The 121,896-nt window shown below is 42.9% G+C and overlaps 1 protein-coding gene across 4 annotated transcripts; it reads right to left on the bottom strand.

Annotated features, from left to right (window-relative positions):
- Positions 1–4,057: 4,057 nt before the first annotated feature.
- On the bottom strand, positions 4,058–85,467 carry FRMD6 (FERM domain containing 6). Of its 4 annotated transcripts, none has more exons than XM_079769426.1 (14): positions 85,220–85,467; positions 44,431–44,676; positions 36,233–36,323; positions 33,164–33,267; positions 32,108–32,184; positions 29,140–29,326; positions 25,409–25,564; positions 22,044–22,109; positions 21,195–21,263; positions 18,468–18,642; positions 13,826–14,161; positions 12,297–12,428; positions 9,294–9,385; positions 4,058–6,930 (listed from the first exon to the last, which is right to left on the bottom strand). In XM_079769426.1, exons 2-14 carry the CDS (start codon positions 44,527–44,529, stop codon positions 6,646–6,648), a joined length of 1,869 nt encoding a protein of 622 aa, XP_079625552.1. In that variant the 5' UTR covers positions 44,530–44,676; positions 85,220–85,467; the 3' UTR covers positions 4,058–6,645. The 4 variants fall into 4 exon arrangements, with proteins under 4 accessions (XP_079625552.1, XP_079625555.1, XP_079625554.1 ...); XM_079769429.1 differs by having other exon boundaries at positions 33,188–33,267; positions 44,431–44,674; positions 85,220–85,465; XM_079769428.1 differs by lacking the exon at positions 85,220–85,467 and adding an exon at positions 84,986–85,212 and having other exon boundaries at positions 44,431–44,674.
- Between the last annotated feature and the right edge of the window lie 36,429 nt (positions 85,468–121,896).

The following is a 121,896-nucleotide window of genomic DNA, read 5'->3' as shown; positions in this document are numbered from 1 at the left end:
TCTTTATGGAGCTTGCTCTGCTGCACTGCCTATTGTTAAATGTCTAAAAGACATTTTATATACGGCATATATTTTGTTGTCTCAGGTGAGAGGTTAAAACTGGCCCCTATGACTCCATCATTGTGGGACTTATGTTGTTTTTTCCCACAATGTTTTTTCATTATGTTTCATTTGGGTTCTTAATTAGAATTGATGGGGAAATGTGACATTTACATTATTGAGTTTTTCTTCTAGGAACATGGTATTTCAATTTACTTAGGTCTTCTTTTTAGTTTCTCCAGTGAGTTTTATGATCTTCCACATTCATACTGGAGTCGCATTTAAAGGCCCCAGTATACTTCGCTCTGATAGCATCTTATTTAGACCCTGCTGCAGCAGCAACGTGGGGTCACGAAAGGGGAACCTGGCTTCTGCTCAATCGTGTGGATCCTAGACCCACCCTCTTCCTCCCACCTGCAGATCAGAAGAAGAAGGGACCTGTTACCAGATCTCCTGCTGGCTTAGTTCCTGATCACTCTTTCAGGATGGCAGAGCAGGGCTTCGGGCTTCGGACTGGGGTCTGGAGTCTGGATGAGAAAACACTAGGAGCAGCCACCATAGAACCCCACGGTGATAGCAATTGACATGGAGCTTTTTCATTTTGGCATGGCTTGCCTGAGGCTTTTCTTCTGTTATTTATAGATGGGCATGGATGAACTCTGAGAAGTAAACCCCAAAGATTGAACTACTGGTCTATTGGGGGTGCCTTCATCTCTGTCTGGTTGTGGGGTGCTTCCACCTACCTTATTTATGCTCTGGGTCTCTTCTTTAAGAGACGGTTACTGATGCACAGAAAGCATGATCTCTAATAATCCTTCTGGGACAAACAGGCATTTGTGAGCTAGTTAGAGAAGTTGGGGATGTGTGTTCTAAATATCAAACAGCGAATTTAGAAGCAAACTTGGAACATAAGCCCTTCCTACGTCGGGAACTCTCTGTTGTTGTTGTTTTTTTTATCACTCCCTCATGAAATGCCCATGTTTTGAAGGAAGAGAAAAAAAGTCTTTTTTTTTCTGGAGAGACCTTGGCCTAGTCCACACCCATTGCCGCCTCACTGGGGCTGTCGCAACGTGAACACTGGCAAAGCAGCCAAAATCAGTGCGTCTAGCAAGCACTGATTGAAATCCATCTCTTGCCATAAGGACAGTAATAAACAGAAGACACCTTAACTGCTACAGTTCACACCAGATGGGCAAGCACACATCCTAAGTAATGAGTTGGTTACTTACAGCTGTGCCATGTGTATAGGTCTTCAATTAATCTCTTGAGCGTGTATAAATCCATCACCTACAATGGCTCAAACTTTCTGAGCAGAACTTTTCAGAGGTCAGGCTCCTCCCTTAATTCAAAATACAGCTCTTAAGAATCAAGGGGCGGGTGAAATATAGCTTATTTTCATTATACCTCTGTGTGTGGATCAACTTGTATGAAGCATCAGAGCAATGATGAGGCAAATAAAAGTAACCGAGATTTTAAAGAAGTTGACTATACTCATGTGAATACCCCTCCCTTTTTACTCCTCTAAACAATCATATGTATGTAACACCCAAGTCTCTAACATGTGGGTGTTTTGGAATTTTTGAAACAGTGAGCCTAGTGCCTCACTTGAACACTGATCCACTCTCTGACAGATATATTGGGGGGAAAAACAACATTAGTCCCACAAAATGCAATGTTCTCTGACGCTCTGGAGACACATACCATCCCAAGTATGCATCATGCTAGTTCAGGAGCTGATAACCTGTATTGCTTGGGTACACCTATGATCAATGGTTTGCAACCCTGAGGCATATTAGCATCACGTGTAACACTTTTATAGTACCATGCCCACCCCAGACCAAATAAATCAGAAGCTCTGTTCTAGGCCCCAGGCATTGCTGTTTATGCTCTCCAGGTCATTCTAATGTACAGCCAGGGTTGAGAACCACTGCTAGAGTGGTGGTAGCTATTGTGCCAATATTCAAAATATTCATGTAGGGTAGATTTTAATTTGTGCTTTAAAGCAGTAACTCTTTATTCTTCCCAAGGACATTTCCAAGTAGGGTAAAACTGCCCATGTCTCTAATATTTAGCTTAGGAGGTTAACAATCGTGTGTGTGTGTGTGTGTGTGTGTGTGTGTGTGTGTGTGTGTGTGGTAGTCCTGTAATTCTGCTTCCTATATAGCTTTTGAATTTTCCCCTTTTTCCCTGTTGCCACATCCTTAGTTCAGATCTTCATCATCTCTAGTCTTGCTGTCCCTTCCCCACCTTTGGCTAGCACTGCTCCCAGTATTTCTCTTAAGCCCGACACATCTTTCCTCTCACACCCTCTTAATGGATCCTCCCGTCCAGAAAAACCTGTGTCCTCATCTGGGGGCACAAGGCCTTTCATGATGAGGCTGGAGAGAGTCTCATCAAGTCACAGGTCCCTTGTGGGTCCTCGCAAATCCCTTAATGAGCAGTTGTGGCCAGCTTCTGAGCCTTTGCCTGGACAGCTGGTACCTTACCCCATCCTGCCAGAAGTCCCCGTTCAAGGCTCTTCTTCCAAGTAAAACCTTCTCTGATCCTCCCACTCCTGTTCCCACTCCCTACATCTTCACTGCCTGTGCTAATACCTATATAGCCTTGAGTGTGTCTGCCAGAGTGAGTGGGTGCTAAAAAAAAAATAGTGCATGAACAGACATTTCATTTATCACACCATCAAAATTTTAAGTCTGTCTTCCTCATTAGATTCAAAGTTTTCTCTAGAGCCATGGGTAACATGGTACGTAATACAAAAAGCAAAGCTTTTGGAGACAAGTTTGGGTTAAAAACTCTGCTCTATCATTTACTAGCTGTAGGATCTTGGACAATTTTAAGTTTCCTCAGTTACAAAATGGGAGTGACACCTCCTCAAAGGGTTGTGAGGATTAGACATGATGTGTGTAATATCAGACACATAGTAGGCAAACAGCTATTTTCTCCCCTTGCCTCCAATTTACCAAATACTCTGCAAAATTCATAACACTGCACTAGAAAGCTTGTGTTTTGGATTTTATGCTTCCAGGTGACCCAATGTCTCAATTCTATACAAGTTCAATGTTCGTCAGATTTGAAAACCTTCCTTTTTCCCACTGTAGTCATCTGGGGCATATTATACCTATTATTTTATTCAATCCTCAACAGTTCTTTGAATTATTATTCCCTTTTTTTTTTTTTTTGTAGCCAAGAAAACAGGAGCAAAAATAAGGTAATGGATTTTCTTTTAGGAGGGCTAGGGCATTTCAGAATCCTGTCCATGGACTCGAAGTTCTGGGTTCTGTCCTTTATGCCCATTGCCCTCACACTCAGTCTTATGAATGCTTGCTTTTAAATGCAACCACTGCCCAGCTTGTGCAGCTAAGTGGCTGAATGTCGATCCATATACCAAGAGGTCATTGGTTCGATTCCGGTCAGGGCATGTGCCCAGGTTGCAGGCTCAATCCCCACTGAGCATGCAGGGGCATGCAGGCGGCAGCCAATCGATGTTGATGCCTCTCTCTCGATATTCCTATCTCCCTCTCCTTTCCTCTCTAAAGCCAATAAAAACATATTTTAGAAATAACTAGGTAAATGCAACCACTAAGCTTTTTGCAATTAAAACCAACACTCCAATGATGATTGTTTTAAGGGCAAAAGTTATAGTAGTTAATTTTTAAAAAAATAAAAAAATATATTTGAAGAAGAGTTTTTTTCAGCCCCATAATTTGGAAGTGAATAGTGGCTGTCACAGCCGCCCTGACTGGACTCCGCCGCTTGGAGCCTTGGTTCCTTCACCTCTGACTTAAGAACAACGATAGTACCTGCCTTCTGCGAATACGAGGACTAAACGCGCTAACAAGTGCACTTCCAGCGCAGGCGGAGCAGGTCAGGCACAGGGCAGGGCTCGGCATCTATCTCGCGGGAACGTGAGGTTGTCCTTTAACGTGCTCTATCACAGGAAAGAAGACACAAAGGAAACATTCACTCTTAAACACCTTTTGCTTAGTTGAGAACTCTAATAACACAAAAAGCACCCAAAGACAAATAAAAAGTAACTTTATTGACTGTTGATCTTACCATGAAATGCCTATAAGAATAATTACAAAATAATGCAGTTTGTTCTTTACACACTTTTGGTATCATCCTGCTATGTCGATCCTTTCACAGAAAGGATTCTTTACAGTTTGTGTAGATAGAAAGCTCACTGTTGCAAATACAAATGTAGAAGCAGTGCATACCAAATCGGTACACTAACTTAGCATGGACATTAACAAATGCAGAATAAATAACAGCTTTATACTTTTTTTTATTTTTAAAACAATTTCCAAATACAAAAATGTAGGTATTCAAAATGGATTTTCATATACATATATATAATTCTACTGCAAACAGTGGGTCACAAAACAAAAGTGTCCTCAGCATGTTTCATTCTTGAAAACCCACAAGACGACGCATCAATCCAATTAGAAAGAAGGTGTGCAAAACCACCAACTGTGCTGGCAGAACCCTGAAGACGTGGCTCAGGTGGAAGTTGAGAGAAAATAAAGTAAAAAGCGCTACCTAGTAAATACATTTATGTTTTTTTTCTTGATCTTTGCAAGAAACACTGAGAGCTGAGGAAACACGGCACGTTGTGACCGGGGCTCTTTCCAGTCCAACTTCCCCAGGACCTGTCCCTTCAGCATCTACAGGAAACGGTGAATTCGTGATGATGGCTAAGAAAAACAGTCACTTAGATGATCCTTTTGCACTTTCACCCTTTTATACAGAGGCTGAGATACTTTTATACATTCTGATATCTGAAACTTTGGTTCTTTCAAAACATTGGATAAAAGTACAATGATTCCATGTCTATAGAACTCTACAGAATTTTTTTTCCTTTTAAAGTGTCAAGTTAGACTGACTTGACCAGGCTTGTGTGCACACGGCCCTGCCAAGCCTGCGTGGGCATGCGGGGCACCGCGCAGGTGGAGTGTGCTCCCGTGTGTGTCTGTAATACTGACTCCCATCCATGGGTAACACTGCGTGTTCTGCCGTCTCCTAAATCTATATCTTTGTTACCTGAAAACTTAACTTTGTATAAAAATATGACTGTTTCTTTAGAAAATAATAGTGTTGCTTCTTTTTTTTTTTTAATAAAACCTGGTAGGTAGAAAAATGGTATATCAAAATATGGTAAACAAATGCTTAAATATGAAATCATTTAAAACATCTCATAGAAAGACACTGTGCTAAAGTTCTCTCGTAAAGAGCGAGCAAGGCCATTACATCTAAAGGCTGACGAGTTCATTCCCCGGACTTGGTTTCCTTCTAAATCCTAAGAGCAGTGACAGAAACTGTCTTTAAAATGGCCCTTTCTCAAACACTAACATTTTCTGGATGCTTTTATGTCAAAATAAAAAAGACATCCTCTGGATCCATGGTTTTCAGCTCTGCTGATACCGGCTCCATTTGGAGAACTTTACAGGAAAAGGCAGTCCGCCTGGGTCTAATTAAATTCACTGGAGGTGGGACCCAGACATTTTTTTTAAAACCTCTCCAAATAATTCTATTATGCAACCAGGGTTGAGAATCACAGCAAAAGACACATGAGAAATAGTCATTTTAAACTATATGAATCAACTGATTGTCTGTAGGTATCATTCATTCAATGACGCATCCTCCCTATTCAACAAGACCGGCCACGTACATAAGACAGTCACGGAAGCTTTACACACGTATAAACACGCACTATCTCATGTATTTATATATGTATAATAACATCTGGGGAGAGTTAGGGTATTTCTGGTTAAGCAGAAACTAGCATTACCATAATTTGTTCTTGATTTATTTGAAAAACAAACACTAAGCACGAACATTTTCTAAGACATTTCCATCGTTTTAACAGAAAACAGTGTTGGAAACTCTACAAAATACATTGTGACATGAACACAGTTGCTCTATTCCTTTCTGGAAGAGCAGGGGGAGGATGTGGCACTGGGCACGGAGGAGTCACAGGTGCCGCATGCAGCATGGGGTCTTCGGTTACTGCTTCGCTCACGCCTGCCGGTCCTCCCTTGGGCTGCACTTCCGTCAGGTACATCTCTTTGGCTTGCTAGACGCACTGATTCTGACTGCTTCGCCAGTGTTCACGCTGGGACAGCCCCAGTGAGGCGGCAATGGGTGTGGGCTAGGCCACGGTCTCTCCAGAAAAAGGAGACTCTTTTCTCCTCCCTCAAAACATGGGCATTTCATGAGGGAGTGATAAAAAAAAATATACAGGCACACACACCTCACATCATCCCCATGATAAAAACCATGATGTTATTACGTGTGATTGGACTAAAAGAACAGAACGATGAGCACACACACCACGGTTCCATGTTCTGAAGGCTCGGTAACCAGTAAAGCACATTTCCTCCCACAGGGTCATGAACTCCAGGCACTTGTCTTGCTGTACATTCTCTTTCACGTCTGTGTAATACTTAAAGTGCAATTGTCCCAAGGCTTTGTTTCCGTCGCAAATATAAAGAAAGAGCTGTGTTTTGGGTGAGGGACATATGGCACGAGAAATAAGAAAGAACTCATGGCTTTCACGCCCCAGGGGAACAGCGGGCTGCCTGCCGGAGAGCTGCACGCAGACGTACTTTATACAACAAACTCCGGAACTTCATCGTGAGTGAGGTCCAGGGAAAAGTACTTGCTGGTTCTTTTGACTGGGAAAGCGTCCTGGATGTTGACACACTGCTGAGCCAGGCAGCTGCTGCAGTAGAGGCCCTCCGCGTCCAGTTCGTGGCCACAGCCAAAGGTGTAGCTCTGAGCGGTGTCTTGACACAGACCGGCGATGCGCAAGAAGTCCTTCTGGTAAAGTCTGATGTCGTCGAGGCTCAAGCTATGCCGATCCGTGGAAGTCTTTGGTTTTCGACATATAGTCTGCAAAACAAGGGAAGTCTGAAACAACTTGAAGAGGACAGGCTCAAGGTAAAGGTTAGCAATACCAGGATTCACCTTGTTTTAAAGAGAGAGGTGGCGAAACTACATAAAGGGTTAAGGAACCCGCCGAAACCGGTTTGGCTCAGTGGATAGAGCGTCGGTCTGCGGACTGAAGGGTCCCAGGTTCGATTCTGGTCAAGGGCATGTACATTGGTTGCGGGCACATCCCCGGTGGGGGGTGTGCAGGAGGCAGCTAGTCGATGTTTCTCTCTCATCGATGTTTCTAGCTCTCTATCCCTCTCCCTTCCTCTCTGTAAAAAATCAATAAAAAAAAAAAAAGGGTTAAGGAACCCCCTGTAAGTCAGAGAGGTTTCTAATCTGAAACACCCGAACCCCTGAGAAGAAAAATATCAGCACCACCAATAACAGGAATAGCAGCTAACGTGTACTGAGCCTTTATTACGTGGTGGTAGGCCCTGATATAAACACGCTACGTGTATTATCAACTCAATCTTCCTATGAGCCGAGCCCTATGAGGCGGGTGCTATTATTCTCCCCATTTTACTAATGAATAATCCAAGGCATAGAGAAGTAAATGCAACACGAATCCAACTCTCTCGAGCATCTCAGAAATCAAGCAATTGTCTTAAAATAAGGCTGTATAGGTAAAGAGGCTGTTTCTTTGGAATACGGCAGTTCAGTGTGGCAATGCTTTCATGCTGAGGTCTGTTATTATGTTAATAGGAAATGGAAAAACAAATTAATTGTTTCTCCAGAAACAAAGATTGGAGAACTGTTTTTTAAAAAAGCCAGAATTCTTGGGGTGGAAGAATAACCTGGTGCAGAGAAGGCTGGGAGGCAGGTGCCAGGCCTGAGAGGCAGCTCTTGAACGCCCCAAGGGGCTGTGTTCTGCCAAAGGCTTCACACAGCGGGTTACAGACTTCTGGAGCTCATTATCCCAAGAGGTGGTACTGGCTGAACATATAAATAGTTTGAAAAATGGCTCAGATAATTACATAAATGGAAGATACTAAATGGGTTATTAATGGAAACGAGGCATTATTATCTCTCGCTTATGCTGCGGAACACCACAAAGGCCAACAATGCTGTTAGAATTAAGAGGCAAAAGTACCAGGAGGAGAGAAGAGGGTCCGAGCCCAACAATATTTTACCAGAAAGTGTCACCTTGGAGCACTCCCTGGAGATGACCATCCCTTGTACTCATGTCCTCCCAGGCGCCCATGTGCTTTCACACGGAGAATTTCGTAGGTCATCCCCACAAATCCTCAAGGCAGGCACAGGAATGCTCTCCCCACTTCCTAGGTGAGGACTCTGATCCTTAGCTGTGCCCCACAAACATTTATGTACAATAAGAGCTAACACTTAGTGGCCTAGCAGGGTGCAAACCCAGGCAGTCTGACCCTGGAGTTCATTCCTCCTAATCATGCGAAAAAATTACGCAGTAGAGCTTTCAGAAAAATATTTGTTCTTAAATATGTTTTCATTGATTTCAGAGAGAGGGAGAGAGAGACGGAAACACCAACGATGAGAGAGAATAACTGATCGGGTGCTTCCTACATGCTCCCTACTGGGGATCGAGCCCACAACTCAGGCCTGTGCCCTGCTGGGGAATCGAACTGTGACCTCCTGGTTCATGGGTTGATGCTCAACCACTGAACCACACTGGCTGGGCTCAGAAAAATATTTAATAAAATGTCATTTCACATTATGACTACATAAATGAAAGAAGAAAGGGCAAATAAGAAAAAAAAAAAAGAGAGAGAGAGAGAGAAAAAGGCAATAGGCAAAAATTACCAGAATGCAGGAAAAAAAAAATGAAATAAAAGAAATACACAGAAGAAAAAAAAAGAGAGAACCCAAGAAAGAGACATGTAAGGAGAGATAGCAAGCATGCAGAAAATAGAGGTCAATATGAGTTGTACATTTTATCCAAATACTGCAACCGTGAGTTTTAGAGTATGATTAGGTTATCATTAGTATGAGTAGGTTATCAAATATCCTCCCTTAGTATACTTCGAAAGTTTACTCTGAACAGGAGAATCAGAGTGTGGAGAAACACCTCTACCCAGCACACCTGACCCGATGTTGTGGTCCATCAACACATATACACACAGTCAGCCTGAGGTCTGGACACCTGGAGTGTGACACAAGGTGCATAATTTATCCAAAGCCAAACCCACTCCAAGATAAATGGGACAAGCAAATAAATTGGAAGTCAGTTCAGAATGAAACCATAATGCATGTATCTGGTAAGAATCATTTCCTCAGGATTTTTAATTTTCGCCTCTCTATATAAATCTGCATGCTGACTTGCTATTTAAAGTGTTCAGTTCCCTCCATACCTGTGGAAGAGAATCGGTGCTCTGGCCACGAAGTTTGACAACTGTTTCGGAGGAGCTGGAGGTGGAAGAACCGATTTCTTTCACAATCAACCCTAAAGTAAAACAGAGAAAAAAAAGCAATGAAGATTTCACATTATTCAGACCTCTTGCCACAGATACTGCTGCTACTGAAAAAGGAAGATCAAATATTAACCATTATCGGAAAAATTTCACAGTGATTCTTTGGTAGGAGACAACCAGGATGGAACCCATTTTATCCTCTATCTTATAGGAAATTGGGGTGAGGGGTGGGTTGAGATGAATGTGGGGTTTGAGTATAGGAAGAAATTTAGAGCCTGAATTTTCTGAAATAAACTTCTAACGAAGCTATCTATGATGAAGTTAGTAGTAAAAACAAAGACCGCAGGATAAAGGAGTGTCTTTTCTAGGTCTCCTGCAATCTTCCCACTTTCCACATAACACCAGCTTGGAGCTTAATCCCACCTGGACAGTGACTTCTCGGTTTGGTCCACTTGGATGTGCAGTGGGTAAGTGGGAGGGCTCTGGCCTCTGGAGTCACACAGATCTGGGTTGATCCTTGGCCCAGACAAGTAATCAGCTATGTGTCCTGGCCAGTTACCTAACCACCCTGAGTCTCATATACAGGGGGCTGACAGCAGCACCTACCAATAGAGCAGGCGTCCTCAAACTATGGCCCGCGGGCCACATGCGGGTGTTTTTGCCGTTTTGTTTTTTTACTTCAAAATAAGATATGTGCAGTGTGCATAGGAATTTGTTCATAGTTTTTTTTAAACCATAGTCCGGCCCTCCATCGGTCTGAGGGACAGTGAACTGGCCCCCTGTTTAAAAAGTTTGAGGACTGGATGAGGCTGGATCCCGGGTCCGGGTGAGGCCGCGCGCACCTGGGTCCGGGTGAGGCCACGCACCCCGGGGCCCAGGTGATGCTGGGTCCCGGGACCGGGTGAGGCCGCGCGCCACTGAGTTCGGGTGAGGTCATGCCCCTGGGTCCGGGCGAGACCAAACCAGAGGGAGTCGGACCTGCATTACCACCATTTGTCCACCATCCAGAGCTGAGGGGTCAGTGCCGACATGTACACATAAGGAACTGGTGGACATTGAAATTGGGTCTCAAAAGAACTGTTGGTCCAGAAAGAAACTCACTACAGACTGATTAATTTGCCTGTCAGCATAACTATTATTGCTCGTCTCACATTCAGTTTTTATAAGTATATTTCTAGTAACACATGATCTCACTCATCTAGGAGAAATGATGAACAACATAGACTGATGAACAAGAACAGACCCAGAAACAAGGAGGCATCGATCGGACTGTCGGGCCTCAGAGGGAGGGTAGAGGAGGGTTGGGGTAGGGGGGAGAGATCAACCAAAGGACTTGTGTGCATGCATACGAGCCTAGCCAATGGTTAAGGACAACAGTGGGGTGAGGACATCCGTGGGGAGGGGTGTGGGATGGGAATGGGGGGATGAGGACAAATATGTGATACCTTAATCAATAAAGAAATTTAAAATAAATAAATAAATAAATAAAAAGTTTGAGGACCCCTGCAATAGAGTTTTATGATGATTAAAGAGCATGTGCATGAAAAGCACGAAGTAGCGGGCCTGCACACGAAACACGCTCTTCTTAACTGACAGGGACACTGTGGCCCATACCTCCTGCAGCCAATCCTCGTCAATGGTAAGAACCTGAAATGGGAGGCCACAGGGAAGATCAGCAGGGTCCCTAGTCACCCCAGTGCTCAGGGGCAACCTGCTGATACTTAGAAACACAAATCCAGGGCTGACACTTCCTTATGAGACGGCGGCATGTGAGTGAAGCATCCCCAAGAAATGTTTCAGAAGGTAAAACTGCCAACAAGAGCTGGAGATGTATGGGAAGATCACTGACATTTTTCTTGCAAACAGGTGAAGCAAGTGAGTAGGTCAAGTCCTTAAGGCCAAATAATTTAAGTACCTTCCCACCTTATTAAAAACAAAACAAAACTGTAATGTGATTCTCATTTAGCCACTGCTAGTAACCTATAGAAATAACTTTCTGTGTTAAATGCTTCCCTTGTACCCACTCCCCACAAGCACTTTCGTGTACATTGTTTCATGCACACACATGCACACACGCACAGTGAGTGCGAGTGTGCTGTCTGTGCACCTATAATGTGCATATAATTATGAGTTTATATTTAATACACATTGAAATGTTACTTGTAAGAAAAACTCAACCCAATAAAACAAATGGGCAGAAAGGGAGGAAAGCTGGGGGTAAGAACTAAGCTAAGCATGCCCAGAGCACCGGCCTGCTGATCTTTGTTGTTCAGGCAGAGGATCCTGCCACCACCGCAGGTCTATTCCTGGCAGAGCACCTGAAGGCAGGGTGCAGCTAGGCCAGCCAGTGGGATTCTCCCATATGGTCCCTCGCGCTCTTGTAGAGTGAGTGGCAGGGTGGGGGGGGCTGTGCTGGCCTTATTCATCTAATTCCCTGCCCATGCACATGGGAGAGGCTCAGCATCGGGGACTGTGGGTCTTTTTTTTTTTTTAAATATATTTTTACTGATTTCAGAGAGGAAGGGAGAGGGAGAGAGAAATAGAAACATTAATGGTGAGAGAGAATCATTGATTGGCTGTCTTCTGCATGACCCACACTGGGGACCGAGCCCGCAACCCAGGCATGTGCCCTTGACCAGAATTGAACCCGGGACCTTTCAGTTCACAGGCCGATGCTCTATCCACTGAGTCACACCAGCTAGGGCGGGACTGTGGGTCTTGACAGGGCAACGGCAGTCACTCCAACCCTAACAGGGTAGCTCACTCAATCAAAGCTTTGAGCGGCATAACAATAAGTGTCCAGGCCACTTGGACAGTACTTGTACTAAGGCATCTTTCTCTAAAGAACAGAGATTAATTCATGACATGTGAAAAAAACGGAAGGTAACTGAGGTTTAAAAACAAAACCCATACGGCTAAGGGGAACTCCCCGGGAGAGCTCACCAGAGTGTCCATTGAGCTTCCGTGACAGGAGCATGTCCTCCGTGATATAGATGCACATGTCCGGGCTGACCTCCAGGGAGTCTTCATTCAGCTGCTCCAGGTCCCTGGGGTCATCAACCAACATCTCTATTTCTGACACAGAAAAAGGAAAAGACATGTAGCGGCATAAAGGGAAATGATCACCATAATGCATAGCCACATTCTGAGGGAGGCTATATAATCTACACTAATAAAAGAGAAAGATGCAAATTGACTGTACCTTCACGACGCCCACCAGCCAATCAGGAGTGAGTATGCAAATTAACCCAACGAAGATGGCGGGTTAATTTGCATACACAGGCGCCAAGTGGCCATGGCAATGACGCAGGCGTTCCGCACTGCCCCAGCTGCTCCGGGCCTCTGGGCAGCGTGGGAAGGCAGAAAGGCGGCTCTGGGCCAGAGCGAAGGTAGTGCTGGCAGCCAGGGGAAGGAAGGCCCATTCTTGCACAAATCTTCGTGCATTGGGCCTCTAGTTATTCATATTTGAAAATAAGTTGGCTTATGAGGCTTTACAGCAGTCCACTCTTGGGTCAATTCTCAACCAGATACTATTTATTCTCTTTCTCACAAGACTGCTGTGTTCTCCACAGGTCTTCCAACACCATGATTTGTCAATGGTTGTTTACTCTTTAAGAAAGAAGAAAAGCTATCCTGCCATGCTTCAGTCACGGGCAAACGGAGACCGATGGGTCATTTGGCTAATGCCAAAGCAGACTGTTGACACAGAGAGAATGAGTAGTTCATGGAGCTCCCCACTGCCCACAGCTGCCTAGTCTCAGGGAAGTTAGTGACTCAGTTTGGTTACTACATGAATTCGATAGTAACCAAACATGTTCTGCAGCTTTCCTTAATGGAGTCAGTATCTCTTCCCCAAACCTGAATGCTATAGCATTTATTTGAGGCAGAAAAATAATTAAAAAGATGTAAACAGATGCTAAGTTTGGCTGATGTAGGCTGTCCAGCTTTATCTTATTTCCTCACCACAGAGTTCAGTGGCCAGGTGCTGTGTTTCTTTTATACTCCCTAGCGTTCTGGTGATATGAGGAGTATTTAAGAAATACTAATTAATCAAATGGCCTGGACTCAAAATTCTTTTTTTCTTTTTTTGGAAAGTTCAAGACATTTATGTCACTATCATTGAATCCAATCTGTTGTCCTAACCAATGATTATTTCATGTGGAAATCAGAAATGCAGACCCAAGGGCTGTGGGACTAACTTTTCCACATAAAATCCTAAAACTTAGAATCTACAACCACCCAACCCTGTGGTGGCAAAGGTTCCTGACTAGAGGGATGTTTTGTTCACAAACAACCCAATCAAGTCATTGGGGAAGGTGGCATGACACTTCTCTATTTTACTACTTCTTAGTTGTTCTGCAGGTATCACTTCTGTAGAACTAATACCTGAAAAACAACTAGGAGAGAAAAAGAAATGAGCCATAAGGATGGGGGCTGTCCTGTCGGCTTGGAGGGCCTGGGGGAAAGGTTACCATCGTCCTGCGAGTCCTCTTCCAGCCGGTCCTTGCCGCCGCTCTCCACCCCTGAGGTGTGGGAGCTGCCGTGGCTGGTCATCGAGCTGCAGGTCTTCAGCTTGCGGTGGATGGCGCTGCCGGAGTAGCTGTCCTCCGGCCCCGGGTCCCGAGGCTTGGTGTCCGCCTCGATGCCCGAGGTGTGGGAACTGCTGTGGCTGGCGGTGGAGTGACGAGACAGGCGCTTATGCTTCATGCTGCCCGCACTGCTCCCGCTGGCCCGGGACCGCTTTTCCAGCTGGTCCATGTCAAGGTCCAGGTTGTCACTGATGTAAGATTCCCGGTACTGCTTCTTCTCTGTGTGGGAAGAAACAACTGATGGTCATTACACTCAACCATGGGGAGCTTAAGTGAGTCAGTCATCAGGCCAAGATCAAGTACAAGTTCACTCTCAGAATCTTCTGACAGGCTCTCCACCTAAGAACACTGCCAAGTGAATAAAAGCCAGGACGACACATTTGAGGGGAGCGCTTAAACTACTCAGGGTTTTAGAGCTTCAAACACCAGAGAAGGCCGCTCCGTGACCGACCACCTCGTGTCAGCAAACTGCCATTGGTCCCACAGTGAAATAAGTTCAGTAATTGAGAATCAACATTTAGAAAGTGTTTGAGCAATCTGACATTGTCAGGGCAGCCACCACGGTGATTTTTGTACTTTGCAGAAGTATCAGTCCACCGTGGATTAGAAATTTAAAAAACCTGGTCCTTCCCCACAGGTAATTTCAGAAGCACTACTATAGGAGACTGTTGAATAAACGTAATTATGCTAATTGCCACTCATTTCATTTGTTCATTTGGTCCACTGTTTGTTTAGCTCTAACTTGTTGAATACAATTTAAAATAAAACGGTTCTTCTGAGAATTTCTTTCAGGTAATTCTAAAATTTAGGTTTACATTAGCGAAGACTGCTTTTCTCCATCTAGGCTGAATTAGTGAGACTTTCTCATCTAGTTAGAAAACGCAATAATCACGACTGGTGTGTCACATGGCCTCTGATGGGTAAAAATGTTCCTGAACGTGTCAGAGCTGTTCTTTAATGCAGAGACACATCACTGCAAGTCCCTGTCATCAAGTGCTAAACCAGCCAGTACATCTAAGCACAAGGTTACAGCTGAGGTGCAGGGGCACACCGGACACAAAAATGTTATTTTTGTGCTTCACGTCAGAAATTTAAAACAAAAAGATAGTTTAGCTTCCTTGTATTTTTAATACGGATGAGAAATGACACATTAGAACAATGCTAACAATGGAGAGTGCATTTGGGAAACATTAAGTTGATATTATCTCAGAAGCTGCTAACAAGGAGACTAATTGGGTCCTCAGGGGGCTGATCACGGATTTAATTGTCTTGTTTCTTGGTTAAGTAAAAACACTCACACCACTGATGTCTGGTTCCAGCTCTGAAGTATCGTCGCCACAGGCTCCCGAGAGGGAATGAGCACCAGCAGAAAGAGAAGATGATGATGTGCTTTGCTGGATGCATAATGGGAAAGATGCTAGGGGAAGGCTGGGCGTGCATTTCTGGGCGCCAGCCCCTTCCTGACAATTCTAAGGAATCGGGCTGAAACACCAAGGCATGTGTGTGTGGCCACAGAGAAAGCAGAGTGGGACTGGACATCACAGCCCAACACGCACCACTGAGACAGAAGTGCATCCAACCCATTTTTTAGGGTAAGCCTGGGTTCTAACGATTCCTGCTTTCTGCAGGCAACCGGTTGACATGAAGATGAGAGCTGAAAGCGTCTGCGAAATTCTCATACAATTTCTACTTACTGTACTTTCAAAATAATAGATAGCCACGTGACCCTCGGAAGGGTGGCAAGTGAAGGCAAAAAGGTAATAAAACAAAAATAGGGAAAAAGTTCTATAGGGTATTTATTGGAGGTCTGAGGCAATTGGGAATTGTGGATCTGATCATTTAAAAACTTTTCTAGTCCGGCTGGCGTGGTTCAGTGGTTGAGGATCCACTGAACCAGGAGGTCATGGTTCGATTCCCAGTCAGGGCACATGCCCGGGTTGTGGGCTCAATCCCCGGTGTGGGGCCTGCCGGAGGCAGCTGATCAATGATTCTCTCGCATCATTGGTGTTCCTATCTCCCTCCCCCTCTCCCTTCCACTCTGAAATCAATAAAAATATATATTAAAAACTAACTAACTAAATAAATAAAAATAAAAGCTTTTCTATATCTTTGCAAATAATCTTTTTAACCTCAGCTTGCCGGTAGGTTTGGGGCCAATCCTAGTCTCCCATACTCACTAGTACACGCCCTGGGGTACAAGCAGTCGCCAGTCTGCGATCCTGCTAGGAGCCTAGGGTACATATACTTCCTATCAGAGTGCACCACGAGGCTGGCTTCTGTCTCCTTTGAAGCGAATGTTACATCACTTATACCCTCTGCAAACATTTAAGAAGCTTCACACCACTCACTTACAAACTGAGGGAAATGCTGAAGTAATGCAGAAATTTGTTCTAAGGAGTGCAAAATGCAACTTTTCGTCCCCCTAGCAATCACTGGCATCCACAGCGAAGATGGTCAACATGCCAGTGTGCTTTTATTCCCTCTGTGGGAAAAGCCCAGTGACCGCAAAGGTTTTCACGCATGATTTTAAAATAGAATGCAGTCGATGTGACTTCTGTATATATGTCTTAAGAATAAGCTCTAGCTACTGAATAAAGTTGGCTTAACATATTTCTAATGACAAAGGCACTTCCTCTCTTCTAAATACTATGGAAGAATTCTTGTGATTATTTTCTGCTATACAACACTAAAACAGTATTTCGGACAAGGTGACTCTGAATGAAATGTAATTAAGAAAAATAAGATTCTTTTTGTGCTGCTCCTTTTGCTGAGCCAATATTGAAAAAGGGCTTTAAGTGCGGGAGAGATAAGTGGATTCAGGCCAAGGCTGGTCCAGAGGAACTAGTTTCAATTTTTCCTCAGACCTGGAGGGATCTCTAAGTAGGAGAAATTAAATGTGTTTTCTTTGGAAGAAGAAGAAGAAAGACTTCCCTTCCAAATCTATCTACACTTGCCCAAATAAAAGATCCAATTTACAATTTTTCCATTCCTTCATTGCCCTGTACATGTAAGTCCGCAAATGCACCTGGTACTATGCTGGGTAGTTTACCTTAGACGGTATGGTTCATTCCCTCTTCTGGGCTCTAAAGAGCTCCCCCTACAGTCCCCTAAACAAGAATTACCTAAAAGGCTGCTGGTGGAGAGCTGGTGGAATAAATGAACTTCTCAAGGCACCAATTAGGAACGAGGCTGACTTGGCAAACAATGGGCTCTGCACCCCACTAAGTCTCCTCCCCATTCTCGCAAGTTTCATTGGCACCGTTTCCTGTCTGAATTCTCTTTAATATTCATGTCAGCATCGGAGAGATATATTTGTCATACCGATGAGTCACCTGGAGAAGAACTGGCAGCCTGGCAGCAGAGGAAGCCAATCCACCTGACACTTTTACCCGCTCTCTCCGAAGACAGGTGCAGCGTGGTGGCAGACAGTGGGAGATGATTCACTTTCTAATCGCTAATTAAATGACAGTGACATCTCCAAATGGGGTCTCGTTTAGACAGAGGCAGCTTTGGAAAGATATCAATCAGATGTGCAAACCTCTATAAGGTTTTTTGCTTGCCCAGAGAGAGCAGGTATTGCCTTGATTCTGTGGGAATGGTTGGATCTGAGAGGTCAAAATCTGTTTCAGACATGGACCTCCGATATGAATCTGCATCCTAATGATCACGCAAACCCCTAAAATCTACTAATCTAATTGCATTACCAAGAATTAGTACAACATGAATTTGCAAAATAAAATGGAAGGCATTAAAAGATAAACAAATATGCAAAGTAGCATTTTGGGGGATCAGAAGCTGGAGTGTTAAGTGGAGTAACCCCAGGGTGCCATAACTCAAGATCAAGGGTTAACCACGAGCTTACTACTGTCAAGTTGAAGCCTGCTCCTAGAGGCCCTCTCTGCCTCCCTCTTCTTCACCATGTGTCTCCTCTGGCCCAGGACTCTGGGGCTCCTAATAGACTGCTCTATTCTGTCTGTGTCTCAGCCCAGCCCCCGCAGGACTGACTGATAAACTCCTCAGATGAAAATTTCTCCCTCCTTTGTCATTCTTGCTAGGGCAGACGTGGGGGCCTCCCCGCAGTCAAGAAGAGAGACTACAGCCATTTCTGTGATCCACTTCGTTGGAAGCAACTTTCAGATTGCCCGCGGATACTAGAACCAAGGTGGATCCGTGTCTACACGGAGCTCTGAGGGGCAGATAAACCTTGGCCTGAACCTTCACATGGTGGCTTTCCACAAGCATTTTCAAGCCAAGCGTGGAATGAGTTAAAGAGACCACACAAGGGGCAGCTAAATGACGGGGATCACCTCGGCATCTGGGATGGGTACAGCTGCTGGCACCACGCTCCCCCTCTGCCTTCTGGAACAGTGCTGGGACGGAAAGAGGACGCGGCACTGAATCTGGAGAGACCTGGCCCCCACATCCCACCCCGCAGGAGCCTAAAGCCCCGTTCATGGCAGCTCTAGAGTCAGGGGCCACGGCTGCAAAGGCACCACCTGCTTCCCCATCCAGGAGCCTGCGATACCTTCGTTTTCCTCCAGCTTCCGTATGTGGCGCAGGATGGGCTGCAGGTTCATGTAGAGGCGGTGGCTGTTGCTCAGCAGCTGCAGGAGGTGCCTGGAGCGCAGGGGGCACCCCGTGTAGTATATGAGCTTCCTGGCTGAGGGCAAGCCATCTGGCAAAATCTCAAATTTCTTACCCTGGGGAGGGAAAGCATCAATCAGACTCGGGAAGCAAAGTCTCTGATTTGCCCAGGTCCCCTTCGTTGTCTACTTGGTAAGGAAAACTACAGATTCAGAACAAGATGTGCAGCAGGGCCTCGGATAACGTCGTTCCGTCACAGCGTTGATGAGATGCTATGGGAACGCAACTCTTGCTTCTGTCAATTAGCCTACCGTACAATGGGTTGTGCCGTACGTCATTTTGCTTAAAGTCGCTGTACCTGTGGATGACTTTGAGTGAGGACTTATTGTATAAAGCTCCATTCAAAATTTGCTGAGACATAAACTACTGTGTTCCCTTTCAAAACTGTCACAGACAGAGGGTTACCCAAAATTCAGGAAAGGCTCTGGCAAGGGTCTTCTGGTCACCACTGACTGGGTACGACAGCTGAGGAAGATCTTAGGTGTCTCTGGCTGGTCAGGCCATTTATACAATGGAGAAGAGACGGGCCCATCATGCAGCATCCTCAAATGCAATCCCAACACTTAACTCAGCAAACAAATTCCAGGAGCAGAATGCATTCAAATATATGTGAAACGCGTGCCGTGTACCGAACCCTGCGCTAGACAGACACTGAGGAAACAACAGTGAATGGGACAGACAAGCTCCCCACCCTCGTGGAGACACATTCTGGTGGGACAGATGGTAAATTAACACACAGAATAATTATAGCTTATGATAAATCCCGGGAAGGAAATAAATAGAATTAGGATGGTGAAAAATACTGGCTACCTTTTTAGGGTTTAAAAATATATATAAAACTTCTCTAGCTGGAAGAGACAGTGGTGGGATGGGACAAGAAAGAGAAAGAAGAGATACAAGTGTCTATCAATAGAGATATAAGGGATCACATTCTTTAAGTCTGGGATCATTAACATAAAGTTCGAAGTTGAGGGCAAGAGTCTGGCAGAGTTCCTTACAGTTCTAGAATATTTTGAATTTCTTTCACTTTCCTAATAATGAATAAAGCAGCAGAACTACAAAAAGGAGTATTCCAGACACAACGATTCTCAGCTGGAGAGGAGAAGTGAAGCAAAGAGGGAGGCATACTCTAACTTGAAGTTGGTACAAAGCAATATGGGTTTGTGTAACTCAGACAGGGATAGAATTTTTCACCTCTGGACTTCTTTAAAAGACCACCAGTGGATCCCAATGCTAGAACAGTAATAACTGATACTTAACAAGCTGTAAGCAGATGTAACTCATTAATCCTCACCATCAATCTGAACTGAAGAAACTAAGGCATAGAGAGGTTAAGCAATTTGCTCAAGGTCACACAACTAGGCAAGGGCTGGGCTGGCTGCATCTGGGAAGTCTGTCAAAGTAGATTCCTCCACAGTCACCGAAACAAATCTCTAGGAGAGGAGGACGAGGCACAAAAGTCTATAACTTCAACACGCTCCTCAGATGAGTATGACGCAAAACTAGATTCACTGAGTCCAGGACCCTTAAAACACTCAATTTCAGAAATGTATGTTATGACTACTTAGTGTGGGACATGAAAGGGGCAAGTTTGGCAATAATGCACTCATTTCAAACAGCTCAGATCCTTTCACAAAGAGCTGGAACAAAGGAGAGCCAGTGGGGAGGAGGCAGGCAGGCCGTGCTTAACATTGAGTAAAGTGAAATCAGATTGAACTGTGCCCAAGTAATTAAAGTAATGTAAAGTCAGGAACAGGTCTTTGACTCACAGGCCAGTGTGGAATCAGTGCCCAGTGCTATTTGGCAATACACCCCTTTATTTATATAGGCCATCTTCCTTAGGGGAGAGAGGCCCATGTGCACAAATCCTTATCTTCCTCCTTCCTTTGTGTATTTTTTCAGTAGCTTCTGAACAAAAGAAAATTGTGGATTTTAATGACTACTAGACAGACACACTATTAACTGTAATTCTTTGAACTCTATTCAGAAATGGAGATAGCTAGCAAAGTAAAGAAAAAGCTGGAAAAATCATGAATTTGCTCTAAGAAAAAAGGCCACCATCCTCAATATTCTAAAAATAGAGGTATTTTTCCTGTTAAGAACTATAGACCTTTCTTTATAATGATGAGTTTCAAAGAGTCAGATATTAATAGAAACATCTTTTTATATCACTCTTTATTCCTTCTTCAAAGGAAGTAACTTCCAAAGGAACTGGCCGGCCCCACACGAAGAGAACTTACCCTGTGATTATGGTTTTCTGTTTTCTAATCCCTCTGCTGTACACTTTTAAAATAATTCTACTTGATGAACTCATCTTGTACTTTTCTCACTACATTTCTTTTGCAAGTAGAGTAACTTAGGGTAGTGTGGTGAAGACCAGGCACACAAATTAAAATTAGTAATTTATTTTGCTATGAAATTCTTTAATTTTAGCTGTACTACTGATGAGTGACAAAAGGATATAAGAACTCTAATTATCTTCACTGCTGACTTCTTAAAAATATCAACTTTTGGGTCTGGGACAATATTGTCTTAAAAAACAAGAAACAACAAAATTCCAAAAACAAACAACTGAGTAATTTATTTTAGCCAGTTATTTTAAACTTACCACAAATACCAACTTTCCAACATTTGTCCAGGGGAAGTCATAAAGTAATTGTTTCTCTTCATCTATATTCTGCGGGAAGAATTATAATGCATATAGAGTTACTGATGAAACAGACAGACACTAAAATTACTCTAATTTATCTCCCAGAAAACTAAAATACATTAATTAAAATCTGAAAGAGGTCCTCATCTCTCTTTGGAGATGTGCAGACAGTAATTAAAAGATTAGTGATACGATTCAGTAGTTTCCGGTTCCTGAGTGACTGCATCATTAACTGGCCCTTTCAAGGCAATCCTTCCTCCTTTGGCCTATCCCTAAATTTAAATAAAAAGTCCGAAAGACTCAGGCATTCGGGAGATGAGACAAGGTACTCAGACTTTCATCCGTGGATATTTTGCCTACATCAAAGGAAAGATATCCTGATACTCTCCTAGCTCTCCCAGAAAGAGGCTTTTTCTCCCCCTTGTCAATGGCTGTTGCACCATCCCACCTACTTACTCAAGGGACAAGCTTTATCAGAAAATGAATATGTCATCTTTAGAACTATAAATGCTCCAGAGGACAAAAATATACTAGAGTATATTTAATGTCAATGACACACACAGGAAAAGTTATGAACGGGCCAATCTTTGGCTTTTTGTTTTCTGTTCTGGAAGGCTTGTTACTACATGGTTTGGACTGGATCCCTTTGTCTATCCCACATCGTCCACATCTGTGCACACCAACGGGAAGCAACGACCAATCCATGGCCACAAAAGGCGGGTGAAGCTATCACAGGACCACAGAGGCACACTGTCGCTGTGAGACAGAGCAGGGCCTATTGGACACTCAGTTCTCTCCTTTACTCACCTGGAAAATCTGTATTCCCCGCATGGTCAGCCCGAGGGTCAGAGAAGCTTCAATCTCCCTTTTATCCTGGGGGAATACAATTTTACGAAAAATGTCTACGTTAGAACCTTGAATATAAAATCATAGTTACATTCTGAGATGCACCAGACTTTATATGTTAAAAACTGGGTAAATCTCCCAGCTCAGAAGCTAAGATTACAGGCAAGCCTAAATACTTAAGGGTCTCTCATGAGGACAAATAATAAAGCTGTAAAAGTTTTATATCGGTTAAATTTTTTTTAAAGTACTTATTTTTTAAATGTTCAATTATTACTTACCAAAATGGTATACATTCTACCAGCTAACCCATAAACTATAAACAATAAAGTATAACTACATAAGGAAAAAAATTCTCCAATTAAGAATGTACTCAGGTGGGAAGAGATCAACCAAAGAACTTATATGCATTTATGCATAACCCATGGACACAGACAATAGTGTGGTGAAGGCCTGGGGTCAGGGGTGGGCTAGAAGGGATCAACGGGGAAAAAAGGGGACATATGAAATGCTTGCAACAATAAACACTTAAAAAAAAAAGAATGTACTTAGAACTTGGGCCACATCTTTTTAAGTGCTCATCTGTAAAAGTATATATAAAACATAGAGTATAAAATAAAAGAGACATAACATTATTAAGTAACTAAACTATTCTCACTATAAGATTTCTCAGTAAAAAAAGTAAATATGTACAGATCTTTATTATAGGGCCATTTCCCCAGGAACATGGTTAAGAAGTATTTTTTGAAAATGCATCCTCACCAGGCACAGAAAAGAAAAGACATAGCCTATTTTTACTCTTTGGGCTGTTTCTGTCCAACCAACGTATTTTTACATCACGAAAAGCACATATAGTAAGAGAAACCAATCCATCACTAAGAGTTTAGGCCAATTTCCCTTTCAAGGCCGTTCTCATTGTTTCCTGAAGTAAGACTGTGCTCATAGAAACACTGGCTGTGCACGTATGAGGTGTGCAGTGCTGGAAAGGGAGCACAAAATTCTTTTTTTTTTCTTTTTCAGGATGTTTCCTATCCTCCATCTACCTTATTTCCATTTTGTAACCAGGCCTTAAATGAAGCAGTTTCAGTGGCTGCCAGTTGACTTCTCCGAAGAATGAAATTTCTGCCCATGAGGCAATGATATCTATTTCCCACTTCATTCAGTTACATTACTATGATTAATTATCTCATTTTAAGCAGACTAGAGTCATTTTCCATGCCATGTAGAAGTACCGCACTTTAAGTAAGTTTGAAAGATTTCTATACAAGATAAATTGAGGCTATCTACTTCACTAAATAGTTCTTAATAGGATTTTAAAAATTGATTTTTAGAGAAAGAGAAAGAGAGTGGGGGGGGGGGGGGCGCGGGGGAAGAGAAACATCTATTTGTTCCACTTATTTATGCATTTATTGGTTGATTCTTGTATGTGCCTTGACCAGGGATTGAACCTATAACTTTAGGGGATGCTGCTCTAACTAATTTAGCGACCTGGCCAGGGCCAATAAGATTTTTTTAAATACTAAATTTCTTTATCAAATAAGAATCACTAATGTACTAGACACTCCACTTGGTTATTTCAGATTCATTATCTCATAGAATTTTTCCCAACCTTGGAAATGTATGGAATCATTCCCACTTAATAGATGGCCCAGGATTACAATTATATTTACTTAGGATCCGGTAATAATCAGTGGTAATACAGGGTTTTTAAGTGACTAAAGGCCCGGGGCACAAATTTGTGCAGGGGTTGGATCTGGCCAGCCCACCCTGATTGGGCCAGGCCGGCCAGGGGGGAGGGGATATGTGAGGTTGGCAGGCTGGCCCCACCCCAGATCAGGGGGAGGAGGAGAAGCGATGGGGGCAGGACCGGCTGGGAGGAGGGGGGCAATTTGCATATTAGCCTTTTATTATATAGGACATCTGATTCCAAAGCCACAGTCTTTTCAATGCATTATTAATACTTTTCATATATTTTAAAATTATAAGCTGATTGTCAAAAATGTCATTTATTTGAATTTTCTCCTATAAATTGTCACAAACAAAATTTAAGGAAAAAAACAAACAGATAGCCAAGTCCTTTAGGAATTTAGCCAAAAAGATACTATGGAGCTCACTTATGCCTTTCAAGGATGACAGGGCATTAACAGTGCACCTCTTAAACATGGAAGAGAGAAGAAATACCATCCGTTGGTTCCTTCCTAAGTTTTTGAACCAGGCAATATGCTCGCCATCAGTATATCCAATGGTGTAGTGGTGCTAATCTTACCGCAAAGGGCATGGAGTGATACCAAGCATAGTAACAGTGACAAAGGTAACAACTGCTTGAAGCACCTTTTATCCACTGTCCTTTACCTATTCAATGAACCTCAGAGGTAGGTCATTACCATCCCCATCTAACTACGGGACACTGAAGCAGAGAGGTTAAGTAACTTGTCTAAGGTCACACGATGAGAGGTGAAGCTAGGAGTCAATCCCACAAGTTAGGCTCAAGAGACCACACTCTGAACCACTTCATCCTATTCGGTTGGAGAATATACCTCTGGATACAGAAGTGGGGATTCAGGAGTGAAATATGGCCACGAGTGGGGAGGAGAGAAGACAGGATCCCATAAATGTAGTGTGAGGGATTCCCTGCAGAGCCTGGCCCCAATTGTTATTTGGGTGTGTGACCTCTGACCTCTGAAACAATGAGGCGAGGGATACAGAGGACACAAAAGGGAGTGACAAACATCACAGCGTTCGGTGGAGAAAGCACACAGGCTCTGGCTTCAAATAGACCTGGGTTGAATCCTGGCTCTGCCACTTACTAGTTTTGTGGCCTTTAGTCTGTTTCCTCGTCTGTGAAATGAAGATTATAGTTCCTATCTTATAGAATTGTGAGGATTTTTTTTAAAGGATCAATAGAAAGGGTGCCCCATAAACACAGGACTCAATAAGCACTAGCTGTCGTTGTGATGCTCTAGTCACTAATGGATATGATGCTGTATGACTTCACTTTGGGGAATATTAAAAACTAATGATCGAAGAAGTTGCCAATGTCACTCCCCGAGACAGAAATGCAGATTTGGAGAGGAGAAAAACAACCATGGTATTTCTTTTCACCGAAAAGCCAGATTCACAATATGTAGCCCCCGTGTTATCGCAACATTAGAACCAGGAGAGCCTCCATCCTTCTCCCAGGCCGCTCCGAGATGGCCTGCGGTGACAAACAGCGGGTCACGTGAAACTTTTTTGAAAGCCCTTTAAACAGTGAGATGAGAGGTTAAAAGCCCCTTGTGATAGAGAAGGAGTTTTTTTCTCGGAAGCAGCAGGCACGCGGCCGTCTGTACCTTATACAATCTGTAGTAGTGAACGGCCACGTCGTCCAGCCGGACGGCCTCTTTGATGTATTTAAGATGAGCCTCGGAAGCAGTCAGTGCAAACTGATCTTTATGCATGTTTGGAATGTGCTTCAGGATGTAGTCCTTCCCTCTCTTGGCAACAACCTGTTGGAATACAACGGGCATGCAATGCAACATTTGTCGGGGGGTGTACATACCCTCACCCGTGACAGAAGGACAAGGACCTAAATAAACCATATAAACTAGCTAACAGCCACTAGAAAATTCCCACTTTCACTCTGTTTTCACCATCGGTTATAGTACTAGGCTGAATCAGCTAATACTCAAAGTGACAAAGTCAATGGAGCTGCAGTATTGAGTATCTATGAAGAAAAATCACAAGAAATGGGAAAAATATGTTCTCTTGGCTTTCAACTCACCAAGAACCAAAAAAATATCGAACCAAAAACAAAACCATGCAAACTTGCAAAATTTTGTACACATCATTGCTTCTCCTTGCAAAATTACTGGTACCATGAAATACATCTCCTGTCAGCACATCTTCCTACTTAACTCTTCCAAAATCACAGCCACAGCGTGGGAGACTCTAAATGTTAATCCAAAAAAAGGCAGGGGACTGCGAGAAATTCTCTGAAACGTGTGGTTTTTGCGTAAGAGGCTGATATGAACAGTCTATTGGAATACTTATGAGAAAACCATTTATTTCATACATTCATTATAATTCACTGTGGCTTATATTTTCATCAGACAGGAGCCTGAGCTTTTAGATGTCAAAAGTACACAGCATCTAGCAGCTGCAGGCTAAGACAAAGGTGTCGATTAGTTAAAGGTCCTACCTGGTTTCATAAGGATTATCAATTGTGGCATTACGCAACGTAAACTAGAGTAATGTTTAAAATCATCAGAATAAAAAAAAACTAGAGCATTTTTAGTTTTACTAGTAAAATGTTTTATAGATACTGACATTTTGTTTCTTTCTATTGAATTAAGCATGATAAATTGCTGGCCAATTTTCAAGTTTTACTGAGAACTCAAATTACAGATTTTTCTTCCTAGATGCTTTTTACATGAAGATCATCTATGTCAGTATTTGTCATCCTTGTTCAGGCCAGGGAACACAGAGAAAATAGTATTTGTAAGGGCACTGAAGCAGTGACTTTGGTGACCCCAAGGGTTGAGGACACTGGTACCTGGGCACTCTGGATGCCACGGCACATTGATGGGAAGCTCCGACGTAAATGCCCAAGGCTCAGTGAGCACCTGATGACAACTAGGGAATGCAAAGGCAGGCTAATTTTGTCCCAACAGACATTGCTATGTAAAAGCTTGACACCTTTTGTGGTTTCTCTTCCAACAACTGAAGCACAATCAATCAACTGTCAGGCGGTCAACAAAAACTTACATTGAGCACCTTAATGTGAAGTGCTGAGGAAACAGGAAAGGTTAAATTTATGTCTGACCTTTAGAACATACCAAGAAACACTAAGTTTACTAGGGCTGGGGCCCAAAGATAAACAGCTATTTGAAAATAAGAGGTAAAACACCCCCACCCAGGGTCTTGTTGAGCACAGAGGCGGGGTGCTGGCACCGGCCAGTCTGCCCAGAGGAAGCTACCCCTGAGCTGAGTGTGGGAAGGAGTTAGGTGAAACAGGCAGAGGGGCTGCACAGGCTAAAAGAATTGGAGGAAGAAAGGTCCGAGTGTGAGCCTCCACAGGTGTGGAGACACGGGAATGACTGGACGATGCTACCGCATACAATTCAAGGCGTGGGCCAGTCAGAAAGGAATCTGGAAAGGCGGGCAGGGGCCACGTCCTGCAAAGCTCCTCAGGCATGCTTGGGAGCCCTGGAGGCGTCCTTCGAAGCAAAAGCAATAGCTGAGTACTCACAAGAGCTGGGAGGTGGAGGAACAACGGTGAGGAAGGGACGCAATAGATAGTCATGTAGGAAGTTAACAAAAATACAAGAGAATTTTAGTTCTTAAGCTGGGTGATGGGTTACCAGCTGTTTATGTAAGAGGACGTTCTGGTTGAGTAGATGGGACGGGGAGAAGGAAGGGTGATCAGGGAGGGAGTTCTGTGTGACTCTCAAGTTTCTGGGTGACTGGGTAGACGGCAGTGCCGCCAGCTGAGATTAGGAACACGGAGGCAGGAATAACAGAACTGAGGTGGCGGGAAGAAGATGAATTTGACCCGGCACATTCTGAATCCGAGATGCCTCCGGGTGAACAGTGATCTCACGGACACAGGGGAGAGGTGGCTGCTGAAAGCATTCAGTTGGATGAAATCTCCCATGATCGGAAGGGGTGACATGTCAAGGGCAGCTGGGAAATTCAGGAAGTGAAAGTGTTCACTGGATTTGGCCATTTAAAGGTCACTGGTGACCTGAGGGACAGCCCATGAGTGGAGCGGTGGGGCGAGCAGGCAGATGGAGGTGGGTTGAGGAGTTCATGTGGGAAGCAAAGAAGCTAGAAAATCAAATAGACATCACTTTTTCAAGAAGTGTTACTGAGAAGGGAAGGCAGGAGAGGCATTTCTTTCCCTCCCTCCCTCCCTCCCTCCCTCCCTCCCTCCCTCCCTCCCTCCCTCCCTCCCTCCCTTCCTTCCTTCCTTCCTTCCTTCCTTCCTTCCTTCCAGGATGAGGGTGCAAACCAAGCATGTCATGTATATTCTGACTGCAGAGCAGAGGGTAAAGGTAAGAGAAAGAAGTTACAGCACAGACCTGGAGGAAGGATGGGGACAGAGCAGACTGGCTGGGGTAGAGAAAGTACAGTTGAATAGTTCATGCTGGAATAACCTAAATTTTCTCGCTGAAGTAAGGAGATGGTGGTCAGAGCAAGGAGTTTACTCAAACACAGGGACAAAGGGCCCGACTTACATGATGGCTCGACTTAGGATTTCTTGACTATGGTGTGAAAGCAATATGCTTTCAGCAGAGACTGAACTTCAAATTTTGAATGATTTTTTCCCCCCCGAGCTAGTGATCTGCAGTTCAGTCTTCTCTCGTGATGCTGGGTAGTGGTGGTGAGCCACAGGGTCACAGGGGTAAACAATGGACACTCTGTGCCCACTGTGTCACCAGCATTTTTTTTGCTTTAGTTCAAGGCTTCAAACACACTCCAGGCTGTGTTCAGGCTTCCAGCTGTGCTCACTAATGCTGGGGACCCAAGCAACCATTCTGGTTTTCACCTTCAGTATAGTATTCAAAAAATCACAGGAGATATATTCGACACTTCATTACAAAACAGGCTTTGTGTCGGACGATTCGGCCTTACTGTAGGCGAGTGTAAGTGTTCTGAGCACATTTAAGGTGGGCCCGGCTAAGCTATGACGTTCGCTAAGTTAGGCGTATTGAATGCATCTTGACTTAACCGTATTTTCAACTTACAATGGGGTTGACTGGGAAGGAGAAAATGCTGCTCAAATGAAGAGTAAATAAGATCAAGGCCCTGTAAACACCAACGGCGGGCTGGCACACTCCACGTCCCAGCACATTTAGAATGGAGAGCAATCTTCTTCCGCATTAACTATAAGCCAGCCGCGTCTACAAAGATAGCGCGTGTACCACGCTCTTAAGAGCCGGACTTATATTTTGCACATCATGAAGGGTTTCGCTGGCCACAAAACACCTGGGTTCCCATTTCTTGAAGCAGCGCGAGTCGCCGCACAATGACGTAGAAGCAAGCTGGAGAAAACACTTTAGAATTTGAAAACAGTGCCTACCCAAGATGGGAAGTAAGCCTCCGGCTCAAAGTATTTTCCGTAGTGCTTATTCCTTTTGAAGTTCCCAAGGTCAGCCTGCAGGGCAAAGGCTGCCAGCAGGAAATAGGCCTCCTCGCGGAGCACACACTGAGAATGAAGCACTTGTTTTCTCAGGTGCCAGTAATAATAGAATCTTGCTGCTCTGTCACTAGGAAAATAAAAGAAAACACATTTTGATGGTATAATCCAATGGCATGTAAACAGAACCCAAACCCTGCTATCCATCTGCTGACAAGGGCTCTTCGGTCTCTGCTCCCTGCTCCCCACTCCTTCCCCGCGCACTGAGAAAAGGGGAGGTTGTAGGAACACCTGATCGCTGCCTCACTGAACTACCCTGGCTGCCAAAGTCACATTTCCGAAGACCTGTAACAGTCGATTCATTCAGAGACTGGAAAAACGGTCTGAATCCTTCCCCTGTAATATTTCATTAAACAAGTATGATAATAGAAGCCTAGGTATTTATTGTAGTAAAATAATTTTGTTACAAGAATGCTGTACACATAATATAAGTAAGGACAAACCCGAGGGGACAACCCAACCCTGGCTTTAATGTTTTGCTATCCTTTTTTGTTTTTCAGCTGAGCACATTACAAATACGCTAAGGCCCCTTTAAAAAATGTTTATGAGACTGTCTAGAAAAAAAATTTAACTACAAATGGTGTGATTTTTTTTTTCCTCTTTCAGAATGAATGAACTGAAAAATGCTTCCCTTAAATCTTTTTTTTTTATTATTATTAAGTGGGTGTTACTTTATGGGTGTGTTTTAATAGGCACATGTTATGACAACCATGATACTCCTCAAAAATGGAAATATTAGCAGTGCGCTCATTACAATCCACTGAGGTCAGAAATAAATATAGTCCCCGTTAAACATGTTGAGCAAGAAGTGCTGACTGGGGAAAACATGGTCTAGCTCCAAGAGATGTCACAGGCCCATAGGACGCCTCTGTGATCAAAGTAGAAATGCAAGAAAAAACGTAGGTGTATATTTAACGTGCTTATTTGCCTCTTTATTATTGTAGGTTGAATGTTTTTACCTTAGATTCATAGTGCATTAGCGGGTGATAATAAAAACATATGGGTTTATTTTAACCAAGATCGTGTTTAAGTATGAAGAGTTTAAAAATAAAGCATTTGACAGAAACAAACAAAAGAGAATAAAAATAAAGCATTTATGTAATTTTTTTCCCCTTGGCACAGAGTACTTTTCAGAGCACTTCTTTTTATAATGCTGACCACACAGTGTTTGGACTAGTTCATCCCAGGGGGAAAGGGCAGAAGTTTTGGGATAAATTAAACATTCATTAGCCCCAGGCGGTTAATGCCATACTTAGTCGGTAAATTGAGTAAAGTGCATTCCATACTTAGTAGGTAAATGGAGTAAAAACTTCATATAAACTGAGAATAACTAAAAACTTTCTCAGTCTTTAAAAAATTCTTTATGGACTAATATATTTTACTTTGTAATGTGCCTCTGGCGATGATAGAAATATTAAGAGCGAATTTCACATGTAACTCACTAGCCAAATGTATCTGTTGTCTGTTACATGGGGTTTCTCAAAGTTTAATAAGAAATAAGTAAAACTCAGAGTTCACATTTCTAGTATTTTCTATCAGCCAACAAGATCACCTCTGAAAGTTTCTGGCACTGACTCCTCCTAAGCTTGCTTTTAAAATAGTGAACTCTGAGTTTGTATCATGGGCATAGTATTGCTCATGCAGCCATGTCCAGACAAAGAATCAATTACCTGCCCTTGCCAAACGGCATCTAAGATTCTCACAAGATGACTCCACAGGGCATAATCTTAGCTTTAAAGCTACTACCAAGAACAGAGTAAGACCCCCACAGTGAAAAGAAAACCAGGCTGTAAACACCCATGCGTTTTTATAGGAGAGAGTTCTTGCTGCTGTCCCACCCCCCGCCCCCCCTCAACAAAAAGGAATATAATCCTTTTATCCATTCCTCTCCTCTTCACAAAAGTGCTAGTTCCTTCTTGAATGAAGTATCTTTTTGGTGACTTATGTGTTATTGAAAATGTGGAGTGCAGCCCTAGCCGGTTTGGCTCAGTGGATAGAGCGTCGGCCTGCAGACCAAAGGGTCCCAAGTTCGATTCCGGTCTAGGACACATGCCTGGGTTCCGGGCTCGGTCCAATGTACAGGAGGCAGCCAATCAATGATCCCCTCTTATCATTGATGTTTCTATCTCTCTCCCTTCCTCTCGGAAATAAATAAAAATATATTTTTAAAAAAGAAAGAAAATGGGGAGTACAGAGAATGTGAGTCAGCTAGTCATTCACTTATCTAAAAAAAAAAAAAAAAAAAAAAAAATCTCTCGCCCTAGCCAATTTGGCTCAATGGATAGAACGTCGGGCAGGGCTAAGGACTGAAGGGTTGCAGGTTCGATTCTGGTCAAGGACATGTACCTCCGTTGCAGGCTCAATCCCAAGCCCTGATTGGGGCGCATGTGGGAGGCAACCAACTGACGTGTCTCTTTCACATTAATGTTCTCTCTCTCTGTCTCTCCCCATTCCTTCCATTCTCTCTAAAAATCAATGGAAAAATATCCTCAGGTGAGGATTAACAAAAAAATTAAAATAAAATAAAAATAAAACCTATGAGACAGCTTGGCTGGTGTGGCTCAGTGGTTGAGTGTCAACATATGAACCACGAGGTCACGGTTTGATTCCAGGTCAGGGTACAAGCCCGGGTTTCGGGCTTGATCCCCAGTAGGGGGTGTGCAGGAAGCAGCCGATCAATGATTCTCTCTCATCTTTGATGTTTCTGTCTCTCTCTCCCTCTCCCTTCATCTCAGAAATCAATTATGTGTGTGTGTGTGTGTGTGTGTGTGTGTGTGTGTGTATGCTGGTTTGTGTGGGAAGATGAGTGCCATGGGAAAGACAGCTTCAGACTCTCTCCCTGTCCTCATACCTGATCAGTCTGCCATTTTCCACATAGTATTGTACTCGGAAGTGGATAATCATAGGAGGTCCAAACTGGTCAATACCCTAAAACAAAGTCACATAAAAATCAAGCTGTTTTTCAAAAGTAATAACTTACCACTATTTACAAGCTACTTTTTAAACACGGAAAGGTTTTATCTACTCCTGGTGAGTGTGGCCTTGCAGCAGGCAGACAGTTGTCCCATATGGATACCAGATTCATGCAAAACCAGGAAGTCATAAAGCATCATTACTGTATCTGATACTCATTCACTGTAATGCCAATGACAACAGAAGGGGAGATAAAAATAAATGCCAGTGGAAATTTCTAGCTGAGATCCAGCTCCTTTCTCAGCGCTGTCCCCTGTGGTGACCATTTGCTCCTCATTACAAATGTTCTCTTGTTCCTCTGACATTCCACATACCAAATTCTAATATGCTGTTTGTTTATTTAGACATTCATGCGCCTTACTTTGTAGTTAGCTTTGAAGTGGCCTTCCAGTTTATCCCAAGAATTCTTAAATACAAATTGGAGGCTCTAGGATCAGACACTGAGGATTTATTCCTGACTTAGGAGGGTGATCCTGAAAACACTAGGTAAATCCCCGTGAGTGCTCCCCCGTGTAAACAGATTTCAGGTTTACTGAAGAAAGGCACCCACACAAGAAAGTAACAAAGTATCAAATGTAAGGATAGTAAAAGTAGATTCACAAGTTGCTAATACTACTTAGAACATCAGTTTGCACAGCTAACGCAGCCACAAAAGAGAACATGTACCTTTCCATACTTTGCATTTCAACGCATTAATATCCCATGATTTCTGAAAAGTTATTGTCCAGCATTACTTAAACAGATATCCCAAATCTAGTTCTATGCTGTAAGCTATTAATACTTCATCGATGTGACATTTTAGAACTTTAAAAATGCATTTCCCTTCCCCATTCTCAACTGCATAAAATGTTGTTTACAATATTTTTCATGTAGCATAGCTCAAATAAACCTTTTTAAAAAATCAAAATAATTTTGCTCATAAATGTAATCTCACCCAAGAGACTTCGTATGGTCGTACCTTGCTGGCCTCTTTCTTCCATTCTTTTGGGCAATACTTATAAAGCTTCTGTGACAGCTCCATGTACACATGCTCGTTATCTGCACATTAAAAAAAGGAGACAGGTGATAAAAAATGTTTAATTTTTTTAAAAAAAGGAAAGAATATACAAAGAAACAGGTTTTTCAAAGAAAGCCTCAAGATTTATGAATGTACTCTGAATTCACATACTACCAAGAAAATGCAACAAGATACTAAGACGTAAGTCCTGTGGGCTAGACATTAATGAGGGCCTTTATGAATTACTTTGCTTTTTGTAATACAGCACACAAACTATTAAAATATGTAATATTCAGAAGAAATACAGTTTCCTACTTGTAGTTAGTCTCGAGGGTCATTACAGCTTACAGTCTAACTTCTAATACTGGACGTTACTTGGTTTTACCAAAACATGCTTTTGTTTAGCTCTCAGAAGACTCTTCCCACACGGGCACAATAATGAAACAGTGCAGAAACGCCATCCTCACTGCTATATAAGAAATCAGATAACGCTGATAATAATCACACATTTTCAAGTGGGGGGCCTGACCCGTGCTTTATGAAGAGGAGTCCTCGAGTATATTCTCCCCGTAAAACACAGCGTGACAAGATGATGAACCATTACTCACACTGCCTTTGGGATTGATCTTGTGGGAGGAGGAGAAGAATCTTATGCAAAACAAGAATGAATGCCAAAATATTTCTTCAAGACGAGCAGAAAATAAGACTGCTAAAAACCCATGTCAAAGTGATCTAAACATGTGAAAACAAGCTAACAAAAATATAAAAGTTTTTCAGACTTCTCCAAGAGACTCTTTTAAGAGAGATTTATTTCACAAGAAAAGCCTCCAGCATTCCTATCTTGCACAAAAGTTTTTAATCTTTTATTTTTTTTTTCCTTAAAAGCTTATTTCTTTTTCTCTAATCCTCACCAAAGGGGCAGGCTCATGGGAAGCTCCACTTAAAAATGTACTCCTTCTGAAAGGGACGTGTATTTCTTGGACCACTCCAAGGATGACACACTTGACCACACTGTCACTCCTGGCTGAATGCTGGGGTTCGACTGGAAAAGTGCCAGAAGAGAACAGGTAGGGTGAAGCCACTCTTTGTCTATAGCTGGCCATATTGAATCAACCAATGTGAATGACAGGGATAGGAAAAAGGTCCCAGAGAAAGAGAGAGATGCTTCTTAAATCCACTTATCAGACTGACTAACACCATCGCTCATCTCGCCTGTGTTACTGATTAAACACGAAATGGACAAGATCAGACAACCTTCCCGTTGAACCTGATTTGTTTGGCTTGAGTTCCCGTCTGAAGAAGCAGCCCAATGAGTAGAACTGAGGCTGCTGCTCACCATAACAGCACATGCCTAGTTCTCAAGTGCCCCTGCCCCTGCCATCTGACAGTCTGACCAGAGCTTCATTCTTTAAGAATTCTCAAGCACACACCGGTCCTGCAAAGCAGGTGGCACAGTAGTTCCCATTCCACCAGTGAGAGAACTGAAACTGAGGAAGTCAAGCGGCATGTCTAAAGCCACATAGTTAGCAAGTTGCAGAACCAGAATTAGAACCAGGTCATCAGATTCCTGTTCCAACGTTCTTTCGCCATGTTACAATCTCCCTTTTAAAAAGAACACCTTAAAGACCCTTCTTTCGAATCCGAAGGAAGCTGTAAACTGGTTTTATTAGACGGACTTTGTTCAACAACAAAGATCAACAGTCTGCTTATGCGGTAAGAAGAATGACCCTCAGTGCGGAGTAAACGTGAAGTTATTCAGAACCCACAGGGTGCCTTATTTCCTCCCAGGCCCTGTCTTGAAAGAACAACTGAGGTATGTACTAATGCTGGGATGGAGCTGAGCGTTTGTGTTTTTATTGCTGTAACTACCCTGGGAAGAAAGTGAAGAGCAAATGGTTGATTCGTGGGTTCCTGACATGTTCCCTGCTCTGGCCTCACCTAAAAACACTGAAAACAGCTCACATTTGAGAAGAGCCTTGCTTACCAGTTGATCACGACACACTTTCCAATCTGACAGATCTAAGTGTTTTATGGTACTAACCATTTTCTCAAGATATCATAAGCCTTAACATTAAACTAATTCCTGTAGCAAAAAATAATTCATAGCCAAGTGTAAATATAAAAACATTCCACAAAAAATTCTCCTTGAAAAACTGAACAAAGATATGAAAGGTTTTTGGTATCTAGAAGATTACATTAGAAGGAATTTTTTTTTTCTTTTAAATTTTAGAGAGAGACCTCAATGTAAGAGAGAAACATTGATCGATTCTAACTGAAGCTCTAACCATTCAGCACACCAGCCAGGGCCTTGAGAAATTTTAAATTACTATTTGAAAGAAGAACGTTTATAAGAAATGGCTGCAGGTAAACCCTGGGACCTAAACTCTAAGGTGGCAGGGTAGAGAAGCCCTTTCCTCGACAACCTTCTCCACATAAAGTATACAGAGGAAACCGATCCCGTCTCTCAAAGTTGTAGATTCTGACTGGAGACAAGAGAAGGGGTAAGGAGGAACAAACAGAAAATAAGCGTAAATCAATAGGACACTTTGTTATATAGTCAATAGCAAGTGAATCTGAATAGCGGAAAGTCAGTTTTATTGTGTCTACATTTCTTTTCATGCCCAAAATTATAAAACAAATTAAATTACTAAAATATCCAAGCTAATTTCCTACCAGCTCCAGCTGCTCCCTCTGGGCAGGGAAACAAAAATCAAGCTTGGTTCATTAAAACATAAAGGAGCAAACACATAAAATCCAGACTCCTAAAGAGGAAAGAATTTTTAAGTTCAAACTATAATAAATACATGATCTAAGATTCAAAATCTTGTAAAAAATACACAAGATTTTGGTTTAAAAAATGAATACTAGACTAAAAATGATGATCAGTTTACGGGTATTTTTGGAATCACAATTTCATAACATATGCCCAATGTAAGCAATAGGTATAAAATGTCATTTCCCTTGGGATAGTTGGCTGAATCCATGAGAGATAAGGATAAGACTTACTCTGTATAACACTGAGTCCAAACAGGTGACAGTCCTTTAGCCTGAGTAGGTCACACACCTGGACCAGCAACTGGTGACACAGAATTTTAACCTACAGGGGGGGAAAATACAACTTGAGATAATAATTCAACCACGTCCACACAGTGAGCCACAATTGGGCAATGAAATGCATTCTAAATAGATTCCTTGAAAGGATAAGCTGACACTAGCAAAACAACTGTAGGTTTATTGAAAGTGTCTACTTTGCCCTAGCCAGTTTGGCTCAGTGGATAGAGCGTTGGCCTGCAGACTAAAGGGTCCCAGGTTTGATTCTGGTCAAGGGCACTTGCCCAGGTTGCGCGCTCGATCCCTAGTAGGGCGTGTGCAGGAGGCAACCAATCAATGATTGCCTCTCATCATTGATGTTTCTACCTCTCTCTCCCTCTCCCTTCCTCTCTGAAATAAATAAAAAGAAAAAAAATACATATATATACACTAGAGGCCCGATGCATGAAAATTGTCTAAGAGTAGGTCTTCCCCCAGCTGCCGGCACTGGCTTCCCTCTGGCACCCGAGACCTGGGCTTCCCTCTGGCCACTGGCAGGCACCCGGGAACCAGGTTTCCCTCGCAGCCCCGACTTTGTCCGGAAGGACATCCGGTCTAATTAGCATATTATATTTTTATTATTATAGATATATAAAAAATCGTCCACTTTAATCTGTGGCTGAGTTTCAATAATGATTATCACAATACAAATTTTTACAACATGGTAATAAAAGTCCCAATGCAATCTGTAGGAAACTCATAAATCTTATGATACATGGGCAAGGCCTTAGTCTAAACCCATTATGGTATGTGATAAGTATTTCGGAAGGAACCCAAAACAGCCTACTCAGATTATCAAATTTGGCAAGTATTTTTATAAGGAAAGTTTTCCTCGTGATGGCCTAAGCAAAATACTCATATATTATACAATACATGAATGCCTAGCTCTTATTTATCTTAATTAATCATTTTATTGTCTTATACTTTTAGGTACCTAAACCAGGCTCCCTTTCTGAATTCTACTATAAATCAAATATCATAAAACCACATTAATTTGAAACCCTGGGAGTAAATTATTCTGAAAAGTCGCATGTTGAATGATAAAACAGTCCTTACAAGATATAGTTTTAAGACTTCTCAAATACTTAAGGAAGTGTTTTGGGAGATAGAAATTGTGCTGAGTAAACCTGGTTGAATTCAGAATGACTAAAGCTCATTGGAGTTGGAATTGACTTTAAGAGACCCTATTGGTCATTACTTCATTTTATAGAAGTAAAAAAATAAGACCCAGAAAGCTTAAGGTCAAGTGACAAAGGCAGCAATTCACAACTTTGCTAATCTGTGTACTGTAATACTATTATACGTGTATGTTAAAATATGTGCAACGTGACAGTTTATCATTTCAGCTATAGCCATTACGGGTGGCATTTCACTTCTCATTTGTACTACAAGTTGCAAATTCTGTCTTCAATGATAATATGACAATTAGAGTTTTAATTACTATAAATTCTAAATTAGTTCATTCTGAATTAATGACTTTTTATCATTACCTTAATATGTAACTCAGATTCAGAGAATAAAAACATGCTGAGACTCCTCAATAACGGACAGCCAAAGAGTTCAGAATGGTGACAATGACCAATGGAGGAAGGAAAGTAGGCTCACTTCTCTTTTCCACAGCCATTACTAGCCGGCAACTAATCTAAAGCACCTGATCCGCTGGAAAGCGCAAAAGGTCTGTATGTTAAGGCCAAAGACAAATTAGGGGGCTTAGGAAAGGTGTCCTATTTATATCCAGGACATACCGTAGGCTCTCCGTAAATACTTGATGAATGAAAGCCAGGAGTCTGATTTCCCTGTGGGCTCCTTTAGTTCTGTCCCACGACTCCAGACTGCTCTCTGACCACTGAAGCAGGCAGACCATGCAGTAAATGGGAAAATGTATGAATGCAAACCCACCAACACCACTGGGAGAACACATGTACCAGTAGGAAACCATCATCCTCTTCATTCATTAAAAGGACTTTGGATTTTGAGTTCGATAGCACCATAATTCCACTTTAAAAATAAGCTTCAAGCCCTAACTGGTTTGGCTCAGTGGATAGAGCGTCGGCCTGAGGACTGAAAGGTCCCAGGTTCGATTCCGGTCAAGGGCATGTACCTTGGTTGCGGGCACATCCCCAGTATGGGGTGTGCAAGAGGCAGCTGATCGATGTTTCTCTCCCATCGATGTTTCTAGCTTTCTATCCCTCTCCCTTCCTCTCTGTAAAAAATCAATAAAATATATTTAAAAGAATAAAAAATAAAAATAAGCTTCAATAAGCAGACTGGTAAAGGAAAAAATACCAGTTGTTACATAAAATTGAACTATATACTACAAATTTGAGACTCAGAATGTCATACAGTCTAGGGCACCTCCAATTCTTAGTTTTGACTGTAGCTAAAAATGTCAGACACAGAGCACTTAGGATAAAAATGTGATGAAAAGTTCACAGAAAAATTCTTAAAACCACAAACTGTCCATGAACATAACCTAGGTTGTATTGTGTAACTGCTGTTCAAATTATGCTGTACATTTCCTCCGTACTTCCCCTATAATTATTATTATTATTGTTCTGCATGTTAAAAGCAAGCACTTTGGAGCCGACTGATAAAGCTCTTTAATAACTAGCAGGTAAGCACAGTGTTCTTGTTTAAAAATTGCAATTAGCAACGCTGTGCTCTGAAGTCTCACCTGCCGTGAGAACAAGCTTGGGTTTCGTGCTGGCTTAGTATGAGTCTTCTGCGGCAACACGTTAGCTGTTGTGAAATTTTTCATTATTTAATCTTCGGGAGCAATGGAAACTTTAAAAAAGTGCTATAGAGTATGAGGTTGTAAGAATTAAGGCAGTATCTAAAGATATACTCTACATGAAAGTTTTTAATAAAAACAGTATTTGATCCTAAATATCAATGGTGTTGAGCAGAAATGTTTTAAATATGTTCCGGAAAAGAAACCACAAAAGCTCTTCACTCTGGTCTTACTTAGCGAAGAGGTACAAGCTCTTGGTCACAATTTACATCACTCAAACTTTTGTGGCTCTTACATTTGGCATGATTTTATTTGCCAAGTTTTCCAAGTTTCCACATTTAATATTTATCTGCTGATTAAAATCATTTAAAACAGTCCCTTATCAGTTCAACTCATGGAGAATTCGGAATGATCAAGACACTAAACTTATCCCACCTGAAGAAGATAACATTGTATCAACTATGCCTGTCAGGGAGTAAACTGTCTTTGCATAAAACACTAGTTACAAATGATGAAAAATTAGACCATTCATGAAATAGATTTTGCTACAGTTAATTTGTGATACCACAACTCTAAGACATCAACTGCTATTTTCTGGCAACCTTGAATGGGGTTGCTGGCAGTGAGGAGTTCCCACACTCCGTAGCCCAGGCCCTCCCTCCTTGGGTCCAATGGCTTGATGGAGCGGAATCTGGACGTGGCCAAGGAATCTACACCCCCTGGAAGAAGAAGAGGCCTAACAGAGTTCAGACTCTCCCTGTGAGTTTCATTAACAAGGCGCCCCAACTGAAACAGACAAACCGCTCAGAGTGCCTGGGCACTGTGCTTTATACAGGTTCCATCTTTATTTTTATTTTTAATATATTTTTATTGATTTCAGAGAGGAAGGGAGAGGGAGAGAGAGAGAGAAACGTCAATGATGAGAGAGAATCATTGATCGGCAGCCTCCTGCACGCCCCCTACTGGGGATTGAGCCCACAACCCAGGCATGTGCCCTTGACCGGAATCAAACCCGGGCCTCTTCAGTCCGCAGGCCGACGCTCTATCTACTGAGCCAAACCAGCTAGGGTATATGCCGGTTCTATCTTTAAATCCTTGCAATGTCCCTGTGAGGAGAGTAAGATTATCTCCTCTTTACAGATGAGGAAACTGAAGCAAAAAAAATGAACTTGCCCAAGGTGCAGAGCGAGTCATGGACTATGGGTTTTTACCTAGGTCCCTGTGACTCAAACCGTCCTCAGTTATGACGACATACTGACGATCCTGTAGGAACTATTATACTGGTTTTGCAAAAGAAGGGAATTAAAGAAGTGCAAAATTAATCTCTGAGTAAGAACTGAAAGTAATAATACCAGCTTACCATCTACGTATGAGAAATTATGCTATGTGTTAACCCTTAATTCTCACAATCACTCGGTACCACCGGTACTATTCCCATTTTATAACAGGTGAAGATGTTGAAGCGGAGGGAGGTCTGATAAATTTTCTAAACATGGGATTTGAATTCAGGTCAGAGTGTGTTCAGTACATTCACAAAGTTCAGTACTTTTCACTACCGTACTGCCCCTCAATTATTCTTCATAAAGGGAAGGCAGAAAGGGAGTTAATATAAATCAAATGCCTACTATGTGCTGCGTACTGGGCAAGTTGCTTTTGCAAGTGAGGAAGGTGAGTGAGCTTAAGAAACTTGTCCAAAGGTCACAAAACTAGTAAAATGTAGAGTCAAATGCAGAGGAAGGAAGCAGCCTTGGTCCCGGGTGCCTGCCGGCGGCCAGAGGAGGGAAGCAACCTGGGTCCCGGGTGCCTACTGGCGGCCAGAGGAGGGAAGCCCAGTCCCAGGTGCTGGAGGGAAGCCGGTGCCAGCAGCTGGGGGAAGGAAGGCCTACTCTTGCACGAATTTTTGTGCATCGGGCCTCTAGTATATAATAAAAGGCTAATATGCAAATAGACCGAACCACTGAAAAACCAAACAACCGGTTTTATGATGTGTGCTGACCACCAGGGGGCATGTGGGGCACATGGCAGGCGTTGGCAGCAGGCGGCAGAGCACGGAACATGGTGGGCGTTGGCTGTGGTGGGATGGTGGAGCAGGTAAGCAGGGGCGCCGGACCAAGGCGGGGTGCCGGTTGCTGTCACCGGGGCGAGCCTCTGGTGGTTACTGAAAATTCTTTGCTCCCACATGCCACGGTCCCATCCGGCACTTGCACCTGCTGCCGGCGCCGGAGTCGCCACGCGCACCCGCTGCTGGTGCCCAGCGTCGGCCCCAATCGCATGGTGCTGTCAGCAGGTGTGAGTGGTGGCTGCTGGCCCCAATCGCCCCTCAGGGCTTCTCCACCTCCTCCTGCTCCTGAGGGGCGATCAGGGCCGGCAGCCGCCTCTTGCACCTGCTGCCGGCCACAGCCCCACTCGCACCCACAGCTGGCGCTGGAGCCACCGCTCGCACCAGCTGATGGTGCCGGCCTCACTCGCACCTGCTGCTGGTGCTGGCCCCAATCGCTCCGCGCCGTCAGTGGATGTAAGCGGGGCTGGCGCTGTCAGCACGTGGAAGCGGCAGTGGCAGGAGCGGGGCCGCCTGCAGACAGGGGACCAGGGGCCGCAGCAGGAGGGGTTGGGCAGGGGCATGGAGGATGGGCTGAGACCTGCCCCTGTGCCCACTGCAGCCTTGAGGCCCACAGTTCCTTTCAAGGTGCACAAATTCGTGCACTGGGCCCCTAGTGGTCTGAATATTTAACAAGCTCACCAAATAATTCTGATGTGCATTAAAATTTTAAAGCCACTGATGTATAACAATGAACAGATTCACTATCTTCCAATCTGTTCTCTACAATTATCTTCCTCACCTGAGATTTTAGTACAAATTAATTTCCTAGAAAATTATAGTCAGCTTTTAATATTCCTTGTGAAGTCAGATTAGTCTTCCTTCCACTTAACTGAGATCAGTGAAGTTTTGTTCCATCTCCTGTATGTGTGTATATAAATACACATGAACTCATGTATACATATTCCACCAGGTAAAATGATAGAAATGGAATTGAGAGAAGTATCTTAAGTGCTTATGCTATATGATTATGCATATTTTTAAAATTTAGTGGGTACATTTTTATATAACTGTGTAAAGAAACTGAAATAGCATAGTCACATATATAAATAAATTACATTTTAATATATTTTGCCAGTGCCCACAGTGAAATAGAGATATATTGCCAATTTTTATTAGGTTTTAAAAACCAAATGCTGCAAAAATAATAGATTGTCATTTCACACATCAAAAACAGCTCAGGTACACTGAGTAGTACCTCATCAATAGAAATTCTGCCCAACAGATGATAAAGTTAACTCAATAGGCAGGTTTGATTTTCAGACAACCCCTATAAGCAAAAACAAGGTTAAATTAGTAAATCAAGAAACTGTAGTGATTGTCAGGATAAAGCCAAAATGGTTAATAAGCAAGAATCTTTTCCCATCTAAACTGCTTAATGAGGATATTTAAATGCCGTATGTATTCAGTATAACATTTAGAAATATTCTTTTATACAGTAATTGGGTTAAAATATAGTAGCATAAAGCAAAAAAACAACAACAACAACAAAAAACTAACTCAAGGCAATTTTTCCCCTTAATTCCATCAGAATACAATCAATAAAAGTTGATAATAAGGAGAGGAACTGAAAAATGCAAGGCATGCTACTGATTACCATAAAACTATTTGGCAGTCTCTACCAAAGCTAAACTTATGTATACCTTGGGATCCACGATTCCATTCTTGGGTATAAGCCCAGAAATGTATACATATATGCATACACATAAAATGTTGATAACATTTTTATTCATAATAGTCCCAAACTTAAAATAACCCAATACCCATCAACAATAGTTAAAGATATTGGCATATTCACACAACAGAATATTATACAACAATGAAAAAGAAAGAATTACTATTACATACAATAAAATAGATGAATTTCACAGGTCAAATGTTGAGTGAAAGAAACCAGATACCAAAGAGAACATGTATATAAAAGCCTAAGCAACCATTACAACCAAACAACTGAACAACTGGTCGACCAGTTCCTATGATGTGCACTAACCACCAGGGGGCAGACGCTCAACACAAGAGCTGCCCCCTGGTAGTCAGTGCACTCCCAATGCCAACCTCCCACAGCCCCTCCCCACGGCCAGCCCCTCAATTGGCCTCAATTGGGGGGCCGGCCGGCCAACCTCCCGGGTTCCCTTCTCCCCGCCAGCTGGCCCCCCATAGGCCTCGATCACCAACCAGGCCGAGGGACCCCACCTGTGCATGAATTTGTGCACCAGGCCTCTAATAGCACATAATTTCAGGGGCATGGAGTTCAGAAACAAGCAGAATTACTTTATGGCGATAGAGGTGGAACAGTTGTTACCCTTTGGGTGGAGATTACTGACTAGGAAGAGTCACAAAAGATCTTTCTGGGGTGCTGGAAATGTACTATATCTCAAGTTGGATGATGATTACAAGGATGTATACACTTATAAAAATTCATTGAGCTGCATGCTTAAGATTCCTATACTTTGTTGCATGTAAATTATAACTCAATTTTTAAAATTAAAAAAAAAAAAGTGTCATATTCCTTAATCTCCAGGTGAACTAAAGAGAATTAACTTTGACTCATGAAGCACAAGCAACAGCTTAATGTTCATAAGCACAACCTATTCATGAAATTGGCTAGACTTAGGCTACTATTAAAACAATCATCAAAACACATTAAAAAGCTAGCAATTTATTACTATTTCATGTGTGTAGGTACAACTCAAAAGTATTTAAAAAGCAAATTAATATTATCTTTTATAATAATAAAAGCGTAATATGCTAATTAGACCGGACAGTCGAATGACCTTCCGGACATCCTTCTGGACGATGCCGCAGCAGTGGGGGCTGAGACAGAGGCAGTTAGGGGCGATCAGGCAGGCAGGCTAGCAGTTAGGAGTGATCAGGCAGGCAGGTAGGCGAGCATTAGGAGCCAGCAGTCCTGGATTGCAAGTGAGTGCAGGCCGGACTGAGGGACCACCCCCCCCCCGCATGAATTTCGTGCACCAGGCCTCTAGTATATCAATAAAAATTATATTTCTATAAAACGTTTAAAAATAGCAGTGTTGGTTTTGCTATAATATAGTAGCCACAATTGTCTAATTTTACCCCAAGTGAGAGAATATTGAAGTCAGTTGCACTTCAGCCATAATTCAGAGTTCATACCTGTGTGGACTACTTTAGCACCCCAACCCACCAGATGATTAATGATCTCATTCTTTAATAACTTCACCCCTTAATTAACCAAGTCAGAACTTGAATGTGGTCACTGGTGGGAACACAATTATTTAAAGATCTCTAAGGGGGGGATCCACTCACATTTATGATGATGTTCAGAGATTCGTCATTGGGAAGGAAAATGCACACACTCCGGCGGTCTTGCATGACTCTGTTGTTATGGAAGTTCAGTTTGTTCATTGTGTGGGGGCTCTCTAGTGGTCAGCGCTGGGCTCCGAGTCCCCGGCAATGCCGCTGGTTCCGAGAACTCCACAGCCAAACTCCGCTCCTCATCACACACTCTGTAGGAGAAGCATCATGACGTGCCACGATGGAGGTTTCACAGCTCTAAAACAAAAAAGCCCAAATCAGGCGTGAATAAAGGCGGTGAGACTGATGAGAAGACGGGGAGAGGAGCAGCACAGGTCAGCGTGTCTCAGAGACAGGGCTGCCTAGCAGAATAAATGAGAACGCCCTGAAACTCATTCTACAGCTTGCCCACTAACGGCTGCCGTAACACTTTCATTCACAATCATGAATTAAACGCAAAGCCCTCGCATCCCAGGCTGCGCCATGCACTGCAGGGCTCACAGAGGCAGAGCCGCCTTGGAGGCGTTTTCAGCCTCACCGGACAGATAACAAAGGGCTCCGAAAAGAAGCAAAATGACAAAATAGCAACGACAACAACAAAATTCTAAACGCCTTTCTTCCATTACAAACTCAAATAAACGTCTTGGCTCTTGCATGGCATTCCTTCTTCAACCACTCTGGTCTGGCTTTCCCCTCCTCGTCACCCGCCTGGCTCCACGAAGAAGCCAGTGACTCCAGACCCGTGGTCGGCAAACCGCGGCTTGTGAGCCACATGCGGCTCTTTGGCCCCTTGAGTGTGGCTCTTCCACAAAATACCACGGCCTGGGCGAGTCTATTTTGAAGAAGTGGCGTTAGAAGAAGTTTAAGTTTAAAAAATTTGGCTCTCAAAGGAAATTTCAATCGTACTGTTGATATTTGGCTCTGTTGACTAGTGAGTTTGCTGACCACTGCTCCAGACCATCAGCAGTAGCCGAGGAGTCACAGTAACGGATGCCTCTCTGACATTTACCACGGCTACTATGCCCTCCTTGCAACGTTTTTCTCCCTTTTATGGCACTGCTGTCTCTCCTAATTCTCTCACTTGACAATGCAAACAATTTTTCTATTTGTTATCTCACCAACCAATAAAATACAAAGACACAACAAGACTGTATATATCAAACTATGTTTGTATGCAAAAGAAATGTGGATGTTGGATATCTCTGACAGCTAATCAGTTTATTAAACATATTAATTTTATTTTTTAACTTCTCTCAGATTTTCAATGTATACGACTTTATTTCCAAGTAATGAAAATTTCCTCTCCAATTTTCAATAATGGTCTTTTTATTTCTGTTTCATGTCTCATTGCATTGGCAAGGCCTTGTAGAATAATTTCAAAACAGTGGTGGATATTTCCTACTTTTAAGGTGTGTGTCTAATATTTCATCCATTATTGCTAATATAACACTAGTCAACGAAGATGTGTTAAGACTAGTTGCCTCTCAAACCATTAGCAATATTTATAGTGTTCCTTATTTAATACCGTTATATTTACACTGTTCCTATATTTGTGAGAAGCAAAAGAGAATTTCCAGGAGTAGAGAATTGTTTTACCAGGCAGAGAGTTATAACCATATAGTTTTAATAGAAAAGCTATTATCAGTGATCACATAAATCAAAGCATAAATGAGACAGAATCTTGGCCTATTTGCTTCTTAAGGTTAAATGCCTATCTGTAATCAGCAGGAGGGTGGGAGAGAATAAATATAAACTAGTATTTCCTTTTAAAGTATAAATGCCCAGCCAGGGTGGCTCAGTGGTTGAGCATTGACTCATGAACCAAGAGGTCACTGGTTCAATTCCCGGTCGGCCAGGGCTCATGCCTCGGCTGCAGGCTCCATCCCCAGTAGGGGCGTACAGGAGGCAGCCGACAGATGTTTCTCTCTAATCGATGTTTCTATCTCTCTCCTTTCCCCTCTCCCTCTAAAATCAATAAAAAAAGATGTCTAAAGTATAAATAATATACTATCCAAAAGGGAGCTACTCAAACTAAGTAAACACAAATGGTAATCTTATTTACAGTATTCCCTCCCTGGGACGGTGACCAAAAGCTCCCTCTGGAATATTCTGCTTTTCCTAAAGGATAGTAGCGACTGTTTCCCATTAGGTTGTAGCCAGAGCATCACCCGACAGGGTCACTGGAGGTCCCTGCTGCAGTTCTCTCCAGGCCGGGATGGTGGACCCAATGTGTTCTATGACTACAAACTCACTGCACCGAATCCCATCACCGATCTAAAACATGCGCACTTTGAGTTCAGCAGTTCCAAAGCACCCATGGTAGGACCAGCGCTGCCTGCAGCAGGGTCACCTGGACATCTGTAATAAACACAGATCCTGAGCACAGTGACATCTCTACTCAATCAGGATCTCCAGGGTCAGGATCGGGCCCAGAAACCTTAATCGTTTAAAAAAGCTCCCCAGCTATTTCTGACATACAGTCACATTTGGAATTCACACTTCAGCTAACAGAAGGAAGCACGGGGTTGGATATAATGCCTCCACAGTACACATCAGGAAGTACACATTTGAAGTATAAATCCCTAAAACAGGTCACATGTATATGTATACTCAGAACATTTTCCTGAAAAATGTTACTCGGTGATGCAGGAATAAATAAATTGGCAAAGCAGGGTACCCTCTATGTACTCTCTCAGAGAAATTCAGAAATGGTTGAAAGCTCTGATAAGTCCTGCAGGCAACTTTTTAAATTTGTTCAACTTAATATTTCTCAAACTTACTTGGGCAGAGAATACTCCCCCACCCACCATATATCTATTAAGGTGGTGCAGAATAAAATTCTTAGGCATACTGTTTAAGAAACACAGTTCTAAAAAGATTTCCTTGTCAAGTATTATATTTCATGGCAAATTTTTCCCTCTGTATTAATACATTACAATCCTCTGTTATTAAAATCTTTTAAGAAGAAATTAGAAACTATGCTTAATGCATCTTATTTAAATTCAAACATTTGTGATATTAATCCCAGTATATTTCTTCTTTAAATCTACACTTCCAATTGAGTTCCTCCTATAATTCTCCATTTCTAATTAAACCAATTAACCGGCGGTATTTCTACTGACCTACTTTCTAGAATGAAAAGAAAAAACGTAGGGGGAAAAATATATTCTGAGGTTTGGGATGTTTCCAAAGCTTAATTAATAATAAAATTTCATTTGAGTACAACTTTTATTTATTTCTTGGTTCAAATAATGCAGTAAAAACAAAAGACTAAAAGAGGTTTACTGAAGAAAATTTAACAAAAGCAGAGTATTTAAGAAGCAGTAATATTTCATTGCTGCTTTTTCTAGAAAGCTTTGAGGATGGCAAACTATAAAAGCCCTAAAAGAGAGATAGGATTAAGTTTTTACTTTACCCAGGACTGCATCAAAGCTGATTAAAAGGTTCAACTGAAATAGCAAAATTACCAGATCTCTAATATGCTCTGATATAAAATTTAATCTTAAATTGGACAGTCCTGGGGAAAATAATTAGAATAAATTGATACCAATCTGAATTGTAGAAATAAGCCTTTTATCCACTGGCCACTTATTCTGTGTCCTAAATTTCAGCTCATTCCTGGGGGGGAGGGGGAGCGGGGGGGACACATTTCCTATTCCAGGGCAGCCTTTTTTCTGCCCAATGTTCTTAGGGTAGATTATCTACAAAGAATAGACCATAATATCATATGTCATAACATCTTATTTCCCAGGCAACAACAAAACAGCTTTACTAGTGATCAAACTCTACCTTGCCATCTTTATTAATAACCAACTTACAAATAAAATGTTAAGCTATAAGATTCCCACACTTGGATTTTAAAGTCATATTATTACAAAGCCCTTATTTCCGGAGAAGCACCATTGATTACAAAGTTACTTCATTTCTTTTAAGAATCAGGAAGCCACTACGTAGTACAGACATTCAATGGTAATTTCCATTTTTTGGAAATTACCTTTAAAACTGGGTCACCTTGGAATCAAAGTATGGACTTCAGTTCATCCTACAGGGTAGGGCAAAAGTAGGTTTACAGTTGTGAGTACACAAAACATTTATTCTTGTATTATTTATTAATTATTGTATTATTTTCCACACGAACTGTAAAACTACTTTTGTCCCCCTCCCCGTAATATAGCAAGATTGGTTCATTGGTTGTGACAAATGTACCATAGCCATGAGAGAGGGTACATGTGGGGTATACAGGAATTCCCAGTACTATCCTTGCAACTCCTGTGTATGTAGAAGTACTCTACAATAAAAAGTTTTTTTTTTTAAATTAAGTCAACGGAAATTTCCTACCCACATAATATAATCTCACTTTCAATGGAGGCAAAGGGGATTCTCAACTTTGAGATTGTCAACCTAAAAAAACTTGAAAGGATGATAATTTGATAAGAGGATTATTATAAGGCAATCCAAAATACCTCCAGACACTGCCAAATGTTCCCAGGTGCAAAATCACCCATAGTGAGAACCGATACTATAGCAGGCATGTCAAACTCTCGGCCCTCGAGCCACATACGGCCCACAAAGAATATTTTTGTGGCCCAGCCAATATAATGGTATGTAAGAAACGTTTTAATAAAAATTTCGTAACTTAATTTTTACAATATCCTGTTATACATAATTATTAATAATGAACTACAATGTTCGATAATGACTGATTACTATAATCGTGTTCCATTCATTTCCCTTACACGCCTTACGCGCAGGCGCACCATCTCTCCCCACTAATACCAGCAGCGAATATTTTAGCAGCCGATGGCCACGTTATTAGCCTTGGACTGACTTGTTTGGTGTGCGCAACAGGAAATATTTCGTGTTCGGAGAACAAGAAAAATAGGTTTGTTTGCATTAAGCTTATTTATTTGTGCAGTTATTCAGTGTTTGGTAAGTTAATGTTCAAGAAAAAGTATTAACTTTTATTAAAATGTTCTATTATTTTATGTTAACAATTACTCATTTATTTCAGCCCTTTGTATTCAGCATGTCTCTATCGAAATAAACCTACGTTTCTATGAAAATCGAAGCTTTTGTTTTTATTTGCGGCCCACATACACTTAAACCTGTTTATTTGGCCCGTGTTAGCCTTTGAGTTTCACATGCTTGTTGTACAGCTTTCCATAGAGAGTCATTACGGGCTCCTTCTAACCATCTAACTGTTTTTTAAGTACAGGATGTCCTCAAATGTTTCATTCAATGTCCTTTTCATTACAACATTGCTGAGAAAAAAATGATTCCCAGTGGGGGCCACTGTCTGGGTAGAGTTTGCATTCTCCCCAAGGGTTTTCTGGGTACGTTTTCTCTGGGTACTCATGTCCTCTCACATCCCAAAGATGTGCACATGAAGTAAACTGGTGTGTCTACATCAGGGGCCCTCAAACTTTTTAAACAGGGGGCCAGTTCACTGTCCCTCAGACCATTGGAGGGCCGGACTATAGTTTAAAAAAAAACTATGAACAAATTCCTATGCACACTGCACATATCTTATTTTGAAGTAAAAAAAACAAAACGGCAAAAACACCCACATGTGGCCCGCGGGCCGTAGTTTGAGGACGCCTGGCATCATCTCAGTCTCAGTGAGTGTGGGTGAGTGTGGGTGGGTGTGAGTGACCCTATGATGGAAGGGTGTCCTGTCCAGGGTGGGTGCCCACTTTGTGCCCCAAGCTGACAGAGGAGGCTCCAGCCACCCATGACCCTGAACTGGAATAAGGTTGGAAAATAATGATCATACTTGTTTGTATTAACCTTTCTTACATTTATTTCATGTTCAATATTAAAAGTGTTTTGGGCCTTTATTTAAAAGTTTGGTGATATTTTTATGACCAGAAATATGTTGTGGAATTTAACTCTTATGTATATCAATTAGCCAATGCTAAAATTAGTTTCATTCCATGTTGTTTGGCTTTAAGTTGCAGTTTCCAAGAAGCTATTGATGATGTTAAGTGGGGACTTACTGTAACAGTACAACTCTTAATAAACACTAATTTCCCAACTAAAGGTTAGCAATTTCAAACTCAGAAATCTGGCTTGAATCTTGAAGTCAAATTTTTCAACCTCTTGAAGGTTAGCCTTCTTGAAACTTAAAAAGTATAATGCAGTGCATTCATTGCCAAACTCCTGGCATAAGTACATACATGTTATTGCCAGGGACTTGTCCTAGAGACACCTATATTTTGATTCGAGCACCTGGAAATACATAAATTAACTTGGAAACAAGTGACACTTGATTTTCAATCGTCTGTATGCTCTGTTTTATGAGGATTTCTTTTTTTCTTAAGGGTCATTTGCTCACTAGAGCTATTTTGGAACCACAGAATTAATTCTCTTCAGAGTAACTAAATCAAACACTTTCTACTTCATGGCCTGTTTTGCAGCTACTGTTTTACACCCCCCCCCAAAAAAAAAAAAACAACAAAAACACACACAAAAAAAACACACATCAAAATAGTTGACATCTATCAAGCTTCTGGAGCCAAACCTTCTAGAAAGAACATCAGACTCTGTTACTGTCTCATCCTACCCTCCAACCATTGCTCTAGTGGATAAATAAGGAACTGACAAAAGCTTAAGATCACCTCTCTTATGGTTGGACATCAGGTGTTTAGAGACAATATGAATAGAATATTAATTAAAAAGACAGACAACCTCCCCAATCAGTCAAACCTGGGTTCCAACCCGGATTCCCCAATATTAGCTCTATAACCTTGGGCAAGTAACCTAATCTCTGAGCCTGATGCTTCAGCTGGAAAATCTATAATATTGGCCTCCTAGGATCATGGGAAAGATTACAGGAGAGAATGGTCATGAAGTATCAGCTATCAGGCCGTTGAGGGAAGGCTCATGAAAGTCACAGTCATGAGTTGCCAGGCCACGAGAAGGCACATCTGCAGTTAATCAGCGAGAACACTGTACATCTCACCCGGGGCTCTAGAACGTAAGAGCCAGATGCAGCAGCTAAACTTTGGGGGGTCTACTTTGGGGTGGGGAAGTTAAATGTATTGTTGTTGTAAATGGGACAGTTACATTGTTAGGTGGTGACTCCTTTGAAATTTTATTTATGAAATTTATGAAAAAGAGAAAGTGTGTCTGACTACGTGCGTTCAAATGTGTGCTGGCCGACCAAAGACCGGAACGCAGATGACATCTGTTTTAATTTACTTGGCACCATCTTCCCGTTGAAGAGTGCTCCTCTCCCCTCCCAGGTTTCCGGGGCGGCTCTCCATCAGAGTGTCTCCTACCGTGGATGGGCGGAGAGATGATGGAGGGTACGGATGGGACCCAGGGCTGGCCTAACAGGTACCCTATTCCCCCGTCACAGTGCTTGGTGTACAGGGGGCACATATTAACCCAAGCAAAGTCGGAATTCCTCCACGAAATCTGTTATACAAATGTTGGGATGGAGAGGGCTGCTCCCCTTTTTGGATTCCTATTTGTGCGAATAATTTGAGCCTGGGGTTGCTGGCAATCATCTTTCCACGGGAAGAATTTTCCTGGAGAAGGAAGACATCACAGAGGAAAGTGAAGCTCAGAAAGCAGTCTGATCACATCATTTTAACGCCTGTATCCAGCTGTGTCCGAAGCCAGAAACCATTCCCAGGAATTACCATAGGGTGGCCAATGAATTACCTGTCCTCTTCCGCTAATTCTGCCACTTGCGACCCAGTCCTTTCTAACAGAGCTTATTCAAACAAGAAGCCGATTTACTGCTTGACACACTTATTTATTAATTCATTGAAAGTTTACCATCACTGGCTACGAAGATTGACATAGACGTGGGGAAAAAAAAACAACCCCACAATGCTCTAAGGTTTAAAGTTTCTCTCCATTCTACAACAAAGCAGAATAATCACTCTGATGAATATACATCAATGGCAAAAACCTTCTGGGTAGAAAAACATCTGAGTAACTGAAACGTTTAGGTGGTTGAGTTGCTTGCTGTTCAGACACCACCGTTCTCTAAGGGGACTGCACACAGCAAGTGACTTATGGGAAAATGCATAAATTCATGTAATGCAAACAAAGCACAATTAATTCATGACAAATTTTCAGCAACGAGAGAATATCGCATCTTGAATTCTAATTTGTGGGTGAGCGGTGCTGTCTTAGTAAAGACCACAAAGTTTTTTTACAGAATGTGCTTTCACTGTGTTGTCCATTTGTCATATATTATAGTAGCTGCAAAAAAAAAAAAAAAAAAAGGCATTTTCCCCAAATTCTGTTTAAGTTCACCAATCCCTTTCTCTAGCTGTGGCAACAGTTTGCACTCTGTGGGACTCTGACTCCTAGTCTCCCAAGTATTGCCCTTCTCTGGCTTTTTTTCTGCGATGACCATACTCACTTGCTTCACTCTGTGACAGAAGCAAAGCAAAGGGTAATGGTCACAGTGGTACTCGGGGCAATGAAACCACCCCTTTTTGTACACTTGAGATTAAAAACACATTTCTCCAAAGCACAACTCTGGCATGCTCTCTCTAAGCAGGACAGCAATAAGCCTAACGCTGTTAATCAACAATTACAGTGGCTTCCATGCTGGAGTTCATAAAAGAAATAATGGGGGTCCTCTGAGTTATTTTACTAGTAAATATTTCAAAATGCCTGATAAAATTGGCACATTTCCCCATGGTGACACCCCAAGGGAAATTAAAATATCATTTGCCTAAGTAACTTCATCTCATTTTTAAATGCTTCTTCTGATAGCACATTAAGTTTTACTGCCGGGTTTAAAAAATGAAAACAAATGACATAATTTATTTTGCTAGACAATCTTTCCAAACACAAGACCCAAGGAAGGTGAAGGAGAGGAAGGCTAACAAAAGTGATCCTCAGTGGTCGGAAAGGTTGGGATAGATTTAGTTGCTATTTGTGTATACATTTTAGAAACAATCTTAGTGAGAAAAAAAAAAAAATCCATCCTTCTGCCTAGTCTATCATCCTAGTGGCTTTCTCCTCTCCCATAGCTCCGCACCGTGTTCTCACCTGGATTTCTAAATGTGCTTGTCTTGTCCTTTAAATCTGTCACCCCCACAACGCTGGCAGCGTGACCTCGTGCTACTGCACCTCCCACCTTGCATGTCACACCCCGCTCACATGCTTAGGGCTACAGCACTTGCACAGGGTAACACCTACCCTCCAAGGCACAGCGATCTTTCGCCACCGGGTCCCCTCCAGCCTCCGTGTCTCAGTGTGACCATTCTACAGCTCATGCTTTGCATTCCTGCAACGCTTTCCCTCATGGTCCCCCCAACAAGTCTTGCTCTCATATGTCTATGCTTTTGACCACGCTGCTTCCTCTGCCCGGAATATCCTCCCTTGCCTATTATCTCACCCACCACCCACCTCCCACAGAACTAAGGATCCTGTACACCCTGGGGAACTCAAGCCACCGAAGCATGCCTCCCCATCGGTGGGCAGCTGAGGGGCAGTTCTCCTGCACTCTTTTTTTTTTTAACAGGAGAAAATAAAATTTTAATACATGTGCACAGGGAATTCACCTGCACATGAAAATGTCAAGGACTGTGAGGTAAAACTGGATGACTGCATGATTTGCAGATAATTTAGGAAGAGTGGAGCATACATGACAGGTTATTTTTTGTTAGGCAACCAGGAAATAATGGGACATGGTGGGGGATGGGGAGGGGAAAAGGACAGTTGATAGGCTCTTGCTGGGAGTCTTCTGTCTAATGCTTTCTCCTGCACTCGTATCATCGTTGTACTTGCTGGCAAGTCTGTCTCCCCACAGAGGACTGGAATCTCCTCAAGAACATGATCCATCAGCATCTTTATGCCTTTAATCCTGGGGTAGCCCTAGGTCTGTCAGAGGCACCCAATAAGATGTGCTGAATAAATTATTTGGAAATTCATCAGAAATGTGAATAAATTTCCTGGCAATTAAGATTAAAATCATGTTCTTTAAGAAGCACTCCCCCATCCCACAGCTTCTTGAATATTTTCTGCATGTTATTTACAGGGGAAAAGGGAGTATATTTTTTCTTATCTTTAAATTTAGTGGACAGACATAATGGAAGAATACTATTCTCCAACACTGCCAATAAAATAGTTTCTAGGAAAGTCTCCAGGTATATCAGGTTCATCCAACTTGTGTAAAAGCAAACATAGAAAAAGATATATTGGTTGGGATGCGGTAAGTTGAAAGGAACAAAAATAGTCAACTCCAAGTTAGACTCTGGAGCCAAATTGCTCGGGTTTGCCTCTGAGTCAGCTATTTACTAGCTGCATGACCTCGGACAGTTCCTTCACCTCTCTACACCTCAGCTTCCATAACTGCAAAATGGAAATAATAGCAATATCTATTTTACAGGATGTTGTAAGGCATAAGGCAAACCCTATGTAAGTGCCAACTATTAGTAGTTACACTAGTTAAAATGATATAAGGGAAATTTATAAAAACCAAAAGGAGCCGGAAGCCTAGAAGGATGGGTGGGCTTGTGGTTTGATGTGGTATCTCACGGTGTCATCCAGGACCTACTTTCCTTCTGGTACCTTGAAATCACTGTACTTGAAGGCTGACGCCTCTGAGAGTGGTCACATCAACAAGAGAACTGAAACCCACCCTGCTGGATGGCTCAGATCTTAAGCCGTCCATCACTGGGGGATGGAATTGTGAGGTCAGCTTTTGCAGCCCAGGCCCCGCCTCTAGAGCTATAGCCAGTGTTGGGATTAACTCTCCTGAAGTACATGGACATCAAAACAAAAACCTGGGTACCCCTGGAAAGTTGGGAGATGAGGGAAAATGCTAGGTAGACAACAAGAACAAAGGCAATGATAAAATTCATGAGTTTTAAACCACAGAAACTACTTCTGGTCAAGATGGCAGGTAGGTAAATGTGGTACTGGTCTCCTCCCACAACCACATCAAAATGACAAACTACAGAACAACTATCATTCAGAACTGCCGGAAATCTGGCTGAATAGAAGTCCTACAACTAGGAAATTGAAGAAGGAGTCATATTGAGATTGGTAGTCAGGGCAGAGATGGGGAATGGGCTGGTCCCACACCCACATGTGGTAGATAAAAATTGGAAGGGATATCTTGACTGCAGAGGACTCCCCTGAGAAGGAAAGGTGGTCCCAGACCCACACCAGGAACCCCAGCCCAGGGTTCCAGTACCAGGAAGAGAAATCCCCATAACTTCTGGCTGTAAAAATCAGTGGGGATTGAGGCTAAGGGAGGCTGAGGCTGCTGGAGTCCCAGGCAGTTCCTCTTAAAGGACCAGTGCATGGACTTATTCAGGCTCCATCCCTCTGAGCTCTGGAGCTGGGGCAGCAGCTCTAAAGGCACCAGAGGCATCAGGGCAAGACCCCAGAGGTGGGGTGGGTGGAGGGGAAGCTTTCTCCCAGAAAGAAGTGCTGGCAGAGGCCATTGTTCCTTTGATGAATCCTTCCCCACAGAGCTGGCAGGCAAGTGCCATATCTGAGACTTCATCAACCTGGCTCACACTGTTTGACCTGCCCTGGTGATTCCCTGAGGCCCTCTCCATCCAACTTTCAGGCCCACCCAAGTTGTTTCTAATGGCTTTTCCATACATATGGCCTGCTGTGGCTCAAGCTTCAGATTTTCCTAAAACCTCTCAAACAAGCAGCATTTGGCCTCAGTGTGCCCCATATCTCTTGCTAAGTGGCCCAGGCCCAGCACTAGCAGCAGCTGGCTTTGGCTCCCAGGTTGGCCTTGCCTGGTACCCTCCATTCAAGGAGGAGTGGACTCAGTGGGCACCAGAGGTCTGCTGAAATAAGTCCTGCTCTGCACAGCTGATCCACGTCAGTGGTCACAGCCGGGCTTGCAGCTGACTGGCCTGGGGCAAATCCCTCCCACTGACATGCCAACAGCAATCAAGGCTCAACTACAAGAGAAGGGTGTATAGCCCACACAGGGGGCATACCTCAAGTACCCAGCTTGGGTGATCAGGGAGGCTGTGCCACTGGATCCTATAGAACACCTACTATATTAGGCCCCTCTACCAAACCCTGGAGACGTAGCAGATCTACCTAATACACAGAAACAAACACAGGGAGGCAAAGAACAATGTCCAAAATGAGAGAACAGAACAAAACTCCAGAAAAAGAATTAAACAAAATGGAGACAAGCAATCTACGAGAAGCAGAGTTCAAAAAACACCTGTTATAAGGATGCTCAATGAACTTAGGGGAAGAGTAGATGAACTTGTGAGAACTTCAACAGAAAGATAGGAAACATAAAAATGGAACTCGAAACCATGAAAAAGAACCAGTCAGAAATACATTAACTGAAAGGAAGAACACATTACAGGGAATCAACAGTGAAGCAGATGAAGGAGAGGATCAAATCAGAGATTTGGAAGATAAGGAAGCAGAAAACACCCAAGCAGAACAGCAAAATAAATAAATAAATAAATAAATAAATAAATAAATGAGGATAGTATAGGGAGCCTCTGGGACAACTTCAAGCATACCAACATTTGCATCATGGGGGTGCCAGAAGGAAAAAAGAGAGAGCAAAGAATTGAAAGCCTATGTGAAAAAATAATGACAGAAAACTTCCCTAACCTAATGAAGGAAATAGACATGTAAGTCCAGGAAGCACAGAGTCCCAAACAAGAGATGTGAGGGGGGTTGTGGGAAATGGATGAAAAGGTGAAGGAATTAAGAAGTCCAAATTGGTTGTTTCAGAATAGTCATGGAGATGTAAAGTACAGCACAGGGAATATAATATAGTCAATAATATTCTAATAGCTATGTTTGTCTTCAGATAGGTGTGAAATTTATCAGGATAATCACTTAGTAAATTATGTAATGTCTAATCACTAGGTGTACACCTGAAACTAATATAATAATGTATGTCAATGGTAATTGAAAATTTTTAAAATGATAAAAAAATAAGATAAATTTGTAGTATGGTTTTTATAAATAAATAAACCAGAGAAACTATTTTTTTTTTTTTACCTCCATCTGTATTCAAAAGTCATATCAGGTTTAGTAACCAGGCACAAAAATTCCTTTCAACCAAGATGAATTTCTAGCAGTACATCGCCAACAAAAAGTGCTGTTCTCGGGGAAAATCCTTCAACTTAGAAGCATCTGCTTCTAATTTCCACAAAGAAATCTTTGATTCCTTCATTCATGGGACTTGCACTCAACTCCCTGACACAGGGACTACAGTTTTCTAGGTAACGATTTTGCTGTGAAATTCTCATTATCTGGCAGTAATATCTAAAATATTAACATTAACTTTACTTATGTTTCCCATGAAACATTTCTTTCCAGAGAGTGCATAATGCCTTTAACAAAGATTGAATTAAACATTCGGAAAGTTGCTAGCTTTCTTGTAACATTGCACAAGGATTTTCCCATGTCATTGAATGGCTCTTCACAACAACAATAATGATGAGATGCAATGTACAAACTGGAAATGGGAAAGTCCATGGGCAGTACAATATATAATTAAAATATGGTACATTAGAACAATTCAGCAGTGAACATTAATGTCCCACAGCTACATATTGACAAATATAAATCTCAAAAACAATGTTGAGCAAAGAAAACAAGAAGCAGAAGAATATGGATACGGTACGATTCTTTTCTATGAACAGAAACTTCAAAAACAGGTAACTATAAACGATGATCCAATTAGGGCTACATATATGGTAAAACTATAAAGAAAGGCAAAGGGATTATTAATCTCAAAACTGCAATAGTGGTGCTGGAGGGGCCGCCTGAGGGGAGGGGTTTTAGGAAAAAGGCAGGAGCTTCAAAGATGCTAGAGAAATATTCTTTTTCTTAAGTTTGGCAGTAAATACAATGGTGTTCTTTTATTACTATTATTGTTTAAAATGTACAGAGACATAATAATCATTCTTCTATGTGTGTATTTCACAACTTGAAAAAGTAAAATAAATCAGATGTATTGATGCTGAAAATGCTGAAAATACCACATACTACTGATTAAACTTAAAAAGATACAGAAGATAGGATAAGTATGAAATCAACTATAACACATTAAAATAATCCTTATAAAGTATTATTCTGCCTAATACACAATTATTTCCATGGCCCTGAAACTGAAAAAAATAAAAAATAAAAAGCCTGAGATATTTTGGTGTTGTTAATGAATTCTTATGGGAGCTTTTACAATTTAATGGCATGTGTATATATGAATTCCTGGCTTTCTATTTACTACTAAATGTAAAAGTAATATAATGAAGTGCTATGGACTCAAAACTTGACCACTGTATCAGATCTTAAAGATGACCCGGTCCAACCCCTTAATTTTATAGGTGAAGAAACCGACCCTTTGAGCCAGTGACCTGGCAAGAGGACACCAGTTAGCTGTAGGCAGGCATCTGGTGTGCTGTTCCTTCCAGGATTTTTCTTCTCTAAATTCTATTAAAAAATTCCCACAGGTAGGAAACTGAATCTAGACTCTTTTCAAAAAGTTCATGTTTTATGTATTTAAATATTAAAGTCAAGAAACATGCTAAAATGATATACTAAAGTAAACATACCCAACTGTTAATAAAACCTGCCTCCTACCCTGGTAGTGGTAGAATTATATGCAAAAACCAAAAAAGTTTATGAAGCCAGGAAAAAACTTTAAGGTGCAAGGAATCCAATTTTTACCCCACACACATAAAATTATGGGCTGAAATTATTTTGTTAACCGGACACACCCAAAAAAGTAGCGCTGGCAAGCGGAACACACCCCTCACACATACACATACTGTGCATGTGCCCAATGTGTACAATGGGGTGAAGTAAGACTCAAGGTGCAGGCACTCTTTACAGTAGAAGATCAAAAGCACACTCTGTAGACTTCAAAGTAAAAGACTCCTCTGGACATTCTAACATGGCTTTATAATGCTATAAAAGTCCTCATTTAACACCCTTTTGGGGGGTTTGCTGTGAATACATAAGTTAAAGACAAAGTTGTCTCATAAACTTATGAAGACATCTGAAAATATCCATTTAAAAAGTCAGAGAAAAAAATGTTTATTTTAATCATAAGAAAACCTAGAACTTTGACTTGCAGTTTTAAAAGCCCTTGAGAAAAATGATGAAAATGTTTGTTTTATATATGGCTTCTTTAATTATAGCTTTCCAAAATATTTAATGTTGTTATTGTCATGTAGGGATTCAACTCCAACCCATGAAGACACATATATCCAAACAAAGAATTGGATGAAGATTAACTAGAGACCAACAGTCCTAAGAATCAACGCTCCCCACCCCCCCCCACACACACCCAACCCCCATTCCCTTGGGACATCATCAAATCACTAGCCAATCTATTCTAAAGAGATGGAGGTGATTTGTGTTATTCTAGAGAAACATGAATCCAATCTGTTAAAGCAACAATCCTGGGATCCAGGGGGAATCTTCAGTCAGAAGCTGGCTCTCTCCTACCTGCCATCCAGTATTTAATTCCCTTAGATTACTTCTGAAAGATAACTATGTACCATACATTTGACAAGTCCACCAAGTGTGAAACCTCATTTTCAAGTGGTACTTATGCAGTAACATTCTATTTCCCATATACCAATTCACAGTCTCATTTCTGGAACTCTTCTCAACAGGGGTTTTGAAATAAGATACAAAACAAGGTCAACTCAATTGTAACCTATGTATATTCCAAAGATAATAGAAATAAAGGCCATTTAACAGTGAACCTCTGGGCTCCCTGGTGTGTGAAGTCAACAAAATCCAATACTGAGTCACTGAATAGCTCAGTCAAGTCGCCTCCTTTTGACCTGCCTGCTCATTGGATTTTCTGGTTCTCTGCTGTACATCCCCCCTGCATATTGCTAAAAGACAGCATTCCTTCTGATAGTCGTCATCCTCTAATGCTTGGAGGGAGACTTGAAGTCTGGTTTTTAAGGGTGTGGATGAAGGAAATCAGAATTACGCCTTACCCTGTGCTAACAGGGCTAATCCTCCATGAAAAATGGAACCACAGCTCAGTCTTGAAGGTTAGAGTTAAAAACAAACAAACCAATCACACGAAAAACAGCAACCACCCTACCCCTGCTCAGCCCTGCTTTTTCAGAAGGCTCTCAGCATGCTGGGGAGGCCAGTCAGAGGCTGGCTTACAGACTTCCATCCTGGAGAAATCAGAGGAGCAGCCTCATTCCAAGTCAGCCACCCCTCAGACAGGACCACTGCCAACACCAAGGGTGCGTCACTGCATCTCACTCCCTCACTCCCACCACAAAGAGGCTAGGTCCTACCAGCATCTGCCTCGGAAGCATACCTCAGGCCCAAAGGCAAAGCTACTCAAGTATTCAAAAAGTACTCAGGAGTGCCAATTTTCCCTCATGACCTTCATACCTGGAAGAGTAAGTTAAGAAAACATGGTGTTGATCCTAGTCATGAATTTTCTAAGAAAAGCTGGATAACAATTCGTTTTCAGATAAGGTTTGCAAAGTTATAAGTCATCTACTGGCTTTTCATGGGGCTGGGGCGGGAGACAGCCAGTAGATGTGTCTCTCTCACATCCATGTTTCTCTCTCTCTCTCCCCCCTTTCCTTCCTTCCACTCTCTCTGGAAAGTAATGGGAAAATATCCTCAGGTGAGGATTAATAAAATCAAACAAACAAAAAAGCTGCAGCTAATATTACACTTGATGGTGAAAGATTGAATGGTTTTCCCCTAATGGTGTAAGGATGCCTGCTCTCACTACTCATATTCAAAGTCAAAGGACTTACTATCTGATTTTCAGACTTACTCTAAAGGGTACATACAGTAGTCAAAACAGTATAATAAAGATATATGTGTGTGTGTGTGTGTGTGTGTGTGTGTGTGTGTATATATATATATATATATATATATAGAGAGAGAGAGAGAGAGAGAGAGAGAGAGAGGAGAAAGAATCAAGAATTAGAACCATACTCAGTCATTTTATTTTTGAGAAAGGTGCCAAGGTAAAAATTTACCTGATTAAAGACTTCAACCCAGAATATATAAATAGCTCTTACAACTAACAGAAGACATCTCTTAAAAATATGGAGGAAAGATTTAAACAGTCACTTGTGTTAGGATGAACTACCCTTCATCTCTCCTGCTTGGACATGCTTTCTGAAATACATGTTGTTATAAGCCATTTCCCATAGCTTGCGGCTGACGACCCAGTGCCTGCAGAAGCAAGATAAGAACGCCCCTCTGCCTGACCGACCTGGGCACTCTCCCCCTTGACCAGCTTGTGCCCTCCCCTAGGCTTGACTTGCTGGTGCGCCCACTTCCTGACTCTATATAAGAGAACCTAATCATCCCTCCGGGCTGACACGGACACACTGGTCTCCGCGTGCTGTGAGAGAACGCAATAAAACTTCTTAGACTCTCACTGCGTCCCTTGGCCTAGCTCCTTTCAGTGCGGACCTAACAACTTCATCGAAGAAAATATACAAATGGCAAATAATCATTGCCATGAAATTATGCTCAACATTAGTCAATAGAAAAATAAAAAATCCTATAGTGAGACACCACTATCCTATATAATAAAAGCCCAGTGACCAAAATGGTGAAACGACCAGAATGACCAGAGACCAGAAAGACCAGAGATCAGAACGACCGCGGCCCCTCATCCTGGCTGCCCCCCCCCCCCCCCACGAGGACCCCCCACCCCGATGCAGGAGGCATAGCCGGCCTGCAAACCACCACAGCCCCTTGCCCAAGCCAGCTCCACCCCTGAGCAGGGACCCTTACCCCAATCAGGGGCATGGCCAGCCTGCAAACCACCCATGGCCCCTCATCCAGGCCGGCCCTGCCCCCCACCAGGGACCACCCTACCCTGATCAGGGGCATGGCTGGCCTGCAAACCACCACGGCCCCTCACCCCAGCCATGCTGCCCACCAGTGGGGACCCCCACCCTGATCTGGGGTCCCCATCAAGACAGGCTGGCTGGCCCCCACTCATGTACTGGACCTCTATCCTATATAATAAAAGGGTAATATGCAAATTGACCCTAATGGCGGAAGGACCAGAATGATCACTCGACCAGTCACTATGAGACACACTGACCACCTCTCAGTCCCTTTCCCCAGGCAGCAGGCTCCAATCGCCTAATGATGAATGGGGAACTGGGTGTGTGTGGTGGCGGGAGGTGGAGCCGGCTGCAGGCAGTGGGGGAGATGGCCCTGATCGCAGGCCAGGCCCTAGGGACTGTACCCGTGCATGAATTTCATGCACCAGGGCTCTAGTAATCCTATATAATCAAAGGGTAATATGCAAATTGACCCTAACGGCAGAATGACCAGAACGCCCACTCAACCAGCCACTATGAGGCGCACTGACCACCTCTTGGTCCCTTTCCCCGGCCGGCAGGCTCCGATTGCCCGATGGCGAACAGGGAACCGGGGGGATGGGTGGCGGGGGACGCGGGTGGCACCAGGCCAAGGCCTCCGCCCCACCAGTCGCCCCACACACAGAGGACAACCCGCAGCAGGGGCGGGGCCGGCGAGCAGGCGGGAACAGCTGACCTCTCGGTCCCTTCCCTCAGTGGTCAGGCTCCAATTGCCTGATGGTGAATGGGGAACAGGGGTTGGTGGCGATGGGGGGCGGGGCCGATGAGAGATGGAATAGCCAACCTCTCAGTTCCTCCTCCCGACCGGCAGGCTCTGATCTCCTGATGGCGAATGGGGAGTCAGGGGTGGGTGGCGGAGGGGGTGGAGCCGGCTGGGGGCAGCCGGGGAAGATGTCCCTGATTACAGGTCAAGCCTAGGAACCGTACCCACGCACGAATTTTGTGCGCCGGGCCTCTAGTGTTTAAAATAAAAAGACTGGTAATACCAAGTCTTGGTGAGAGTTTGGAGCAACTGGAACTCTTAGACACTGCTGGAGGGAAAGTTAAATGATACAGCCACTTTGGATAACAATTTGACAGTTTCTTATGAAGTTAAACATTAGTTTATCATATAACTCAGATATGTCATTCTTAGGTATTTGCCCAAGATAATGAAAAAATATGTCTACCAAAGACTAACAACACATGAATATTCATAGTAACTCCACTCATAGTAGCTTCAAACTGAAAATAATCCAAATATCCATTAATAACAGGTAAGTGAATAAACAAATTGTGAAAGCTGAATACTACCCAACAATAAAAAGGAACTACTGATACTGCGACAAAATGTACTTATCAAAGAAAGAAAGGAAGGAAGGAAGAAAGAAAAAGAAAGACACTATGCTAAGTAAAGGAAGCCAGATACAAAAGCAAGGCATAAAAGATTACATGTTACATGATTCTATTTATATGAAACTAGAGGCTCAATGCATGAAATTCATGCACAGGTGTGGTCCCTAGGCCTGGCTGGCGATCAAAGTGCCAGCGTCTGGCATGGAAGGGCAGGTCCCAGCTGACCTCTGGGCCCTGGGCCGCACCTGGGCCCTGGGGCCCTCACACGCCCCCCTCCGCCTGAGTCACGGCGCCTGAGTCCCCACGCAGGTCACGGCGCCCGAGTCCCCACGCAGAGATGTGGTGAGCGCAGCTAGATGCTGCGGGAGCAGTGTGGGCCTCTGGGCCACCCAGTGGCACCACATGGAAGCCAGGTGGGCAGCACACTCTCTCCCAGCCGGCCTCGCAGACCGGCTCCTGTGTGAACCCATGGGGAGCCTGACTGTCCCCTGCGGTCCCAGTGGCTGTGGCCCGGCTCACCCAGAAGATGCCATGCGGGTGCGGGGTGGGCTCCTCACGGGCACCCGGCACCTGAGCGCGGGGGTTCCCCTGGTGCATGAGCCCTGGCATCCTGGGGGTGGGTAGCAGGGGGAGTGAGAGCAAGCTCAGCGGACACCCTGCATTCTCACCGCACCTCTGCCCCCATCACCCCCACCCCCAGGTAGCTGGCGAGAGGTCGCAGCCCCCTGCCCAGGTGCCATGGGAGGTTTGTCGCCGCCACCCACCCCCACTTCCCCTCCCAGCCTGGGCCCAGCACCGATCAGGCGATCAGGGCCTACTGGCCGCTGGTTGTTGTCTGTGGGGTGATCGATTGGGGCCAGGCTCTGCCCGGTTCCCTCAGCGCCATCGCTGGCCGCTGTCTGCGGGGCAATCAGCAGGGCGATCAGGCCCTGCTCGCACCCGCTTTGGCCTGGCATCACCCGCTCACCTGCTCCACCATCCTGCCACGATCCCACTTTTGTCGGGGCCCATCGGGGCTGGCAGCACCTTCACTACTACCCACTCCCAGCGCCACATCGCTGATGCCCACCATGTTCCGTGCTGCCCCCTGGTGGTCAGTGAACGTCATAGCGAGCAGTCGAATTCCCAGTTGAACGACTGCCCAAGGGGACAATTTGCATATTAGGCTTTTATTATATAGGATTCTATAACAGGCAGCAGTGTCAAGAATGGGGAAGGGGGGATAAGGGGGAAAGGAAAGGAAAGAGGAAGTGAGGGTGGAGAAGAGGTTTGACCAAAAAGTGGCTGTAGGAAATTTTTTGGTAAGATAACAATGTTCTATATCTTGTCTGTGACACTGCTTACATGATTATATACATTTGTCAAGTCACCAAACTATCTACTTAAAATTTGTGAACTTTATTTTTATTGTATGTAATTTATACCATAAAAAATCTGATATAAAAAAACTTTAATGAGCCCATATGTTCATTTAAGTGCCTTATATATTAAATAACACATTACCTCAAGCTCTTTGCTGCATGACAAGGACATAAGCACAAGTGATAAATATCCGCTAAGCTGACTAAAACCATGTCTTCATAAAGTTTAAACCAGACCTCAAAATTAAAATGTAGGAATTCATGGTGATTTGGAAAAAGATTATAACTTTAAAGAATACTAAGTAAAGCCTGGCCAGTGTGGCTCAGTGGTTGACGGTCAACCCATGAACCAAGAGGTCTCTGGTTCGATTCCCAGTCAGGGCATATGTCTGGGTTGTGGGCTCAATCCCCAGTAGGGGGCATTTTGAGGCAGCCGATCAATTAGTCTCATCATTGATGTTTCTATCTCTCTCCCTTCCTCTCTGAAATCAATAAAAATATATTTTTAAAAACCCCACAAACTGAATAGCAGAGGTTTAAATAAGTAGTACTTCACTTGTCACATGATATAATTGTTCATTTGTCTGTCTGTCCCCCCTCATCAACCAGGCTCTAGGATAGGTCCATGCCTTGTTTCAGCATTGAATTTACAGCAAAATGCTTGGCACATTAATGATTGTTGGATGAAAGAATGAATTGAGGATGCTCTCATGCTAACATTGGTTTCATCTGCAAAATCCACATATAAGTAAAACTTCCTACAGAAAGGGCTATGGTAGATATACTTCCATAAAACATTAGCACTATTTCATTACAGCTTCAGAGCCTTCTTAATTCCAATTTAAAAATTACAAAGTTCTAAATGTGAAATCATTTAAAAAACACCTTTTCTTTTTGGTTAATCCTCACCCGAGGGCATTTTTTCCCCATTGATTTTTACAGGGAGTGCAAGGGAGGGGGAGAGACAAAGAGAGAGAAACACTGATGTGAGAGACACATCGATTGGTTGCCTCCTGCATGCGCTTCTTCCAGGGCCAGGGATAGAGCCTGCAACCCAGGACCCTGCCCTGGACCGGAATCAAACCTGAGCCCTTGATTGGAACTGAACCCAACACCTGTCAGTCCTCGGGCCGATGCTCTAACCACTGAGCACAAACCAGCTAGGACAAAACACCTTCATTTTAATTTCACTAACCAAACCTAAAATTAAGAGACTTTTTCAAGGTAACCGCTGCTCTGAACAAAGGGTTGATAGTGTGAAATTTTATACATAATCTTGCTTATTTCAGATAAAATCTAATAATCTGGAATTTTGTGCCATGTTAAATGCATTATCATGGGAAGTACAATATGTTTGAAAAGATGACCTTGTGTAGTTCAGACTAACACAAAAATTCTCTGGTATAATCAATGTAAACTAATTAAGGAACACAAGTTGATTCAGGATCTGTCAAAAACTAAAATGGACTTAAAAAGGCACTAAAAAAAAAAATCAGTGTTGCACCATACTTTGCAAATTCTCTAGAAATATTTTATTGACAGGTTAACTGTGACTGGTGGCAAGAAAAAAAGCACAGACCTCACAGTTATAAGAGTATCATGTTCTGATTTTGTCACAAACTGTCAAATAAAGGTGTCAAATCATACAAGTCATTTAACCTCATCTGTAAAATACAGACTATTACTTTGAGGATCAAATAAAAAAATTTTTGTAGTTCCAAATTCCTTTTAAAACTACAAAACATCTTGTACATATATAAAAATTCCTTTTAAAACTATGAAATGTCTTATACATATAAGTTATGAGGATGCTGGAAAATCTAGTTGAAGGAAATAATCCCATCCCGTTTGGCTCAGTGGATAGAGCATTGGTCCACGAACTGAAGAGTCCCGGGTTCGAGTCCAGTCAAGGACACGTACCTCAGTTGCAGGCTCAATCCCCAGCCCCCGTGGGGGTGAGTGAGGGAGGCAACCAATGGATGGGTCTCCCACATCAATGTTTCTCTCTCTCTGTCTTTCCCCCTCCCTTCCACTCTCTCTAATAATCAATGGAAAAATACCCTCAGGTGAGGATTAACCAAAAAAAATCACAGATAATTTACTAGTATATTGTTATGTTCTATGTCAGTGGTCGGCAAACCGCGGCTCTCGGAGAGCCACATGCGGCTCTTTGGCCCCTTGAGTGTGGCTCTTCCACAAAATACCACGGCCTGGGCGAGTCTATTTTGAAGAAGTGGCGTTAGAAGAAGTTTAAATTTAAAAAATTTGGCTCTCAAAAGAAATTTCAATCGTTATACTGTTGATATTTGGCTCTGTTAACTAATGGGTTTGCTGACCACTGGTAGGGTAATGCCTTACAGCAGTGGTCGGCAAACTCATTAGGCAACAGAGCGGCAAACTGCGAGCCGCAGTTTGCCGACCACTGTTCTATGTTAACTAGTAGCCCGTTTGCACGAAGATTCGTGCAATAGACCTTCATTCACCTGGCTGCCTGCACCAGTTTTCTGCCGGCACCAGGGACCCAGGCCTTGACTGTGGCCACTGCCTTCTGCCTTTTTCAGGGTCGGGGCTTGGCCCCAGGCGGTGGCCTTGGGCTCGGCTGCACCCAACATCCCTGCTAAGGATCGCAGGAGCCCACCCCCAGTGGTTTCCTGCAATCCGTGCAGGCTCCCCGCTGGTGCCCAAGGCCAGGAAAGCCTCGGGCGGCTTTCCCAGCCTTGGGCTCGGCAGCACCCAGAGTCCCTGCTACCGATCGCAGGAGCCGACCCCCAGTGCTTTCCTGCGATCCGTGCGGGCTCCCCGCTGGTGCCCAAGACCGGGAAAGCCTCCGCCTGAGGCTTTCCAGGCCTTGGGCTCCGCCACACCCCAACATCCCTGCAACGGTTTCCTGGTGGGCGTGGTTGTGGGCGTGGCTTGGTTGGTGGGCGTGGCTTGGGCGTAGCGAAGGTGCGGTCAATTTGCATATTTGTCTATTATAAGGTAAGATATTTAAAATCTAATCTTTTAAAAATTATTTTTTAATCCTAACCAGAGGATATGTTTTTATTTTTAATTGATTTAGAGAGAGGAAGGGAGAGAGAGAAACATCTATGTGAGAGAGAAACATTGATCTTTTGCCTCCCATCCATTCTGACAGGGGATTGAACCGCAACTAGGTATGTGCCCTGACCGGGAATTGAACCTGTAACCTTTTGGTGTATAGAACAATGCTCCAATCAACTGAGCCACTTTGCCAGGGCAAAACTCCAATTTTTACTTAGGGTCTTTCCAGAGTGTAAGGAACAAAATTTGTATCTTTCGTAGCCTTTTGAATATTTAAGCAACAAAGTGTGTTTTTTCCATGCTAACATTAAATCTGAATATATATTACTGTTATGGGAAGAGTTATATTTTATTTATATGTCAGACTTGGGAGATAGGCATTGGAGATTTCGTAAGCACATTTCTGTCACTTCTTTTATGGGTCAAATGCCTCACTGACTTGCTCTTGTTCTAAATCTAGATGACGAGTCTGTCACCTTAGCCAGATCAGAATAAAATAAAGCTGTCATACTGTTGGGCTTAACAGTCAAGAGCCAACCGTTTTCTAGGAACTATGGAAGAATTCAGGAGAGGTAGATGGTTGGGGGGGCGGAAGGGAGGTAGAAGAGGGTATAGAGGGAATAAATGGTGATGGGGGAAAAATAAAATAAAGAATAAATAAATAAACAAACAACATTTGGTGTGTCCTCAAATGGCTAATAAGTATTGCCCACCTGGGAAGATGTGACTAACCTCCGTAACATAGACAACAACATCATACCAGGAAAAGATATATAATCAGGAGTCACCACTAAAGCATGTCAGGATTCAAGCACTGGGAAATGGAATTCAGTTGACCACGAACCAGCCTACCCAAGCCCCCAACAAAATTTCAGACCCTCTCCCATCCCCTTGGCAATTGAGAATATATTTCAAAGTCTCCTCAGTAGAAAACAAATTACATATTAAAATGCATTAATTTAGATTCTATATCAATAATTATACTGATTACAAATTTCCTGGAAATTTATTGGTCAGAAACATAAGTCTAGTTAAAAAATCCATAAGGCAATTATTAAAGAAAATGCTATGTTATAAATTAGATAACTTATACTAGCTTTCCCTGCTAGGTTTTACTCTACATCTAAAATTCATTAAAAATAAATAAATAAATAAAATTCATGGAAATTTCTCTTTCCATTTCTCTCGGCACTGGTAAAAGTAAAATACTTTAGTATATTACAAATCATCAGTTCAACATCCTTTTTTGCAGATTAAAAATATCTTATTTGGAATTTATCTTAAATTTCCTTAAAATCACATTTGGAAATCTTGGGTTTATTTGAAAACTTCCTTATTTATGTTAATTTTTGTGAATCTCCTTCTATAATTACAAGTAACATGAGTTTCTCAACAGAAATTTCAAAAATGGCACGACTGCAGCTGATCTTTGTTTCAGTTTGACACTAAACTATGCAAAAAATTAACTTTAACACTATATTTAGATGGGTTTAGTTAAGTATAGAATTCTATTTTTTTTTGGGGGGGGGATACTTAAAGCATTTCTGATTGTTGTGATAAAATATATGCAACCACACAAAATTCCACTCTATTTTTTGGTTCGCTCACACGTGTCACCAACTTCACTGCTAAGGTTTTCTTATGACACCATATTTACATCACTCCAAGATCAGACTGATAAACTATTAATCTTTTTCAGTTATGGGCTTAGAAGTATAAAATAAAGGTACTATCCACTAGTTACTCTTCAAGAAATAAGTTTATTTTTATAACCTATTTTTTAGAGCCATAAGTCCTTACTGCAAACATCTTTTTTAAAAATTATAGTTTCATAAAATAAAAGTTGATTTGCAAGTTAGCTATATCTGAAATTTCTAGCTCAATTTCCCTTTTGTTCACATATTTAAAAGAGTGTAACTCAGGTACCAAGCAAAAGGCACTAAACTCTAGAGCTATAAATTATAATTCTTTCTTAATCACTAATGCAATGAGTATAGTCAATGGTAAATTATTGGGAAAAGTTTTAAAACGCTTATTTTGTTATAGAAATTATCTGTTAATCTATTTGTTTCTAAGGTTAAATTTTTACTTTCTGAATATTTTCCAAACTGCTATGGAATTATGAGAAAGTCAAGGAGTTGCGAATTTAGTCGTGTTATACTCCTACAGTCCCCACCATCAGACCAGAGCGCTCTTTCATAAGAGCTCAGAACACCCCCTACTTTTTAGTAATAATTGTTGAACTTGAACAATGATATACCCTGTTATTAATATCTGCCTTTCCAGCTAAAAGGTAAAAAGCTTCAGGAAAGCAGTTACTACCATGCCTGTCAAGTTCATACTTTCTCCAGGTGTTCTATAGAAAACTATTTGTCAAATGAATGGGGAAAAAATAAGACATTTAAGACAGTATGAGCCATTAGAAAGAAGCATATCAAAATAATAAAATGGTATGCAGTAATGCCTCATTTATTTGGAAATTTCATCCACTAACCGAATCAGAGAACTGGCAAAAATGAGGTGTTTAGTAAATTAATACTTAGATTACATAAATGTTACTGTGAAGCTACAAAGGAATGGATGCAGTAAATTAAGAAAGCCCTATTGAGGAAGTACTAGATTTTACACAAGGTTTCTATTTTTCAACTAGAAGCCCGAGTCACAAAATTCGTGCACGGAAGGGTGGGTGGGTGGGTGGGGGGGGTCCCTCAATCCGGCCTGCACTCTCTCGCAATCCAGGATCCCTCTCACAATCCGGGACTGCTGGCTCCTAACCACTCGCCTGCCTGCCTGCCTCATCACCCCTAACCCCTCTGCCTGCCTGCCTGATCACCCCTAACTGCTTGCCTGCCTGCCTGATCACCCTTAACCGCTCGCCTGCCTGCCTGATCGCCCCTAACTGCTTGCCTGCCTGCCTGATCACCCTTAACCGCTCGCCTGCCTGCCTGATCGCCCCTAACTGCTTGCCTGCCTGCCTGATCACCCCTAACCACCTCTGCCTTGGCCCCCGCAGCTTCGTCCAGAAGGACGTCTGGAATGACGTCCAGAAGGTTGTTTGGCTGTCTGGTCTAATTAGCATATTACACTTTTATTATTATAGATTCTTCCATAGCATCATTATAAAAACAGATTACCGTCCACTGGAAGCTAATTCTAAACAATGGTCAATCTGGTAAATCTAAAATAAACCTGCTAGGCACTGGTAAATTATAAGATACAATCATTGCCCTCATGAAACTTATAGTTGGGGAGCTAGAAAAGATATATAAAAAGATGTGTGTACAGGAGCATGTGCTGCGTTCCAATGAAGTGACACAGGCAACATGCAGCTCAGGTCAGTGGAAGGACAGGAAGCGTGACCCAGACTAAGCGTGTATGTGCCTGATGGGACAATGGGGAGAACAACTGGGCTAGACTTAGGGAGCCTTGCTATGACACTGGAAAATAAGTCAGGTGAGTACAACATAGGGATAGCAAGCTCGCCTGCCCGCAGGAGCAGGTAACAAAGAAGTGAAGCCTGCAGGATGCAAAGCGCCAACAGCCCCTTGGTCTCAACGCTGGGAGCAAGAGGATCTCTGCTGGGGACTGTGGGCAACTACAGAACTAACTCTCTCTCTCTCTCTCTCTCTCTCTCTCTCTCTCCATATGAAAGGGGAAGCTGGGCCCACCAGCTTGCCTCGGTGTTTGGGCTTCGACCTATGAACCAGGAGGTTTGAGTTCAATTCTCGATCAGGGCACATGCCCTGTTTGCAGACTCGATCCCCAGTGTGGGGCATGCAGAAGGCAGCCAATCAATGATTCTCTCTCATCATTGATGTTTCTATTATCTCTCTCTCTCTCCCTTTCTTCCTGAAATCAATAAAAATATATTTTTTTAAATAAATAAAGGGGAAGTTGGTTTGTTGCTCCAAAACATCATTGTCACACCTTCCAGTTTTTCAAAAGAAGGTGTAAAATTAAAAACTTTCAATGTAGCCTCGTTGATTTGGCTCAATGGATAAAGTGTCGGTCTCCTGACCAAAGGGTCCGGATTCAATTTCGGTCAAGGGTACGTACCTTGGTTGCAGGCTTTTCGAGCCCAGGGCCCTGGCCTGGGCTCGTGCAGGAGGCAACCAATAGATGTGTTTCTCTCACATTGATGTTTCTCTCAGTCTTTCCCTCTCCTACTCTCCCTAAAAGTCAATGGAAAAATATCCTCAGGTGAGAATTAACAAAACAAACAAACAAAAAAACTTTTAATGTAAAATTTCTCAATTTTTAAAAAAATATATATTCTATTGATTTTTTACAGAGAGGAAGGGAGAGGGATAGAGAGTTAGAAACATCAATGAGAGAGAAACATCAATCAGTTTTCTCCTGCACACCTCCTACTGGGGATGTGCCCACAACCAAGGTACATGCCCTTGACCGGAATCGAACCTGGGACCTTTCAGTCAGCAGGCTGACGCTCTATCCACTGAGCCAAACCGGTTTCGGCTAAATTTCTCAATTTTTAATGTTGGCAAATAAATGTTTGTAACACTGTGTTAAAAACCAAAACATGTCTGCAGCCAATCTTCCTGGTGGGCCACAGCCTTGCAACTCTGGTCTGGAATGCTGAACTCCACACTAAGAGATCTGGACTTCATCCTGCACTCACAGACTTAAAAGACTTAACGTGCATTTCAAAATTTGCTTAGTTTTACACCTCCGCACACTCCAGTGTTTACCGTGTAAAATGCTCAGCACTGCCAAATTATTTCACATTGGCCTTGTGTATTTCTGTTACAAGCCAATTACGTGCATTGAACTAGCTGTGGAGTGACTTACAAGTTTCAGCTGAAAAAACATTCAGAATGATACCAATGAAACAGTGTTGACGGAGCGGTACCTAAGAGATTGCTGGCATGATGTGTATATGCCACAACACACCGGAGCTCCACTTCTCAAAAAACGTGCCATAACCCACTGCCAATGAAAGCCCGTGCTCTTTCCAGCATTTTTCCATAATTACCAACTTTCTAAAAACGATCACTATACTTTATTACCAAACAACACTCAAGCACATGTAACAAAGTTTTAATTCTACAAGCACTGTAAGCTTTTAACTACCCAAAAACAATATTTAAGCATTAAAGGCCTATGTGTTAGCATTTTAATCAGCTTAGGGAAAGAAAAGGTAATTAGTATCAGAGGCTTGCTGATTCGTTCTGATGATAGTATTATAGAAAGTTAGCATTATAATTCAAAGGTAATTCCCAGGAGGGCAAAGTCCTGGTGCATAATTATGACATAAAATACAGAGCTATGAAAATTGCTTAATCACATGCTTTGAAATGATATTCACAATGAAAGTCATCCACAAAGTTAAAAAGAAAGATGAAGCAACCGATGTGTCTATGACTTCATTCGCTCTGGCCCTGGAGAGCCCCAGCCCCGAGCCACCCATCCCCGGTGTGAATGAAGGCTTCCAGACTTTGGGCACTGCCATGTGTGCGGGGACTCCTCGGCTCAAACCTATCACCACTGCGAAACAGAAGCCAACTCAAAGCACATGTCTCACTGGGGCTCTGCTGTATCCTTTTCAAATAAAGGATCAGTGGCTTGAACTAGAAAACAAAACAAACAGGAAAGTCTTAACAAAGGGACAGTGTTTCCACTATGTAGTTCTTATCCAAAGGGATGCAATTTAAAAAAAAGAAGAAGAAGAAGAGAACCTGCTGTAGGACTTTTTTCTATTTCGAAGAAACAGACTACAATCCACACACTAGAGTTTTCCCAATGATAACTCAGGGGAAGCTGAAAGGCTCCCCATCCCTGTCAGAGCCGGTTGAAGACCCTCATGGCCCCCAGCATTCCGAAGTCCCACCCTACATTCTATCAGACATGTTAAATGTACTCACATCCAATGAATATTAATGAGAAGTTGAACTGAAAATCAGAATTGTTTCATAAGCTTTTTTTAAAAAAAACTGTTTTTTAATTTATTTCAGAGAAGGAAGGGAGAGGGAGAGAGAGACAGAAACATCAATGATGAGGGAGAATCATGGACCAGCTGCCTCCTGCACGCCCCCTACTGGGGATCAAATCCACAACTTGGGCATGTGCCCTGACCAGGAATCAAACCTTGACCTCCTGGTTCATGGATTGATGCTCAACCACTGAGCCCACACCGGTCGGGCTCATAAGCTTTTCATTCTCTCTTCAGTCCACTCCAATGAGGTTTTTGTCTCCAATCCTCCACTGATACAGCTCAGGTGTTCTGCCATGCTCAGGTCAATGTCACCAATGACTTCCATTGCTAAACCCAACGAGCACCTCAGTCCTCATCCTACTTGACCTCTAAGCAGCCCATGGCACCACTGATTCACTCTCTCCTCCCTGAGACACTTACTTTAACCTCAAGAATATCCTTCTAATTTCCCTCCTATCCTCTGTCTGCTCCTTCTCGGTCTTCTTTACTTCCTCCTCGTCAGCTCAACCTCTCAAGGCTGAAGTACCTCTGGCTCAGCCCAAGTACCTCATCACAGAAAAATAAGTCATAGTTCCTTTTCCCCAGGGTGTGGGTCAACACAATTAACAATATCTTCTAAAAATGACACTGTTAGTTAGGACGTGGAGACCATTATGTCCACTATGTTGGAAAAGTGTGCATAAGTCCTTAGGCTTAAGATAGTCTCTTATGAGTTTACTTTTCTTCTCCAGAAACTGTAAATGCTGATATGATCCAAAGCTTGATCCATGGACTGCTTTCCCTCTCTACACACATTCCCCAAGTTATCTCATCCGAGTGCTGTTGGTGACTTCCAAATGTATATCTGCAACCCAGACCTCTTCTTTAAACTCTTGATTCCTATATCCAACAACCTCCTCAACTTCTCCACTTGGAAGATGAACATAACATGTTTAAAACAGCTCGTAGTTGTTTCCCAAACCAGCTCTTCCATGAGATCCCTATCTCAGTTCATGGCAACTCCATAATTATGCAAAAAGCCCCGGTGTTATCCTTACTCGGATCTCTCTTTCTCATACTCCTCAAACAGTTGGCCAGGTACAACCGACAAAATAAGTCTTGGTCATTTCCCTTCCCTTCCTCCACTGCTACTGGCATCTCTCAATGGATCACTGCAACAGCTGCTAACCTGCATCCCAGGGTCCACCCTTGACCACCCTGCTCCATTTTCCTATCTCCACACTGCAGCCAGCGATTCTATTAAAATGAAAGTCAAGTCACCTTACTCTGCTGCACACAACTCCCCAGTGATTCCCCATTTCACTCATGGCTCACCATGCAGGCCCTACATGATTTGCTCTCCAAATCTCGTTGACCGCATCTACCACTACTTCGTGGCCTTTCTAACTGGTCCTGGAACACACCAGGCTCACCTCCACCTGAGGCCTTTGATAGTCCCTCTGCTGGAACACACTTTCCCCGGATGTCTTTGTATGGCTGACTTCCTCCCTCAAGCCACCTCGGTGAGGCCAACTTGACCACACTACAGTAAGTCCTCATTTAATGTTGTCAATAGACATATAAGCAAAGACCTATAATGAAATCAACTTACTATAGGATAACTGATATAAACAAGTTAAATCCCAATGGCATCTCATCAACATTATAATGAAATGACATCAAACAAAACATTATTTGAGAATCTGCTGTACTTCAAATTACCAATGCTCCTGCTTCCTACCTCCTATACTCATATAATATTTGTTTTGTTATGTTTACTGTTTCAAAATTTGCTTAGTTTTTGGATTTAAGGTCCTAAAACTTTTTTTTATTTTGTTCATTGGTGTATCTCTGGGGCCTAGATCACTGCCTGGCACATAGGAGGCATACATTATGTGAAATAAATGAATTTAATTAAACATTTAGTAATTCCAATCTCATAGTTTTCTTTTAATATTTGAGACCTTTACCAGATCATAAATATTTTTGTTGTTCTTAAACAATCTCATTTGTACTTGAAGACTAGAAAGGTCTCAGCCTGCGCTCATGGCCCAACACAAAGTCAGGGGTCCCAGGGCAACTAGGAACATCCTACCTGGGCCCTCACTGATTCTGCTCCCTAAAACCAGGACTCCACTTAGTATGTATCTGAAACTCTAATGTCTTCACACACACGTATTTTGTTCTCCCACCGAGACAAGAAACACATTGGTAGGACTTGCATAAAGTATTCAACGTAGACATGGATACGTCACAAGATGTAAAACCTGTTTTTTGATGGACTTAAGTGAACATTTTTAAAGCATTAAGTTTACTAAAAGTCAAGATATTACACAACACATAACAGGGAACAGGATTATCTGGGATAGGTCCCCCCTTTTAATGAACAGATCAGAATGACACATCTGATCACTCAGAACCTATGTGTATGTTGACTGAGCTTGTAATTATGCTGTTTAGATGTAAATGTGTTCTAATGTGCTTAAGTTTGTTTTCCTTAAACACTTCCTTTGAAACTTTCAGACTACTTAATTTCCTTTGAACGAACGGTTTAAAATCTTAAGCTCTGGGCCCCATAACAGAAAATTATAAAGGGGACTGACCCGTATTATACAAACTGCCAATGGTGGGGAAGGGAGCTGGGAGGAATTGCCTTCTACTGTACCAATAATAGTGGCTTTCTTTTAAAGGACTCGTGAAATATACAGGGTACAGGAGCAAAAGACATGGGCCACTGGTACTCTTTTAATTTTAAAACTACTTTGCATAACATTAATCATCATACAGAGAATTTCTAAATCTGTAGATTTACTTTTTGGCATCTGGAAAGAAATAATTATCCAGCAGGTAGAAGCTGGGCAACTGAGCTAGCTAGGAATTAAAAGAGAATTAGGAAAAATAACTCGATCAATTAGCGATCAGTGGAATGGGCCAGCTGTTCTTGGTGCAGCAATACAGACTGTAACTGAGAAATACTAGGTTTTGTTGCCTACTTACTGCCATCAATGAACAGAGTACAGGGTGGGGCAAAAGCAGGTTTATAGTTGTTCGAATGGAAAATATTACAATAATTAATAAATAATAATACAAGAATGAACTCTGTGTTTCACATACTCACAACTGTAACCCTACTTTTGCCCCACCCTTTATAATAAAATCTTGTGAACAGCCACTTATTAACAAAAGCCTAGAGGAAGCCCAGGAAAACTTGAAATCCTTCTATACATCATTTCTGTCTGTCTTAGGTAATAAGAGCTAACATTACTTTACTTTTTACTATGTGTGAGGCCACGCTAGTTGCTTTACCTGCACTACTATTTCATTTCATAATCAAAACAACGCTGTGGGGTAGTTACTATTATTGTCTCCATTTAACAGGTGAGGAAAGAAGGTTCAGAGAGTTTAAGTAACTTCCCCAAGGTTGCACACTGCAGGACAGTGGAGCCTGGATCTGGACCCCAGAAGACTGATCTAAAAGATCTCATTCTGACCCTAACCGGTTTGGCTCAGTGGATAGAGCATCGGCCTGCAGACTCAAGGGTCCCAGATTCGATTCTGGTCAAGAGCATGTACCTTGGTTGTGGGCACATCCCCAGTAGGGAGTGTGCAGGAGGCAACTGATCGATGTTTCTCTCTCATCGATGTCTCTCACTCTCTATCCCTCTCCCTTCCTCTCTGTAAAAAAATCAATAAAATATACAAAAATAAAAGACCTTATTCTGACTATCATATTTCACTACCTCTCTCCCATGTCATCTTCTGAGCCCAGGCCTCTTTTCTGTAGTAACTTCAGTGAGCAACTTGTCAGAACTGTGGCCCTACACTGAACACATTCTTTTTATTTTCTGAGATGGAACATGCTACGTTTTTGCTGGTATAAGCAGTATTTCATTCGAGCAGAATCTATTTACTACCCATTTATAAAACGTCTGCTGTTTTACCTGGTTTTCACCGTTCTAATGAGCCTGGGTTGAAATTCTGAGCCTTTTCTTGAACCATGCAAACGTCCTTTTCCTCTTTAGGGAAACATGAAGAAATGATCTATAGCAACAGTTATCCTTCCCGAGCCCTTGGTTTTATCTATTAGATTTCTCAGTGAAGCCGTAATCCTGTGTTTTACAGTGAGTGCTTCCTGGGGACTGCCGCAGCCTTCAGCACCAGAATGTCACTGTTGTTTTAGGCAGAGACCGGATGTTTCCAGGGATATTTAAGAATTAAAATAACGTGGGGAGAGGGGCTGGGGGAGGGGGAGGAGGCATAATGGCAGGAAGAGGTAAAAAAAAAAAAAGAGATAATTTTTGCAACATTTTCTTAAAAAGGAACTATTTTAGCCCTAGCTGGTTTGGCTCAATGGATAGAGCGTCGGCCTGCGGACTGAAGGGTCCCAGGTTCGATTCCAGCTAAGGGCACATGCCTGGGTTGCGGGCTCGATCCCCAGTAGGGAGTGTGCAAAAGGCAGCCAATCAATGATTTTCTCTCATCATTGATATTTCTATCTCCTCTCTAAAATCAATAAAATATGTATATTTTTAAAAAATGAATTACTTTAAAAGTATTTAGAAAGCAGTCCTCTAGGGTCCACACCCTAGATCATTTATACATCAATGAAACAGTGAGTCAGGAGGGACCTCAAGAAACCACCTACTTGGCACTCATAAATGAAGGTCTCGCTGGAGAGCCCTAGAAGAGAGGGAGAAAGGAGAAAGGGGGAAATAAGTCCCAAGAGTTGTATATGGGGGTAGAGGTAGAGCAGGCTTGAGGAGGTAAAATTCTGCCTCGTTGGACTACCCCTCCATTTTCTCTGGGCAGGTCTAAGTCCATCTGCCCACAGGACACCTCTGTGTGAATCAGGGGAGGGTTCCCTGTCCTCCAGGCTAGTGGGCACAGTTGGGGGCTGGCTTTCAGCGCTCAGATGGCACTAGCCAAGACTAGACAGACGGTCACTCTGTATGAGCCACTCAATCTCAAGGGACCTCAATCTCTCTAAAGGTGATGGGGCTAGCTAACACCTTGAGGTGCCCTCCCTCTTCCCAGTTCTCAACTGAAACCTGGCACTATGCAGTGGGCTACTGCAGACTGAGGCCCTGAGACACTAGGATTCTGTGGACTGAGTTGAGCCTTTAGTCTTTTCGTGATACTGCCTTTTCCCCCCTCTCACATTTCTGAAGCATTTTTTCTCTTTTAATCTTAAGACTATACTCTTCCTTCAACTCCGAATAGCTTGTTTTTTCTTGAGCTATCAAAAGTTCCCACCCGACTACATCAGCCCCAAACGACTCAAATGTCCATCAATAGGATGGATAAATAAACTGGGTATCTCCACTCACAGAAATAAAAAACATCTAATGCTACCTGCATCAATTTGGACATGACACTATGTTGAGCCAAAGAAGACTCAAAACAGAATTCATATTGGATTTCATGTAAACGCAGTCTAAGAACAGGTGAAAACCAAGCACTGGCAATAAAGGTCAGAAGAGTGGCTACCCCCCCCCCCGCCCCCCCGCCCACCTGCCCCGCATCAGGGGTTCTGACTAAGGAGCGGCTTCTGGGGCTGGAAATGTTCTGTTTCTTGATCTGGATGCGGGATGCCTGGGGATGATCACTTTTTGCTTACACTTCTGATGTGTGCATTTTTCTGGTGTATGTCACTAGTCAATAACAAGTTCATTCAAAGAAATTATGCCATGGGAAACGCCCCCCCCCCCCCCCCCCCGCCAAAAAAAAAGCAATCTACTAAAACTAGACAGCTACCTCCAGGAAGAAAAATAATCCCTTTTCATTTAGTATTAAGTAGACACAGAACCACCTGAGAAGCTAAGTAGAAACTTCATTAATATCCTAATATATTAATCCAGAATTTGCTTGATTTTTATGATTTCCTCCTTCACATGAAGCTATGGCAAAAAGTTAGTCTAAAATATTGCTTTTTCCTGTCTTCATATACAAGTAAAACACTACTGTTTGAAGTTCTATAATATCCTACCTAATAAAATGGTAATATATAAATTACCATCACTCCGCTACGCCCACGATTGGGCCAGCGGGAGGCGCAGGGGGCGGGACTCGGGGTGGCCGGGGTAGCTGATTGGGCCAGCGTCTGCGCCATGGCTGTGCTGCGGAACAGAAGGGGCCTCTGGGGCAGCGAGCTCACGTCCCACCATGGACCATCAAAAGCGGGGGAGCTGGGTGCCTGTCTGCTCCGGCACCAGGCCTTTCAGAAGCCTCCGCCGAGCTGGTGCACCCAGCTCCCCCACAATCAAAAGCGAAAGCATGTAGGGGACCCTACATGTGCATGATTCAATCATGCACTGGGCCTCTAGTATATATATATATATATATATATATATATATATATATATATAGAGAGAGAGAGAGAGAGAGAGAGAGAGAGAGGCAAAGTTATTAGAAAATATCTAAAAACTAGAGGCCCAGTGCATGAAATTCGTGCACTGCGGGGGGGGGGGATCCCTCAGCCCGGCCTGCGTCCTCTCCCATTCCAGGAGCCGTCAGTGGGACATCCTTAGTGCTGCCGCAGAGGCAGGAGAGGCTCCCTCCACAGCCGCTGCGCTCGCCAGCTGTGAGCCAGGCTTATGGCGGAGCAGCACTCCCCCTGGGGGAGCGCACTGACCACCAGGGGGCAGCTCCTGTGTTGAACATCTGCCCCCTGGTGGTCAGTGCGCATCATAGCGACTGGTCATTCCACTGTTCAGTCAATTTGCATATTAGCCTTTTATTATATAGGATATCCCAGAATATTGAGGTTCTTAATAGATGCTTTTGGCCAGAATTATCCTAATTATCACATTAACGAAATCACCTATATAATGCCCAAATCTCCACTTAGTTTCCTGCTGTACAGCTCCAACTCCACAGGCGGGGAAAGGCATTCAAGAAGATGCTGTGTTACAGACAACTACAAGGAAGCTCCCACAAACCCCACCTTCTCCTTCAGCCTGTATGTGTTCATCTGTGAATTTGTTTCAGCACCACCTTTTTTCTCTTCCTCGGGTAATACAACCAGCTGTCAGATCAGTAATTTCTTTCCCCTTCCCAGTGTTCAATAATCCTTCTTTGATCAACGTGGTATATTGCACGATCGATCACTCCATTTGATATACATAAAAAGTGATAGTACGCAAACTTGCATTAGAAGTAATTATATCACTAATTCACCTAAGCTAACTGGGAGCACAGCTTGCTTGTTTTCACTCAGAACTCCGTGGTAACTTCTGCCATTACTTCTGTAGAGCTCCTGTGGTCCCAGAGCATGGGGGCAGGTAGTTGTAGTTCTCCCAAATGCTGGGGCACAAATTGAATGTTTGCAGAATCATTAGAGCTTAGCCAAAAAAAAAAAAAATGTTTCCAGTCTTTGAAGTGGGAAGTGGAGTGGGGTGAGGTGGGGCGGGGAGACACAATCATAAGCATCCAGTTCCTGAACACTAGTGAACACCAAACTAGTGGTTCAACACGAATGCAGGCAAAGTTTCCATGATAAGTATCACTTAGCACTATTTCATGTTGAATACAGACCTTACAGAGAACCTTAATTCTAATCCTTTTTTCTCAGCTAAAGAGATCTTAATCTTTAATTCCCACTTTTAAATACAAAGTTCTCCTGACTTCAGGCTTGTTTTAAATACTCATCCTTCTAAGTTTAGATTTTCCTTGCAATTCAATGCCCAGCATTCTACTTCCTCCTTCCTCTCAAATTATCCCTTTAACTTGTTTTTACTTATTTTTACAGGCCCCCAAAGCCTCTTCCTCAGGATAATGTGCTATTCAAAAGTCTTCTCAAATACCCCTATATCAAAGTTTAACTACAGAGGCCAACAATGCCATTTTTCCTGTTTGTGTTTTAGGAAAGATACAGTTTAACTAAAATTTCACCACTCTTAAAATTCTTTCACTACATCTTTCCTATCCACCCCCTCCTACACTTGATTGCTTTATACACAATCACAATGTAATCAAACTCCCAAAATGTGTAATTATATCATCATACGAAGACTTCTCAAAATATATATAATTTTAAGTGTGTAACACACACCCTTTATAACTCTGGTGCTGGGAGTACAGGCTGAAAAATGCTGGCGTTTTCTTATAAATTGTGTGTATTGTTTCTTGTTGGCATAGAGGAGAGGGGAAAAGAAGATCATCATATTAGGACCAAATGCTGTATCAGAAAACACAATTTTTGTTCCAGTAGGATTCTACTGAAGGTTGTAAATACACTTAAAACTTTTTTTTTTCTTTAAAAGAAGAGAGCTGAAATTGGCATAACTGAAAGCCAAACCTATGCTTTGCCCATCAGGATACAGTTTCCGCACTTACGAAATAGGCTTCATCTACCAAACCAGAGCATTTATGAGGTTTGTATTAATGAGTAATTGGAAAAACCCATCTCTGCATAAACGCAGAAAACTTTCTGTTCTTTGGAATGCCTAAGACAATATTAAAATGACTTTAGAACAGGCCCGTGACATTTAGGTCTGAACCCAGAAAACCACCGAAAGGATAATTTGTGCATGCCATCTGGGATCCAGGCAGCCTCCTCAACAGAAGGGGGAACTTGTTGAGATCATCCAAATCTAAAACTCACATACATTTTTACATCTGGACTGAATTAATCTTTTCTTGGTACTGGCTTTCATGTAATAAAATAATTGTTTGCAGGTTTTCGATTTTTTTGTAAACCCGTAGCCTTAGAAATCAAAATGTGCAACATCCAAGTTGAAAACTACAAAGAATTCCTTTATCAAAAAAGTTAGTTGTGCGACGGGACTCATTTACACTAAACTCTGAACTTGACAGCTCAGTCAAAAACAATTCTGTTTGAAACTTTCATTTCAAGCATCTGCCACAAAGAAGGCTACACAGCCTATTATGTCATTGGTTCTGAAAGCCAAAACCTTTACAAGTGAAGTTAAAAGTGGAAACAAAGTACAGAAACTAGCAAAGCTCTACAACCTCCCCTTCCCCCCAAATTCAGCTAGCCTAGTTGAATGAGCTTTTAAAGAACTTGCAGCTAAAAATTATTACACTAACAGACATTTTGCTTTCAAACGCAGTCTTACCCTGGCCTGTATTGTTTTCCTATGGAGCTAGGAGCATCTTAAATCTTCCAGTTGAAATTATGTGTTTGAAGCTGGTAGGTTACCCCTGTTGACCTCCTAAAAGGAGGGGGTGCAAACAGAGAAAGAGTTCTTGTTCCTTAAAATGTTTTGAGCACTGCAAGAGCTTTGGCTAACTGGCTAACTGTGGTCCATAAGTGTCAGATCTCAGGCATTCTTACAAGCAATTCAAAGCGGGGGACAGAGGGGGAAATTAGTTCATATTACAGTCAGTCTGCTTTCTGGAGAAGATACCCTGCAGATAACTTGATAGGAGATATCCCCTGGAGGACCCTCCTCATCCAATAACCCCAAAGGCCCATTTTAATATGAAATATAAAGCCAGTATGTTTACAAGTATACTAAAATGTCAGTTGTCTCATACTGTGGAGTATTTCCATTTTTAACATAACACAGTACTTTTATTTCTCAAAACCACATCCAAGGACAATGATTCAGTTCTAGAAGTTTTATACTACAAGGAACAACAGCACACACATCTGTTTCCCTGCCTCTCGCTTCTCGACTCCCCTCCCCCACTCTCCATCCTGCAGGCTGTTTGTAGGTCTCCGCGGTTGTTAAAATTACTCTCTCCAGTGGTCTCAAAATGCTGTCCATCCTGAAAAACTTCTTATCCTTGATCATTGCTGAGCCTACATTTAGGCGCTGCTCTAAAGGAGAAAAATCCCAAAGTCAAAAAAAAAAAAGTGTTTTTAATGACAGATGTATTACGGAAAATTTTCCCCACAAAGTTTTGATGCTGTGAAATATCAACTCCCTGAAATCACAGAAAGGAAATGACTTACATTCTTGGAAAATGAAGCCACTAGCAGCTTTCTCCAGCAGTATTTTCTAATGCGTAAACTACACCCTGTGGCAAAGGAGTATTTCCTGCAAAAACTAAATTTAAAGAGATGCTTACAAAACCCATAAACAAACAACGTCGGGTTCCAGAGAAGAAGAGACTGAATCATACATGGAAGACCCGCCAAGAGATACTTTTTCTGAACATTTAAAAACAAAACCAAACAAAACAAAACTGGAGAGCCAGGGCTCGAAGTCAAAGGCAACCCGAGAACATTGCTGAAGTTTCCTTTTCCCGCTGTGGGCAATGCACAGCCCCTGAGGGAAATACTGGCAAACAGATTTGTGCTAAAAAGTAAAAACGAAAAGGGTGTCAAGAAGCTAATATTTCCCTGGACAAACAACTGCATGGCCTGAAAATCTGCCAGCTTTCACTCAAACTTTAAAATATGCTGATTTTGACAGCTTTCCATTTATTCGTGCCTTTAAGAAAACGCCCTCACCATTTGATGAAGCCGTCCCGGGACTCAAGGTGCTGCTATAATCCCCGTGGACCGCACACTGGTGGCCCCCGCTGTCCATACCTGACAGTCCCCGGCCATCCTGGAGGAGAGGCTCGGGGTCCCCTCCGCCTCCTGGGGCCGGGCCTGCGCGCCACAAGCTCCTCCAGGAACCCAAAATCTGCAGGCTGCGCCCCGCTCTCGCATCCCACCGAGGCCCCCTTCTGGCGCAGCCAAGCTCCAACTCAATGTCCGGCTCCCCAGACTAGGCGCTTTCAGGCACCAGGGGACAGATGCTGCGCGCGGGTCCCTTCCCGCAGCCCCGCAGTCCGGCAGCCCGGCCCCAAGGCGCGCACAACAGGCGGCAGGCACCGCACCCAGGAATGCAGGGCTCGGGGGCTGGCCCCGGCGCCCGGTCACAGAGACGGGGCGCGACGGACAGGCGCCCCCAGAGCAGGGCACCGGGGTGCACCGGGGAGCCGAGCTCGACGCATGGAGCCCAGGGCGCAGCCAGCAGCCCGGCCGGCCTCTCGCTCTCGCCGCCCGGGCAGCCTCGGAGCTCCGCGTCTCCCTCGCTGCCCGGCTCGGCTGCCCGGGGCCCCGACCTCCCGCTCCGGCGTGGGCGCGCTCTGACTCGCAGAAGGCGACCTACCAGCCCGGTGCCCGACGCCCAGGGCCGAGGAAGCCCGGAGAAGAAGAAGAAAGACGCGGAGAAGGGGACACGGCTTTCGCAAGAGCTCGCGACTTTCTGAAACCCTCCCAAAGCCCGTCCCGTCGCCGCCGCCGCCGCCGCCCGGCCGGCAGGGGGCACAGCGGGCGGCCGGGGCGCAGAGGCCGGGTAGGGGGCGGGCGGGGAGGCCCCAGGGCGCCGGGTTCCGGCTCGTACCTTGAAGAAAAGTCTGGAGCAGCAGGCGTTGGACTCACAGCAGCGATCGGTCCCTTCCTGCCAGCGCTGCGCTCACCCCGATCTCCCAGCCCTTGGGCCCGGGCAGCCAGGGGAGCGCGGGGTGCCGGCCCGCCCCCCGCCCACGCCTCCGCCCTGCCCCCCGAGGCCCCGCCTCCTTCGCCGCCCCGAGGTGGGCGGGGGAGGCAGCGGAGCCCGGGGAGGGGAGCGAGGCGATCGCGACCGCACGTGCAGCGCCTGCCGACCCCGCCCCGGACCCAACCAAGCGTCCCGCGGAGGGGTGCCGCGAGCCGGGGGGCGGGAAAAGGCGGAGGGAACCGCCCCTCCGGGGTCCTGGGGAGGGAGGGGAGCCGCCGAAGGTGTGCGGACCCGGGCGATCTAGGCCTTTCCTCGCGCGCGAAGGACACCGGCGCGCGGGGACGCTGTGCGCGCCCCTTCTCCTGGCCCAGGGGCCCTCTCCGACTCCCGGGCCCCGCTCCCCGGGACGCTCCCCTCCCGGCTCAGTCGGGCTGGCCGGGGGTGGCTGTTTGGCCTCAGCATCATCTTACTAATTCGGAACGATGGAGGGCAGGCCACTCACAGAGGAGGCGTTTCCAGCGAGGGAGGCTTCGTGACTCCTAGCTTCCCGTCTGCCCTCCTGTCCCGCACCCACCTGCCCACCCATTCATTACTCGGGACGCCGCGCCCTCAGGAGTTTTTTTATTCTAGATGGGGCGCTGCCGCGGAAGCCAAGCCCCCGGCCAGCTCAGCCTCTCCGGTTCTTCAGGTGGACACAGCCCACGTCTGCTGTATTTTCTGTGCCGGTGACCCCGCTGCATTCTCTTTGCCCGCTCCAGATGGTGTCCGGAGAGAGCCACGGATGACGCAAAGGGCCCGTGGAAGATGTTTTTATGGCGCTGAAATCGAGGATTTTGTTTTTGCCATCTGTTGGGTCTGGGAAAGGGGCGAGCTAAGCCTCTCCTGTGAGTCTGCGCCCGCTGGGACCTACAGCGAGGGACCTGGAGACCATGGGAGAGAGACCCAGCCTCCGACCTGGCTCCCGGGCCGCGACCACAAGCTCCTGGGCTGACTGTGGAGCCGGTAACCCCTGGCCAGGGGGGGCCGTCATGCCGCACCGGGCCCCTCACCAAAGGAGGGAAGGGGTGTGTGTTCAGGGTATGACAACTGGGAGAGAGACAAGGAGACAGAGGAGGGCCTGAGAAAAGATACTACCTGAAATCAGATGGATGCTGATAGAAGCCAACTTTAAAACTGCCCCGCTCTTTTGGTCAAAACATAAATATGTAAAACTAGCCTTTATTGGTTTAAAGCTGTGAGTTTTCAACCTTTTTCCTCTCATGGCACACATAAATGAAATACTAAAATAATGCGGCACACCAAAAAATATATTTTTTGCCCATCTAACAAACAAAAAAAATAGGTATAAATTTGATTCATTCACACCAGACGGCGATTGTTGTGTTGGCTGTTGTCATTTTGAGGAAAAAAGAGGCCAATGCCCCTGACTAAATAGTCAGGCATTGCATGTTTTAACAAATTCTTGCAGCACACTGGTTGAACATCACTGGTTTAAAGTACGCCAGTCTGTGTACCTTGTTTTCTTGGCAAAGAAATTCAGTTTTGTGTTCATTACAACAGAAGTTCACTTGGAATAGTCTCAGTCACAGCATATGCATTTTAGGAACCATGACATTAGAACTGAGTATTAGGAACGGTGATCTTTTCTCTTTTCACAATTGGCAATACCTTCGGAACTTATTTCTGGTAAAGTAGAGCGGTTTCTAAGGATATTGCACCTATGATTTGGAGTCATGACTTCATTATGGAAAGGACAAGAACTATGTTCCCATTGCTGCTTTTCAAATTAGTTGTAGTTAATTAAAAGCCTAAATTAAGCATTGGTTAACAGTAGCTGATTACAATGTAGGCATTTAAAAGTGGAGGATTGAACTTTTTTCTCTCATTTTAAAAAAATTTAGCGAATAAAAAGCAACATATTGTTAGCTTGGGAAACATTGCTGCAATATAAACTAAATTAGGCAACCCAAGGAGCAAAATATTTTTAAACAGCCTTTTTAAAAACACGATTGGGCTTATTGTCTAAAATTAGATTGTGGCAAAATTTACTATGTGAATATTTTTTTATCATAATCATCATATTACCGAGACGAAGAAGCAGAGGACCTGAGTATTCACATTGTAGTACAGTGTGAATACTACAATGAACATAGATTGTTACATAATACTTAGTAAACTAAGTACTTTAAAACTCTTACCATCGGTTTTATAAACCCCTGAAACATCATAAAATTCAGAAAGGATTGCTTTGGAAAACAACACATACTATCACTTTCCCAGGTCCTCCCCAGTCAGTGGGGCCAGGATTTGGTAAGTGGTGCTGAAAAAAGCCTTTATTGCATTGTTGCCCTGGGAGTGTGCTGATGGCAGCTGTCACTCAATAATAACACAGAGAGAAAAGAAAAAGAAAAAATGAAAGAAAACATAATTCCATTTAAGATGGAAGTGGAGCTGAGAAAGAATGGACTGTTTTATTTTTGGGTTTTTTTGTTGTTGTTGTTGTCAATCCTCACGTGAGATACTTTTCCCATTGATTTTTAGAGAATAGAGGGGTGAGAGAGAGAGAGAGACATCAATGTGAGAGAGACACATGGATTGGTTGCCTCTCACAGTCTCACCCTTGACTGGGAATTGAACCTGAGACCTTCAGGTCCTGGAGCCAACATCCTAACTACTGAGACACACCGGCCATGGCAAGAATGGGTTGTTTTATTTTTATTTTTTAAAATATGTTTTTATTGATTTTTTTTAGAGAGAGGAAGGGAGAGAGACAAGGGAGAGATAGAAACATCGATGAAAAAGAAACATTGATTGGCTGCCTCCCATACGCCCCCTTCTGGGGATTGAACCTACAACCCGGGCATGTGCCCTGACCGGGAATGGAACCAGTGGCCTCTTGGTGCATGGTTTGACGCTCCACCACTGAACCACACCGGCAAGGCAAGAATGGGTTGTTTTAGATATTTATCACAGGAAATGTTCTTCTGTGTTTAAAAAAAATGTAATTTTGTAAGCAAAATTATATTTCATGATTTTTTGACATTGAGATAGTTTTATTTTTATTGGTATGGGATATTTTCCTAAATATGAAACAATGCCCATCAGTAAAACATCATTCTAAACACATCTTAAACTATTACTTTTTCCATGGCATATAAATATCTATATAATAAAAGCCTAAGCAACCGTTAAGGCCGAACGAACAGAATGACTGGTCCCTATGATGCTCGCTGACCACCAGGGGGCAGACGCTCAACGCAGGAGCTGCCCCTTAGTGGTCAGTGCGCTCCCACAGGGGGAGCGCCTTTCAGCCAGAAGGTGGGCTCCCAGCTGGCGAGCACAGCTGCAGTGGTGGGAGCCTCTCCCGCCTCTGTGGCAGCACTAAGGAGCAGCAAGCCGAGTGGTAAGGAGAAGAGAGCAGGCAGGCAATAAGGAGCGAGGGGTCCCGGACTGCGAGAGGGCACAGGCCGGGCTGAGGGACCGCCCCCTCCAGTGCACTAATTTCATGCACTGGGCCTCTAGTCATAATTATAATTTTGCTTTTGGCTTTTTTAGGAAGAAGTTATTCATTCTATGAATTTATCAAATACACCCATATACCAGGCACAGAGTTAGATTCTGGGATCCAAAGATAAAAATATTGCTGAGTCTTATAGTAGTTTGAGGGGCCAGGTGTGGAAGTAAATAGTTATAATAGACTTTAATGCTTGGTATGGTAAAAATCTGCAGGAGAAATAGTGGGAAGGCTTAGGACCTTCAGGGAGGGATCAGACATTCCCTATCAACTAGATGGGAAGGGTAAACAAAAGTTTGCCTGGGAATCAGTTGGTTGAGGTGGTAGTTCTCAAACTTCTTCATATATTGGAATCACCTGGGGGCTTTCAAAAACTACAGATGCCTGTGTCCTATGTATGTGATTTCATTGGTCTGGGACCTGACCTGACTTGGGAATGTTTTCAAGATGTCAGGTTATTCTAAGTGGAGACACATGTGGGAACCATGGGTTATGGTATCTCAGGTAAAAGGCACAGAATAAACAAGTGCACAGAGACACTTTTAAAGTATTAGGTGTGCCGGTTAATAATGCGGATTTTTTTCAATAGATGGAGTTACACATATGTTGACATATAAGCGATTTGATATGTATGCTATTTTGTTGTATTGACAACATGCTTCAAAACTTCCTATGTCAAATTTGCTGAAGGTGTTAACATCATAGATATTTTTACAATTAAATTTTACACAAATTTTGTGTCAAAAAAAAAGAGCATTTGCGGGAATTTTTAATTCATTACTTTATTTTGAAGAAAAGTGCTGATGAATACTTCGGGAAGCTTATGGTGAACATGCTCCATCTCAAGGTACTTGTGAACGCTGGTTTAAATGCTTTAAAAGTGATGATTCTGATGTGAAAGACAAAGAATGTCCAGGTCAACCGAAAAAGTTTGAAGACCAAAAATTACAAGCATTATTGGATGAAGATGCTTGTCAAACTCAAAAACAACTTGCAGAAAGATTAAACATTGCTCAGCAAACAATTTCCGGTCATTTACAAGCAATGGGAAAGATTTTAAAGGAAGGAAAATGGGTGCCACATCAACTGAACGAAAGACAAATGGAAAACCGAAAAGTTATCAGAAAAACGTTGCTTCAACAGCACGAAAGAAAGTTTTTTTTTGCATCAAATTGTGACTGGCAATGAAAAGTGAATTTATTTTGAGAATCCCAAATGCACAAAATCATGGGTTGGTCCAGGTCAACCATCAACATCGACTGCAAGGCCAAATCACTTCGAAAGAAGACAATGCTCTGCGTTTGGTGGGATCAGGAAGGTGTGGTGTATTATGAGCTTCTAAAACCAGGTGAAACCGTTAATACTGATTGCTACCAACAACAAATAATCAATTTGAACCTCGCTTTGATCGTGAAACAACCAGAATGTTCCAGAAGACACAGCAAAGTAATTTTGCTTCATGATAACGCACCATCACACACTTCAAAACCAGTTAAAGACACATTAAAAGATCTTGCCTGGGAAGTATTAACCCACCTGCCATATTCACCAGACCTTGCTCCTTCAGATTACCACTTGTTCCAATTGATGGAACATGCACTTTCTGAGCAGCACTTCAGAATGTACAAAGAAGTGGAATATTGGGTCTCTGAATGGTTTGCCTCAAAACAAGAAAAGTTCTATTGGGAGGGTATCCACAAATTACCTGAAAGATGGGGGAAATGTGTAGCTAGCGATAGACATTACTTTGAATAAGCACTTTTGATGTTTCTCTTGAAATTATCGTGTTTTCTTTGATTACAAAATCTGCTATTATAGCCTCATTTTGTAATTCAAGAGGCTTAATCCTTGGTGGGTGATATGTACACACATTTTGATATAAGGGACACAATTATATAGAAAATGAAGAGATGTGAACTGCTATAATTCACATTCTTTTACAAGTATTTTCCGAAAACCAAATAGTATGTTGAGAATTAAGGTTACTTCAATGTATTAGAAGAAAAAACGTTAGTTCTTTTTCATCTCTTATACATAATTGAAGGTTATTTGGGACTCAGAGTATGTTTTAATGCTAAAATATACTAGTAAGTTCTAGTCAGAGTGTGGACGAAAGGGGCCACATGCTGACCTGACAAGCTCAGGGAGGCCTGCATGGCAGTCTTGCAAACTCAGACCTAAAGTAACCACAAAGGATGGTCTGAAATTAAACTTTAACTAAACGCAGTTATGGTGGGTAGTTACATCCTAGGCCAGTATCTTCACTGACAAGGTCAACCTTTACCTTAACTGAGCCTGTCTGTCTTTTTTTTTTTTTTAATATACTTTATTGATTTTTAACAGAGAGAAGAGAGAGTGATAGAGAGTTAGAAACATCGATGAGAGAGAAACATGGATCAGCTGCCTCCAGCACACTCCCTACTGGGTATGTGCCCACAACCATGCACTTGACCGGAATCGAACCCGGGACCCTTGAGTCTGCAGGCTGACGCTCTATCCACTGAGCCAAATCAGCCAGGGCCCTATCTGTCTTTTTGCATCTATAATAACATACCCTTTGAAAAGTCTGGGTAACTTGTAACTTCCCTTTTTCTGGACCCCTTGGGGCACAACCTGGGCGCCAGGACAGATACCACAAATTCCATGTAAATTGTTCCTGCACCCACCTAAGTATGTGTCTATCATTTTACCATTTATCCAATCCCAGGGGTTTCCCCACTTTGCTTTCTCCCTCCTCTCTAGTCTATCACCAGTGGATTTCATGTAACCCACCTATGTCCCTTTCCTTTGATTGTAATGTATAAATACAGGTGTAACCCACCAATCTCCGGAGCATTATCTCAATTCGTTGTGGTTCTGCTTCCTGGCATATGTTGACAGTTTGGCTCAAATAAACTCACAAAAATTCTTTCCAGGTTTTAATGTGTGCTTTTTTACGTTAACAAGAGAGAGAAGTCAGTAATTTGACATACTGGCTTTTAAAGAATACTTTCCCAAAATAAATACTGTTTATTATTTTGGCTGAAGAGCATAATAAAGAAATTAGTTTCATTTTTCTTTTTGGCAATTACTGAAATTCATTTAGAAATCAAAACAAGCCCAGCCAGTGTGGTTCAGTGGTTGAGTGTCGACCTATGAACCAGGAGGTCACTGTTCAATCCCAGTCAGGGCACATGCATAGGTTATGGGTCATCCCTGGTAGGGGGTGTGCAGGAGGCAGCTGATCAATGATTGTCTCTCATCCTTGATGTTTCTATCTCTCTTTCCTTCTCCCTTCCTCTCTGAAATCAATAAAAATATATTTTAAAAAAAGAAAAAGAAAAACAAAATGCATTTAAGTCCTCTTCTAAGGTCATAAATGTCCATTTAGCTAATGTATAGACTTTGAAAGACAAAATAATCGCTTACGGAAACTTCATAGTGCAGTGATGAAGTTCTAGTTTTTCGTAGTATAACATTTACTAGTAAAGTGTACTTTTTATTGTTCACAGTTGGTATATTACTATGTTCTATAAAATAAAAACACAAAAAGAGATTTAAGGCTCAAGAAAAGTCAGGAGAATTTATTATCAGCCATTTAATCAGTCTCATTATTGTGTACCATGAATCCCTAACCAGGAATACAAATCATTAATCCCTGTGCTGTGTAGAGCCAACACAGCACCGGGATTAATATTATGTAGCAATCTAACTCTGGAAGATCTACCTTTACCCAAATTAGGGACACAGTTGAAAAAATTAAATTCAGCTCTCTTGGCCATCAAATGTTGAGAGAATATTTAAAAATAGGATAACTTGATGGGACAAAGTTTGGTTTCAATACAGCATGTTAAACATTTACTAGATGAATTTGAAGAGCTACTTTCTTTCCATTCTATTATAGTTTTAATTTCACCATAAACATCACATTCCAGTTCTTTGAGGGCATTAATACTCCAGACAAAAGGTTTGATAAGACTGGGTGCGCCAGACCAGGCCCTTCACTCTTGAGGAGAGACAATTCTAAATGGTGCTGCTAAGATGTTAGCTGCACACGGTTGGATAATGCCTGCACTAAGGTCTTGGTGTTGAAAGGCGTGGTGACGCCCAGCTGCTGTGGCTCAGTGGTTGAGAGTCAACCGACTCATGAACCAGGAGGTCACAGTTCAATTCCAGGTCAGGGCATATGCCTGGGTTGTGGCTTGATCCCCAGTAGAGGGCATACGAGTGATGATTCTCTCTCATCATTGATGTTTCTCTCTCTCCCTCACCCTTCCTCTCTGAAATCAATAAAAGCATATAAAAAATAACTTCTGTGTTAAAATCTGTTTTTTAAAAAGGCACAGTGTCAAAGGCAAGTGCTAGGTTGAGGGATACTGCTGCTAACTCAAATGTGGTGAGGAATTTAGTGTGAAAATTGTACAGCTGTCTTATGCACGGGGCTTCCCATTATAGGAAAGAAGATTGAGGACAGGTAGATGGGTCCTCATACAGGAAGATGTCTAGCAGAAGGGATGAGACAAGGGGTAGACCCCCAACAGTGTAAAACTGCAGGATGTGTGTGCCCTTTGTGTGTTTATACAATGGACTGAGCTGGTTTTCCAGCTCAGATTCCTTGGGGAGATAGAAGAGAAAGGAAAGGAAGTAGGAATCTGGAGATAAGCTGGTTAGCCTAAGGCCTCAGGCACACTCTGGTTATATTTATCTGATAATGATGTTCTAGGAAGAGTCACCTTCTGACACAAACAATAACCTGATGTCACTGAAATTCTCTAAAGTATTTTATGACATTTTATCTATGTGTACCTCAGGCACACTGAAGGGGAAGATGTGAACATCCATCCTCCAGAACACAGGCTTACAGACGGGCCCACATGGCTTTCTTGAGAACAACAACAAAAGTTTCATTTATAAAGAGGGTTTATGAAATCTTCCATTTGGTTTGAATTTGGTTACCTTGAGTAGATTGTACACATCACAAACATGCACGTAAGCTTGTTTTTAGTTGCTTAAAGAATGATGAAGAAAAGTGCAAAGAGGATGTGCTAGTTTGGAATTTCACAGGAAGTTCCCTGAGGCTGTAGGACTGTGGTGGTGGGGTCTCCAAGGGATACTCCAACCATCTCTGGTGGTTGGGATTTTGGTTATAACACAAGGTTCTGATGTGCTGGTTGTATTAACTGACTGGATGAAAGGAAAAAAATACTTATAAACACTCACACTAGGTCCCTGTTTTACTCTCACCTGATCCTAGGTTAGAAACAAAATCTACATTCACTCTTGTTTGGCTTGGCTGTGGAACCAAATGCCAGAAAATCCTAAGAAATTCTTCTATAGGCAAGGCAGTGGTCACATTTTCCTTTTCCAAGGGTAGCCTAATGATCCGTTCTATTAGCCTAAACAGAATCTTTATGCTCTAGTTCTTTGAAGAAAGAACACTGGTAATTAGACCATGGAGTTTGACTTAGAAATTAAGGATTGTGAGATTGTTCTCGAAGGCCCTCAGCCCCAGATGTTCAGTTTTGAGAGGCCTGGAGCGAAAAGTGCTGTGTGGGAGCTCTCTAGCTTTGAAGATAAACGAGGGGTGGTGGGAGGTAAGACCTTCTTAAACATGCTTTCTTCTAAAAATGTTATTATGTATTTATGATTCATATATGATTGAGCTACACATTCTATGTGATCTCTTGAGCAGAAATACAGAATCAGCAAATCAGTGATTTTCTGTTCAGCCAATAGTTCCTTATTGATTGGATAATAATTTTATCACTTACATCCTAATTTATTTTTATTTTTAAATACATTTTACTGATCTTTTACAGAGAGGAAGGGAGAGGGATAGAGAGCTAGAAACATCAATCAGCTGCCTCCTGCACACCCCCTACTGGGGATATGCCCCAACCAAGGTACATGCCCTTGACCGGAATTGAACCTGGGACCCTTCAGTCTGCAGGCTGACGCTCTATCCACTGAGCCAAACTGGTTAGGGCTACACCCTAATTTTTTAAAGGATAATAGGGATATATCTCTAATATATGATACTATTATGTACATATAGACTTAATATGATATATAAATCAATATAAAATAGTTTATTGTCACATTACTTATTCTTTCATAGCACTTTTTACTATCTGAAATTGTTTATGAATATGTCCACTTGTTTGTTAACTGTCTCTCCCTTTATTATTTTTATTTTTTTGAATTTTTGTAAGAGTTTATTTGAGCCAAACTGACAGCACATGCCGGGAAGCAAGATCTCAAGTGTTCCCTGTCTCTCCCTTTAGTTCATGCTTCATGTGAGCACAGACCCAATCTCTTTAACTGCTGTGTTTTCTAGCATCTAGAACAGCATCTGGTACATATTTGTTAAATGAATAAATCCCAAAAATTATGTGTAGGGAGGGTGTGTGTGTGTGTGTGTGTGTGTGTGTGTGTGTGTGTGTGCGCGCGCGCACGCGCGCACATGAGCATACTAAGGGTGGGGTGGAGAAAAAAGAGAGGCACTGAGGTGACAATGGGAAAGGATTGACATATTTTGAGGTGCTTCTTGGACAGACATCCAGGTGATAATGAGAAAGGAACTATCCCTTAACAAGGCTTTTGGTTAATTTGAATGGGGCACTATGTATCAGCCAGTTCATACAATGTTTAGATTTAAAGTATAAATATCTGCTATAATTATTACTATTCTGTATCGACTGATATTCCTTAAAGTATATTTTGTTTCTCTTTGCAGCCTTCCCCTACCTTTAACTACTCACCCTGCAGCCTTTTGAGATACTGAGAAGACTGTTGGAGGACAATTAATAGATTATAGAATTCCTTGCCAACAAAGCGTTTTGATGAGGTATCCTTGGGAACAGAGTGGTTTGAGTTGATCAAGAGGAAAATAACGGGTCTTTCTTCCGTTTGCTCAGTCCCCCCACCTCCCTGGGAAGTTGAGCTGAGCCTTGTGTTGCCCAGAGCTGCTCCATCTCCGAACACGTGGACTGGTAACTGCTCTGTCCACCACATCCGCCCTCTACCTTTCCCACCAGAGCTGTTCTTTGACCTTGAGACTCTCAGTCACTGAACCCCTCCCAGTTCTTTCAGTTTATGAGCTGATTTTGGCTTCACTGATTTCCTTTTGCGTTTAATACCTGGACTCACCATTTTGAATATACTCTCCCTCCTAGTCTCATGCCCTTCTAATAGAGTTTCTTACTGTTCCAAAAATTCAGGTCAATGCAATGGGCATTTTAGTGCATTTTGCTTTAGAGTCACTAAGGATGACTAAAGAAAATAAAGCAGTTGATTAGTCACATTCCCAGGACAACAGCTGCGGCGGCGGAGTCGTCACAGATGCTCAGTTAACCTTTTATTCATTCCTTGTTGGCTCCCTCTCCCTTTCACTACAGTGATGGCTCAGATTTTGGTGGCTCTCTTCAAGACCTTCGTCCAGCTCTGAAACCCTGCCATGCTCAAGGCCCAACCTAGCTTCACTCAGTGGTGGTCATTGGCCTCAAAGGTTTATCAGTATTACCTCTTTGAATCCTCACAACTGCCATTATTTCTGGTTTACAGGTGCCCAGGATCTTAAAGAACCTAAATGGTGGTGTATGGGTCTGAATTCAGGAACTCTGACTCTAACCTCATGCTCTTTCTCCCTACACTGTTTTGCTTCCGGTCAGAGTTGATCAGGCATTTTCTCATGAGGGCTTTAGTCTTCTCCATCTAATTGTCCATTCTGCCTCTAAATATTCAGTATCTAGCAATCTCCTAGACCTAGACCCTTCTTTCCATCTACAGAATGCTGACGTCACCGTACATTTGACACTGCCTCTAGCACCGACCCTGATGAGGCACGAGGTACATGTTCGATGGAGGGATACGTTATTTCAGGTAAGGTGATCAAGGTTTGGAAGTTTGTCCTTAGGCTTCTTTCTAAAAAGCGGGCATTTCAGGTGGGCTTTAGCTCTTTTACCTTTTTGTCTGAGCAGGCCTGGGAAGGTTCTGAAAACCACTAGTTCACGTTAGCTGACATGTGTTCCCACCAAAGTTACCTGAAACTGGTACCCACAGTTTAAGCCTTGTAATCTGTGATTGTGGAAAGAAAGACATGTGGCCTTATTAAAGGAATTTCAGCATTTTTAGGGGGGGGGATATTTGTGAAACAAATTACTTTTCAAACCCATATTTTGCTACATCGAATCTAGTGGTTCTCAAAGGGAGTGTAATTTTGTCCCCAAAGAAACGTGACCCTGTCCGAAGACACGTTGTGTTGTCACAAGTGCCTGGGAAAGGGTGGGGGTGGGGGCACACAATGCTACTGTTGTGTCTAGTGCCGTGGTCGGCAAACTGCGGCTCGCGAGCCACATGCGGCTCTTTGGCCCCTTGAGTGTGGCTCTTCCACAAAATACCACGGCCTGGGCGAGTCTATTTTGAAGAAGTGGCGTTAGAAGAAGTTTAAGTTTAAAAAATTTGGCTCTCAAAAGAAATTTCAATCGTTGTACTGTTGATATTTGGCTCTGTTGACTAATGAGTTTGCCGACCACGGGTCTAGTGGGTAGAGTCTAGAGATGCTGCTGAATATCCTGCGGTGCAGGGCATCTCATAGCAGAGTCATTGCCACTAGTCGAGAACCACTAGTCTAAAGGGAGAACTTGACTGGAACAGTTAGGAGCCCTGTGAGTTGGGTTAAAGAGAGGGTCTCATCTGGGAATGTTGGCTGAGCCTGTTGAAGAGAGTTGCTGAAGGTGAAGGATCATTTGGGACCTATTGTGTGTAATATCTGGGCTCAGTTTATCCATCTACTTTTCCTCTAAGTTTACTTGGATCTTTTTGTTGGCCCCAAGACACTTGATGCACATTTTATGTCTTCCTGTATCACCTGGTAAAAATAAATAGGATTGTCCCAGTATCTGACAAAAGCATTTTTTTCATTGGTGTAATTCCTGCCTCTGGCTGTAAGACTTCTGATGTGTAGAACACATCCTCTTTGTCAGCAGAGGTATTGGGACACGTCTTCGTCCGAGTTAAATGATAGTGAAGTTGAAGAAAAAAGAAACACTAAGGCTTTTCACTAAGCGAAGAGTCAACTTATTGAACTAAGGTTAGTCTTAAAGAAGAGTTATGTTAATAAATTATCAACTGTATAGTTTAACCTGTCATTAACTCTCACAATGAATAAGAATTGTAATTACTTTAAAAATTTTCTAACTTTTGTTTTAAAGTAGTGTAATAGAAATGTATTTAATAGATTAAACAATGTGTGTTTTAAGCTACTGCCAAACATATAGAAATAAAATTTGAAAGGATTGATAGGGCTATGAAAAATCATTTTCATAAATCATATTTATCACATTCAAATTGATGAGCCATTTCCTTGTCTTTGTATTTCCATTATTCATGTTACTAGCATTTATGATAAAGAATATATGTGTATGTATTAAATATATACAAATTTTCATGAAAGCAAAACCCAAGAATAGGTATAAAAAGTACATCATTACACTTCTTTGCCTCTATAACTTGTTTCCTAAGCCCATTTCTTTTACGAATTATTTCTTCTACCTCTGTGATTTTCTAAATAAAAGTTATCTTAAAAAAAAGGTACATCATTAAGTACCTTTTTCAAATATTGCCTGATTTCCACTTAGATTTATTAGCTGATTTCTTTTAGGTAGTGGCTTCCAAACACTTAAATGTATCAGAACCATTTAAGAACTGGCAACAGGGCAGGGAGTCAAAAATTGAAATAACAGAAACAAACTCCCCAAATCATTCTGACACCCACTTGTGACTATATGGGTAGTTGCTCTATTAATGCTATGCTAAAGTAAGCTACAAATGAAGAGGCTAGATTAAAGATACTTTTGAAATGTTTAATTGGAGCCCCCAAAATGCTTTAAATATTGTAACTCTACCATCTCCTTCCAATGAATAAAAATGAGGGAGGGTCCTCCCCCCCATCCTCCCTCCCCCGCCACTCACTCTCCCTCAGTGGAGCACGCCAATACCCTTCCCTTCCCTCTCCCCTTCCCAGCCCCAGGCACATTACCATTAGCTTCCTCACTCCCAAGCTCCAAGGGCCCTTCTTTTACCTCTATAGCTTGTTTCCTAAGCCCATTTCTTCTAGGAATTACTTCTTCTACCTTGTAATTTACCCAATAAATGTTCTCTTACAAAAATAAAAAATGAGGGGGAGGGGGACTGGGGGGAGAATGTGTTAAGATGTGATTAGTAATCTCTTTATCACAACAGGACATTGGTGTCAGTGCATCCAATTCCAATTAGGGAAGGGTTGCTTATTTTTAATTTTCTGTGATATGAATGTAGTAACTAAAACTGTGATGATTAATTTGGTCAATAAGAAGCCATTCGACTAAAGATAAAGCAATGGCGCCTACCAGTCTTAATGAATAATATAATTGCATCTAGTCCTCAGCAACACGATCACATCAATGTAATCGTGTGTAAATGAATCACAGTCTTAACATTTCCAAAAATATGCTGAAGGGCAGGCAGCTCTGAGAAAATGGGATACAGACTGAATAGGACGCGCAAGCATCCCAATTTTACTTCTTCCCATTTCTTAGCTTTTTTTTTCTGTTAAATGCTACCTAATAAACATCTGTATATTTCATCCCCACTGCGCTGACCCATTCAGGGCTTTGCAAGGTGACACCTCATAGGTAAGTACGAGGTTTCATGGATAGGTACCATTTTGTTCTGTGAATGACAAGTGACTTCAAAAGAGCGGTTCCTAGGAATGCAATGCTCTTAAAATAATGACAGTTGGTTGCTTATTGATCATGTGTTTTAAGTTCATTATCTTATGTAATCATAATAGCCACCCTGTGAGATAAGTACCATCAGAATTTCTATTTTTACAAACAAACAAGGGCACAGGTAATGTACCCAAATTTAAATAGCCCACTAAAACTGGAGCTTCTAAATCGTTAAAAAAATAAAATAAAATAGAAAAGTCACATGAAAATAATGGAAACACCAAGATTTAATAATTTTTTTTTAAAAAAATCTGACACTAGTATGTCCACTTTTTTAGCAGAATGTCTGATTTTCAGGCAACAAGGTCTGGTATCAGAGTACTTTGAAAAGTACCCAAGCTAAGGGCTCACTCAAATGGATTCAAACCTGGATTTTCATATGGGACAGGAAGGGTTGGGGACAAAATTCTCAGCCCTGTTTCCAGTGGTAGATGCATGTAAGAATAATTATAAAGAACCGCATGAGGTTATTTGCCAAGAAGGTGTCAACAGGGCAGCGCTAGATGATACCCCTTCCACTCTAACAGCTGACGTTTGCCTGTGTTTAAAATTGATCAAACTAAAGGAAGAATGACCAGAGTTCTCAGGTAAGTTGTATACCTTCTGCATCTATCAGCAAATCAGCTTTTCCCTTCCAGTCGCCAATGACTTCATCTGAGCCATACACATGGCATAAAGGAGAGAATAAGACAGTTCAGGTTATTTATGGGGAAGTGACTGGCAGTCGCTGGAATCACCTTAGCTTTTAGTCTCTATGTTTTTGTTTATCATTGCTAGAGCCAGGTTGTAAAATCTAGCATGTGACAAGAGCCTCCTCCTCTGTCAGCTGTGGCTCCCGGAGCAGGAGCAGTGGCTGTCAGCCATGAGAGTCTCCACGAGGAATTCAAACAATGTAGAACCACCCACAGCGGGAGGCTCCCCGGCTGAGTGGGGTGGTAGGGACCTAGTTACTATTCCCACTGGCATTGAAGATTGGCCACCACGCCCTCTCACTCGGCTCCTTGCTCAAGCAAAGAATTTGGCAAACGTTTGATTTCTTAAATCTAAGCGTTCCCTATTACTTTCGCAACTTGGAGAACTCTTAAATAAACCTCCTTGAGTTTCAAGGAGAGCCACCCCTTAAAATCTTTTAGGAGATTTGGGGAGAGATGAGTTAAATTGGAATGATCTTTTAAAACTTTTAGCTGGATTTATGGAATATGTTCATAAAGATATAAAGATATCAACTTGACTTGGCTATTTTATCTTTATCCTCACCAGACATTGCCCCCACTATTAGTAATTCCTACTTCAAAATAAAATCCCTGTAGCTTTGTAACTTGTTATGCTAATTAACAAGAAGAAAATGTTTTCCATGTTCTCCATTTCCCTTTTGGAATTTTGGTTTTTAGCTACACAGCATTGCAAGTGTGTGTGTGGCAGAGCAAAATGTGGTTACTAATTGTTCTGTGCTGATAACATGCCATTTGCTTTATGTCAGTTTTTTTCACCCCAGCAACTATTTCTAGCCAGTGGCATCACTCTTACATGTTACACTTCCAAAAAAAAAAAATTGCAAATGTGTCTTTCTAAAATAAAGGAATGACACATATATTTAACATCATTCATTTACATGCTAAATGGGGACACATCAATTATAGAGTAGAAACAGTTTTGAAGGATTTTGATTCAGTGGCGGTTATTTAAAATGTTATCTTTTCCCTTAAATGGGAGACATAATCATATAAATAAAATTTCCTCCTAATTATTTAAAAAAAGACCAAAAATGTATTTTTTAATGTACAATACAATTACTATTTATGTTAAATGTTTACAAATGTGAGCAGATAGTTCAGAATGAATCTGGCCTTTTCTTGCCTACAGTTGCCTCAGCCTTTTCTTTCTCAGCCCCTTGGAGAAGGGTCTCTCCTTTTCCCCCTCGGGCCATCCTTAGAGTGCAGAATCAGGACATACAGAACAATGACCGTTCATCCTTGAAGAACATGGGGATGCGTGACACCAACCCTCTGGCATTTGAAAAATCCATGTATAACTTTTTTTTTTTTAATATATATTTTTCAGAGAGGAAGGGAGAGGGAGAGAGAAAAACATCAATGATGAGAGAGAATCATTGATTGGCTGCCTCCTGCACGCCCCACATTGGGGGTCAAGCCCGCAACCCAGGCATGTGCCCTGACCGGGAATCAAGCCTTTACCTCCTGGTTCATAGGTCCACGCTCAACCACTGAGCCACGTGGGCCGGGTCATGTTTAACTTTGACTTCCTCAAAGCTTAACTCCCATCAGGGACTTGAGCAGCTATGGTATTTGGTAGCCACAGGGTGTCTTGGAACCAACACCCTGCAGATAACGAGGGAAGACTGTGTGAAAAATGGTGTAGAACAGTGCATACTGGACTCCATGAGCCACGGGAAATGAGTGTCTTATCACAATGAGAGACCTTCCAGGGGTCACATCCCACATTCTGGCCTTTCCCCATTAGATTTTATCTTTAAATTGGACATTTGTATTTGAGCTGCATTTTTTTGCAGTTTTTAAACCACAGGCTTTATCTCTTTAGCCTCACAAAAACAGTACAGGAACTTCCCGAAATGTCTTTAACAGGAGCCAGCATTTCACATGGCTGCTGCTTCATCGCTGTCCAGAACAGGCCAGCAGCACATAGCCAGACAGAACAACAGTCAACCTGAGACAAATTTGATGAATTAAAGCAATTTAGTCAACGGGAGAGCTGAATAGAACTCTAGGGAAGAAGTGATGGGGAGCAGTCAGGCCAAGCATCCTGCCTTCCTTCCTTATTCTGCAAATGTGAACATAAATAGGTCAGAGTGAAGAGCTACATACATACCAGATGAATTTTTTTATTGTGTTCTTTAGCAGGAAAAAAAGATTTCCCTAGATAACATATTTGGAGAAGATCAATTGTAGCTGCTGAATTGAGCAGTTACTAGGTATGAGGCACTCTCCTAAGTGCCTTACAAGTATTTTTTTAATTTAGTTTTTGTGCTTCCCACAAGCCTGTGAAGTAGGTAGCATTATTATTTTTTTCTTGTAATCACTTAGAAAAAATGAGGTAAGTAAGTCATACAGAAGTCCCTTCCCCCCAACTTTATTGGGATATATTTACAGATAACATTGCAAGTGCAATGACTTGATACACATATAGTGAAATGTTTACCACCATAGGATTAGTTAACACATCTATCCCTAACACATCTAAGGCAGTTCTAAAGCCAGGATTCAAACCCAAATAATCCACAGAGAATGCACGGTGGGGCAAAAGTAGGTTTACACTTGTAAGTACAGGAAACACGGAGTTTATTCTTGTATTATTATTTATAAATTATTGTATTATTTTCCACATAGAACAACCGTAAACCTACGTTTGCCCCACCCCATATGTTCTTGACAACTAAATGTCATGTGCTGTGATAACCTTTATTAAACTGTTAAAGGAAATGAGAGCAGTTAAGCTCTTTTTCTAAATAAATCTGTGTAAACTTGAATAACCAAAAGCTTTTACTTATATGCCAAAGATTTTGTTTGCCAGCACCTGGGCCCATGTAATTCAGAATGGCGCTGGGCCCATGCACAGGGCCATGACAGACTTTGCTGGCCTGATACTGGAAAGGACCCGAAGCTTAACACAAAGCACTGGGCAGGAGCCTCTGGGGGAATGATAATTGGAAACTAGACTCAGAATTTTAGAGCTGAAAGGAAACTCACAGATAATTGAATCTCACCTTCATTTTATAAATAAAAAAACTGACGCTCTGAGAGATTGACTACCAGGTTATACATTGCTATCTAGTGGCAGAGCCAGATGCAAGCCCCAGGCTTTCTGCCTACTTTTTTTCATTACAGCAAGCTGCCTCCAAATTCACAAGAGAGACTTTCCATTTCCTTTCTCAGTGTTTTCAGAAATGTCAAACTAATACCCATGTATTTAAGTCATTTTATCTACATTTTTTTATAGACATTACTAAATGGAAATGTGTTTGAATTCCCCAAGCGTATTCGAGGTTCATGATTTTACATTTCCTACAAAAGGCAGGCTCAGCAACTTAATTTTCCTGGGCTAAGAGCTCTGATTAAAGCCTTTACCTTGACAAATAATTGGTTTTGAGAATAGGGGATAGAGATAATTCGGACATATGATAAGCATTTATCCATTTACTCAAACAGATGTATATGGCATGCCTATTGTGTTTTAGACACCATGCTAGGTATAGGTCATCCAAATATAATTAGAGCATACTTCTATCCCTTTAGGAATAATTTCCCCTTTATTTTCTATTAGCAAAGGATCTAATATATTCTTGCTGCTCTTAAATTAGGCTGATGTCTCCCAAGGTGTATTAAGAGTACTGCTTGTGGTATGCCACATTATTTTAGACGGTATCAGATAAGCATTAAAAAAAAAAGTGGTGTTGATTTCAATGCATTTTAGAAAAACCAAAAACAGCTCACAAGTCCATATTTAGCAGATACTATAGCTTAGGACATGGCTAGCCTCGCTGCAGACTATATGAATTCCAGGCATGATGTCCAGGCATGTTCTGTGAACCTTCTGCAATAACATTTCAAAAGTATGATGATATGGATTAATAGCATGGATTCTGCATGTACTGAATTTCTAGGTTCATCACTACATTAAAAAATATTTTTATTGAAAAAAAAGGGAGAGGGAGAGAGAGATAGAAACATCAATGATGAGAGAGAACCATTGATCAACTGCCTCCTGCATGTCCCACACTGGGGATTGAGCCTGCAACCCAGGCAGGAATTAAATCATGATCTCCTGGTTGATAGGTTTGATGATCAACCACTGAGCCACACCAACCAACCATTAGTTTTGTTGTTTTTTTTTAAATGAAGAATTCCCCTCTAACATGAAACCACCATTAACCAGTGAGTGCCTCAATCAGGCTGGTCCCCTAGGCTTCGAGGAGACAATTCATATTTAGATAAATATCACTCCTCTTTCAATATACTTCTGTGTTCTAGGTCCTTATTGGAGATATTAGAGGGACAGGATGTGGGTGAGATGGAGAGAGCTGCCTGGGGATGTGAACTTTAGACAGACAAGAAACTATATTCCTAAAGCAACTGCAAATTTTCTGTGCCATCTTTCCCCATAATGCTTTACAAAATATTCCTGAGATTAAAAGTTGTTCTTTTCAAGCAACTCAGGAAATAGCCCATATTGGAGGCTCCCCCACTTGGAGGCTCATAATGCACATTTAATATTATTAAAGGCTCTTTGGTGTTGCACAAATTTCACTCAGTGTTTCCCAAACCTGTGAAGTTGGGTTTTCCCCACCAAGGATCACCTGTTAACATCTATTGGAACATGGTTTGGGAAGTGCATTGATGTATGCTATTATTATTACTGATTGTAGTAGGTACACCAATAAGAATTTGTTCTGGCAAATATCTTGTAATCACTTTTGTTATTTTTTCTCACTCTTAGATCTATGGTATAAAACTGGTATTTTTATTCCCATTCAAAGGTAAGTGCTATTAAGTACATAATATGAGCTGAGTAACAAGCTACTGCCAGAGACAGGATTTAATTTAAAGCCCTAAAATTTGAAGACTTGGTTGGTAAAAATCCAAATAATCCCTAATTACCAGCATTTGTGCTGGCTGTTGTTAGAGAAAAGTAACGTCACAGTATGTTACTCACATCCTCATTTCCTATCCCCCGTCTCTCTTAACCACATTCCCGACCTAAGCATGAACAACCCCTAATTAAATGCTTTAAGAAATAGGAGAACTATAGGGAAACAGCATCATTTCTCTCTTAAAGCTAGATATCCTAAACACGAGTTATCACTTTTTCTTTCATGATGACCATATAAACATTTGTGGGGGGAAAATGGAGTAAGAGACACAGATCAAATATTCCTAAATTCAGAGATTAAGAAGGCCTCCACTGGGAAATCTGTGAAGGTGTTTCTTTGAGAATGTTCCTTCAAGTGCTCTGTAATTCCTCCTAATGTTGTACTCCGTCTGTGAGTTGCTGTCACAGCCACCAGGCAGGGATGCTAGGGGGTGGTGGGTGGAATGACATCAGTAAAGATTCCACTTACCCAAGGGAAGCAGAATGAGTACTCAAACAATGTACCAGTTTAATGCTGGAATTTCTCGGTTGCTCACCCTGGGTGATAAAAATGTCTCTGTGGATTTTCCCTGCACTATCTGGGCAAGTGTTCAGAATGAACAATCTTTTCTCAGCTGGGAGAATATCAAAATGCCTTTTCAACAAGCAGGAATACAACTCCTCATTCCTTCAATGCTGCCAATTGGGCCCTTAGTCCCAGGGTTTGAACTTGGTATGTGCATATGGCACCAAAGTGTGGAAATAACAGAAAGCCTGCACCACCAGATCATTGTTGGCAGTATGATCTATAATAATAAAAGCATAATATGTTAATTAGACCGGACATCCTTCCGGACAATCTTTTGGACAAAGCCGAGCCCCTTGCAAGAATTTCGTGCATCGGGCCTCTAGTTTAGGTATAATTGACCATTATAAAATCTAATTGTTATATTTTTTCATTAGTTAACATTTACATGAAATCCCTCCCCATTCATTCAAATTTTCCTCCTTTGTTTATTTCTTCTCAGTTGGCATAGTGAAATAAAATTGGCTTGGAACTAGAGGACATGGGCTTGAATCCCAGCTTCACTTATTATCTATGTGATCCTATGCAGTTTCCCTAACCTCTCTGAGCCTTCACTTCTTCACCTATGAAATGGTGGCTATAGCACTTTCTCAAGGGTTATGAGCATTTTATAATATGAAAAAAATATGAAAATGCTTATCTCCTATCCAACATGTGGGAAGTTGGGTTCTTTGCTTTCTTCTCTTCTCCTCTGCCTGCATCCATCACCTATCATCAAATCCCATTGTTTCGGGAAGAAAATAAAAAATAAACAACTTCTCTGAATTTGTTGGTTTTCTTTGAAATAACCTCATGGACCATGAGAGACTTTTCCTAGGGATCCAGTTCAACTTGCTGGAGCAGAGGAGGACTTGTGTAGAAGAACCAGCTGGACAGTTGGCTGGAGGAAAAAGACCAAGTCTCTACCCCTGCCTACATCAAGTGATAGGTTGTTATTAATTTTTTTTTTACTTATTCTAATTGGCCCAAACAAGAAACAGCAGCTAAGCATTCCTTTCCTGCTTGTACAGACATCAAAGGGATTGTTTCAAGTTGATAAGTGGACTCTGGTCACTGGAGAATGCTTATGATCCTACTTGAATGGGTATAATTAAAAAGACAATAGTAAGTGTTGGCAAAGAGGTGGAGAAACTGGAACCCTGTTACATTGCTGTTGGGAATGTAAAATATGTTTCACTTTGAAAAATAATTGGGAAGTTGCTTAAGAAGTTAAACCTACCATCCCACCCAGCAATTTTGCTCTTAACAATCTACCCATGTGGAAATGAAAACATATCCACATAAAGACATATGTGAATGTGCATAACAGCATTCCTTGTAATAGCAAAGATTAGAAAAAATTCAAATGTCTATCAAGTGGTACATGGACAACGGAGTACTATGGAGCAATAACAAGGAACAAACTACCGATACAAGCTACAACACGGGTGAAACTCAAACATGTTATGGTAAGTGAATGAAGCCAGATGCAAAAGACATTGCACAATTCTGTTCAAATGTACAGAAATGGCAAATCTGTAGAGACAGAATATTGGTTGTCACTTGGGACTGGAGTTAGGGATTGTGATTAACTAAAAATAAGCATAAGAGAACTTTTTTGGATGTTGGAAATGTTCTCAAACTAGATTGCAGTAATGATTATACAATTATATAAATTTATTTAAAAATCATTAAATTGTATACTCAAAATGGATACATTTTATGGTATGTCAATTATACCTCAATAAAGTTCTTTAAAAGCATGCTTATTATGTAATTCATGAGATAATCTCCATATCAACAGTAGCATTCAGAAGTCTGGAGGACATCATAATCAGGCTGTGGTCTTGGAATTAAGCACACATCTGTCTTTCAATTCTGATATTCATTATTCTGTGATTGATGGTAAACAACCTCAGTGCTCCACTCTCCCAGTTGGGTAAGGCATGGAAAAGTGAGCAAAGGGGAGGAGCAGGATTGGATGATGGGAGCCATGGGAGAGAGGGCAAAGAGAGAAGGTGAGCAGGCCAAAAGCTACTTCTTTACCCACATCAGGCCTGGAGATGGCAGGACACCTGCATGGCAGGATCTTTTGAGAACCAGGACCCAATATGCCCATCTTGCCATTTCCTGTCTTGGCCGTAGTCTCTCTTCGCCCCAGTCTCTCCCATTTCTGCTTTTTCTTGATTTCCAATCTCCTCCGGGCTGTGCTTCTCCATCTATTAGTCCCTCAGTCATCTGTGCACCAATGTGTCCTATCTGGCTTGACTTTCTTCTGAAGTGTCTTAATCCCTGTATGCAACAGTTCAAACCAAGGAAATCTTACCTTGTAATCATTATTGTTCAGTTATGAATAGGTCTCATTGACAAACGTATACCTAAGAAGCTAAGATCCTTAATTTTCAATTTACCTTGTTGAGGAAAATGAATGTGGGTGAGAATCTCAAAGAGTATTGAAGTTTGACTAGTTCGGGGCTTGATAATTCAATAATTTTCCCTTTCACTTAATCTAGTTGTCTGTATTTCAGAGTGAAATTATCAAGAGAGAGGGAGCACTATTATGCAGATAAATGTGATACATCCCTGATACTGATGATTATAATTCTAATAGGAGCCCAGTAGGCGATTTCAAATCGTGCGGCACCACCCACCCTCAAGTCGCCAGTCGGGCTCTGCCTAGTTCCCCGGGCCCTGCAGCAGCCACGGCCACTGCCGGTCCGGCCCTGCCTCCCTCTCCAGCCCTTGAAGCAGCCTCGGCCGCTGCTGATCAGGCCCTCCCCCAGCACAGGCATACAGAGGCCCCTGCCTCCCCACCCCGACGCTGCGCGTGCAACCTCTTCCTGTCCAGTCAACCCGTTATGGTGTCCCGGTTAATTAGCATATTTCTCTATTTTATATACATATATAGATAGATAGGCATTTATAGAATTGAATGAGTCAACTAAATATCATAGAATTTGATGCACAGTGCTTATTTGGCATAAAGCTTATTCAAAATGTATTTAAAATGGAAAATGCTTTCCCAAACCTATCTGCCAGTTGAATAATTTGGATTTTGAATTATATGGTATTTTTTCTTTCAAATAAGCAGCTTATGGTACTTTACAAATAATAGCTAAAATTTTTGAGTTCGTGTGATGTTCCAGGCACCTTATTTAATCTTCATAATGACTCTATGAAACAGGGACAATAATTACCCTCATTTTACAAATGAGAAGAATAAGACATAGAAAGGCTCTTTGCTCAAAGTGACAGTGGATAAGCAGCACAACCCAGATCAGAAAGATCAAGCCCAGATCTTTCTGACTCCAAACCCGGTGTTTTCAGTCACCAACACTGTGCATCTAATAGCCCTCGTGATAATATCTTGTAAAATCTGTCGCCTTCATTTTTACAAATGGGGAAGCCACAGGGGGACAAGGGCATCTGACTCATTTAGGAATAAGTAATGAGCCGGCTCTTTGAAGATTTGCTTTATAAAATAAACTATTGCCCTAACTGGTTTGGCTCAGTGGATAGAGCGTTGGCCTGCGGACTCAAGGGTCCCAGGTTCGATTCCGGTCAAGGGCATGTACCTTGGTTGCGGGCACATATCCAGTGGGGAGTGTGCAGGAGGCAGCTGATCAATGTTTCTCTCTCATCGATGTTTCTAACTCTCTATCCCTCTCCCTTCCTCTCTGTAAAAAAATCAATAAAATATATTAAAAAAATTAAATAAACTGTTCACCAGGTTATTCTAAGACTTGAACAGAACTCTCTTCCCTTACAGGGTGCTCACCTGAATCCCAGCTACAGGTCCTCCAGACAGCAGGGCATTTCAGACTCTTCATCTGCTGGAAATCACTGGAGGAGCTGAAAATACAAGAGCCATTTATGTTTAAGTTAGAGCTAATTAACTAGCACTGTGGTTTGGTTACTTTTTAAATTTATTTTTATTTAAAAATATTTTTATTGATTAGAGAGAGAGGGGAGAGAGAGAGAGAGAAAGAGAGAGAGAGAGAGAGAGAGAGAGAGAGAGAGAGAGAGAGAGAAATTTTTGAGAGAGAAACATCATTGATCTTGGCTGCCTCCTGCACACTGCACACTGGGGATTGAGCCCTCAACCCCGGCATGTGCCCTTGACTGGAATCAAACCCGGGACCCTCCAGTCCACTGGCCAACGTTCTATCCACTGAGCCAAACCAGCTAGGGCTGGTTGACTTTTTAAAAAAATAAGAGAACATTTATCTAGGAAATCACAGAGGTAGAAATAATTTGTAGAAGAAATGGGCTTAGGAAACAAGTTATAGAGGCCAAGGAAGGGCCCTTGGAGCTTGGGAGTGAGAAGGAAGCTAATGGTAAGGGGCCTATGGGGAAGGAGAGGGGGAGGGGGAGGAGAGGGGGGAGGAGAGGGGAAGGCGCGGGAGTGCTCCCAGGAGGGGGAGAGCTCCTGGTTTGGTTTACATTTAATGCAAACATTTTGGCATTCATTCCACGGAGGAAAAGACAGAGGAGGTGATGGATCAAGAACATTATGACACAGCGGATAGAATGCATATATATTTACGTGTAACTAAAACTAGTCTTTTGACTCAAGGTAAATCATTATATATCAATTCCCTTATAAATCTCTCTTTGGTATGTTTCAGACATGAAGATGTGGCTGCTGCTAGAGTTACTATGCAGAAAACCTCAGTCCTGACCCTGAGGATGAAAAGCAAAGACAAAGTCACACAGACAAGCCGGTAACATACTGCAACCCTTCCCACTTCCCCTCTATAGTTCTCTGATCATGCTTTCAAGTAGACTTGTATTTTCCTCCAATAAGAGAAATCTAGAAACCCTTTCATCTGCTTGACAATCTAATACAAAATAGGATAGTCGTTTTCCAGGCCTTGTTATGTAACCAATAGCAACTTCCATTTATTGAAAGCCCACTAGAGAAAAGGCACTGTACTTGGCATTTTCACATTCATGTTTCTAATCCTGATAAGTTGGCAGTTAGGTCTTCTTATTCCTATATTCGGGAAAACACAAAACAAAAATGGAACCAAGGGAGATTAGAAAATTCTGTCTGACTGGAAATTCCTGTGCTTTTCATCATACTCTCTTGCTCTTCCTCAATCCTTGGAGCACCACCGAGAATTAGATGATTTTTGGGGGGGCGGGGGGAGGGGAGCTTGAACAAACAATGATCAGTTGCCTATTCAATGCCTAACATGAACCTAGGATATGACAACCCCCCAAAATAAGGCACAAACCTTGTTCTTCAGGAGCTCATGATTCAGGAAAGAGAAAAGGAGAACAGGATTAAGTTTTAAGAACGTAAGTGCTGGGGGAATGTAGAGAAGGACATGGTTATGAGCTGCTGAGAATGGAGAAGCCTCCTCAGATGGAGTGAGGCCGGGGCGAGCTGGCAGAAGGCTCGGTTTGGGGAAGAAGAGAAGAAGGGAGCATTCTGCAAAGACCTGGAACTGGGCATGGACAAGCTGCCTTGAAGAACAGAGAGGACCCCTACCTGGTGGATGTGGTCGGGGTTGTACTGGGGAGCAAAGAGATTGGAATGCTATCGTGATTTGTCCTGTGGCAGCCCCCCGTGGCCCTAAAGAAATTACATCCTAGTCAGGGTCCAGGGAGTAGCTATCCAGGTGCTGCTTCCTGTCATGGGCAGAATTATGTCTATTTTTTGCCATCATTAAGAAGAAATGGTAAGGTGAACCCCAGAAGGGCTACAGGGCCAGTTTCAGTCATTTATTCTCTAACAACGCAATAGTAGAAATTATCAAAGTTCTTCTGAATTAGTTCCTGCTAAATGGGAAACTAATATATATGTAACTATCCCCACAACCAGCATCCACAAATTCACCCCATTCTAAATATGCAGAACGTTGGAAGTAAGATACCAAGACTTAAAAGTACTGATTTCTGGTCATGAAAGTGCCCTCTAACTGCTCTATTTCACTTCTTTTTAGCTCATACTATGCTGGAGACACAGTGGGCAGTAATGATGTTGTTTTAAAGTTAAGACCATGTTGCCATCTTTAGTACAACAAGAGAGAGAGTGTGTGTGTCAACTGTCTTTAGAGTTTTCAAGCATAGTTTCTAGACAGAGTGTAATTTTAAAATTACAATTTTCCTGCTATCTGCAAAACTTGAACATTTTCCGATGTGTTTAATTACACAGCTTTTAATTTGTGCGAGGCTGGGGTGAGCAATTATTTTAGTGAGTTTTAAGAAAGCTAGTTATGCTCCCAGATAAATTTTCCCTTGCTCCCTCAGCTCTAATTTGGACAAAAAAATCATTTTACTAACTTACTGAGCATGAAAGATTTAGCTCTCTCAGCGCTACAGTTTAGAGGGTGAACAAGACATCCCTCTGGGCTCCTGGGGCTGGACTGAAGCAGCAAGGGGATGCTCACATCCACTGGCTAAGCAGCGCCTGGCAGAGGTCCCAGGTGAAGGGGATATAGATTCCCACGTGGTAACACGCTCACACACACTCGCCTTACAAACGCATCTTGCTTTCAGGAAGGCGGCAGTATTCAAGGGCAGGAATGAAAGAAGCTGAAAGGGAGGGCTCAGAAACTGGAGAGTCCAATTTACCCTTCTGTATAGCACTCCAGGGCTCCCAGACCTTGAAATTTATCTGAATCTGTGACTACTATATGGTGTTCCCAAGGAGGGCTACAGTTTCTACAGTGGCAAACACCAGGATGTTCACAGGAATTTATTTGAATCTATTTCCAGAACCACTAACCCACATTTCTTGCCTTAGGGGTGCTCTACAAGGCCTTCTCGCTTTCATTCATTTGTTCACTCACTCAGCATTTATTGAACATCTACTACAACTGTGGTAAGCACAGTCCTTACATTGAGATTGCTCGTAGTCCCATGGGGGAGACAGATACCTCGATAAATCTTGATGGTGCAGTGTGGAGTCCTGTGATGGGGTCGGGAACTGGGTGCTACAGTGCTGGGCCGAGGACAGCAATGCTCAGGGAGTCTTCCAGGAAACTGAGGCTGGGAGACTCTGAAGGATGACTTGGCGTCGTCAGGGTGGAGAGTATGTAAAGAGGATTCTACACAGAGAAGCCGCTCGTCCAGAAGCACAAGGAAATGCATGGCCTTTGCAGATATATGAAAGGTGACGGAGCTGAAAGGGGGCTGAGTCACCAGCCAGGGCTCTAGTTTTCACAATCTGAAGAGTTTGAGTATTTGCACCTGTGGAATTCAGGAGCCCGGTGAAAAGGGCATTTTCTTGATTGGCAGTCAGGAACCGTGATGGCAGACTGGCTCAGCCTGCACTGCTCCTGAGGCAGCGTCTGCCTTGCAGCCAGCTGGTGATAAAACAAGAGCCTCTCATCTCATTTCTCAGAGTCTGACCAGGAATGCCAGCAAGATCATTTTGGTGTTGTTTTACCAATCACCTATTCCTTCCTCACATTCCATACTCCTAAGGTGCTGCTTTCACAGGTGCATAGAGGACAGCTGATTTTAAAATTTGATCTTTTCAAAAAATTTTTGAGGAGCAGGTATTGTTTATTTGCAGTGCACATCCAAGAAAACCCAGCATCAAATGACAAAGCCACACACCTGAGTCAGTGCAGAGAAAGAATCAGATGGAAGGCCCCCCACAGCTGGTGTGGATGAACCTTTAGGGTGCTGTGCGTAGGAGCAAATACCCCGGAGCCTGAGGACAGTGTGTGAGTTGGGGGCTGGGCATCAGCAGAAGCTGGGTCAGGGACTGACTCAGAGTGAAGAAGTTCACGCTAGGGCAGGAAATAACTCTACCCATGGAAACCATAAAAGGACTGGAAGCTCCCAATGAACCATGTCCTCCTATTTTCCTTCCTATAACCAAGGACCGGGAGTCAGGACTGTTGCTGCCCTTTTCTCTCACCTATGACCTTCAGCTGCTGCTGGGAGATGGACTTTCTCCTCTAGAGCTGCCCTTTGTGGCCATTTTATCCTAATTTCATTGACATCGATGTGGTGAGGGTAAGAAATGGCCTGATTTGCACCCTGTTGGAATAATGTTGAACCTTGCTTCTCTCCCCAGACTGCCCACCTCAGCAGGTGCCCTCAGCACAAGGTGTGGAATCTGAGGCTTCAACAATTTGGGTGAGGGTTAGGGGGTGAGAAGAGGGATGCCCTTGAAGGAAAAGAATACAAAATTATGCATGCAACAGTAAGTACAAAAATGAATAATTAGGAAAGAAATAATAAAAAAACAAAACAGGTAACGAAGACTTGGAGATGCGGGACTTTTGCTAAAATATCTTAAGGGGAGTTGCCAGTTATTGTTACACAGAAATGCTTCCTGATTGCAATCTGGCCTTCGCTCCACACCTACAACGCCCTTGTCCCAGCCACTCCCAGCACCCCCAGGGTCCCGTGCGGCGAGGGGCGTGGCGCTGGCGCTGCGCTGGCTCCATGCCTCACCCAGCTGTGGTACTGCCGATTAAAGCTGCAGGAGAAAGACTTGGATATACTTCCTGGCTTGCCAGAGAGTCCCAGCTTATGCCTATCACCCTTGTTTACATTTTAATAATCCCCCTCCCTGCTAAAAACAACAGCCAGAGTTTACATAATAGATTATAGGGTCACCCTGTTTCTGTTGTTCACCTCCGTGACCACACAAGCTGGGTCCAGGTGGGAGGCTCTCAGGTCTAACTTTAGCATCTTCATGGCCTTTCTGAGCCAGCTGAACCTGACAGGATCTGCTTCCCAATCTCCACGCTGACCTAGTTAGACTGGGCTGCAAGGAAGGTTCTCGTTTGTGTGGGTTTCTATCTTCAGAAGAGTCATTATTTTGGTGTGTAAGTCTTCTTTCATTTACAGATCCAAGAATCTGTAAGTAATCCAGAAGATTTAGTTATGCTTCATGAAGACCCACCCTTCTTCTTCTTTTTAAAAATATATTTTTGTTGATTTCAGAGAGGAAGGGAGAGGGGGAGAGAGATAGAAACATCAATGATGAGAGAGAATCATTGGCTGGCTCCCTTCTGCATGCCCCACACTGGGGGTCAAGCCCACAACCCAGGCATGTGCCCTGACTAGGAATCAAACCGGTGACCTTTTGGTTCAGAGGTTGACACTCAAGCACTGAGCCATGCCAGCCGGGTGACCCACCCATCCTCTTAAACAATCTACAGGGTGGAGAACATTCAAGCCTAGTTAAAATGATCACCTGGGTGCCTGTCCTTTGGGTGAAACATTGCATCTAAAATATGCTGTGGAGCCAAGGCAGTGTTATTGGGCGATAGTCTGGCCTTGGATCCCGCTGTGCCAGTTCATCACTATTAGAGAAAACAAGCAGGGAAGCCAGGCAGAAAAGCTCCACCCCCACCGGAAGCTGCTTTGCAGGCAGGACCAGTGAGCACAGGAGGCTCCATTGTGGGCAGGCTACCAGATCCACTGCACCACTTCAGAGCCTTGGAGTCATCCGTCAATCACAAGACACCAGGCTTATTTTCCCCGCCAAAGTCACATGCCATGTGGAGGCAACATCAGAACTTTAAGGTTTAAAAGGCAGTTTCCTCTGAGTGCTGATTTGGGCACGTAAACAGTGGCGTGGTTAGATGCCACTCTGTGTTTAAAGTAATTATATCCCAGCCCTGGTGGTGGTGATGCGCAAGCCCCATTGCAGCAAACAGAGTTGACTCTCAGCAAACTCTGGTGAGTCAGCTTCCCCCTGCATTTACTACTTCCTCCTCGGGAACTGTGTCCGGGAAAGCCAGAACGTGGGGACAATTTTAAGTGCACTGCCCAGCTCTGTAAGGCTGGTGCCAGCTTGCAACCAACAATATGTCTGTCTGCAAGATGGCTTGGGGACCTCGCCTGTAGCAGCTGTGGTCACTCATGTTCAGAGGGAGCCCTGGGGCAATAGCTGAGGCCTGTGGGAGGGGCAGTGGCCTGGATCTGGCATTACTCTGTCTTGCCCGGTCCTCCTGGGGCTGAGCAGCCACTGCTCAGCAAGCCAGAGGAATCCAGCCAGAGGGAGGCTGGTGGCGTGGGCAAGGCTTGGTGGGAAGGGTGACATCCTAGGAAGGAAGAGGTGACGACTCCTGCGGTGGGTGCAGAAGCCGTTCTTTAATGGGTCCAGGCTGACTGGTGTCTAACTTTGTCCTAAGCAGAAGGACAAAGGGGCTCCTTTATCCATTTCCACTGTGGAAACATACCTTTCTCGGGGAAGAAGACCTAGTCACCACCCCTCTGCCCTATGTCTCGGCCCATGCATGTGCCAGATCAGTGGAATTTTTCTAGTGTCTGGGGAGGATCACCTCCCTTTATCCTCACAGAACCTCCTTCATAAGCTGCTGCTGGCAACGCGATTGCTGCTAATTAGCTGCCCTGGTTAGGCTTATTTCATCTAGTTGTACATTTTAGAGGAGACGTTCCCAGGCCAACTTAAGAGGAGAATTCACAGAACAAGCTGAGTGGAAGCCGGGCTTGGATGACCTCCACAGAGCAAGTCAAGCCAGTTCCCATGGGGTTTGAACGCAGCGTTCCCAGGGAGGCAAGTTCAAGTCGCATGACAGACCTCGAAGTGTCCTGGAGACCATTTAGTTCAGACACTTCATTTTATAAATGAGGGACCTGGCGCTCATAAAGGTGAACTAACCTGCCTTATCACGCAGCTGTTTACTGGTCACCTCGGAAAGTGGAGAGGACTTGGGCGACATGCTTGACTACAGAGGAAGTCCCTTTGGGGACAACTTGAATACAGTTGCCATAAGCAAAGGCCTTGCCTATTTTTCTCAAGTTCATCTTTCTTTTCATCTCCTAACTTTTTTTCATAAGGTAATGTTATATCCCTAAAGGAAACACGTGGAATCCAGCTGTCGAGATTATTTTGGATATTCCAAAAAGTATACAAAATAGCTGATGTAATATCGGTAGGTGCAGTGGACCAGCTGTTGCAAAGTGCGAAGTTCCCCGAACATCTGGACTGATCTGTGTCCTAGGTTCCAGTTGTAAATTGTCCATTAGCTATAAACTTTTATGCTCTGAGTCTGAAATATTCTCTGGTCTCCCATCTGTCTCTGGCACTTTAACAGTAGTTAGGGAAGGTGCTGGGAGGTGGTGATGGGAGGGAGATTTGGGAAGATATCTTTCTTGTCATATTTATGACAATTTTCTCAAATGCTATTTTTTTTTTTCTTTATGTACTGGCTTCAAATTCATAAGAAGTGAAAGTTAGGATTCTCTTTTCTTTCTCCTTTCCTTTCTCCCTCCCTCCCCCTTCTTTCCTTCCTTCTCTTCCTTACCTTCTCCCTCTTCTTTGCCCTTCTTGTCTTCCTTGTTCTTCTCTTCTTCTTTTCCTCCTCCATCACACTTCAAAGCCCAGCTGGGCTATTTAATAAGCAGTCAGTCACCCACAGTAGGTGATTGTGGAAGGGCTGCTGTAGTAGTTGGTCACTTATTGAGCCCTCGCCTCCTATGCATTTATTAAAAACTAGAGGCCTGGTGCATGAAATTCGTGCACTGGAGGGGTGTCCCTCAGCCTAGCCTGCACGCTCTCCAATCTGGGACCCCTTGGGGGATGTCCGACTGCTGGTTGAGGCCTGCGGGATCGGGCCTCAACCTGCAGTTGGACATCCCCCTCACAATCCAAGACTGCTGGCTCCTAACCACTCGCCTGCCTGCCTGCCTGATTGCACCTAACTGCTTCTACCTGCCAGCCTGATCACCCCCTAACTGCTCCCCTGCCGTCCCGATCGCCCCCAACTGCCCTCCTCTGCTGGCCTGATCTCACCCCCAACTGTCCTCCCCTGCTAGCCTGGTTGCCCCCAACTGCCCTCCCCTGCCAACCTGATGGCCCCCAACTGCCCTCCCCTGCCAGCCTGGTCACCCTGGTGGTAGGCTTGCAGAGCAAAAGCCGGGACCCGCCCCCCAGGGGGGCTGAGGGAACTCCGGTGGCAGACGCACAGAGTAGCTGCTGGACCTCTCGCCCCCATGCAGGGCCACGGGAACTGTGACAGCAGGCATGTGGAGCAGCCGGCCCCTCCCCTGCCGTGCATGCTGCCATCTTGTGACGGCGTTACAGCGTGAGGGTTAACTTGAATATTACTTTTTTATTATATAGGATAAGTCTTCCTTCATATTGCTGAGCTATCATATAGATACTTTGAATATTTGTTTTAATATAAATACAAGAAAACTATTTGTTTTACAGAATCAAGACCCAGAAGTTTTAGTACATAACTCTGTCATGAGAAATCAAATATTTGTTTCTTTTTTTCTTTTTAATCCTTACCCAAGACTATGTTTTCTATGAATTTGAGAGAGAAGAAGGGAGAGAGAGAAAGAAAGAAAGAGAAAGAGACAAAACCTCAATATGAGAGACAAACATCAATTGGCTGTCTCCAGTATGTGCTCTGACCAGGGATCAAACCGGAAGCCTGAGTATGTGGCCTGACTGGGAATTGAACCCCCACCTTTCAGTGTACAGGATGACAGTCCAACCAACTGAGCCACCCAGTCAATTACTTAAAATTCTATAAACACAGGGAGTCCAAGGATCATCTGGACTTCCTTGACAATATAAATGTACATATTTACATCAGATGAAAACTTTTGTCAGTTCTTCATTAAATATCCTCTATAATAAAAGCCTAATATTCAAATTGTCCCCTTGACCAGGAGTTTGAACGGGAGTTCGACTGCTCACTATGATGTGCACTGACCACCAGTAGGAGGCGTGGAACATGGTGGGCAACGTGGCGCTGGCAACGGGTGGCAGTGGAGGTGCTGCTGACCACGATGGGCCCTGACAAGAGCGGGACCGCGGCAGGATGGTGGAGCAGGTGAGCGGGTGGTGCCAGGCCAAGGCGGGTGCAAGTGGGGGCATGATCACCCTGCCAATCACCCAGCTGATGGTGACCAGTGGCAATGGTGGGGGGCGGCACCACCGCCCAGCTCCCAGGTGCTGAGGGAGCTGGGCAGGGGACCCTGCCGCAATTGATTGCCCTGCAGGTGGGATGGTGGAGCAGGGGAGAGGGCCGGCGCCAGGCCAAGGCGGGGTGCCAGGCGGGGCTGCGAGGCGGGGGGCGTGAGCTGGGGCCCGATCACCACAGGCCATCCTGAGGGACCCCACCCATGCACGGATTCATGCACCAGGCCTCTAGTACATTTATAATTGTATTGTAATAATTATTTACTGATTGCAATGGATTAAAATATTTTGCATTTCAATGAAATGATTTGGAAAACCAATGAGAAGTAATCATCATCCCCACCAAACCTGTTCTTCCTACAGCCTACATTGTCATCAGTGGCTACACCAGCCTCCTACTATTTCGTGCTAGAAATCTGGGAGTTATTCTCTACAAGTCTCAGCCCTCACCCTTCACATTCGACCCATCACCAAGTCCTGTCAATTTCACTTCCACAATATATTTTGGCTCTGCCTATTTTGCTTCCCATCCCCATTTACCCAAGTCTTCCCAAGCTGCCTTCATTTCATCGCTGGGCCACTCATTAATAACTTCTTATTGGTCTCTGTTCTTCCACACTTGCCTCTCTCAATCTGTTCTGCTCACTGCAAACAGAGTGACCTTCTAAAGAAGTGAATATGAGCAACTTGTGCTATTGTCCCAAACTCTTTAATGTGGGTCTAGCTCTCTTGGATGTTTTCCTTAGGTCCCTAAACCCTAACTGCCTTCTTTTTGGTCTGTAAAATGATCTAGATGAGTTCCTCCTTCTTCCCTCTATCTGCCCTCTCTCCCAGACAATGATTAGTTTCTTTTCATCCTCAGGCAGGACTTAACAAAAATTTCTATTCTCAGAAAAGTTTTGTATCCAGACTAATGTAGTTTCCATTGTTATTCTCAAACATAACAACTGGTTGTTCTCTTTCAAAATCCTCACCACAATTGTGAATTTTTATACTAATTATCTATATATATGAAAGGTTAAGCGACTGCCTGACCGGCCAGTAGGTATGATGTGCACTGACCACCAGGGAGCAGACGCTCAACGCAGGAGCTGTCAAGCTGTGGTGACTTGGCAGCGATGCCAGAGAGGAGGGAGCCCAATTCTGGGGTGCATCACCTGAGAACAGCCCTCTCGCAATCCCAGAACCCCTCAGGGGATGTTGGAGAGCTGCTTTCGGCTCAATCCCCACAGGCCAGGCTGAGGGACCCCACCTGCTGGAGGGACTCCGCTCACTCCGTCGATGACCTTCGAGCCGCAGCAGCACCCAGGTGGGGCCGGCCGGGGAGGGACTGAGGGACTGTCTGCCCATCTCACCCAGTCCTGCCCCACTGGCCACCTTCTAATTAATTTCCTTTCAATATGCACAAAACCATGCACCAGGACACTAGTAGTATAATAATGTATTATTCTTGTGTTATATATAATGCCCAACTTCCGCAGAATATAAGTTCTATGAGGACAGTATATCCTGGCTCAGTGCAGGCACATTCAAAAAATACTTGTGGCCCTAACTGGTTTGGCTCAGTGGATAGAGCATCAGCTCACAACTGAAGGGTCCCGGGTTCGATTCTGGTCAAGGGCATGTACCTTGGTTGCAGGTTTCCCGGCCCTGGTCAGGGTGCATGTGGGAGGCAACCAATCGATATGTCTCTCTCACATTGATGTTTCTCTCTGTCTCTCCCTCTCCCTTCCACTCTCTCTAAAAATCAATGGAACAATACCCTTGGGAGAGGATTAACAACAACAACAAAACACTTGTGAATAAATGGCTCCTCATTATAATGCATTTGTACATTCAATGTTTTATTTAGTTTAAAGGGCATGAGTGTTCTAATTCCCTTAAATGTATGTTCCTATTGACTAGATGATTTTGTCCCCTTGCTCAGAGAGTAAACAGGCTAAAGAAAAATAAGTTAGGAAAGGTAGTTTAAGGTCCTCAAGTTCAGAGCTGCCTAATATCTATAAAAATAATTGTATAAAAATAATTATAACCATTAGCATTTATTGCTCTGTTATGATGTGCCAGGAATGTTCCAGCTACACTAACTCTTGTAGTCCCTGTAACAACATGGAGGTTAGGTAACTTGCCCAAGGTCTCAAACATCTACACAAATCATATTAAATATTTTTTACACAATAGGCATATATTCATGTTGGTGTTCTCACTGAAACACTGTCCTACCACAGAGAGCTTTACCCAACCAGGATTCCCATGCTGAGGAATACTGCAGGTGGAAGAATGGTTTTGGTTCCTCTTGGTCACCATTCTCTCTCTTCTCTCTACACCCCCCCCCCCCCACCGCTGCTCTTCCTACCTTCCACTTCCCTTCCCTTCTCCTGTTCCTCACTTCCCCCCTTGCTGTTAGGTAGTAACATCTCTGACAGAGCCACTTCTCTGTCAGGCTGCCATATACAAGGTCAGTGTTCCCACATTCCAAGGGCAGGTAGAAATGAGTGTGGAGAGCAGGGCATCTGCCTGAACAATGACTCACTGTGTACATGTAAACGGTTCAATAATAGGTCACACCTCAGCCTCCCATCCCCCGGAGAGTGAGGGGGCCAGCCCACAGCACTCCTAGGATTTGGGAGAAGCTTCCTATGACAAATGGGAAAGCCATACCCATCATAAAGCATGGCCTGGCTTTTTATTTCATGGCATGAGAGGTGATTTTTCAAAAAAGGATAAGCATGAAATGAGTTCTTGACATGTCATATCATACATAATCATAGTAAGCATGTACAGTCACCTCTAGGTCATCCAGCAATCAGTTACATTAGTGGTGGAATGTGTGCTCCCCTTGCTTCTCCAGGGGTTTGTTTACTTGTTTTTTTATTTTTGGTCCTGAGGATTACAGTGGAACTGGATTTGGCTGTTCTCTGCCTCCATTCCAAACCCAGCCTAGACTGCATGGAAATGACCCCATGCCTCAGTTCCCCTGAGCCTGTGTAAACCCACATCAGTCCCACTCCTTTGCTGATATAACACTGCTGCTGGGGGGAAATCAGCCCTTTCAGACTGGGGCTGTTATACATGTATGATCTTAAGTCTCACCTGGTCTTTAAGATTGCCTCACAATTATTTTGCTCATCCTCAGCTCCCTTTTCTATTCCCCTCAGCAGCTGCCCAAACCTCTTCACTACTTCCTCAGCCCCCTTACTCTATCGAAGCCAGTAGTTCTCAACCTTGGAAACCTGTTAAAATCACCCCAGGACCTCTTAAAAACCCCAGTGC

Source organism: Cnephaeus nilssonii, assembly GCF_951640355.1.
Source record: "Cnephaeus nilssonii genome assembly, chromosome: 4".
Classification (NCBI taxonomy): Eukaryota; Metazoa; Chordata; class Mammalia; order Chiroptera; family Vespertilionidae; genus Cnephaeus; species Cnephaeus nilssonii.
The sequence above is the reverse complement of the archived record's forward strand: the minus strand, read 5'-3'. Positions and strand labels throughout refer to the sequence as shown.

Excerpts from the sequence above, each read along its gene's own strand:
- FRMD6 (XM_079769426.1), bottom strand. The coding sequence starts at position 44,529 with ATGAACAAACTGAACTTCCATAACAACAGAGTCATGCAAGACCGCCGG. Across the intron at positions 25,565-29,139 it reads AGGCTTACTTCCCATCTTGG|GTTGTTGCCAAGAGAGGGAA; the intron begins GTAGGCACTGTT and ends GTATTCCAACAG. Across the intron at positions 12,429-13,825 it reads AGAGGACTCGCAGGACGATG|AAATAGAGATGTTGGTTGAT; the intron begins GTAACCTTTCCC and ends TTTCTGTGTCAG.